Raw genomic sequence first — 112,769 nt, forward strand, 5'->3', positions numbered from 1 at the left:
CTTCTTTGTTTTTGTTTTTGTTTTAAGGAGTTCAAATGGAAAGTCTCTATAGGCTGCTCCCAGAAAATATGGATTATTAAATAAATTCACAGTGTCAGTTTAGGATACTTCCTCGTGAGTCATGGATTTTAAGAAACAAGTTTTTAAGTTTTTGAGAGACAATATGCTCTCTTCATTGTTCTTGTTACTCTCTCTCTCACTCATACACACACACACACACACAAAAAAACATTGTAAAACCCTGTTATTGAAGACATCTTATACTTTGGCTGTAGAAGTGGAGAAATCAATCTCAGACCAACCAGGAAATCTCTACCCTGCTAGATAGCTTTCATAGACTTAGAAGGTGCTATTTATGCTTCTGGAGAAGAAATAACACAATCACACCCAGAACTGAACCCTACATACAACAATCCTGACCTACCAGAGAAGATATGGCAATTAGTATAATAGTGGTGTAACTGTTAAGGGGTAAGCAACAACTGCTCTCTGAACAAATCCAAGGCTGCTCCACAGAAGGGAATTCATGCCAGGTACTGTAAACCTGTAACGTGTAAAGCCAAGAACAGAAAACATCACAGAAGAGGAGGCAATAAGGATTTAAGAGCTGGGGAGTGGGGGTGGGAAGAAATGTTGTAAACTTACAGCAAATTCTGTGACTTGTACAAGATGTACATAATAGTTAAGTAAGTCAAACTTCCAAAATAGACAAGAGAGGGTTCAATGAAGCTCCACCCATAACTGAGGGGCTACTATCATTCAGTACATTCTGGAAAGAGAAAACTATTCTTTAGCAATTTGGCCATAGGTAGGTTTTCAGTCCTCCAGTGTATGATCCCAAACTATGTACAGATAGGCAACATAAAATAGACTTTGTGGGTTATTTTAAAAGAAAAAGAAGACAAAAGTGGACATGAAGTTGGGAAGAGAACATCAAAAGAGAGTTCCAGGGGTGTGAGAAAGAGGAAATGGGGCTGGGTATGATCATATCACTAGGTATACATATTAAATTATCAAAGAATATAAAACTTTTAAAAGCAAATAAATATAAAATAAATATTATTTTGATTTGGTTTCAATTATAACTATAGTAGCAAAAAAAAATCCTGCTTAATGCCACGTTTAGAAAAAAATGTTTTGTGTCTCATTCTTGTTTCCAGTTAGCAAAATTCATTTAATAGTGAACTCTCTTCAAGTGACATCTATGTAGTGAGATTAGAAAATGGACTGATCTCAAGACAGCAATGACAATCTCTTCTTTCATAGTTCTCTTGGAGGCATGGCAGGTGTAGAAAGGACATATGGGAAGCCTGACTCAGCATAATTTAATACAGGTATAAGCAATGATTATGATTAGAGACTGGGCGATCAATGTGTGCTGGACAAAATATTTACTATGCAGTGGACTTTTCAATTACATTATTACATGAAAAAAAATTAAATATCTCTATGATAAATAAATTTACATACAATTATTCACCTGCCTTAAATGTGTAAATCTATAAATTTTAAAAGTAAATTTACAAAATTGTGCAATTCTCATTTTACCAACTATATTGCTTTTTATGGAGTTCTGCTCAAGGATTGAGCAAGGTAGGAAGTCAATCAGTTGGTTATCATTTTTTTTTAAATCATATTGTTCCCCAAACTAAGCCTAATTTTCTATGAACTGAGCACTAAGCTGAATCCCACATGGACAGATTACTATCTGGAAATGCTGATGCAATCTCCCATAGTGTGAGCTGACATTCAGTATCTCTCCAGAATTCCTATTTGAGTAATGGTTCGCCTCATATCTTCTGAAGAATTTAGCTCAGCCAGGAATGGTAATGTTGGTCTTGAAAAGGACAGATTCCATTTTCTTATCATTTATTAGCATATTCTGAAAAATTTTGACCATCCGTAGATGAAAGACTCCCTTAGAACTTAAATACTAGGAAAATAGGAAACTAAAACAAAATAACATTACTGAACCATCAAACACTGAATAGGTTTTCTTATAAATTTAGAACTGGCTCAGAATTATGTACTTATTATATTATGTTCAGCTGATATGCCTAGGAGGCCTGCTCTTTTTTGAAGGGAAATGAAGGAGCAAATGAAGTGAATAAAAGAGTTGATGGGGAAGATTTAAAAAGTGGAGAGAGGGAAAACTGTGGTAGGTATGTAATGTATGAAAGAATAAATATACAAAATTAGAATTGGCTTTGTCACCAAATGTTGCCATGCAAACTTTCTGTCTGCATTTAACAACCAACCCCACAGCCACTGGCAGGCAGTTCTGGCCCTAACAGACTCAATTTATGTTAGCGAGAATGTTTCTGCTTTACAATTCTGTGAGAAAGGAAGATTAGTTAATGCAGATTTCCCTCTGAATGAAAGTCTCCATTTGCTTCCTTAAACAGTAAGTTTTTAGGAAATAAAACATAACCCTTTTGTCTTAAAGAAAATAGCAGAAGAGTTTACAGTCTTCTGCTTAATTTGTGGACATCGAAATCATAGGGCTTCATGAATTCAATGCATCTCCATTTTTTTGACATATGTAACATTGAATGTAGACTTCATTCTGAATACACATTTACACTTTTCTTCATGCAAACTTCATAGCCCACTTCCAATGGATGCTTCCATAAACACTTCATCTCAGACTTGAGGTTATTTTTTGCTACAAAGTGCACTGTTTTTGTTTGTTTACTACACTCACAAATTTGCTCCTCTTGTAAATGATTTACATATGAGAAAAATGTTTAATAATTTTGTATTATCATTATTCATCATGCAAACACCAAAAATTATACCTCATTGGAATGTTTTATATAAAATGCTTGATTTAAAGAATTCCCAAAGTTCTTAGGTTTAGTTTTATAAACCTTTTCATCAACAAACATCATCATATATGTTACATGGATTAGAATAAGTGAGGGAAAATGGCATTCAGAGATTATCAAATAACCCACGTGCCTGTGACATATTTACCAAAACTGGGCATTCCATACATACTAAAAGTTTATTTTATATCAAAAATAATGGAACAAATGTGTAAAAGTTTAGGATTAGTTTTATTAATAAGAAATATGACATGCCGAGGGGCGGAGCCAAGATGGCAACTAGCACACACAGTTTCTGAGCAGTGGAATACCTAAACTTCTGAGTTGGTGAATGGAAGGACCTCTAACCCAGGAAAACAACATGACAGAGAATACGCTATATACTCACCAAAACCAGGCAGAAACGTCATACAAGCTAGACACACCAGGCGCTGGGCCTCCCAAGCTTGGAGAGCACAGTGAAGAGACCCTAGGACTTCCCAGAAATCATCGGGACTAGCGACCCAGTCTCCAGTTACAGTGGGACTTTCTAACCTGGCAGCGGAGCAGGCACAACAGCCCTCCAGTTTAAGAATAACCAGGGCCAAACCAGAAAACAGAGAGCCTGCTTACCCCAATCCCTACTGACGTGACCGCCCTGAAATCTCCAGTTGCAGCAAGACCTCAGAACCTGGCAGTGAAAGCAGCACAGAAGTGGTGGAGCACATCAAAGAAGGAGGGCCAAACCAGAGAGCAGAGAGCCCGGATATCCCGGTCTTTGCCAAGTGACCTGCCTGTAAGTGAGTGCACCCTTGAGAATCTGCAGATCCCCAGATCCTGGGTCCTTTTAAAACAGAAACCAGGCATGGAACCCCCTCCCACCCACATACCCACTTTGGGAAACAGAGGGGCACTAAGGACATTGAAGTTCCTGCTCTGTGGGTCTAATTGAGGAGTTAAGGCAGTTAATGCCAGAAATTGCGCTGTGATCATCACTAGTGCCTGTGACATATACAGTGCAGAGCCCTCCCACATACTCAAGGGTTCAACATTAGCCATCACTCTGTCCCTCCAGACACACGTCCACGCACACTTACACACACACACACACACACACACACACACACACACACACACACATGTATGCTTCCTTTTGCCCCATTTGCGCCTGCGTACTTTTCTCCCACAGGTACGGCTAGTCCTCAGCACACGCTGAGAGTTCTCAACTTCCTGAAGAACTCTCCAGACTCCAGAGAGAGACAGTACCAGTCTGACCTGCAGAATCCAAAAACAAACAGGGAAGGTTTCAGATAAGCCAATGGCCAGGGGTAGGCAAAAGAACACTTCCAACATAAATCAGGACATCATGACTTCACCAGCAAACCCCAAAATCGATGGATACTCCAATTCATCAGAAGCACAGGAAAATTATTTTAAAGCCATGCTTGCCCAATTATTTGAGGCTCATAAGGAGGAAATGAACAAATCTTTCAAAGAGTTGGCCAGTCAATTGGAGGCAAAGAAAGAAGAAATAGACAATATCCTTAAAGAAACACAGGCAAACATAGCCAAACAAATAGATATACAAGTAGAGGAAAAATTAGTGGCATATAAAAAGGAAATGAAAAAAGAAATAGAGGCCATCGTAGAGAGACAGGAATCCAAATTCAAACATATGAAAGAAATGGTGCAAGGCATGAAAACAGAATTAGAATCAATAAAGAAAACACAAAATGAGAAAACCCTTGAGCTGGAGAACTTGGAGAAAAGATCAGGAACCACAAAAGTAAGCATCACCAACAGAATACAAGAGATGGAAGAGAGAATCTCTGGAGTTGAAGACACACTTGCAGAAATTGATACTTCTCTCAAAGAAAAAGTAAAATCAGAAAAGTTCCAATCACAAAATATCCAAGAAATCAAGGATGCTATGAAAAGACAAAATCTAAGAATAATAGGAATTCATGAAAAAGAAGACTCCAGGCTCCAAGGTCCAGAAAATATTTTCAAGAAAATCGCAGAAGAAAATTTTCCCAACTTAAAGAAAGAGATGTCCATAAATATACAAGAGGCCTACAGAACTCCAAATAGACTAGAACAGAAAAGAAACACATCACGTCACATCATAGTCAAAACACTAAATCTACAGAACAAAGAAAAGATATTAAAAGCAGCAAGGGAAAAAGGCCAAGTAACATATGAAGGTAGACCTATCAGAATCACACCGGATGTCTCATCAGAAAATATGAAAGCCAGAAGGGCCTGGACAGAAATCATACAGTCCTTAAGGGACCACAGACTCCAACCCAGACTAGTATACCCAGCAAAACTTTCAATCAACATAGATGGAGAAAACAAAATATTCCATGACAAAACTAAATTTATGCAATATCTACACAGCAAACCAGCCCTACAGAAGATACTAGAAGGAAAACTCCAATCCAACGAAAACAAATTCACCCAAGAAAACAGGGCATGCAGATAATATCCCAACAAAAATGAAAAGAAAACAAGCAAAGAAACAGGGTTAGATCACCAACTCCATTACAAAAAAAAAAAAACTAACATGCATTGGTCACTATTATCTATCAATATCAATGGACTCAACTCACCAATAAAAAGACACAGGCTAACAGAATGGTTAAGGAAACAGGATCCAACATTCTGTTGCATCCGAGAAACACACCTATGAAACAAAGATAAACACTATCTCAGAGTAAAGGGCTGGAAAATGTTTTTCAAGCAAATGGTTCCAGAAAACAAGCTGGAGTACCTACCCATTCTAATATCTAATAAAATGGACTTTCAACCCAAGTTAATCAAAAAAGATAAGGAGGGCCACTATATTCCCATCAAAGGAAAAATCCACCAAGAGGACATCACAATCTTGAATATCTATGCCCCAAATATAAAAGCACGGACATTCGTAAATGAAACATTATTAAAGCTTAAATCATACATTGATTCTAATACCTTTTTTTTAATTTTTTATTTTTTTTATCAGTTACATTTTATTAACTCTGTATCCCAGCTGTGTCCCAATCCCTCATTCCCTCCCAGTCCCTCCCTCCCTCCCTCATCTCCACCGTGCCCCTTTCCAAGTCCACTGATAGGGGGGACCTCCTCCCCATTCATCTGATCCTGTTTTATCAGGTATCTTCAGGACTGGCTGCAAAGCCCTCCTCTGTGGCCTAACAGGACTGCTCCTCCCTTCGGGGGTGGGGGGACCAAAGAGCCAGTCATTGAGTTCCTGTTAGAAATAGTCCTTGTTCCCCTCACTTTGGGAAACCAATTGGTTACTGAGCTACCACAGGCTACATCTGAGTAGAGGTTCTAAGTTATATCCATACATGGTCTTTGGTTGAATGTCAGTCTCAGAAAAGACCCTGTGCCCAGATATATTTGGTCCTTGTGGAGCTCCTATCCTTTCCCCATCAAACTAATTCCCCTTCTTTCTTATGATTCCCTGTACTCTGCCAAAGGTTTGGTCATGAGTCTTTGCTTTGAAAACACTGCTAGTTAGAGTCTTTCAGATGTGCTCAGTAGACTCCTGTCTTACGTTCAATGCAAATCCCATCTGTCTTTCTAAACAAGGATTGATCATCTTACCCCATGTCCGCTCAATTGATTTTCTTTTTTAGGTGTATAGATTTCATTATGTTTATCATATCTTATAGGTCTATATAAGTGAGTATATCCCATGTTTGTCTTTCTCCTTCTGGGATATTTCACTCAGAATGATCTTTTCTAGATCCCACCATTTGCCTGCAAATTTCATGATTTCCTCCTTTGTGATTGCTGAGTAGTATTCCATTGTATAAAAATACCACAATTTCTGTACAAATTCCACCGTTGATGGACATCTGGGTTGTTTCCAGGTTCTGGCTATTACAAATAGAGCTGCTATAAACATGGTTGATCAAGTGTCCTTTTTGTGTACTTGAACAAACTTTGGGTATATACCTAGCAGTGGTACAGCTGGGTCTGGAGGAAGCACTATTCCTATTTGTCTTAGAAAGCGCCAGATAGCTTTCCAGAGTGGTTGTACCAGTTTACATTCCCACAAGCAGTGGAGGAGGGTTCCCCTTTCTCCACAACCTCTCCTATATAGTGGGTCACAAAGCAAGCCTCAACAAAAGGATTGAAATAATCCCTTGTATACTATCTGACCACCATGGACTAAAGCTAGACATCAACAACAACAGAAACAACAAAAAGCCGACACGCACATGGAAACTGAACAACTTACTACTCAATGACAGCTGGGTTAAGGAAGAAATAAAGAAAGAAATTAAAGACTTCCTAGAATTCAATGAAAAGGAAGGCACAACATACCCAAATTTATGGGACACATTGAAAGCAGTGCTCAGAGGAAAATTTATAGCACTAAGTGCCTGCAAGAAGAAATTTGTAACATCACATACAAACAACTTAATGGCCCAACTGAAAACCCTAGAAAAAAAAGAAGCAGATACACCCAAGAGGAGCAGAGGGCTGGAAATAATCAAACTAAGGGCTGAAATCAATCAACTAGAAACAAATAAAACTATCCAAAGAATCAATGAAACAAAAAGCTGGTTCTTTGAGAAAATCAACGAGATAGACAAACCCTTAGCCAAACTAACTAAAAAGCAGAGAGAAACTATCCAGATCAGCAAAATCAGAAATGAAAATGGGGACATAAACACAGACATTGAGGAAATCCAAACAATTATTAGGTCATACTACAAAAGCCTATATGCCACAAAATTTGAGAATCTAAATGAAATGGATAATTTTCTTGACAGATTCCATCTACCAAAACTAAGTCAAGATCAGGTAGAAAGACTGAATAGCCCTATATCTCCCAAGGAAATCGAAGCAGTCATTAACAGTCTCCCCTCTAAAAAAAGCCCTGGACCAGATGGCTTCAGCGCAGAATTCTACAAGACCATCAAAGAAGTGCTAACTCCAATTCTCCTCAAGCTATTCCACAAAATAGAAAGAGAAGGAACACTACCAAACTCATTCTATGAAGCCACAGTCACCTTAATACCGAAACCACACAAAGACCCAACAAAAAAAGCGATCCTAATACCTTAATAGTGGGAGACTTCAACACTCCACTCTCACCAAGGGACAGACCAACTAGACAGACACCAAATAGGGAAATAAAAGCACTCACAGAATCACTAAATCAAATGGACATAATAGACGTCTACAGATCATTTCACCCAAACTCAAAAGAGTACACCTTCTTTTCAGCACCACATGGAAACTTATTCAAAATAGACCATATAGTGGGTCACAAAGCAAGCCTCAACAGATACAAAAGGACTGAAATAATCCCTTGTATACTATCTGACCACCATGTAATAAAGCTGGACCTCAACAACAACAGAAACAACAAAAAGCCAACACGCACATGGAAACTGAAGAACTTACTACTCAATGACAGCTGGGTAAAGGAAGAAATAAAGAAATTAAAGACTTCCTAGAATTCAATGAAAATGAAGTCACAACATACCCAAATTTATGGGACACACTGAAAGCAGTGCTCAGAGGAAAATGTATGGCACTAAGTGCCTACAAGAAGAAATTTGAGACAGTGCATTCAAGCAACTTAATGGCTCACCTAAAAACACTAGAAAAAGAAGAAGCAGACACACCAAAAAGGAGTAGACACCTGGAAATAATCAAACTAAGGGCTGAAATCAATCAATTAGAAACAAATGAAACTATCCAAAAATTCAATGACACAAAAAGCTGGTTCTTTGAGAAAATCAACAAGATAGACAAACCCTTAGCCAAACTAACTAAAAAGCAGAGAGAAACTATCCATATCAGCAAAATCAGAAATGAAAATGGGGACATAACCACAGACACTGAGGAAATCCAAACAATTATTAGGTAATACTACAAAAGCCTATATGCCACAAAATTTGAAAATCTAAGTGAAATGGATAATTTTCTTGACAGATTCCATCTACCAAAACTAAGTCAAGATCAGGTAGAAAGACTGAATAGCCCTATATCTCCCAAGGAAATTGAAGCAGTCATTAACAGTCTCCCCTCCAAAAAAAATCCCTCGGCCAGATGGCTTCAGCGCAGAATTCTACAAGACCATCAAAGAAGTGCTAACAGCAATTCTGTTCAAACTATTCCACAAAATAGAAACAGAAGGAACACTACCAAACTCATTCTATGAAGCCACAGGCACCTTGATACCTAAACCACACAAAGATCCAACAAAAAAAGAGAACTTCAGACCTATCTCTCTTATGAACATTGACGCAAAAATACTCAATAAAATGCTTGCAAACCGAATCCAAGAACATATCAAAGATATCATCCACCATGACCAAGTAGCCTTCATCCCACGCATGTAAGAGTGGTTCAACATATGGAAATCCATCAATGTAATCCACCACATAAACAAACTGACGGAGAAAAACCACATGATCATCTCCTTAGATGCCAAAAAAACATTTGACAAATCCAACACCCATTCATGTTTAAAGTCTTGAAGAGATAGGGATACAAGGCACATACCTAAAGATAGGAAAGGCAATATACAGAAAACCTATAGCCAACATCAAACTCAATGGAGAGAAACTTAAACCAATCCCACTGAAATCAGGGACAAGACAAGGCTGCCCATTGTCTCCATATCTCTTTAACATAGTACTTGAGGTCCTAGCCAGAGCAATAAGACAACTAAAGGAGATCAAGGGGATACAAATCAGAAAGAAAGAGGGCAAAGTGTCACTATTTGCAGTTGATATGATAGTATACATGAGCGACCCCAAAAATTCAACCAGAGAACTCCTTCAGCTGATAAACACCTTCAGCAAAGTGGCTGGATACAAAATCAACTCAAAAAAATCAGAAGCCCCCCTGTATACCAAAGACAAAAAGGCTGAGAAAGAAATTAGGGAAACAACACCCTTCACAGTAGCCACTAATAACATAAAGTACCTTGGTGTGACTCTAACCAAGCAAGTGAAAGACCTGTTTGAGAAAAACTTCAAGTCTCTGAAGAAAGAAATCGAAGAAGATATCAGAAGATGGAAAGATCTCCCGTGCTCATGGATTGGTAAAATTAACATTGTGAAAATGGCCATCCTGCCAAAAGCAATCTACAGATTCAATGCAATTCCCATCAAAATACCAACTCAATTCTTTACATACCTTGAAAAAAAGATTCTCAGCTTCATATGGAGGAACAAAAAATCCAGAATTTCCAAAACGATCCTGTACAACAACAGATCATCTGGAGGTATCTCCATCCCCGATCTCAAGCTCTACTACAGGGCAACAGTAATAAAAACTGCATGGTATTGGCATAGAAACAGAAAGGAGGCTAGGTGAAACCAAACAGAAGACCCAGAAATAAACACACACATATGAATACTCAATATTTGACAAAGAAGCCAAATCCATTCAATGGAAAAAAAGACCGCATCTTCAACAAATGGTGCTGGTCCAAGTGGATGTCTACATGTAGAAAAATGCAAATAGATCCATACTTATCACCCTGCACAAAACTAAAGTACAAGTGTATCAAGGACCTCAACATAAAACCAGATACTCTAAATCAGTTGGGAAAAAAAAGTGGGGAACAGCCTAGAACTCATTGACACAGGAGACAACTTCCTGAACAGAACACCAACAGCACAGGCTCTAAGAGCAACAATCAATAAATGGGACCTCATGAAACTGAAAAGTTTCTGTAAAGCAAAAGACACTGTCATCAAAACAAAACAACTGTCTACAGATTGGGAAAGAATCTTCACCAACCCTTTATCTGACAGAAGGCTAATATCCAGTATATACAAAGAACTAAAGAAGCAGAAAAGCAACAAACCAAGTAATCCAATTAAAAAATGGGGAACAGAGCTAAACAGAGAATTCTCGACAGAGGAATATCGAATGGCAGAAAAACAGTTAAAGAAAGGCTCCACGTCATTAGCCATTAGGGAAATGCAAATCAAAACGACCCTGAGATATCACCTTACACCCATCAGAATGGCCAAGATGAAAAACTCAAGTGACAACACATGCTGGAGAGGTTGTGGAGAAAGGGAAATCCTCCTCCATTGCTGGTGGGAATGTAAACTGGTACAACCATTTTGGAAGTCAATCTGGCGCTTTCTCAGACAATTAGGAGTAGTGATACCTCAAGACCCAGCTATACCACTCCTAGGTATATACCCAAAACTTGCTCAAGTACACAACAAGGACATTTGTACAACCATGCTTGTAGCAGCTTTATTTGTAATAGCCAAAACCTGGAAACAACCCAGATGTCCATCAACGGAGGAATGGATACAGAAATTGTGGTATTTTTACACAATGGAATACTACTCAGCAATCACAAAGGAGGAAATCATGAAATTTGCAGGCAAATGGTGGGATCTAGAAAAGATCATTCTGAGTGAAGTATCCTAGAAGGAGAAAGACAAAAAACATGGTATATGCTTGCTTATATTGACCTACAAGATATGATAAACATAATGAAATCTACATACCTAAAGAAGATAATCAAGAAAGCAGACACAGGCGAAGATGATCAATCCTCATTTAGAAAGACAAATGGGATGTGCATTGAACGTATGACAGGAGTCTGCCACAAAAGGCACCTGAAAGACTCTACCTAGCAGTGTTTCAAAACAGACACTAAGACTCATAACCAAACCTTTGGCAGAGTACAGGGAATCATATGAAAGAAGGGGAGTTAGTATGATATGGAAAGGATAAGAGCTCTTCAAGGACCAAATATATCCAGGCACAGGGTCTTTTCTGAGACTGACACTCGACCAAGGACCATCTATGGCTATAACCTAGAACTTCTGCTCCGAAGTGGCCCGTGGTAGCTCAGTAACCAAGTAGTTTTCCAAAGTAAGGGGAATGAGGTCTATTTCTAACAGGATCTCAAGGGCAGGCTCTTTGAACTCCCCACGCCCCCAGGGGAGGAGCAGTCCTGTTAGGCCACAGAGGAGGACTTTTCAGCCAGCCCTGAAGATACCTGATAAAACAGGGTCAAATGAAAGGGGAGGAGATCCTCCCCTATCAGTGGCCTTCGAAAGGGGCAGGGAGGAGACCAGGGAAGGAGTGTGAGGTTGGGGAGGGAATGAGGGAGTAGGATACAACTGGGACACAGAGTTAACAAAATGTAACTAATAAGAAAAATAAAATTAAAAAAAATTGAATACCACAGTAAAAGCTATGGCTTCTGGGTCAGATATACACATTAGAGTATGATGGGGAGCACCTTTAAGTCTATTTCCAGAAGATAACCAAAAGGCAAGCTTGTTACTGCATAATAAGCAGTCAGTGCTCCATCAGTTTATCAGAACTCTATTGATCAATGTCAAAATTCTGAACTTCTGAAATCTTATAGCAACATAAGCACAATAGCAGACAGTAGGGAGAAATCTGCAATATCTCTCGTTTTTAATATGCCTTAAATCATGTTCCTATATCATTACAACCTATGTTCATATACCTTTAAACACTTACTTAGATTCTCCAAACTTTCTTTATCAACCCTGAAACATTTTCCCAGACCCTCAAACAATACTCTCTAGATTCTCAAAACCTAAACTCCTATATCCTCAGACCCTATGTAAACTCCATATCTTTCTATCCAGCTATTTACCATAAGACACAGGCAACTAACATGAAGCCTATGAGCAAGGCAAACCATTTGCCTTTCTAAACAAAGGATATAGTACCTAGTAGTTCTAACTAGCTAATGAACTGACCAATGAGCTAACAGTGCATCTAATTGTCTGCTCTTAAGCTAAAAGTTACCATTAGCTTAGTTTAGCCATCACTGTGACCAGAGACCTGAGAAGGATAAATTATGAGTAAATAAGTATACCAACCCACGTACCAATCAAAATGACAGAGATGACTACTTAGTCCATCACCTAGGCAGTGTGCCTGTCTCCTGGGTTCTCAGGGCACCATGAGCAGAGGCAGAGGCAGTCCAGCCCTCAGGCACAGAAGATGAGAGGCTTTCTGTGACAAAAGTAACATGAATGACATCATCTCGGCCTCAGCACTGTGAAACAAGGACTCTCCATGTGTCCACAGCTTTGTGCACAGTTTAGGCTAGGCCCTAGCAGTGGGCCATTTAAGGCAGTCTTACCCAGTTGTTAGCACACCACAATCCAGAGTCGCCATCATCTGTCCTTGTGCCCAAATATTTTCTGAGACCTTGGGGTGCTACTGCCAGGATTTTGGAACTCTCTGTCATAATAAACTCACACATGTTAAAATGCCATATTCATCAGATCTCTGACAATCTTGAGGGCCAGCATATCAGTTACCCTTTTGCTATCTTTATTATCTGCTCTAAACTGCATCCTATAAAACAATGCTATAATCTCTGATTCTGGCATGTTCCTTCGATGCGTATTTTAGGCGAAGTATATAGTGTCCCAACCTTGGCTTAACCTTAAAAACAAACAAAAGTGTAGGTAAAGCTCAATCTTGTAACCAACTGTAGTCATTAGCATAACTTTAAATATATTTCTGAACAAAAATCAAAGCAAAACTTTTAATCAGATACAGTTCATAAAGGGGATAACAGGGAAGTTAGTAAGACCTGGAGAGGACAGGAGCTCCACAAGGACCAAATATTTATGGGCACAAGGGTCTTTTCTGAGACTGATTTTCTAATCAAGGACCATGCATGGATATAACTTAGAACCCCTGCTCAGACATAGCCCATGGCAGCTCAGTATCCAAGTGGGTCTCCTAGTAAGAGGAACAGGGACTGTCTCTGACATGAACTCACTGGCTGGTTCTTTGACCTCTCCTCCCCCTAAAGAGAGGAGCACAGAAGAGGACATTGCAGCCAGTCCTGATGAGACCTTATAAACTAGGTTCAGATGGAAGGGAAGGTTGTCGTCTATCAGTGGACTTAGAGAGGGGCAGGGAGGAGATGAGGGAGTGTGGCTTAGTTTGAGAAGTATTGAGGGAGGGGGCCAGAGCTGGGATACAAAGTAAATAAACTGTAATTAATATAAAAATAAAATTTTTTAAAAATCTTGTTGATCCTACCATATTGCATTAAAACTGAAATGCAAAATGCTTAAAGGGCAAAAGTTGCACTTATCACTAAACAGGGAACTGAACACATTTGGCAGCTCTAAACAAAGATGCCTTTAAAACCGTGGCTTCACCATCTTTATCTCTGAATCAGCATGGCAGCTGGCCATGTGTTGCTACAGGCAGAGGCCAGCAATTCAAAACATAGCCATTAGGTGTCATGATGGTATTGTTAATTCCCACGGTATAACAAGCTCTGTGGAACATTTACAATTTCTCATAAACAAAAGTTCTAACATTGTAATCAAATAAGTTTTAAAACCAGCTACATAACAGAACAGTATAGAACAATTTTAAACTGTACCTGAACCATTTTGACCACACCAAACCCATCAGCCACAAAGAAAAAGCATTAATCTATTCACTCAGGAACTGGCAGTCAGGCATAAATCCCATATAATAGTTACCAATGACTTGAATACAACCCTGTATAACCCTGGGCTTACATGAATTCATTCTCAAATCAGAATTGCAGCTATGAAGAACCAAAGCAAATGCAGTTCATATGCCCTACAGCTTTGCATATATACTCTGAACTTCCATAACATTCTACATACCTTCAGGTCAGCTTTTCCTAGCTCCAGTCTTCTGGTTTAGCCAGACATTTTCACTTTAGACAAGCTATTCTTTCCTTCCCCCCCCACCCCAGTATCTTGTTTTTTTGACAACATAAAAAACTCCAATCAAAATTCTTTTTGTCCTGACATGATACTGCCAGAGCCCAGCCTGGGTTTATTCATTTGTTCTTATAGGCAAAGCAAACACAAGTCACATCAATACAAAAAGAAGTTTGTGGAACTGCCAAACTTCTTTTCTAAAACCACTTCCCTATAGCAGATATGGTCCAAGGTCACACAAACAAGCTTTAAGGAACTTGGAACAAGTTTTAAGGAACTTGATGACACTTCCTTTTTTCTCTGTCTCAAGGTGAAGGTCAAGGTGAAAACATGTTTTTGATAAATAACAAAGTAGCTTGACAAACAAGCAGCTCTCCACATGATACAATGCAAAAGCTACAATTTTCTCAATTGGTTTAAACAGTATAGGTTGGTTTCATTTGGTAAAATTAATAAAATAAATGCCAAAGTTTTTTTTTCCTCCCCTCCAGGGTTGAGAAGCTGTTTCAAGTTCTTTGTTAGACTGCCCAAGGTCATTATTAAAAATGCTTGATGAACTTTAAAATGTTTCATAGCCTGAAACATTTAAACATCCTCCAAAACCTGTTTATGCAATACCTAAATAAAGTACCCTTTTTAGGAGTGAAATCACAAAGTATAAGCATAATTTAAAAGTCAAAATCAAATTTTAAAACCAAATTTTACCAGTGCAAACAATTCAATCTCCAAAATCAATGCCAATTAAAAAGGAGACTTATCTTCTTAGTCTAAAAGGAAGTAGGATGGTAAACAAAATTCATTTCGACTAAGAGGTCTGTAATCATTCTTTGCTCTGCCACACACCACATAGCAATCTCAAGATGACAGAGTCACATCATATGGCCTGACAAGTCACAAGGTTGCTAATTAAACATATCTTCGCATTTATAGATCTTATAAACACATGTTCTAAACAGGAGTTTCAATTTAACCTTTAAACATATCTGATAACTCTTAATTTATAAGCAAGACATACAGAACATATTAACCACGTAATATCAATCGAAAGCAAACATATAATGGCCATATATTTAAACAGACAGACAAAACCTATTTTTTACTTCCTCCAGCTGTAATTTCAAGCATCATTTTCTCACCCAGCAGCAGCAACCAGCTGGCCAGGAATTGTTCTGTCATGGCATCCCTGCCATGGAAGCCAAAAGTGGCCCACTGCAGCCAGCTTCTTTCCTTCCCGCAGCCAGAGCCAATTCCGAAGCTGAAAGTGGCCCACTGCTGCCTGTGCATGGTGGACCCAAGGACCATTCTTCTCTCACAGTGTAGTGGGTGCGACCATGACGTGCCCCAGTGTTTCCAGAGCTGGGTGAGCAAGGTTGCTATGTGCCACTAAGGTGGAAACCATGGAAGTGTGTCTGGCAAAGGTCTAACAATTTTACTCCAACAGACAAAAAAAAAAAAAAAACAAAAAAACAAAGCAGACTAGACAAATGCACATGAAAATAGGTTCCACCAACTAAAACAGAAAAATAGACACAGATTGGGCAATTGAAGCTCAGGCCCACCAGCTTCAGATTCCTGCTCTGGTTTCCCTGCCACAGAAGCTCCAGAACAGTGGGTAGTTATAAACCCCCTACCTGACATCAAGACTCTACCCTCCAAAACTGATGAAGCCAGCAACATCTTTCTGACTTTGTCAGCTGTGATTCTACAGTGTGTCTGCTGCCTTAATTCATGTTATGCTGCCCAGATACGGACACCGCAAGGAATTTTAGAGGGCAGAAAGTTCACATACAGAGGGCCACTGCACAGAGCCACATAGACATTATACCACAGGTATAAAACCCTCTTAGTCATATTTCTGGAGTCTTGGAATCCTAAACGAGCCCCAAAATGTTATGCCCAGTTTGTGAGACCCCCCAAAGCACAGGAATAGATTCATATATAAATACATGAGGGTTTTTTTAATTAACACAGGTCACAAGGAATGTGGCCCCGTGGTCTAGGGAAGCAAGGTTTTCAAAGGGCAAAACTACAAGCAGGGACTTACATACTTTGGCTTCAACATGGTTTGGGCTTCTTTGTCAAAAATCAAGTATCTGTAGGTATGTGGATTTATTTCCTGGTCTTCAATGTCGTTCCATTGATCCAACATTCTGTTTCTATGCCAACCATGCAGTTTTTATTATTATTGCTCTGTAGTACAGACTGAGATCAGGGATGGAGATAGCTCCAGACAATCTGCTGTTATAGAGGATTGTTTCAGAAATTCTGGGTTTGTTTGTTTGTTTCTCCATATGAAGTTGAGAATTGTTCTTTCAAGGTCTGTAAAGGATTGTGCTGGTATTTTCATGGGAATTGCATTGAATTTGTAGATTGCTTTTGGTAAGATGGCCATTTTCACTATGTTAATCCTACTGATCCATGAGCACAGGAGATCTTTCCATCTTATATCTTCTTTAGTTTCTTTCTTCAGAGACTTGAGGTTTTTTCTAACTGGCTTTTTACTTGTTTGGTTAGAGTCACACCAAGGTACTTTATATTATTAGTGCTTATTATGAAGAGTGATTTTTTCCCTAATTTCTTTCTCAGCCTATTTGTCTTTGGTATACAGGAAGGCTTCTGATTTTTTTGAGTTGTTTTTGTATCCAGCCACTTTCCTGAAGGTGTTTATCAGCTGAAGGTGTTCTTGGGTTGAATTTTGGGGGTTACTCATGTGTGCTATCATATCATCTGTGAATAATGATACTTTTACTTATTCCTTTCCAATTTGTATCCCTTTGATCTCCTTTACTTAACTTATTGCTCTAGCTAGGACTTCAAGTACTATGTTGAAGAGATATGGAGAGTTGGGAAGCCTTGCCTTGTCCCTGATATTAGTGGGATTGATTTAATTTTCTCTCCATTTAGTTTGATGTTTGCTGTATATTTTCTTTACTATGTTTAGGTAAGTGTCTGATAGCCCTGATCTCTCCAAGACTTTAAATATGAATAGGTGTTGGATTTTGTCAAATACTTATTTAGCATCTAAAGAGATGATGTGTTTTGTTTTTTTTCCCCCCTTCGGTTTGTTTATATGGTGGATTACATTGATGTATATCTGTATGTTGAACCAACCTTACATGCCTGGGATGAAGCCTACTTGTTCATGGTGGATGACATATTTTATGTGTTCTTGGATTTGGTTTGCAAGTATTTTATTGAGTATTATTGCATCAGTGTTCATAAGAGAAATAGGACAGAAGATCTCCTTTTATGTTGGGTCTTTGTGTGGTTTAGGTATCAAGGTGACTTCATAGAGTGAGTTTGGTAATGTTCTTTCTGTTTCTATTTTGAGGAATAATTTGAAGAGAATTGGAATAAGCTCTTTGAGGTTTGGTCGAATTCTGTGCTGAAACCATCTGGCCCTAGGATTTTTTGGAAGGGCAACTTTTGATAACTGCTTCTATTTTCTCAGGGGATATGGTACTATTCAAACTATTTACCTGATCTTGATTTAATTTTTATAAATGGAATCTATCAAGAATGTTGTCCATTTCCTTTAGATTTTCAAATTGTGTAGCATAAAGGCTTTTGCGGTAAGACCTGATGATTGTTTGGATTGCCACAGTGTCTATTGTTATGTCCCCATTTTCATTTCTGATTTTGCTGATTTGGATGGTGTCTCTCTGCCTTTTAGTTAGTTTGGCTAAGGGTTTGTCTATCTTGTTGATTTTCTCAAAGAACTAGCTCTTGGTTTCATTGGTTCTTTAAACTGTTTTACTTGTTTCTAATTTATTGATCTCAGCCCTGAGCTTGAAAATTTCCAGCCATCTACTCCTCTTGGGTATGTCTGTCTCTTTTTTCCCCTTAGGGCTTTCAGGTGAGCCATTAAATTGCTTGTATGAGATTTTTCAAATTTACTCTTGAAGGCACTTAATGCTATGAATTTTCCTCTTAGCACTACTTTCATTGTATCCCATAAGTTTGGGTATGTTGTGCCTTCATTTTCATTGAATTCTAGGAAGTCTTTAATTTATTCCTTTATTTCTTCCCTAACCCATTTGTCATTGAGTAGTGAGTTGTTCAGTTTCCTTGTTTGTGTAGTCTTTTGTTGCTTTCTGTTGTTGTTCCTTAGTCCATGGTGGTCAGATAGGACACAAGGGAATATTTCAATCTTATTGTAATGCTGAGGCTTGCTTTGTGATGAACTATATTTTGGAGAAGGTTACATGAGGTGCTGAAAAGAAGGTATACTGTTTTGAATTTGAATGAAAAGTTCTGTAGACATCTATTAGGTCCATTTGATTTAGGATCTCTGTAAATGCCATCATTTACCTGTTTAGTTTCTGTCTAGATGATCTGTCCTTTGGTGAGAGTGGAATGTTGAAGTCTCCAACTATTAAGGTATTGGGTTTGATGTGTGATTTCAGCTTTAATAATGTTTCATTTACAAACGTAGATGGTCTTGTATTTGGTGCATAGATGTTCAAAATTGTGATGTCCTCCTGGTGGAATTTTCCTTTGATGAGAAGAAGTGTCCCTCCTCATTTTTTTGATTAATTTTGATTGAAAGTCTATTTTATTAGATATTAGGATAGCTACCCCAGCTTGTTTTCTGGATCCATTTGCTTGAAAAATATCTTTCCAGCCCTTTACTCTGAGGTAGTGTTTATCTTCTTTGCAGAGGTGTGTGTCTTGGATACAGCAGAATACTGGATCCTTTTTCTGCAACCATTCTGTTAGTCTGAGTCTTTTTATTGGTGAGCTGACTCCATTGATGTTTCTAGATAGTAGAGACCAATGAATGTCAGTTCAGTTTATTGTGGAGCTGGTGGTGTTACTGTAATTTATTGCTTGTTTTCCTTTTAATTTTTTGTTGTGAAGTTGTCTGTATCCTATGTTTTCTTGGTTGTGGTTCTTTTGGTGGATTGGAATTTTCCTTCTAGTATCTTCTGTAGGGCTGGGTTGCAGAGTAGACATTGTTAGTTTAGTTTTGTCATAGAATATTTTGTTTTCTCCATCGATGTTGATTGAAAGCCCTGATGGGTATAGTAATCTGGGTTGGCATCTGTGGTCCCTTAAAGTCTGCTTGATATCTGCCCAGGCTTTCAGAATTTCTGTTGAGAATTCTGCTGTGCTTCTGATAAGTCTACCTTTCTATGTTACTTGGCCTTTTCCCTTGCTGCTTTTAATATTTTTCTTTGTTTAGTGTTTTAACTATTATGTGACTTGAGGTGTTTCTTTTCCAGTATAGACTATTTGATGTTCTGTAGTTCTCTTGAGTTTATGGACAGCTCTTTCTTTAAGTTGGGAAATTTTTCTTCTATGATTTTCTTGAAGATATTTTTCTGCACCTTGGAGCCTAGAATATTTTTTTTAATTTCTACTCCTGTTATTCATGGATTTCATCTTTTCATGAAGTCCTTGATTTCTTAGATATTTTGCGTTTGGAACTTTTCTGATTGTATTTTTACTTTGATAGAATTCTCAATTTCAGCAAGTGTATCTTCAGCACCTGAGATTCTCTCTTTCATCTCTTGTATTTTGTTGGTGATGCTTACCTTTGTGGTACCTGATCTTTTCTCTAAGTTCTCCAGCTCCAGGGTTTTCTCTGTTTGTGTTTTCTTTATTGATTCTCATTTTGTTTTCATTCCTTGCACCATTTCCTTCACCTGTTTGATTGTGGATTACTGTCTTTCTATGATGTCCTCTATTTTTTTGTTCATTTCCTCAGTATATGCCACTAATTGTTCCTCTACTTGTACTTCTATTTGTTTCGCTATGTTTGTGTATATATCTTTGAGAGCTTTGTTTGTTTCCTCTTTATTTGCCTCCATTGGCATGGTTATTTCTTTGAGAGCGTTGTTTACTTCTTCTTTATGTCCTTCAAATAACTGGATAAGCATAGCTTTAAAATCATTTTCCAGAATTTTTGATGAATTGGAGTATCCATTGATTTTGGGCATTGCTGATGAAGTCATAATGTCCTGATTTTTGTTGGATGTGTTCTTATGCCAACCTCTGCATCTACTTATCCATAACCTTCAGTGTTTGTTCCTGGAGTCTGTAGTTCAGACTGGGTCAGTCTTTCTCTGGTTTCTGGAGTATTCTTCATGAAGATGAGAGAGGTCTACTGGTTTTAGAGTGTGAGTTGGTGTTTCAGCTGTACCTATGGTAGGAAGGTCAGCAGGTGCAGATGCAGATGCACAAGTGCAGGTAAGTTAGTGTGTGTGTGTGTGTGTGTGTGTGTGTGTGTGTGTGTGTGTGTAATGTAAATGTGCCTTGAAGGACAGGGTGCTAAAGAGCACAGATGCTTGTCATGTAGGGCAGGGAGTAGTGCAGGAGTAGGGAGGGTTGCAGGTGCTGGCAGTGTTTGCGCTCAGACTTTGCATGTGCAGATTCCCTGAATACCTCAGTGGCCTACAGTCCACAGGTATTCAGCTCTGTCTGGGCTCCAGGAGTTGTTTACCTGGCATCTGGGTACACCCCCAGAACAGGGACTTCAATATTGAGAACACTGTCCCAAGAATCCCTATGTTACTCACAGTGGGTGTGTGGGTCGTAGGGATTCGATATCTGGCTGCTACCATAGAGGAACCCTGGATCTGGGGCTCTACAGACACTTATTTGAAGGTGTATTCAGTCTCTAGTAAGTCTAATAGGAGATCATGTGGGTTCCCCCTGTTCTCTATTCTCAGATTTGTGCCTGCTGTGGCAAATGCAGATGTAGGAGCTCTGTCAGCTCAGTGGTGCTGCAGTTAAAGCACTTGGAGATGGTGTAGCAGTCCATTGGGAGTTCAGCCACAGCAGCAGATTTGCGAGGTTGGTGCAGATGTCTGTTGGGAAGGCCTGAGAAGCCACTACAGTGGTACACAGACCTGGGTGGCCTGTACAGTTGGCTGCCTACCACTGAGGGACTAGGCTGCCAGTACAGTTGCTGCATAGGAGGCCCTGGAGGGCCCAGACAGCAGTTCTTGGACCCAGCACCCAGAAGGCTGCTACAGCTGACAGCCACAATTGAGGACCTAGGACACCATCACTGTTGCTATTTCAGTAGCTGAGCAGGGAATTCTGTGCTATGAGCCATCAGCACTGTGGGCTGCCACTGCCTAGGAAGAGATAAGCCCAACAAGGCAAAGTGCAGCAGGATTGGCTCTTTGCCACCCTCAGTCCCCAGAAAACTCAGCAGGGGACGTGGATCCAAATGGTCTCACAGGTTGTTCCTTTCACCCAGGAAGCTTCAATGTCAATGTTCTGGCTTCAGCTACCCCTCCACTCACCAATTTCAGAGTTTCAGAACCTCTGCCTCTCAGATAAGGTGTGTGCTGGTTGCTCTATCTTGGATCTCCCTGTTTTTGTATCTTGTAAAAACACAAATACGAGAATGTTTCAGGTTTTTGTCTCTTGTTTCTGAGTTCTAGAATGTAGTGTTCAAATAACATACTTCAAAGAATCTGCTAATAAGAACTGCAGATCTAGACTGTGTTTGGAGAGAAGCTAAAAAATGGAAGCAATGTTCTCTGAGTTGTTTTGAACAGTGAAGCCTGACTGCTAAAGAACAGCTTAAAACTGTTTATTATACTGAACAAAGCCAATTGCTGTTTTGAAAGTCTCAAAAAAGTGTTATGGATTTTGTTATAACAGTAGGTGGAAAACAGAATAAAAGAATACACCTATCCTGAACTTACAGCTCTAAAATAGTTGTGATCAACAGGGAAAGCCCATTGTTTTAAATCCTGTTTTAAACAGGAGAAGAAAAGAAAAACATGCTATTTCACAGCTCTTGTGTGCCTATGAGACAATCTAAGGAAAAGTGATTTATCAGATGCTCCAGATCTACAAAGGCAAAGGCATGTTTCCTGTGAAGGAGAAGGAGGAAAGAAAGTGCAGCCAAGAAAATACAGAGCTAATTCTACTCCTCAAATGGTGCTGTAGCATCCCAAGATATATTGGATTATTTACCATAACAATTTAACTACTTAACAACCAGCAATTGTAGTAACATCCATTTCCAAATAACAGTACCCTGGAAGCCATTTTAATTTTCCACATGACAAAATGTGTTCTATGATACGCTTCCTAATTTTTATTCCCAGGTTTCACATCTAACGGCTGGTGTGACAAAGTGAGTGGAGGGTAAAGCCTCCCATTTTGTAAGATATGAGGTTATAACTAATTTTTATTAATCTCCTTTGTGAACATCTCAAGCATACATATTGTTGGCTACAGGAGTAATATTTTGAGAGGGTATTTTTTTTTTCATTTGGTTTGTTGGTTTTGTTTTGTTTTGTTTGTTTGTTTGTTTCAGTATGCTTCATGGTAGAAGTCTAGCACAGCCCAAACTGCATGTTTCTGTAGAGTCACAGCACAGCAAAGCAACTGCAGGCAGTTAAACATTTTTAAAGGTCAGTGGAATCAACAAAGAGAGAAAGATTCCTAGATTGCCTCCTCTTATTCCTTATAGCCAGAAAGTGATCCTCAGTCTTTGTCCCTATGTTTCCTCCACATAGGAGACTGGAGATTTACATTCTAGTGAATTTACACTATGAACTTACTGCTTGCAGTCATAGGACAGAGCTGAAACTAATGTATCATTATAAAGCCACAGATAAATCACAGCCTGTGTGGTTATGAGATAAATCACAGCCTGTGTGGTTATGAGATAAATCATAGCCTGTTAATTTCACTGAGGTGCTGACCCCACCTCTTTTGGTCTCATTAAAATTAACCAGGAAATTTAACAACCATCAATCTGATTTCACATGCTTCTCTCCTACACCTCTCCTGCCATGTAGAAACTGAATCCATGATACAACTTATCCTCCCCTACAAGGAACCAAAATGTAAAATATAGGTCTTAAGTGAGTACACAGAAAAAAGGCAACATACTACACTTAGCGGAGGCTCAGTGGTGCTGCTTTCATTGACTGTAAATACAATTGTTATCATGCTACTGCTAATCTTGATGGTGAAATTATTAAAATCATTTACTATTAATAAATAATAAATATTATTATTAATAAATAATAAATATTATTTATTATTTTTATTGATAAATAATTAATATATAAATAATTATTTAATTATTTATTTTGTAAAAATAAACATAAGTATTCCCTAGAGACAAAAGTTATAAAATTAGTAGGCTCTGTGTGTATGATGTGTAAATATAAGCATGTTTGTAACACATAAATATCACTGTACAAACAGCATGCAGACTAAAGTGGAAAACAAGATAAAATAAGTCATACCTGGCATAAAAAAAATATGGGTTTGGGAAAGGATGTGATCTGGGTGGACTTTATCAGTATTACATATGCTCTAGATATTAATACATATCTAATACATATGTATTAGATCTATACAAAAAGTCCATATCCCCCATTTTTTCTTATACATTGAATACATGTATAATATTAAGGGGTGAATTTTGGTTTTTCCATGCACAGGCATCTCACATGAGTCAAACCTAAGGAATCTTAGAGGCCATATGATAAACACCCATGTGGGAAACTGAGTACAGTAAAGGGAAAAAGAAGAGAAAGAGGCAGAAGGTTAAGAGTGACACACAGAAGCATTAGAGCCTGATCCCAGTTATTCTTGCAGGGCATCAAAAACAGCTAATGGTTCAGGTTACAAAGGCCTACAGAGCGGGAGGGATAGACACACGTGTTGCTGCTATAAATGGTACCAGTTATTTTTGTCACAACAGCCCAGGAATCAGTGGCTCCACAAAGACACATGCACACAGACAACCAAATGGTTTTACAGATGTAGAAACTTGAAATCTTTAGATTCATCATCAGAATTGACCAGGAGTTCTTCCTGAAGTCTTCATAAAAAGCAATCAGTAAGCCTGGCAATAGTCAGACACACTTTTAATCCCAGCACTTGGGAGGCAGAGGCAGGCAGATCTCTGAGGTCAAGGCCAGCCTGATTCACAGAGCAAATTCCAGGATGGCCAGAACTACACAGAAAAACCCTGTCTTGAAAACAAACAAATAAAAATCAATAATGGAGACTTTTGAATTTAGTATCTTACCTATGAGTATTTGTCATTAGTACATGCATGTTAAATTTTCTTTTACAGCTTTGGTCTTAAAATTGAGATTTAGGACTAAATAATTAAAAAATTAATTTAAAATAAAAGTTCAATTTTTAAGATATGAAAGTGATAGCAATGTAAAGTGTTTATGCATATTTAGGGAACTCTAGATATGGCTATTTTTAAAGGCAAATATATATGAATTGATAGTCATGGATTCACCTTACCATTCATTAATTCATCAGTTATTTTAGAACTTACTATGAACAGGTTTTGCTATTCTAATGAATAAAAGAAAATTGCCCATATTCATGTAATTTAATTTTATTTGAGGTGAGGACAAACTAAAAATAAATATTCTGACCTTTACCATCTGACCAAGCTAAAGTCTGACTGACATGTATTTAACATCACAGCTTAAATCTTTATAATTGGTTACTATTTTTTAGAGAGATCTACCTAGTCTGCAAATGCTTCATTACACAAAAGGGAATAAAATATTGCAGATGACCAGCCCTAAAGGGAAGATATATCCCTCACCCAACCTTCTAGGTCCAGGGATCACTTGGAGAAAAATGAATGTAAAAGCCGGAGGTGATTAGTGACTACAGGGAAGCATTGGATTGCTCTCACACAAGGGGGCTACAAATATGAACTCATTTAAGTTGTGACAACATGCAAAACACTTGCACAAATCCAAGCCAGACCAAATTCTAGCACAGAGAGGTAGTTAGGCACAAAATACCACCCAGGCCTTGGAGACACTGGCAATTGTTAGCAGCAGGCAGAATGAGCTAGAGTTATCTCCAAGAGTGTAGCCCCAGTAAGTTGACCATGCTCTGGTGAAAGAGCACATATTCAAGACAATTTGAGCAGCACACATTGGTCTTGGAGGGTCTCAAGGGGGTACAAAGTTGTGTAGTTAAGGAAGGGAGGGGTATCTGGGAAGAACTAAGGGAGGATCCAAACGCATTGTAAGAAACGTTCAAACCACTACTAGGAGATTCATCGTTGGGTTTTTGGTGATTGATCACTAGCAAGACTCATTTGTTCCAGAGATACTGGAGTGGTTCTACCTATATAAAACAATAAATGGATTGTGTTATACTCTATTACTGTATTGCTTTTGTTGGAAAACTCTCCAAATTCTAGGTGATGTAAATCTTACATGATTCTACATGACAGTGACGGCAATCTATGATTCTGTACTCCATCAGCATGGACTAAAGGATCAAAACATATGAAAACCAGACACACTAAATCGGTTAGAAGAAAAAGTGGAGAAGAGCCTAGAACTCATTGGCACAGGAAACAACTTCCTGAACAGAACACCAACAGCACAGGCTCTAAGATCAATAATCAATAAATGAGACCTCATGAAACTGAAAAGCTTCTGTAAAGCAAACGGCACTGTCACCAGAACAAAACTACAGCCTACAGACTAGAAAAGGATCTTCACACACCCTCTATCGGACAGAGGGCTAAAATCCAGACTACATAAAGAACTCAAGAAGTTAAAAAGCAAGAAATCAAGTAATGCAATTATAAAATGGCTAAACAGAGAATTCTCTGTAGAGGAATACCGAATGGCAGAGAAACACTTAAAGAGATGTTCAACGTCCTTAGCTACAGCTGGGATACAAAACAAAAATAACTGTAATTAATATAAAGCTAAAATTAAAACATATGAAAAGACATTACTTATGTTTTAGTTTAACTAATTCTATAAATTTATGAATATTTAGATGTTATCTTGAAGTGACCTCACAATTCTTGGGATTGTTTTAATTTGTTCATATAATTTTGTATAATTTTGGCATCAAAACACAATCACTAGGTTACCTACTTGTGAATCTCAAAGTGCCTCTATATTTGTTGGTCTGTGTGTCATCAAGGAAAGATTTATATTGTAATGAATGAATTGATATTTAAATATGGAGACATCAAATTATTTTTATTAGAAATATTTGAGCACTGTTAGAGAACACATGCTTATATTATATATGAGAAAAATGTGATTTTGCTGTCAAACTCATTCAGAAATTAAATTGATGTAAATGTTTAAAAGACAGAATGAGATTAAATCATCAGCCTTCAAAAAGACTCTTGTACTGAAAAGCGAAACAAGAGAAACTGGAGGATAAAGTGAAGAACATTCCAGTTTCAGACACAAGAAAAGGAAGCATCTCAGAGCTCTGTTCTGAACTTCACAGGGCAGTCCTTCATCTGCTCTTCATAGTGTTCATCGAATCTCTTCCTTAGTGCTGCTGAGAAGTGGTTCTTCCAGTCTCCCGTGATTCCTGGAAAGAAACAGATGAAAACAGAAGTGTCAACATGTTGAGCCACAATCAGGAGACTTTTTATTAATCTGGTATCTATTTCTGTGAAAAATTCCCCTAATATTTAATTTTCCCAATAAAATATTTAAGTACCACATTATTTGATTTTACAAAGACAAATTTGTTTCTATTGTCTTGAAAAACAAATCCTACTTGACTCATCCTTTCTTTCGTATAACATCTCCAATAAGCTTTCTTCTTTGATTTTCTCTCATATATCACGCTTTCTATGATGAGATCCATGGTGCAGTGATGACCAAATTATTGAACATCACCTTTGTGCTCATTAATCTCTCAAAACCAGACTTATGCTTTTACTTCCAGTTACTTGCATGGCATTGTTCCCTGAATGTTACACAAAAATAATTCCAAATTTCAGGTTTACAAATTGACTTTAGTTCACCAGATACTGCTTCTATGTAAATATTTCCTTTTATTGTGTTTTGATATTATTGATAAACATAATTATTTTGAATTCCTACCTTGTCATTTAGCATTCAAAACTTTCTGTCATTTGTACAAGGAAAATATGATTTTTTCAGAACTTGTTTCTTCATCTCAAAATAAGATAGTAAATCCATTTTCCTAGTTAGAAATCAAAATCTGTAGAGATAATATGTATAGTGCATAATGGTATACACCCAATATACATTGACCTAGTTAATGACAGTGGGTACATTATGGTATCATTGTTGATGCTGAGGTGTCTGCCATTATGCAGTGTATGATATCCTTCTCACACTAAATAAACAGGAAATAAATTCAGTATTAGTAAAATCTTCTTGGATTTATTAATAAATAGTGTTTAATTCAGCTACAAACTTCATAATTCAATAAGAATATTCAAGATAAAATAGTTGTAAAGAAAAAATATTCTGGTTATGCAGGGTGATAACTTGAGTAGATTTTTGCCTAAGTCATGGCAGCTTAGTCCTTTTAACAGAAAGCTACCTGACTTTCTTGTACAGCACGATCTGGTGCTTTGTATTTTTGATTGTTGATTATTTTGTTCCCCTGGGTTGGCTTGTTGTCTTTTATGAGCAGACACCCCAAAATAACATTTGTAACTTTGCCTAAGACATTATTCCTGATTGCCCAAATAAAAGGCCTACCCTGGGGAAGGGCAAAAGTGAGAGGCCGAACTAAGATACCTAGGCTTTGGGAACAGAAGGATCATGGGAAAGAGACTAGTACTGGAGGGAAAAGAGTGTAGTCAGGATGGGGTAGGTAAAGTACCATGTGACTGAGGATCACATGGAGAGAAGCAGCCCAGATGGAGAGCATCAGTAAGTATTTATGGAATTATGGGTGGAAAGTAGCACAGATATAAATGATTAAAGCAGATGGCATAACAGGATAGCTTAGGTGGAAATATCTGCCCAGACCAAGATAAATTAAGACTTATTCTAAAACATAACAGGTGTCTGTATCTTTTATTGATTATGATAGTGGGTTAGATAATAACATGGTAATAATTATAGGCATTTAATAATAAACACTATAAGCTAATTATATATTTTCTACAACACTTTCTTTTCTCACCCTTCCTCATGAAAGGTGATACTTTTTGGTTAATCATGTGCTCTGGCATCATTGTATAATTGGTGGATGGATTGTTCTTCATCTCCTGGAATGAGGTGTGTTGAATGATTTTGTCCACAAGCTCTGCTGAGGGCTTCTTCCCCAGGAACTCTATCAGTTTTGTCACTTCTCTTCTGATATCCTACAGAGAAACAAAATGATTTGAAGACCAAGTTGACAAAAATTGGTGAATAGGTAATAGCTAAACATGATAGAGAACATTATTTTCTACCTGGTCATATTAGAATTAAATATATAATGAAGAAAACAAACTATTCTAAAACAATTCTTCTTCATCCAAAAAATAGGTTCAGGAGACACTTTAAAAACTTTTAGGCCTAAATAAGATGAGTTGCAAAATGGTAATTTTACAACTAGTAAAACAGTTCTTTCTAATTTTTTCCACTTCTGTTTATTTTTCCATAGATGTGTGTGTTGTGTGTGTATGCAAGTTTGCCTGTACGTGAGCATGCATACAGTTAAATGTGCATACACTTGTATTCCAGTGTGTGAAAATAGAAACATGTAGTTATATAAATTCCTCTTTTACAGAATTCTTTCTTTTCCTGAGGCAGGTTGTCTTCCTCAACACAAACTACACTGGTAGTTTGTCCTGTCAGTTTTCCTCTGGCATTTCCTGTGTCCATAGCACTAGGATTAGAAGCCAGCTTCCATGCCTCCCTGGTTTAATAAAGGCTGGGGAGTTGAATTCCAGGCCTCATTTTGCATAGCAATGACTTATCCACTGACACATCTACCTGGCCAGGAATATTTAATTATTTTTTATTCATTTTTAGGCAAGTCTTGCTACTCTGTTCAAACATGGCTTGAACTCCTAATTACCTGCCTCAAAAGTGCTGGAATTGCAGATGTCAACTACTGTACCTAGATATCATAACCTCATACATGGTATATCACAACCAATATCATACACTAAGCACAAAAACTCTCAGACTACAGTATTCAGTGAAAGAGCAAGTTTGGTGATCATCCAAGTGTGTGTATTGTGACTTTGTTTCTTATTTCTATGAATTCAAGGTTCTTTTTGCAAAGTTTACCTTTAGAAAAATTTTGACACTGGTATTTAAGGTGTACGTAATCACTAAACATTTTTATTTACTAGATTAAAATTTAATCAAACTGGATGACTGTTCTTTTCCTTTCGTAGCTCTGCAAGTGGTTGATGCCATGTTTCCAGTGTTAATGTTGCATCCAGGGTATTGTCAGATGCTAAGAGAATCTTTAAGCTTACTGAAAATGTTTATATGACTTCCATCCCTTACCTCTTTCATGTCCTCATAGAACATAAATAGCACACGTGGATTCTTACTCTTTTCCCACCAAGATTTGACATGATCATACCAGGAACCATACAGAACTAAATAGGAAAAAAAAGTGTAGAGATATTACATTATTATTTTGTAATCTTGACAGAAGTATTCAAATTATTTTTAAAAAGGCAAAATGATCATAGAATCAGAACAGGTCAGTTAGACTTATTAAGAAGAGTTCTGTACAGCAATGATTAAAAAATGTTGAATAATTTTATCTTCAAAAACATACTTTCAGTTTAACAGCATGACATGCATTGTGATGCTGAGAAAAGACAAACCAATTCAATTTAGAGCAATGAGAGCAGGTTTTAAACTGCTGTGTATGTGTGTGGAGAGCTATGTGTATGTGCCTGTGTGTAGACTCTGTATATGAGTCTATCTTTCTATGTATATCTGTGTATTTCTGTTTGTGTGAAACAGAGAGACAGACAGAGGGAGACAGAGTAGTTATGAGACTAGTAGTTATGTGAGCATTTACTATAAGACTAGTAATTCAGATTGTGAAATTCACTCTCATAGGACAATTTCAATCCCTCTTGTTCCATAAAGTTAGATTTTGAAGATGATATGATATGGCAAATGCTGTCATTTTTTCTTCTGTTGCCTTTATACAACAGTTTCATCAAATCCAAGGCTAGCACAGACATGTTGAGTCACCACTAGACTTGACATCGACCCACTGTGTACTCTCTCTGTGCTCTGATGCTATAAGCAAATTTTCTTTTGAGAAGACCCACAATGACATTAAAATGATATAATTGACCATTTTAAGGCACATAAATTATTTTTCTCTGTATTTCAAGGAGAATCTTGACAATCTTGAGGCATATTTTTCCTCATGATGGTTTAGAATACATTTTTTCTGCAAGACACAACTGCTAATGAGCAATATTATGTTCAATGGATATAAAATATTTTTTCCATTATCCCTATATAATTTACATTGCTTACTTAATGAAGCTTAAACTGCTTTTCCCCCTTTGTCTTCAAATACAAATACCCCATTGCTTTAGTCAGAATTTTAATGGAATAGTAACATTCCCATAATATCTGCTCAAGAAACTCTTTACTGTTCAGTGAAATAAGAATGAACATGTTCAATCTACATACCTAGAAAAATAAGCAAGAGTTTTATAGCTATTCAGAATAACAATAAATACCTACATATGACTTCATTTAATAACTTGGCATTTTACTGGAAAAAATGAGTCATGATTTTACAACTTCACCCACTTTTAAATCATGTTTCAAGAACATGTTCTAAAACATTTTGAAAATATAAAAGTATATGTTAGAGAAGGGACACTTTAGCTCTCAGACTTATAAAAGAGAAATTACCAACCCTGCTGGTCACAACAGAGTCAATGTATTTACTTGTTGGCACTATATTAGAATCCCTAGATTTCTAATTTTTCATCCTCCTCACATACAGCAGCCTGCCATTAAGCTTTAATGCCATTAAGCCTGCCATTAACACAGATGCCACTAAGCATCTGTGTTTTAGAATTTGTGAAATATTCTATCCATTTGGAACCTTATAGTCTATATATGTTTACACATAGATTTATATTATATTTTATTAACAATATATTTATCTTCACATATATCTATATTTTCTTATATTTTATTTTATTCTGTTTAAGTACTATATTCATTTGTTGTACATATTTATATATTTACTTATCTTGTGTTTCTGGCTATATATGTTTATATTGTTTACATTCTCTCTTTATTTATATAATATATTATAGTTCTGTTTTTATATATTTATATGATATTAATTTTATATTATCTCTGTTTATATTAATTCATTTATATTCATTTGCACTAAATAGCATATGTTTTTATTTTTCTTTCCTGAAAAAGAATCCAACGTAGTTAAGATACTCTTACCTTGTCCTTGCATAAATTTCTCCACAAATTCTGAAAAATCAGGGTTTGGATAACTAGGTATCATTCGGAAAAAGTAGTAATAAGAAACCACCACATCCTTGGCATTCCGGCAAAGATAGATCATCTAGAGGGTGAGATAAATTATTAAATCACTGGATAGATTATCAACCATGTTGTAATCAAGTTTTAAAGATTCATGTTTCCAGCAAGTAACAATATAAATTTAGTGTGAAAAAGATAAAAGCATAAACAGTATGCAGAAAAAAAAAACATAATATACTATGTTACATTAAAGCGGGGTCTGCTCTATTTCCTAGTGGCTATTAGTCTGATTCTTCTAAGAAACATATTCAGTAACCTAAGTACCCTGGGTAAGATGATCAATCCTCACTCAGAAAGATAAATGGGATGGACTTTGGAAGAAGGAGAAAGCAGGAAACAGGGCAGGAACCTACCACAGAGGGTCTTTGAAAGACTCTACCCAGCAGATGCTGAGACTCATAACCAAACTTTGGGCAGAATGCAGGAAATGTCATGAAAGAAAGAGGAGATAGAAAGACCTGGAAGGGACAGGAGTTCCACAAGGAGAGCAACAGAACCAAAATATCTGGACAAAGGGGTCTTTTCTGAGACTGATATTCCAACCAAACACCATGCATGGAGATAACCTAGAACCCCTGCACAGATGTAACCCATGGCAATTCAGTCTCCAAGTTTCCCTAGTAATAGGAACAAGGACTGGCTCTGACATGAACTCAGTGGGTGGGTCTTTGGTCACCTCCCCCTGATGGGGAAGCAGCATTGCCAGGCCACAGAGGAAGACAGTGCAGCCAGTCCTGATGAGACCTGATAGGCTAGGGTCAGATGGAAGGGGAGCAGGACCTTCCCTATCAGTGGGCTTGGGGAAGGGCATAGGAGAAGAAAAGGAATGGAGGGTGGGATTGGGAGGGGGGATACAAAGTGAATAAGTTGTGATTAATAAAAAATAAATAAAATCTAAAGAGTTCTGCCCCTTCCACTCTACAACTAAGAAGCTGAAGTTGAGATCATTACCTTCTTCATGCATTACAAACCATTTTAGAGAAACATTTCTGCTTCTTCTTTGAAGAATTATTCTCATGTGTAAAGAATTTTTTGAAAAAAAATTTCAAAGGAGAAGAAAAGGACTTCTACGTTGTACCTAAGCTGTTCATTCATTTCTTTGAAGTAATAATTTGTACACTAGCCTACGTTTTTAACCCTTTCCAACTTCTATGCTTTCTTTTTTATTTTTTAAATATTAGTTACAATTTATTAAATTTGTATCCCAGCTGTAGCCCCCACCCTCATTCCCTCCCAATCCCACCCTCACTCCCTCATCTCTTCCCTGATCCTTTCTTAGTCCACTGATAGAGGCGGTCCACCTCGCTTTCCATCTGACCCTAGTTTATCAGGACTGCCTGCAATGTCCACTTTTGTGGTCTAGCAAGCCTTCTCCTCCCTTGGGGGGAGGGAGTGGCAGGAAAGAGTTCAAAGAGCCTACCATTGAGTTCATGTCAGAAATAGTCCCTTTTCCCCTTACAATGGTACCCACTTGGATACTGAGCTACCATGGGCTACATCTGAGCCAGGGTTCTAGGTTATATCCATACATGGACCTTGGATGGAGATACAGTCTCATAAAAGCCCCCTGTGACCAGATATATTAGGTCTTTGTGGAGCTCCTGTGTTCTCCAGGTCTTACTAACTCCCTCTTCTTTCATATGATTCTCTGAACTCTGCCAAAAGTTTGGTTATAAGTCTCAGCATTGTCTTTGATATACTGCTAGGTAGAGTCTTTCAGAGGCCCTCTGTGGTAGGCTACTGTCCTGTTCCCTATTTTCTCCTACTTCCAATGTCTATCCCATTTGTCTTTCTAAGTGAGAATTCATCATCTTACCCCAGGACCTCTTTCTTGTTTTTCTTCTTTAGGTGTACAGATTTTAGTATGTTTATCCTATCTTACAGGTCTAGTACCCACTTATAAGTGAATATATACTGTGTGTGTCTTTCTGCTTCTGGGTTTTCTTATTATCTAAATTCATAACTCATTTAATTTACTAAACTCATGTACTCGATCATGATCAATTTTGTTACCTGTATTCTTACGCCGGCCTCTAGTCATCTAGTTGTTTGTAGCATTGACTGATTGTTCCTAGAGCCTGTACTGCAGTCTGGGTCACCCTGTCTCAAGGAGTCTATGCTAGATTCTCTGTTTCTGTTGGCTCACTGTCTGTGATCCATAGGTAGCAGAGGATCAGGCAGAAAGATCTCTGAGACTAGAGCTGCTTCGGTGCCTTTTCTGAGATTTTGTTCATTCATTTGTTTCAACTAACAATTTGAACACAGTCTCCTCTAAACCACATTGCAAGTTCATATTCATTGCCCGAAAGTGGTTTTCTGATTCATTGTCCTGCCCTTTTTATTTATTTATTATTTATACAGTATTCTGTCTGCATTTATGCCTACAGGCAAGAAGAGGGCACCAAATCTCATTATAGATGGTTATGATTCACCATGTGCTTGCTGGGAGTTGAACTTTAAAAAAACATCAGTGCTCTTATCCTCTAAGCCAACTCTCCAGCCCTGTCCTGCTCTTTTTAAAATCACTTTCTTTACTTTGTCACTTATTCTTTCTGAACCTCTATTTCAAACATACAAAATCCTCTCTACTACCTCTTCTCTGGTGGATCAATAAACCAATCTGAAGATAATCCAAAGACAAATTCATTTCATACAATCATATCTGTTTCTTTGATGGACTCTGAGGTATAAGAAAGTATGCAATAAACCCTATCTGCAGATTTCAAAGTAGCAGTAATAACTTACAACACTTCTCAGAAGAAAAATAAAAAAGTGGCTTGACTAAAACTCTTAAGAAGTCTTTCAGAGGTCTTCTGTGGTAGACTCCTGTCCTTTTCCCTGTTTTCTCCCTCTTCCGGTGTCTATCCTCTTTGCCTTTCTGAGTGAAGATTGAGCATCTTACCCAGGGTCCTTCTTCTTGCTTAGCTTCCTTAGGTGTACAGATTTAAGTGTGTTAATCCTATATTATGTGTATAATATCCACTTATAAGTGGTTATATACCACGTGTGTCTTTCTGCTTCTGAGATACCTCACTCAGGATGATCTTTTCTAATTCCATCCATTTGCCTGCAAAATTCATGATTTCCTTGTTTTTAATTGCTGGGTGGTATTCTATTACGTAAATGTAAAACAATGTCTGTATCCATTCCTTTAACCAGCAGGGTATCGAAGCAGATGCTGAGACACACAGCCAAACTTTGGGTAGAGTGCAGGGAATCTTATGAAAGGAGGGTTTATAAAAAGACCTGGAGGGGGCAGGAGCTCCACAAGGAGAGCAACACAATAAAAAAAATCTGGGTTCAGTGATCTTTTCTGAAACTTATATTCCAAGCATGCATGGAGATAACCTAGTACGCCTGCTCAGATGTAGCTCATGGCATATCAGTCTCCAAGTAAGTTCCCCAGTACAAGGAACAGGGACTGTCTCTGGCATGAACTCAGTGGCTGGCTCTTTGATCATCTCCCTGTGAAGAGGTCACAAAGGAAGATAATGCAGCCAGTACTGATGATAGGCTAGGGTCAGATAAAATAGGAGGACCTCCCTATCAGTGGGCTTGGGAAGGTGCATGGGAGGAGAAGAGAGAAGGACAGTAGGATTGGGAGGGGATGAGGGAGGAAGCTAAAGCTGGGATAGAAAGTGAATGAACTGTAATAAATAAATAAAAAGAAAAAAAACACTTTTATTAATTAAAATTTTAATGAGAGAACATAAAAATAGCAGGCCCTGAAGTACTTTCTTGTAACACAGTGGCGATATCCCAGGACATATTCTAATATGACACAGATGAAACCTGATCTCTCCACTATGAGCTGTACACAGTGAAGACAAAGTGTCCTTAGCCATCCTTCAAAAAGCTCCAAAGTGTATTCTCCCATTTGGATACCAATCACATGAAAAATAACACTATTATTCACTTTAGATTCTTGTTATCTCTGTCCTTGAGAGAAAGAATACAGAATTATGTTCATCTTCCAAGTTAAAAAACTGAAATTCGGGGGAAGGGCAAGATGGCGGCGCCGGGAGGACTCTCATTCTGAGCAGCAGCACAGCAGGATCAGCACAGTGACCAGAAATCAGAACTCGCGGCCATAAAACACAGTCATTGTGTTTCCCAGGTGAGAGAATACCCCACTGTGGGGGATTCAATCAGCTTTTAACTCACCCGGCTAAACCGCGGAAGAGGTCCCGGTTCCGCCAGATGCTTGGCTGCCGGCCGCCAGCCCCAGCCCCAGCCCAGAGCCACAAGCCAGTGTCTCTGGTCATGGTCCCAGACTGAACCTTGGGCACCACACTATCAGAGACTGGAATTTTCAGTCGAGAGATAACCCCAGGGTACAGGAAACGATTGGGACCAGCCTTAGGTCACCCAGACATCCCCTGGAAAAGACTCGGGCGGGTTCCACGGGCACCCCAGGAGCCAGCCCGGAGCCAGAGCCGGGGACCCAGGTTCTGGCACAGAGCCCTGCCTGCCTGCACGCCTGATTCGCCGCCAGAGATAGAAACGGCGGGTCTGATCTAAGAGCACTCAGCTCACCCCCAACCTGAAAAGGTCCCCGGAAAATTACCCAGATTAGGGAGCCACTCGGGCTCCCAAAAGCCGCAAAGGCAGACACAGGCAGTTTCTGCGCACCAGACAGCTGGCAGAGACTGAGCCGCCATCACACAGCTGTGCTCCAGGCACAGGCAGTTTCTGCGGCCAGCCAGCTGACGGACACTGAGCAGTGTGCACCAGGGCAAAAAAAGACACTAGGAGTCCGTGTCTCCAGAGAATCCACGGGGAAGGAAGGAAACTGTACTGATCTAAATCACCCAATCCTTCCCTAGAAAAAGTCTAGCTGTCTAGTGGGGCCTAGGCGCCAGCACTCAGCTGTGCTCCAGACACAGGCACAAACAGTTGAGGCGCGCCTGATGTCCAACTGGGTCACAGCAGCTGATCATTAAATTTACAACAAGAAACCCAGAAACAGGGCAGCTGCCTTCAGGACTTCCCTGGGTGAGAGGAGAACCCTCTCGACTAACAAAGACCACAGTTACCACTCAGGTCTATATCCCTGAGGTGAGCAACTCCTGAAAAAACACCAGCCATCCAGGGACTATACCCAAAAAGCTGAGAAGACATCCTTCAGGAAAAACCAGCTTTCTGCAAAGGGGATTCTCTCCACCACAGGATCCCCAGGAACCACCAGAAAATAACCCCAAACACCTAAGATAACACAATGGGTAGAGGCCAGCGTAAAAGCTCAAGCAACAAAAGACAGAGCAATATGGCATCTCCAGAACCCAGTTACCCTGGGGCAAGTAGCCCTGGATACCCCACCGTAACTGAAATCCAAGAAGATGACCTAACAAGTATGCTCATGAAGATGATAACAGAGGAAACAAATAAGATTCGTAAAGACATAGAAGAAGATAAACTCAAACAGAATATTGCCATCCGTAAAGAAATAGAGGAAGCTGCAGCCAAACAGTTTATGGCCTTTAGAAAGGAAATGCTTAAAACACTGAATGAAATGATAGAAACAGAGTTGAAGGAACTAAAAGAAAAACAGGAAAGTACAATCAGACAGGTGAAGGAAGTAAACAAAACAACTCAAGACCTGAAGATAGAATTGGAAAAATTAAAGAAAACACAAATGGAAGAAATAATGGAAAGGAAGAATCTAGGGAAGAAAACAGGAACTACAGAGATAAGCATAACCAACAGACTACAAGAGATGGAAGAAAGAATCTCAGGTGTAGAAGATACAATGGAAGAAATCGATGTATCTGTCAAAAAAATGTTAAATCCGAAAAATTCCTGACACAGACCGTCCAAGAAATGCAAGACAATATGAAAAGACAAAACCTAAGAATAATAGGTATAGAGGAAAAAGAAGACTCCCTTCTCCAAGGCCCAGAAAATATTTTCAACAAAATCATTGAAGAAAATTTCCCCAAGCTAAAGGAGAGGCCAATTAGAATACATGAGGCCTACAGAACACCCAACAAATTTGACCAGAAAAGAAAATCTTCCTGCCACATAATAATCAAAACAGTAAGTATACAGAACAAAGAAAAAATACTAAAAGCTGCAAGGGAAAAAGGCCAAGTAACATATAATGGCAAACCCATTAGAATCACACCTGACTTTTCAACAAAGACTATGAAAGCCAGAAGGGCCTGGACGGATATCATGCAGACCCTAAGAGAACACAGATATCAGCCAAGGCTACTATACCCCGCAAAACTCTCAGTCCTCATAGATGGAGAAAACAAGATATTCAATGACAAAAACAAATTTCAACAATACCTACAAACAAATCCAGCATTACAGAAGACACTGGAAGGGAAAATACAACCCAAGAAAGCAGCTACATTCAAGAAAACACAGGAAATAAATAACCTCACTTCAGTAAAACAAAAAGCAACCAAGCACACAACAGTATGACCACAGCCAACATCAAAATCAAGAGATCTAACAGCCACTGGTCATTAATCTCTCTCAACATCAATGGACTCAACTCTCCAATAAAAAGACACAGATTAACAGAATGGATATGTAAACAAAACCCAGCAATCTGTTGCATACAAGAAAGACACAAAGATAGACATTACCTGAGGGTAAAGGGTTGGAAGACAACTTTCCAAGCAAACGGACCCAAGAAGCAAGCAGGAGTAGCCATTCTAATATCTGATAAAATAGACTTTCAAACAATATTAATCAAAAGAGATGGGGAAGGACACTTCATACTCATCAAGGGAAAATTCCACCAGGAAGACATCACAATCCTAAACATCTATGCCCCAAATACAAGGGCACCCACATTTGTGAAAGAAACATTGATAAAATTTAAAGCACATATAGATCCCCACACATTGATAGTGGGAGACTTCAACACCCCACTCTCAACAAAGGACAGGTCAACCAAACAGAAATTAAACAAAGAAACAATGTCTCTGACAGAGGTCATGAATCAAATGGACCTAACAGACATTTATAGAACTTTACACCCAAACACAAAAGAATTTACCTTCTTCTCAGCATCTCATGGAACCTTCTCCGAAATAGACCATATAGTGGGTCACAAAGCAAGCCTCAACAGATACAAGAAGATTGAAATAATCCCATGTATCTTGTCTGATCACCATGGAATAAAGCTGGACCTCAACAATAACAGAAATAGCAAAAAGCCTACACACACATGGAAACTGAACAACTTGTTACTAAATGACAGCTGAGTCAGGGAAGAAATAAAGAAAGAAATTAAAGTCTTTCTAGAAATCAATGAAAATGAAGACACAACATACCCAAACTTGTGGGACACAATGAAAGCAGTGCTAAGAGGAATGTTCATAGCACTAAGTGCCTTCAAGAAGAAATTCGAGACAGCTCATTCAAGCACCCTAATGGCTCTCTTAAAAACGCTAGAAAAAGAAGAAGCAGACACACCAAGAAGGAGTAGATGGCTGGAAATAATCAAACTCAGGGCTGAAATCAATCAATTGGAAACAAATAAAACAATTCAAAGAATCAATGAAACCAAGAGCTGGTTCTTTGAGAAAATCAACAAGATCGACAAACCCTTAGCCAAAATAACTAAAAGGCAGAGAGACACCACCCAAATCAACAAAATCAGAAATGAAAAGGGGGATATAACTACAGACACTGAGGAAATCCAAACAATCATTAGGACTTACTTCAAAATTCTATATGCCACAAAATTTGAAAATCTAAATGAAATGGACCATTTTCTTGATCGATTTGACTTACCAAAGCTGAATCAGGACCAGGTAAATCAACTAAATAGTGCTATATCCCCCAAAGAAATAGAAGCGGTCATCAAAAGTCTCCCATCCAAAAAAAAAAAGCCCAGGACCAGATGACTTCAGCGCAGAATTCTACCAGACCTTCAAAGAAGAGCTAACACCAATTCTCTTCAAACTATTCCACAAAATAGAAACAGAAGGAACATTACCAAACTCATTCTATGAAGCCACAGTCACCTTGGTACCTAAACCTCACAAAGACTCAACAAAGAAAGAGAATTTCCGGACAATCTCCCTTATGAACATTGATGCAAAAATACTTAATAAAATACTTGCAAACCGAATCCAAGAACACATCAAAGATATTATCCACTATGACCAAGTAGGCTTCATCCCAGGTATGCAGGGGTGGTTCAATATACGGAAATCCATCAATGTGATCCACCATATTAACAAACTGAAAGAAAAAAACCACATGATAATCTCCCTAGATGCTGAAAAAGCCTTTGACAAAATCCAACATCCATTCATGTTCAAAGTATTGGAGAGATCAGGGATACAAGGGACATATCTAAACATAATAAAGGCGATATACTGCAAGCCTATAGCCAACATCAAACTGAACGAAGAGAAACTAAAAGCAATCCCACTGAAATCAGGGACAAGACAAGGCTGTCCACTCTCTCCATATCTCTTCAACATAGTACTGGAAGTCCTTGCTAGAGCAATAAGACAGTTGAAGGAGATCAAGGGGATACAAATTGGAAAGGAAGAAGTCAAATTATCACTATTTGCAGATGATATGATAGTATACGTGAGTGACCCCAAAAACTCTACCAGGGAACTCCTACAGCTGATAAACACCTTCAGCAAAGTGGCCGGATACAAAATTAACTCAAAAAAATCAGTAGCCCTCCTATATACAAAAGACAAAAGGGCTGAGAAAGAAATTAGAAAAACAACACCCTTCACAATAGCCACAAATGACATAAGGTACCTCGGAGTAACCCTAACCAAGGAAGTCAAAGAATTGTATGAAAAAAATTTCAAATCTCTGAAGAAAGAATTAGAAGAAGATATGAGAAGATGGAAAGATCTCCCATGCTCATGGCTTGGTAGGATTAACATAGTAAAAATGGCCATCTTACCAAAAGCAATCTACAGATTCAATGCAATGCCCATCAAATTACCAACACAATTCTTTACAGACCTGGAAAGGAAAATTCTCAACTTCATATAGAATAACAAGAAACCCAGAATTGCTAAAACAATCCTCTACAATAAAAGATCTTCCGGAGGTATCTCCATCCCTGATCTTAAGTTGTACTATAGAGCAACAGTTTTAAAAACTGCATGGTACTGGCATAGAAACAGAATGGTAGATCAATGGAACCAAACAGAGGACCCAGAAATAAACCCACACACTTATGGACACCTGATCTTTGACAAAGACGCCAAAACCATACAATGGAAAAAAGATAGCATCTTCAACAAATGGTGCTGGTCTAACTGGATGTCTACATGTAGCAAAATGAAAATAGATCCATACTTGTCACCCTGCACAAAACTGAAGTCCAAGTGGATCAAAGACCTCAACATAAAACCAGACACATTAAATCGGCTAGAAAAAAAGTGGGAAATACCCTAGAACTCATTGGTACAGGGGAAAACTTCCTGAACAGAACACCAACAGCACAGGCTCTAAGAGCAACAGTCAATAAATGGGACCTCATGAAACTGAAAAGCTTCTGTAAAGCAAAGGACACCGTCATCAAAACAAAGCGACCACCTACAGATTGGGAAAGAATCTTCACCAACCCTTTATCTGACAGAGGACTCATATCCAGTATATATTAAGAACTAAAGAAGCTGAAAAGCAGCAAACCAAGTAATCCACTTAAAAAATGGGGAACAGAGCTAAACAGAGAATTCTCTGTAGAGGAATACCGAATGGCAGAGAAGCACTTAAAGAAATGCTCAACCTCACTAGCCATTTGGGAAATGCAAATCAAAACAACCCTGAGATTTCACCTTACACCCATGAGAATGGCCAAGATCAAAAACTCAAGTGACAACACATGCTGGAGAGGTTGTGGAGAAAGGGGAACCCTTCTCCACTGCTGGTGGGAATGTAAACTTGTACAACCACTCTGGAAATCAATCTGGTGCTTTCTCAGACAACTAGGAATAGTGCTTCCTCAAGATCCAGCCATACCACTACTGGGCATATATCCAAAAGAGGCCCAAGTACACAAAAAGGACATTTGCTCAACCATGTTTGTAGCAGCTTTATTTGTAATAGCCAGAAGCTGGAAACAACCCAGATGCCCCTCAACTGAAGAATGGATGCAGAAATTGTGGTACATCTACACAATGGAATATTACTCAGCAATGAAAAATAAGGAAATCATGAAATTTTCAGGTAAATGGTGGGATCTGGAAAGGATCATCCTGAGTGAGTTGTCCCAGAAGCAAAAAGACACACATGGTATATACTCACTCATATAGACATACAACATAGGACAAACCCACTAAAACCTGTGCATCTAAAGAAACTAAGCAAGAGAGAGGACCCTAACTAAAATGTCCAATCCCCATCCGGAAAGGCAAAGAGGATGGACATCAGAAGAAGAAGAAAACAGGAAACAACCTAGGAACCTACCACAGAGGGCCTCTGAAAGCCTCTGCCCTTCAGACTATCAAAGCAGATGCTGAGCCGGATGGGCAACTGTTGGGCAGGTGAACGGAATTTTAGGTAAGAACTGGGAAATAGTAAGAGCTGGAGAGGACAGGGTCTCCACAAGGAGAGCAACAGAACAAGAAAATTTGAACTCAGGGAACTTCCCAGAGACTCATACTCCAACCAAGGACTATTCATGGAGATAACCCAGAACCCCTGCATAGATATAGCCCAGGGCAGTTCAGAGTCCAATTGGGTTACATAGTAATGTGAAGAGGGACTGCCTCTGACATAATCTGATTGGCCTGCTCTTTGATCACCTCCCTCTGGCGGGGAGCAGCCTTACCAGGCCATCGTAGAGGACAATGCAGCCACTTTTGATGTGAACTGACAGACTAAGATCAGAAAGGAGAGGAGAACCTCCCCTATTAGTGGACTTGGGGAGTGGCATGCAAGCAGAGGGAGGAGGGATGGTGGGATTGGGAGGAGTGGAGGGAGGAGCTTATGGGGGGATGCAGAATGAATAAAGTGTAATTGATGAAAAATTAAAAAAAAAATTAAGATTCTGCTCAATGGAAGGGAAGAGTTTTAGCCATGTAATTACATGTAACAGGATAAGAAGAAAATGTCTATTCTGACGATTAGGAATTGGAGGCTTTGAGTAAAGTCAGTTCCTGGGGGTATTATTTCTGCTCAACATCACAATTCCTACTTACTTTAAAAGAACTGGGGTTTAAGGTAGGGAAATTTTGTATTTGTAAGTCAAATATTGATAGTACTTCGAGATGGAGGGTTTCAGGAAAATGAGCACAATGATTTCATATTTTATGTTTTCTGTAATACACTTTGATTAAATTGCTTTCTTCTGAAAAAAAAAAAAAGCAAAAAAAAAACCTGAAATTCAGAAATATTAGATGCCTGGCCTAATGTCATGAAATGAGTCAGTAGCAAATCTCTCAGATGTTCTGACTCTCAGGCCTGGGTTTGGTTTACTGATTTATACCCTATGAAAAAAAAACGAAAAGACTCTTAAGAAAAATGTTCAGGAGACATCTGAAGAAAGTACAGAGCTGTGGGAAAACTTTTCTCTAGAAAATCTACAGAGGATGTATATTTAATGTTATTTCAGTTGAAAATAAGAAAGCATTAGAACATTTGAAGTGTGAAGCCCCAGAAATCTAGAAAGTGACAAATATATCAAGAAACTCTAGCAGTCATGGTGCACAACATTCTTTTTGTTGTCAGACACTGCCTATGCTGTAAAATTATGTGAGAAAAAGTATATATAAGTATATATAAGTCTTAGGGAATATTCTTTCATTTTTTACCCAGCATGGCCACTAAACTGGCAAGCTGAACTGGTTTCAGCAATCTCTGGGAACTGTCTCTGGGTTTGAATAGACTTCTCCTCTATTTAAACCATGCATCTATTTAGATGTCTTCTCTTCCATGATCTAAGCACTACTCATAGGGTCTGTTTACTTATGCCTTTACTCTAAGTGACTGTGTCTTTTTTTTTCAGTTTATTGTTTTATTTAATTTTTATTTTTATCATTTATTACAATTTACTCAGTTTGGATTCTGGCTGTGGCCTCCTACCTCATCTCCTCTCAATCCTACCCTTCTACTCTCTTCTCCCTCTATGCCCCTCCTCTAGTCCACTGATATGGGAGGTCCTCCTCCACTTCCATCTGACCCTAGCCTATCAGGTCTCATAAGGACTGGTTACACTGACTTCTTCTGTGACCTGTGTCTTGTGTGCCCAACATTTTACAGGAACCAGTAGCTTTGAATATGGTTTGCACCCTCCAAATTCACATTCAAGTTCAATGCTCACAATGAGGGCTGTGTACCTGTAATATGAACACAACCTGGCTGGTATTCAGATGCTGGGCTTTTGGGAGGTGTCAAGATTTAGAAAAAGTCAGCATAGAAGCAAACTACTGAGCACTGGTGGTTCTAAAGTTTTAGAGACTAGAGACATAAATGTTTATGCATCCACTCTCTCGTATGTTGCCTTGAAAATTTGTCAACAAGAAGGCCATGAGCGAGTAAAATATCTTATCCCTGGATCAGAACCACAAACAATAATAAATCTCTTTCTCATAGTTTTTCAATGAGAGTGCATTGTTAGCAAGTGAAATGGAGGGCAACAGTCATTTTCATTCACTGGGTAAATGACTATCTGGGACACTTGTTTAGATATCCTATTCTGATTCATTTGAATGTTTCACGATGTCACACATTTATTTTACAATGTTTTGTAAAACAAAGACATTCTATCTACCGAGAAATAAATATAGCCTCCTAGCATTCATCCCATGGTTCCAGTGAGTTAAACACTAGGCTTGAGATTTCAAGATAATCGTACTTAGCTCTATCAGAGGAATGACACAACTACTCTTCTTTTACCCAGAAACAAGCCAAACGCTTAGTGTTTAACTAATTTTCAGAATCATCTTAAGTAAAGGAAAAAAAAAAGATAAGTGTAATTACAATCTAGACTTGTGTTATAACAAAAATAATTCACTTTGTTGAAAAAAAATCTTTGTTAAAGACAAGAGGAATAAAGTATGTATAAGATGCATTTTAAATGATAGCTGCCTACTTAAAGTGGTAGAGTTTAGTTTAGCATAAGTAAAAAAAAAAAACGTAATTCTGGTTACCTTGCAATTCTTTTCCCAAAATGATGCTGGAAGAAGACTGGGTGGCAGGTGAGTTTTCACTATTCTAGGAGATTCCTTCTCTTTCAATTGTTTCACTCCTGATTTAAATAAAATATATATATATATATATATATATATATATATATATATACAATTTAAAAATGTTCATATGAATTTTGATTGACTTTTTAAAAGATTACTTCAGATTATAAATTGACTTAATAATAATAATAATACAAACTCACTGTGAAGAAAATTATTAATTAAATGAATTACAAAGTAAGATCAAATATTTTTATCAATTAAACTTAATGTTTTTTATACACGTTGGTAAGCAAACTTTTATGAATACAGTTGTCAATGTTCTTGAAATTCAGTGAATAGTTTTCTTACCATGTACAATATTTTAAACTACTGGAAACTGAGAAAGAAATGCTGACATAGTAGAAGACTTTCTGGAATACATATAATAGTTAAGATCATTTACTCTTTCAAACACATACAATGGTATCAGACTACTCTGGGTTTAAAGTTTTAGAATCTCCTATATTCATGACAGAATATTAACTATGTTGCTAAAATCCTTTTGCCTTTATTGCAGCATAAACATATCTATATCATCTATCAACCATATCCTATACATATATCTTAAAATGTATGCCTGCATTCTTAAAAATTAATTTTAAAAAATACCATTTATTTGGTCTTCATATCTGCATTCTAGGTGAGGTATTCTATTAAAGATTGCATCCTCCTTGCATTTTTCCACATCACCTTCTTTATAGATCATATATACAATTTCACTTAGCCATGTGGTTCCTGTAAAATTTAAAAACACTTGAGTCTCCAATGAACCTTTATGGATGATAACAATATTCTTTTAATACTGTTTGATATCATTCAACCCAAAACAATGTTTTCTTGAATATTTTAATATACATCACCCAAAATAACTTCAGCAAATATGGATGTATAGTGTTATGAACAAGAATTGGTCAATGTGGTCAGGCCTTCCCATGATGAGTTGTGACATTATGATAACTATTCACTCTCTGAACTTTAACTGTTCTGAATAAGAAGTGAAGATACTTGAATAAAAGGTGAAGCTTGAGTTCACACATACAAGCATACTTTTCAGCTATAAACTTCCCTAGTAGTTTTTGTGCCTAAACTGAGGCCTCACTCAGAGAATATAGAAGAGTATGAATTGGTTTCTGGCTTTTGATGATAATCAAAAAAATAAAAAATAAAACCAGTAATGACAAAGTATAGTTTTATTACTTAGGATGTTGTAATACAGACAAGAGTACAGAGCTTGAAGATAGACAAAGGAAGGGTACATGCTGCTGCTGTTGCTATGGTTTCTAGGATGATGACTGAGAAGTTCCCCTCATGAAGCTGGAGCAGTGGTTCAGCAGTTGAGAACATTGTTGCTCAAAAAGAGGCTTCAAGTTTGACTCCCAACACCAACATGGCAGCTCAAAGAATCCACCACTCTAATTATATGGAAAAGACACCCTCTAGCCTTATTTCTATGTGAACACTAATCATGTATGCAGTGCATAAACAGTCATGCAAATAAAACATTACTATGTATAAAATAAAAATTAATTAATCTTAGGGACAATGAAGTTTCCTTAGGAAGAGAAGACAACTGAGCTTAGGTTTCTAAATTGCAAGCATGATTTCACCACTTTTATGATATAGGGAAGAGCCCTATCAAGCAACAGCATGAGATACTTTTTTCCAGCAGGGGACATCTATATAGTGGTGAAAAGAAAATTAAACAAGAATAAACAGGTCAAAACTCTAGTAACAATATATGCTGGAGAGGCTGTGGAGAAAGGGAAACCCTCCTGCATTGCTGGTGGGAATGTAAACTCCTACAACCACTTTGGTGCTTTCTCAGACAATTAGGAATGGTGCTACCTCAAGATCCACCTATACCACTTCTAGGCATATATCCAAAAGATGCTCAAGTACACAACAAACAACAACATGTTTGTAGCAGCTTTATTCCTAACAGCCAGAACCTGGAAACAACGCAGATGTCCCTCAACTGAGGAATGGATACAGAAATTGTGTTACATTGACACAATGGAGTACTACTCTGCAATTAAAAACAAGGAAATCATGCAATTTTCAAACAAATTGTGGGATATAGAAAAGATCATACTAAGTGAGGTATCCCAGGAGGAGAAAGACACACCAAATACAGTCACTTATAAGTGGATATTAGACATATAATATAGGATAAACATACTAACATCTGTACACCGAAGGAAGAAGGAAGACCTTGGGTAAGATGATCAACCCTCACTCTGAAAGACCAAAGGGATAGACACTGGAATAAGAAGAAAACAGGAAACAGGACAGAAGCCTACCACTGAGGGCCTCTGAAAGACTCGACCCAACAGTGTATGAAAGCAGATGCTGAGAATCATAACCAAAGTTTGGGCAGAGTACAGGGAATCTTATGAAAGAAAGGGAAGATGGTAAGACCTGAGGAGGACAGGATTCCACAAGGGGAAAAACCAAACCAAAATTATGGACACAGGGATCTTTTCTGAGACTGATAAGCCAATGAAGGACCATTCATGGATATAACCTAGAACCCCTGATCAGATGTACCCCATGGCAGCTCAGTATCCAAGTGGATCTCGAATAAGAGGAACAGGCACTGTTTCTGACATGAACTCAGTGGCTGGCTCTTTGATCACCTGCCCCTGATGGGGGAGCAGCCTTGTCAGAAAACAGAGGAGGACAATACAGCCAGTCTTGACAGGCATGATAGGCTAGAGTCAGATGAAAGGAGAGGAGGACCTCTCCTATCAGTGGACTTGGTGAGGGGCATGGGTTGGATTGGTACAGAATGAGGAAGGGGCTCAGCCTGGGATACAAACTGAATAAACTGTATTTAATAAAAAATTAAAATTAAAATATGAAAATGCTTGGAGAGATAAATTTGGGAAGATTATAGAGTTAAGTTGATGGTAGACATAATACACCTTGATATTTATATTGGGTAGAGAGTATCAAAGTTATTCAGAAAGAACAAAAAAATGTGTTTTTACAAACTAAGCAAAAGAGAGGACACTAACTAAAAGGCTCAATCTCCATCCTGTAAGGCAAAGAGGATGGTCATCAGAAGAAGAAGAAAATAAGAAACAACCTAGGAACTTGCTACAGAGGTCTTCTGAAAGCCAGAAGAAGAATACAGGAAACAACCTAGAAACCTGCCACAGAAGGCCTTTGAAAGCCTCTGCCCTGCAGACTATCAAAGCAGATGGTGAGACTGATGGCCAACTGTTGGGCAGAGTGAATGGAATTTTATGTAAGAAGTGGGAAATAGCAAGAACTGGAGAGGACAGGAAATCCACAGGAGAGCAACAGAACAAGAAAATTTGAACACAGGGAACTTCCCAGAGACTCATACTCCAACCAAGGACTATTCACGGAGATTACCTAGAACCCCTACACAGGTATAGCCCATGGCAGTTCAGTGTCCAAGTACATAGTAATGGGAAGAGGGACTGCCTCTGACATAATCTGATTGGCCTGCTCTTTGCTCACCCCCCCGAGGGGGGAGCAGCCTTACCAGACCATAGAAGATGACAATGCAGCCATTTCTGATGAGAACTGATAGTCTAAGATCAGAAAGATCAGTGGACTTGGGGAGGGGCATGCATGCAGAAAGGAGAGGAAGGGTGGGATCAGGAGGGGAGGAGGGAGGGGCTTACAGGGGAATACAAAATGAATAAAGTGTAAATAATAATAATAATAAAAAAGAAAATATGTGTTTTTAAAAAAATCTATTGAGAGAATAAATGCAATGGTGATATCACAATGAGATATCCAGTAAGATGCTAACTGTGAGACATCGCTATTAGAATAAGTTGGCTCAAGACCTGAATATAGAATTGGACAACTTAAAGAAAACACAAATGGAGGAAATTGTGGAAAGAAATAACTTAGAGAAGAAAACAGGAACCGCAGATGTTAGCATAACCAATAGACTACAAGAGATGGAAGAAAGAATCTCAGGGGTGGAAGATACAATGGAAGAAATAGATGTATCTGTCAAAGAAAACCTTAAATCTAAAAAATTCCTGACACAGACCATCAAAGAAATTCAAGACAACAAAAAATGACAAAGCCTAAGAATAATAGGTGTAGAGGAAAAAGAAGATTCCATGCTCCAAGGACCAGAAAATATCTTCAACAAAATCATTGAAGAAAATCTCCCCAACTTAAAGGAAAGACCAATAAGAATGCAAGAAGCCTACAGAACACTCAATAAATTAGACCAGATAGGAAAATCCTCCCGCCACATAATAATCAAAACAGTAAGGAACAAAGAAAAGATACTAAAAGCTGCAAGGGAAAAAGGCCAAGTAACATATAAAGGCAAACCCATTAGAATCACACCTGACTTTTCAACACAGACTATGAAAGCCAGAAGTGCCTGGACAGATATCATGCAGACCCAGAGAGAACACAGATGTCAGCCCAGGCTACTATACCCAGCAAAACTCTCAGTCCTCATAGACGGAGAAAACAAGATATTCAAGGACAAAATAAAATTCAACAATACCTACACACAAATCCAACGTTACAGAAGACACTAGAAGGGAAAATACAACCCAAGAAAACTAGCTACTTTCAAGAAAAAACAGGAAATAATTAACCTCACTAGAGTAAGACAAAAAGCAACCAAACACACAACCTTATGACCACAGGCAACATCAAAATCAAAGGATCTAACAGCCACTGGATATTAATCTCTCTCAACATCAATGGACTCAATTCTCCAATAAAAAGACACAGACTAACAGAATGGATGTGTAAACAAAACCCAGCAATCTGTTGCATACAAGAAACTCACCTAAGTCACAAAAGTAGACATTACCTAAGGATAAAGGGTTGGAAGAGCATTCCAAGCAAATGGACCAAAGAAGCAAGCAGGAGTACGCAATCTAATAGCTGATAAAATAGACTTTCAACCAAAATTAATAAAAAGACATGGGGAAGGACACTTCATACTCATCAAGGGAAAACTCCAAAAAGAAGACATCACAATCCTGAACATCTATGCCTCAAATACAAGGGCATCCACATTTGTAAAAGAGACATTGATAAAATTTAAACTACACCTAGATCCCCACACAATAATAATAGGAGACTTCAACACCCCACTCTCAACAAAGGACAAGTCAACAAAAAAGAATTTAAACAAAGAAACAATGTCCCTAACAGAGGTCATGAATCAAATGGACCTCACAGACATTTACTGAACATTACACCCAAACACAAAAGAATTTACCTTCTTCTCAGCACCTCATGGAACCTTCTCCAAAATGGACCACATAGTTGGTCACAAAGCAAGCCTCAACAGATACAAGAAGATTGAAATAATCCCCTGTATCCTATCTGATCACCATGGAATAAAGCTGGACCTCAACAACAACAGAAATAACAAAAAGCCTACACACACATGGAAACTGAAAAATTTGTTACTAAATGACAGCTGGGTTAGGGAAGAAATAAAGAAAGAAATTAAAGTCTTCCTAGAACTCAATGAAAATGAAGACACAACATACATTTCAACACAATGAAAGCAGTGCTAAGAGGAAAGATCATAGCACTAAGTGCCTTCAAGAAGAAATTTGAGAGAGTGCATTCAAGCAACTTAATGGCTCACCTAAAAACACTAGAAAAAGAAGAAGCAGACACACCAAAGAGGAGTAGATGGATGGAAATAATAAAACTCAGGGCTGAAATTAAATTAGAAACAAATAAAACAATCAGAAACAAATAAAAAATTCAAAGAATCAATGAAACCAAAAGTTGGTTCTTTGAGAAAATCAACAAGATAGACAAACCCTTATCCAAACTAACTAAAAGGCAGAGAGACACCATCCAAATCAACAAAATCAGAAATGAAGAGGGGGACATAACTACAGACACTGAGGAAATCAAAACAATCATTAGGACTTACTTCAAAAGTCTATATGCCACAAAATATGAAAACCTAAATGAAATGAACTATTTTCTTGATCGATTTGACTTACCAAAGCTGAATCAGGACCAGGTAAATCAATTAAATAGTCCTATATCCTCCAAGGAAATAGAAGCAGTAATCTAAAGTCTCCCATCCAAAGAAAGCCCAGGACCAGATGGCTTCAGTGCAGAATTCTACCAGACCTACAAAGAAGAGCTAACACCAGTTCTCTTCAAACTATTCCACAAAATAGAAACAGAAGGAACATTACCAAACTCATTCTATGAAGCCACAGTCACCTTGGTACCTAAATCACACAAAGACCCAACAAAGGAAAAGAATTTCAGGCGAATCTCCCGTATGTACATTGATGCAAAAATACTCAACAACATACTTGCAAACCGAATGCAAGAATACATCAAAGGTATGATCCACTATGACCAAGTAGGCTTCATTCCTGGTGTGCAGGAGTGTTTCAATATACAGAAATCCATCAATGTGATCCACCATATTAACAAACTGAGAGAAAAAAAAACACATGATAAACTCCCTAGATGCTGAAAAAGCATTTGACAAAATCCAACAGCCATTCATATTTACAGTATTGGAGAGATCAGGGATACAAGGCACATATCTAAACATAGTAAAGGTGATATACAGCAAGCCTATAGCCAACATCAAACTGAACGGAGAGAAACTTAAAGCAATTCCACTGAAATCAGGAACAAGACAAGGCTGCCTGCTCTCTCCATAACTCTTCAACATAGTTTTGGAAGTCCTGGCCAGAGCAATAAGACAGTTGAAGGAGATCAAGGGGATACCAATTGGAAAAGAAGTCAAATTATCGCTATTTGCAGATGATATGATAGTATATGTGAGTGACCCCAAAAACTCTACCAGGGAACTCCTACAGCTGATAAACACATTCAGCAATGTGGCCGGATACAAAATTAATTCAAACAAATCAGTAGCCCTCCTATATACAAAAGACAAAAGGGTTGAGAGAGAAATTAGAAAAACAACACCCTTCACAATAGCCACAAATAACATAAAGTACCTTGGAGTAACCCTAACCCAGCAAATCAAATAGTTGTATGAAAAGAAATTTCAAATCTCTGAAGAAAAAATTAGAAGAATATATCAGAAGATGGAAAGATCTCCCATGCTCATGGCTTGGCAGGATTAACATAGTAGAAATGGACATCTTACCAAAAGCAATCTACAGATTCAATGCAATTCCCATCAAATTACAAACACAACTCTTTACAGACCTAGAAAGAAAAATTCTCAACTTCATATGGAATAACAAGAAACCCAGAATTGCTAAAACAATCCTCTACAATACAAGATCTTCTGGGGTATCTCCAACCCTGATCTTAAGCTGTTCTATAGAGCAACAGTAATAAAAAGTGCATGGTACTGGCATAGAAACAGAATGGTGGATCAATGGAACCGAACAGAGGACCCAGAGATATACCCCCACACTTTTGGATACCTGATTTTTGACAAAGATGCCAAAACCATACAATGGAGAAAAGACAGCATCTTCAACAAATGGTGCTGGTCCAACTGGATGTCTACATGTAGAAAAATGCAAATAGATCCATACTTATCACCCTGCACAAAACTGAAGTCCAAGTGGATCAAAGACCTCAACATAAAAACAGACACATTAAATTGGCTAGAATAAAAAATGGGAAATACCCTTGAACTCATTGGCACAGGAGATAACTTCCTGAACAGAACACCAATACGACAGGCTCTAAGAGCAACAATCAATAAATGGGACCTCATGCAGATGAAAAGCTTCTGGAAATCAAAGGATACCGTCATCAAAATGACTGCCTACACATTGGGAAAAGATCTTCACCAACCTTCTATCTGATGAAGGACTAATATCCCATATATATAAAGAACTAAAGAAGCTGAAAAGCAGCAAACCAAGTAATCCAATTAAAAAATGGGGAACAGAGCTAAACAGAGAATTCTCTGCATAGGAATATCGAATGGCAGAGAATCACTTAAAGAAAATGGGGAACAGAGCTAAACAGAGAATTCTCTGCATAGGAATATCGAATGGCAGAGAATCACTTAATGACTCAACCTCATTAGCCATTAGGGAAATGCAAATCAAAACGACCCAGAGATTTCACCTTACACCCATCAGAATGGCCAAGATCAAAAACTCAAGTGACAACACATACTGGAGATGTTATGGAGAATGGGGAACCCTCCTCCACTGCTGGTGGAAATGTAAACTTGTACAACCACTCTGGAAAGCAATCGGGCACTTTCTCAGACAACTAGGAATAGCACTTCCTCAAGACCCAGCCATACCACTCCTAGGCATATATCCAAAAGAGGCTCAAGTACACAATTTGCTCAACCATGTTTGTAGCAGCTTTATTTGTAATAGCCAGAAGTTGGAAACAGCCCAGATGCCCCTCAACTGAAGAATGGATGCACAAATTGTGGTACATCTACACAATGGAGTATTACTCAGCAATAAAAAATAAGGAAATCATGAAATTTGTAGGTAAATGGTGGGACCTAGAAAGGATCATCCTGAGTGAGCTCTCCTAGAAGCAGAAAGACACACACGGTGTACACTCACTCATGGACATAACATAGTATACACCTACTAAAAACTGTACATCTAAAGAAACTAAGCAAGAGAGAGGACCCTAACTAAAATGCTCAATCCCCATCCTGAAAGGCAAAGAGGCTGGACACCAGAAGAAGAGAAAACAGTAAACAAACTAGGAATCTACCTCAGAGTGCCTCTGAAAGCCTCTGCCCTGCAGACAATCAAAGCAGATGCTGAGACTTATGGCCAACTGTTGGGCAGAGTGTATGGAATCTTATGTAAGAAGTGGGAAATAGTAAGAGCTGGAGAGGACGGGAACCACACAAGGAGAGCAACAGAACCAGAAAACTTGAACACAGGGAACTTCCCAGAGACTCATACTCCAACCAAGGACTATTCATGGAGATTACCTAGAACCCCTTCACAGATGTAGCACATGATAGTTCAGTGTCCAAATGGGTTACATAGTAAAGGGAAGAGAGACTGCCTCTGACATAATCTGATTGGCCTGCTCTTTGATCATCTCTTCCTGAGGGGGGAGCAGCCTTACCAAGCCACAGAAGATGACAATGCAGCCACTCCTGAGATGATCTGATAGACTAAGATCAGAAGGAAGGAGAAGAGACACCCCATCAGTGGACTTGGGGAGAGGCATGCATGAGGAAGGGGGAGAGAGGATGGGATAGGGAGGGGAGAAGGGAGGGGCTTATGGAGGAATACAAAATGAATAAAGTGTAATTAATAGTAAAACAAATAAAAAATTATTTAAAAAAAGGATTTAAGGAGAATTTCTCTGTGCTTTTTCTACCAATGATAATGTATGTTGTCTTAGAGCTGAGCTAAGAAGAGAAACAGAGGAACATCTTTAGGGAAGAGTATCCAAACACACAGTGGTTGTATCTCATGTTAAATTGTGTGTGCGTGTGTGTGTGTGTGTGTGTGTGTGTGTGTGAAAGAGAGAGAGAGAGAGAGAGAGAGAGAGAGAGAGAGAGAGGAGAGGGAGAGAGAGAGAGAGTGTGTTTAGTTTGAGACAAATTATGTCAGTGTAGCTATGGTTGGACTCAAACTCATGATTCTCATGTCTCCTAAGTATTGGAATTATAGGATCACATGATCTTAAATAGATGACTAAGTTATTTTTAAGTACAAAATGTTAATAAGTAGACAGAGAATATAAGATTGGACTTTTCCAGCTGTAGAATAGTGCATACAATACTAGTAAACTATACTGTGTATAATGCATAGTATTATACTATGTATTTGTAGTATACTAGTACCAGAGGGAAAAACAGAATTGTAATCTGTGAATATATGTATGGAATTCAAATTTGTTAATACATGCAATGAAGAGGAGGTGGTTGCCTGAAAGACTGCTTTTGATTCCCTTTGAAAAGGTTTTTAATCCCTCTGCACAGTAATAATATAAATAAAATTGTTAAAAATATTCATTACACAGTGCATTTCTCAGACTGAATTGTTTTAAAAAATGTAATAATGTAATTGACACTTTTCATCTATTTATGATTAATGGGGTTACTGTGTTCTTGGAATTTGAGATTGTGGAACAGAACTGATAATGTAAAATTTATTAATATTTTTGTCACACCAAAATTATTACAACTCTTCTTTTAATGGAAAATAAGTATGGGTCAGATAAACACTTTAATATTGATGATTCAAAGTAGGTTCATAGCTTCTATGTGTCAAAGAAGCATACTGTCACAGCAAAAACACTTGCCAGATTTAGGATAAGTAGCAATCACAAGGTCGTCTGGCCTCGCCAAGAAGGTTTCAACATCATCCCAATGTTTGGTGAAATGTTTATCCAATAGAACTCCACGGAAATCCTCAAATATTTCATAATACTCAGACATAGGAGGCTCCATCTCAAAGTGGTGTGTACTGGTAAAAAAAAAAAAAAAACAAAACAAAACAGATGTTTTAAAGTTTGTATGCACTTTGCAATGCTTTCACATTAGCAATAACTCTGCACATAAAGGCCACTTAAATGTCTGTTCCTTCTTACCTGTTACACAGGGCAAAAAAAGCACTTAATATTACTAGAGGTAGTAAAAACTATAATCAGGACATATTTTATGAGAAATAAAAGGACTTATTTTAAAATTCTTAATTATTAAATTAATTAAATTTATTTAATTAAATTATTAAAAAATAAATGAATGAAAAATGCAATATATATTCTTACTGTTTAAGTACTTTCTATTTCTACTAAAATATAAGTCATTTAAATTTCACGTAAGTAAGTACAAATGTACAAGGCAATGTAGTATAATTTATACACTATATTATAGTTTAGAATATTTATTGATATACTCTGTATTTATATAAATATATAATATATAAGATTCTTTGATGGATGGACAAATAATCTTCAATTTATTCAAATTTATGAAACATCTGAAAAGACTAAGAAGTCTTTTTTCTAGTTTCATTTTTTATTAAATTTTTATTTTTAATATTAGTTACAGTTTATTAACTTTTTATCCCAGCTATATCCTGCTCCCTAATTCCCTCCCAATTCCACGTTCCCTCCCCCATATTCTCCCTGCCCTTACTCACTTCTAAGTGGGTACTAGACCTATAAGATAGGATAAGCATACTAAAATCTGTACACGTAAAGAAGATGAACAAGAAAGAGGACCCTGCGTAAGATGATCAACCCTCACTAGAAAAACAAATGCGATGGACATTGGAGTAGGAGAAAGCAAGTAACAGGACAAGAGTCTACCACAGAAGTCCTCTGAAAGACTCTACCTAGCAGTGTATCAAAGCAGATACTGAGACTCATAACCAAACCTTCAGCACAGTGCAGGGATTCATATGAAAGAAGGGGGAGTTAGTATGACCTGGTGAGGACAGGAGCTCCACAAGAACCAAAGATATCTGGGCACAGGGATCTTTTATGTGACTGTATCTCCAACCAAGGACCATGTATGGACATAACCTAGAACCCCTGCTCAGATGTACCCCATGGTAGCTCAGTATCCAAGCAGGTACCCTAGTAAGGGGAACAGGGACTATTTCTGACAGAAACTCAATGGCTGGCTCTTTGACCTTCTGCCAACCACCCCCCCTCCTCAAGGAAGGAGCAGCCCTGCTAAGCCACAGAGGAGGACTTTGCAGCCAGTCCTGAAGATACCTGATAAGCTAGGATCAAATGAAAGGGGAGGATGTCCTCCCCTATCAGTGGACTAAGAAGCCTTAAAATACAAACTTATTTCAGCAAAAAGCTTGATCCTGCCTGCATTCAGTAATAAAGATAGGCTGCCATGATACAAAGGTCCTGTCAGGTATCTAACCCAAATCTTTCTTTGTTCCTGAATATATGTCATTGAGCCAAAGGAATTCAATGTTTGATAAATGTTCTTACATGGAAGTAAAACACGTGTCTAAAATTGGGAGTGATGGGGTTATATGAAAGTTATTTATAGTCATTGAACTTTAGTTTACTTTTCTCACTTACTTAAAAATAATTGAGCTTCTCTGTGAGTGATTTACTCCAAAATGACAGGCCTCAGCAGAATGGTTCACCCCTTGATCAAAATTTTAAACTGCTGGCTGGGAGATACCACAGTGTTTCAAGGAATAACATGGTAACATTATTGTTCAGTCAGTAAAATTATGTTTCATTCAAATTTCCAAGAATATACTTTATAAAGGATCCTAAAGGAATTCATAGTTAATACTTTGTTTCCTCACTTTAATAAACAAGATTGTTTTCCTGGCATTTATTTTCTTCTCTAAGCCATTTCAAGACAACCCACCCAATATTATGTTCGATTCAGTGTAGGTCTAAATGGCTAATTTGAAAGGCATCAGGTGACACCTTTCCATTGGTCTGCTGTTGTTCAGAGAAAATTTTTTAAAACCATAAAATAGTATATGTCATAGTATTCTTTCCAAAGAAAAGAGAATCCTAGTCCTTGTGATTAATTTCAACTCTTTGGAAAAAAATCTATGATCCATATATATATATAACAATTTAAAAATATTATTTATATTCCCAAAACAGAAATATTGCATCAGCTTGTTGTCAGAATTTTATTTCATCTCACAGAAAATAGACATTTATAAGAAAAAAAATGTGTGTTTGTAAAAAGGACTAAAATATCAATCATTTACCTTGCTGGTGTGTTTATTCAAGTGAATTCTACTTTGTGGATTGAGACACATTTCTAAGAAGCAGCCTGCAGTCAACTCAGAATGGTTAACCCATAATTAAGCAATAGCCTGACAACAGGCTGTCAATTCACAGTTAAGCTAGTCTCAGAGTTAAAGTTCTGACATCAAAAAGCCATTTTTTCCCATTGTCATTTTTCATGAATCGCCTCAAACTTGTGTTTGAGTGTTGAGGGTTATTTTTTTGTTAAAATATGTATTTCAGTCAGAAATTGTCAATATTATTTCATAAGGCCTTGAATAGTTACCAGTTGTACAGAAACAGCAACATACATTGTTTAAAAGGTGAGTCATACATTTAATGATTTCAGAAATAATATTTTTTCTTTCTTTAAAATAATTTCCTCTTCTATTTCTGTACCTGAACTTTATCCTGCTACCCTTCTCTGTGTGACCTTTCTTCCTTTCTACAAAGAATGCTGATAATTTTTGTTGAGTTCTCACATTTTCTGTTTTGGTGTGGGTTTGAGTAAAGTGGCTGAAAGCAATTGTCCTTTTATACATTTTTCTGTCAACCCCTAACACTTCAAAGGAGATTCTGAAAAAGACTCTCATACTGTGGTTTTGACTGGGTAGCTTTCACTGTGTTTCTATGAAAAAATAAACAGTATTCTGCAAATGGAATACACATGAATGATTTGTCATTAAATCTACATTTCTGCTCTATTATTTAAGTTATATACATAAGAAGTTAGCAATAGTATTGTCAAGATCCTTTATAACAATTACGTTCAGTACTTTCCTGGTATCTATAGAACGTAAATTTTATCTTCAAGGTCTTTAAACCTCAAAGCACACATAAAAATATTTCTGTGACAAGTAATATTAAAAGACTTTAAATTATTTACAGTATAAATTAGGCATAGTATCAATATAGACATTATCATTCCTTTATTTTGGAACAACTTAGAAAGTGATGTAGATTTTGTATTTCATACATTTGAAATCTGTAAATATCAAAATAAAAAGTACAACCTGTCCAGATGATCCTTCAAATGGCAGTTTAGTTCTCTTCAAATGGCAGCACAAGGCTTCAGCTGTAAAAACAAAAATGAGAACTGTTTGTACACTTGGCAGGTTTTTTTGTGCGCTTTTATTCTGTCAGCCAAGGAAGGAGGCAAAGACTAACTTGTAGAGCTGAGCTATGATGCAATGGGTGGAGAGAGATACCTGCATTTGCATTTAGTCATAAGGTCAAGTTCATTCTCTCAGAGATAGAGATGGCCTCTGCTCCTGTTTGTTTTCCCCCTTTGGCTAATACATCAGTCATAAACTACCCATTCATTATATCATTCATTGAATTGCACATTCATAATGGAGAGAGGAGTGAACAAGGAGATGAGAGGAGAACTAGAGGAAATCAGAATCTAGTACAGGATGAGAATATCTCTCACTCATTGATGAATAACAACAAGGAGAACGGTGATAGTGCAAAAAATAAGCTTGAAGGAGTGATATGAAAAACTAACAAGGAAAATCTAAAATAATTAGTCATGGAAAAAGAGAACAACAGAAGGAATGCTTGTAGCACTTAATTTTGTCCTAGCACGACAACAGAGAAGTGCATTCTATTTAAAACTGTAGCCCATACAACTTAGGAAATCAGGAAGCAGAAGAGTTCGTTCTCCTCAAGGAAGAACACACCAATTGTTTTCTCAATACTAAACAGACAGCCCTGTAAACATTCACACAAGGAACGTTATATAGATTGAAAGGATATATTGGGATTATATATGTTTACATATATATGAATGCAACAGAACTTAGTGGATAAAGAGGCCATGAATTTGAAAGGAATATGTATGAGAGCATTTGAAGGAGGAAAAGGGAAGGTTGAGATGTTATAAATTTGCAATTTCCTTTAAATTTCATAAATAGTAATGAACACATAATGTCATAAATCCACAGTTACAGAAGCTCTTATGTAGTTTAGCCTTCTAAAAACTCCTTTCACTCAATCCAGAAAGCCTGCCTCCTCTCTTCTGAGCACCTAGTACCAGTGATTCTTATAATCTCTGAAGATTTACTCATTCCAAAATGTTCCTTGGTTGAAGTAAAATAGTACGTAGCATTCAAATATCAGCTTCTTTTACTAATTCAAACTGTTTATTTTCTTTTGGTGACTGGATGACTCTTTTCTATTATTAAACAATACGCTTTGGGTATAGTATATATTCTGTTTTCTTTCTGTTAAAATTTCTCTTGTGCAATTTTTGGAAAGGAATTAGGTATAAACTTTCATGCTCAAGTTTACGTTGTTGTTTCTGTTTTTGTTTGTTTCTTTGTTTTGAGACAGGGTTTCTCTGTGTTGTCTTGGCTGTCCTGGACTCACTTTGTAGACCAGGCTAGCCTCAAACTCACAGAGAAATGCCTGCCTCTGCCTCCCCAAGTTTTAGAATTATATTAGTGCCACCATGCCTTGCTCCATGCTCAAGTTGTTATGGCGATAGTTGTTAGATTTGTGTCAACGCCTCTGTATATTAACTTTGGGCTCTATTGTTACACAGTATACATTTATAAGAAGCTGACAAACCATTCTTCAAAATAGTGTCACCATCATGAATTATACTTACCAACAAAGTTCCAGTTGATCTACATTCTGGTCAGCATTTTGTATTTTCTGATTGCTACACAGCTATCATATTAGCTCATGCTGACTAGGCTATCCATTGTGATTTTTTCTATCAGAGAAATGCAGGAGGATTCAAAAAAGAAGATTGAAAATTTGGGGTCAGGGTGTCTTTCTCAAGCTACATCTTGTGCCAAGCTGGCTAGGTTTAAATAGAAAGGGAGGAGGACCTCACTTATCAGTGGACTAGGGAAAGGGCACAGGGAGAGAAGAGGAAGGGAGGGTGGGATTGGAAAGAGATGAGGGAAGGGGATACAGCTGGGATTCAAATTGAATAAACTCTAATAAGTAATAATAAAAATTTAAAAAGTAAAATTAAATGAAGTTTATGCAAAAAAAGAATGAAAAAAGAAATACAGTATCTTATATAAAACTTTCTGAAGAGAAATAAAACAGAAAAAATTGAAAGCCATATTATGATGACACAAAGTCAGCAGGAAGCTAATCAAGAAATGTCACACAAAGGAAACACCTGACATCTCAAGTTTGTCATAGGCTGATCACACAGTGGCCTTGGGACTGCTAATCATAACCTTTGGGGCGGGGAGAGAAGTCTATATCTCAAGATCCAAACTGAAGCTCCTTCAAGGCCCTGGCCCCAGGCAACTGGCCATGACAACATGTTCTGGTTTTAGACAAGGAACTAGTTCCTTCTCCATATGTCTGGACCTAAGGGAAAGCCTTGGCTCTCCCTGATTCTGACTCTCATGAGATCACCCAGCCAAATTAGGGCCAATCTAAGACAAATATTTTGGTATAATGTTCTTGTGGAAGGTATACAATTTACCTTTGTTCATTTGAATGCTGATTTCTCTATCGCACTATCTGGTTTCAATTAGTACATTGCATAGTGATGTTTATTCTAAGCATCGCCTGTCTCAAGTTTGTGTAAACATGCCACCATTTGTTCTCTGTATTGTCAAAAAAAATAAATAAATAAAACCAGCCACAATGCTGAGCAGTGGAGAGAATAGGGTGGGTTGTCCTGGTGTGGTGACCATGAGAAAGAAGAAGTGGGAGGGGATGGAGAAAGAGATAGGCAGGAGAGGACTTGGAACCATGGGGAGAGATAAACAGGACCTAAGATATGACTAAAAACAAGTATAATGTGGGAAATCTGAAAGGGAGGAAACTAAGCAGGCTTGTAGGTTTAGGATGGAGTAACTATTGCCAAACATTGTGCTCTAGGTTAGCTAAATAAATACTAGTCTCTATGGGGTGATTTGGGTATACAGCTGATTTAGGAATAATTGCTGTTTAACTAAAAGATAAATCAATAGTAAATATTAATAACAGAACACAAATAAGTGAGACAAATTCATAGTATCATTCTAATACTCTTAGCATTTCTATCTCCAAGTGTTGAGACTAAGTTATAATTCCTACAACTAATTATTTCCCCAAATCATAGACCCTATGATGCCTAGGGTCAGGGAAAAACTGAAGATATTTAACTATGTGAGTTCTGATACTACAAAACTATAAAAGTTCTGATACTCTGTAAGTATACAGAGCATTTATATCTACTTTAGAGGAACCCCATTTTCTATTATTTTAGCCATCATTTAGAAAGTGATTTCCTTTATATCTTTTTTCACATTTTTATTGAAAATAGATTCTTCTCTCATACATCATGATTGCAATGTCTCCTTCCCCAACTCCTTCAAGCTCTCCCCACCTCTCTTCTCCCTAAGATCCTTTCCAACCTCTGCTTCCTCACCAGAAAAGAGCAGATCTCCAAGAGACTACAGCCAAGTAAGACAAAAGGAGATACAATAAGACAAGACAAAGGACCTCAAATTGACTCTGAACAATTCAATTCAATAGGAGGAAAAGAGTCCCAAGAGCAAAAGTCTCAGAGATGCATCTGCTCCCACTGCTAGTAGTCCCACAAAACCACCAAGACAACAGCCATAACATGAATGCAGAGGATCTTGTACAGACCCATGCAGATCCTGTGCTTGCTGCTTCAGTCTCTGTGAGCCATGTGAGCTCTACTTAAGTGATTAATCAATAAAATAATGCACTATATAAGCAAACTGAAAGGTTAAACACCATGTGGTTATATCATTTGATTGACAGAAGGCCTTTGACACAATCCAACACCACCGCATGATAAAAGTTCTAGAATGATTAAAGATAGAAGGGACATATCTAGATATAATAAAGACAATTTATTGAAAGCATATTGCCAACATCAAATTAAATGGAAACTCAAAATAGTTCCACCAAAACCAGAAACAAGGCAAGGTTTCTGTCCTCTCCTTATCTATTCACCATATTACTTAAAGTTTTAGCTAAAGCATCACGACATCTCAAGGAAATTAAGGGAATAAAAATTGGAAAGAAAGAATTATTTTTACTTAAAGATGATAAGATAGTTTACACAAGTAATCCTAAAATTTCCATTAGGGAACTTCCACAGCTGATTAGCACTTTCATCAAAGTGGTTGGATAAAAGATTAACCACTCCTCCCACAAAGGAATCAATAGACCTTCCATGTACAAATGACAAACAGACTGAGAAAGAAATCAGGGAAACAGCCCCTTTCACAATAGGCCCTGATATTAGGAATTATCTCCGGGTAACCCTAACCAAGCAAGTGAAAGAATTGTGCAATATACTTCAAGTCTTTGAAGAAACAAATTGAACAAGTTATCAGAAGATGGAAAGATCTTCAATGCTCATGGATTGGTAAGATTAACATAGTGTAAATGGCCATCTTACAAAAAGCAATCTATAGATGTAGTGCAATTCTCATTAAATTCCAACACAATTCTTACAGACCACAAAAAAAGCAATTGCAACATATTATAAAAAATGAAATTAAAAAAAAAAAAACAGGGTAGCTAAAATAATCCTGTATAGTAGCCCTGATGCGACTTGATGTGCTTGGGTGGGTTGCTAGGGGGTGGTCCCTTTCCTGAAGAGTAAGGGAGGTGTAATAGGGGAAGGGTGAGGGAAGAAGGAAAGAGGGATGGAAGGTGGAACTGGGAAGATTGGAGGACTTCTGGAGGTATCACCATCCCTGATATCAAGCTGTACTACAGAACTACAGTAATAAAAACTGCATGATATGGACATAAAAACAGACATATTTATCAATTAAATTGAACACCCAGACATGAACCTACACATATGCGAACACTTGATTTCTGATAAAGAAGCCAGAAATACACACTAGAAAAAAAAAGCATCTTCAACAAACTGGCTGTCTACATACAGAAGACTGCAACATATTTATCAACTGAAGTTTAATTGGATCAAAAACCTCAACATAAATCTAGTTACACTGAGCCTGAAAGAGGAGAAAGTAGGGATAGACTTGAATGCATTGACATAGGAGAAGAGTTTCTGAACAAAAGACCAATGGGGTTGGCAAGATTTTGTTTGTTGTTGTTGCCACATTCATCAAGGATATTAAAATATTAAGCATGCCCAATACTAGGACTTTTTAAATGTTACAGTCAGGAGCAAGATAGGATTTATTTTAGCTTTTTGTTCTTTCAAGCTGTGCGGCTCTAATATCTTTAACTCTTTAACCTTTGAGATCTTTGGAATGGAGCTGCAGACTTCCAACCCTTGTCCCCAAAAGAATTGTCCCTGTAGCCAAAATAATGTAAGCTAAGATGCACTAGATGGTATCAGCATTCAAAACACAGGCAGTGGGGTCAGAAAGGAATGAGGTCAGAAGTCACCTTAGAATCCATCTCTTCTCACTTCTAAAGCAAGTATTTCTGGGCATCTTCTAAGGGATAAGAAGAAATTGTAAAGAGCATATGTAAGAAATGTGTTGGAGTCCTGTCTGTCACTATCTCTGCAGCAATGGGGTCTGGGAATGGAAGAAAGAAAAAAAAAATGGAAAGGAAGACCAGGATATAAGAATAAATACCAGAAACATTATAAATCCTCTGGGCACTGAGTTCACCTGTATACTTACAGACACCAGTGAACTTTGACAGTTGTATATGTGCCAACATCTTAGTCATTTGATTGCTGCCTTTTTTATAGTGCCTTCATCTTTGCCATCTTTTTTTTTATTTACCTACAATGAGGCATTCCCAGCAGTGACACGAATAAAATAATACCATTCAACTCCAAAAATATGATAAAGATGCTCTACTTGCTGCAGTATAGAATTTTCAGGCAAGTTTTCCTTGTACCAGAAGGTACCTTACAAGCTTCCTTCCAAAAGAGGAAAGCAAGAACTGTCCCATACAGCTATGATACCTATAAACAACAATGACCAGCATGGCATGAAAACACTAGAGTGCAATAGTGGCACACATACTTTGAGGTCAACCAATAGCTCCCTGATTTGGAATTAAGGCTCTCTCAAGAAGAATATTCTTGCAAATGGACACCTACCAAGCCTCCTGGGGCTAGTGAATTGGTAGAGAACTACAACTTCTGCTTTACTAAACCAGTGTAACACCCAGCTGTGTTCTAAGTATTTGCCATATACCCACAGATAAGTACAGTCCTCACCCCTCATTGGAAAACCTTCTCATTTAAACAGATGGAGACCACTAAGGAAAAGCACATCTGATCAAAGTGCAGAGCAGTGGAGTCCACTGCCAACTGATGCATCTGTAACACAACCTTTTTTTTATTCTTATTTTTTTCTTTTTTTAAATTTTATTTTTTATAATTAGAGTTTTTTCATTTTGTATCCCAGCTGTAGCCCCTTCAGGTCTGCATAGGACCTGAAAGGATTGATAACAACAGATATGTTAATGTGGAAGAGGGAAGATCAGGAGGCCTCAATCCCTACACAAAGAACTACAAACTACGAAGAAATGCTGAGACTGGGAAAAACAGTCTTCTCCAGGGAAGAACATGGCAACTGATTACCTCATACCAACTTATCATCCCTGAAAACATATACATACAAGTAATATTATACAGACTGAACAGCCTGTACTTTCATATTTATACACTCACACACAAAACACAATTTAAAAAAAAAGTGGCCATTAATTAAAAAGAAATTAAGGATTAAAGAATGAGAGTAAGGGTAGGGTAAGGAGAGAAAAATCTGATTATAATCTCAAAAATGTCTCAAATATCCAATCAACATTTAACCCATTTGTAAAAACAAACAAGAATAGCAATCTCATTGATAGACAAATTTTGCTTTCATTTTAATGGATGATAAATTTATATGAACAGCAAGAAATTCCTTTTTGACAAATTTCATTAGAATCTACTATCAGTAAACTTTTGCTTTGTGTATCTATTTTCCACTATACATGTGGTGGAATGAAAATATCTCTGACTAAAAGAATTAATGTGTTAAAACAGTTTCAGCAGGGAGTTAGTACACTGTTAATAATAGATACCAAATAAAAAATGTGATCATGAAAGTCTAAGCTTGAATAGAATCTAACATTTCAGAAAGGAGTCCTGCAAAGTAATACCAGATGATGAGGAAGCATAGAATACAGCTGAAATGGCACAACCACCATGGAAGAGAATGTACAGGCATTTTGTTAGAGTTTCAACTCCATCCTAGTTTAGCAAGATTCCACAGCTGACATTCCACAGCCCCAAGGTACTGCAGCTCTCTAAGACACAAGCCAGGAATGTGGGATAGGTAATAAGATTAGCAGCAGCAACATTACCGAGTAGAACAGACTGACCTCTAAATTTCAAACTTCTTGCCACAACCTTAGTGCAGAGATCACTCACATGATCACCACATTTTCTAGCTATCCAGCTCCTATAGCATTTTTAATTTTTTAAAAAACTATAATAAAATTGTATCATTTACCCCTTCCCTTTCCTCCTTTCAAACCATACCACATATGGTCCCATACACTTTCAAATTCATGGCCTCTTTAACATTAATTATTGTTGAATAGATATATGTATATATTCATAAATATATATTTATACATATGTATGATTTGTGTGTAAGTGTGTGTAATGTCAACTCCAATATCTTTAGGAGACACTATCTCACAGCAAAATCCTGATCCTCTTGCTATGACAACACTTCTGCCCCTGTGAAGCAATGGTCCCTGAACCTTAGCTATAAAAGTTGTGCTGTAGTGGTATCATTTAGGACAGGGCTCCACAACTCTGCACTTTGGTAAGTAGTTGGTTTCTGTAATAGTCTCCATAGTTTTTCACAGCAGAGAATCTGCAACCCAAACTTTTGTGCAGACATGTATCAGAGCTGACAATGCATCAGTAAATCTCCAGAGAGATAGTCAAGCAAATATGATTTTTTTTAAATCTGGCAAATCTGAAGAACTAACTCTAGATATTAGTAATCATGGAAGAAATGGTTCCTCCACCAAATGTCCAAAATGAATTTCAGACACATGACCATAGAGGAAGGAAGGGCTCTTAGAGAAGAGCCTTCAACCACAGAGATATTGAAAGGACCCTTACCAAGAGAAGCATCATAAGGGGGTTGAAAATGATATCCTTGGATTCAGCTATATTCAGGACACCCCTAATATGAACATCTACCTGCTTGCTACCATATGGGACACTTTCCTATACAACAGTACAGAGTCACTGAAGGTTCTATTCTCTGTGCCTGACAGTCATTTTTGCTATGAAATGTCCCTTATTCTAGTGACATAACAGCACATTAAAGATTGCATTTAGTTCAAGGATAGGTCCTCTGTTGTAAGGCATCAGAGTATCCTGTGTATTGCAGCAGGACAGTGTGGAAGCATAAACAAGTGGAATGATCACCACTGCATAATTGCTCTGAAGAGAGTATCTTCTTGGGAAGGTACTCTCATTCTCATGATCTCATGGTGGCGTTTTATTTTTCTTTGCTTGATAAATTTAAATATGGAATGTATTTTACATAGAAAAACACTGTTTTGGAGGGAGAGATTTTATAAGCTAAAAGTTTTTACCTTTTCCTTATGTTCAAAACAAATAATTCTATTATAGCATTATTTAATGTAAACTGTATTGCTATATATATAAAATATGGGTTTTGGACATTTTAAAGGCTTGTATAATGACATACGTTCTATGAGTTGAGAAAAGTTTAAAAGATTGCAATCAGGGAATGATCAGAAAATAAACTATGGCTCTTTACACATGTAATGAAAAGGATAGTTCCATAGGATGGAAAAAATGGTAAAAATATTTCTCTATGTCATAATAGTATATGTCGGTCCTTCAAAACTGTACAACAAAAGCAAACCTTTCTATGTTTCTTTCTTTAGGGTATGACATTGCATCACTGGTAAAATTAACTAAAAGAAGAATTATAAATAAGAATTAGTAAATGCTTCCTTGGCATTTAAGGAACAGGCATATAACGTCAGATAGCATAGTTAAGGATATGGGTAACATTTCTGGGAGTGATTTGTTGAATGTTACTACTAATTGGACTCTTCAGAGTGAAAACTTTTGAATAAGGAAGCCATGTCTCAAGAAGGCATATTTCAAGTAGCCAGTAAAAGAGGATTACTGAGAATATTTAAATTACAAGGAATTATGATATTACAAAGGAAAAAAATGTTCTAAATATAAGTTGAGCAAGTATCTTAAGAATTATGTAGAAAAATGTGTTGTGGCATTCACATCTACTTGTACAAAGGCAAAAACAAGGATAGCTAGAAAAAAGCATGTCTGGAAAAGTTGGGTAGAAGGTTTCCTGATGAGTTAATAGGTGTAGGGTGGTTTTCTTCTTATGGAGGGCTGCCAAGGAAGATTTGTGGGAAGGTTCAAGCTGAGGATGAGCCAGACCTCAGATGGCTGGGGAAAAAAAAAATAAGTAAAACGAAGTTCATTCTTGAACTTCATTCCTATTGACTGTTAGGTGAGGCCATTAAACTAATTATTTACTAGTCAAAATGCGATTTGGAAGGTCTGAATGAGCATGTCATGGGTACCAAAAATTTACCCAAGCTACATAGTAGAAGGCCTTTCCTTCCATTCTGAGCCATTTTCTGGAGTACACAAAGATGAAGAGATTTTTTTTTTCATGTTTTGGGGTGGTGGAATTACACAGATTAGTAAATTCAATATTGTTTATAGTGTAACAGAATTTGTAATATATTGATATGAGGAAGCAAATATTTAATATCTTTTATCAGTTATTTAGTAAGTTTACAGTGCTCACTCTTCAGAGAGTACTGTTGGTGGTGGTAATTATATTTAATAATAATTATCTTTTAGTAATGCTGCTGTTAGTCCTAAACAGCTGTATAACCAAATCACCACACAGAGACAGTTTATTTAGTTAACCTAGAACACAACATTGGACAATAGTTACTCCCTCCTAAACTTCCAAGCCCTCATAGTTTCCTAACATTTAGATTTCCCACATTATACTTGCTTTTAGTGATATATTATGTCCAGTCCATCTCCAGGTAGTTCCAAGATATGTCCTCCAGCTCTGCTCTCCTAGATCTCTCCCAAGCTCTGCCCTCTCTCCTCCCACTCCTTTCTTCCCTCTGGCTCCTCCCATTCATTTCCTGACCTCTGGCTCCTCCCATCGCTCAACATTGGGTCTAATTGCTTTATTTTGGCCTGTTTACAAGAAGTTGAGACAGGAGGCTTAGCATAAGTATCACAATGCAATATCCTGATTGAAACCAGAGAGTGTGGGGGGGGGGGATTAGCATTTGAATGAACAAGGGTAAGGTGTATACATTTCAAAAGAACATTATACCAACAGAGTACTAAACAAACAAAAAAATGGGAATAAATGATTACTGACTGGTAACCTGGTTTGTCTGTATATCCTGAGCTGAATGACATAATATAATTTTATGAGGTAAACAATACTGATAACTTTATCTTTCCCAAAGTAGAATGTCCCAATTAACAAGATGATTCTAAATGTTCTTGTCAATAGAGACATCACATATGTTATTTCAACATTTGTGAGAGAAACATTGGCTGAAGGACTGAGCATTGAGGAATGAGGAACAAGAGAGTGCTTTGTGTTCCCTCTGATCCCTGGTGAGCAAGAACTGCCTCCCCTGCCCAGTGCTTAACCTCAGATTTGGCCAAAGTAGGGATGAACTCCAGCAAGTTCTTGAGCAGGAAGTTTGAACTTGCCAGAGACATTTAACTTTGAATTAATTCCTTTGACACATACCTATCAAAATATGTGATAAGGAAATATTTACACAGGGTAGTTGAAGGGTATGTATTTGACCTCTGTTTCTAAATATTTAATATGATTACCATGGAACTAAGCTGTGAAATCAGAGCCATGGCTGTAATTTGTTTTTTCATACAATACCTTCAACTGAGCCTTCTCACAGGAGCATAGTGGACAGGCTCCTATTCTCAACTCCACATGAAGAAAGATTTGAATTTGAAATCTGGGCCTGCCATTTAATCACTGAGACATGGAATAATCTCTTGAAACTTCTCAAGGTGTTTACTGAAGTTTTATAGCAGTCATTACAAAATTCCATGTTCAAAGAGCCTATCACACATGCTCAAGGAATAAACATCTTTCAGAAATTGTATCTTCTTCTTAGTGTAATTTGGTTTTCCAAGTAAATGGACACAAACAAGGTGGAGTAGCAATTCTAATATCTAATAAAATAGACTTTCAACTAAATTAATCAAAAGTGATGGAGAAAGGCATTTCATACTCATCAAAGGAAAATTCCACCAAGATGATATCTCAGTTTTAAACACATATGCCCCAAAAGCAAGGGCACTCACATTTGTAAAAGAAACATTTCTGAAGATTAAATCACACATTGATTCTGCATCCCCCCATAAGCCCCTCACTCCTCCCCTCCCAATCCCACCCTCCCTCCTCCCTCTGCTTGCATGCCACTCCCCAAGTCCACTAATAGGGGAGGTTCTCCTCTCCTTTCTTATCTTAGTCTGTCAGTTCACATCAAAAGTGGCTGTATTGTCCTCTACTGTGGCCTGGTAAGGCTGCTCCCCCCCCCAGAGGGAGGTGATCAAAGAGCAGGCCAATCAGATTATGTCAGAGGCAGTCCCTCTTCACATTACTATGTAACCCAATTGATGAAAAATTTAAGAAAAAAGGGAAAAAAATAATTTAAGAACCTTAAATGACTTTCAAAATTGGAGGAAAACATGGAGTTAGTCAATTGGCATGGAGCACGTCTCACCCCTGGGGGCAATGGTCTCCTGAACCTACTCAGACCTCGGACACCACCACTGCTAGTTCTAGAACTGACGCAGGATGTTGCAACAAGGGGGTTAAGGCTTCTCATAATATTTCCTATAAGCCCACACCTGTTTGTCTATATCCCCCATTTTTATTCATTATTAGCCAGATAGAGCCAAGTAATTGTGGTAATGATACTTGCTTTTTTGCCCAATGCTGGAATGCTAGTAAATTTAGGTATGCCCTGGTTACTCGCATGCCTCACTGGGTGCCTGTGTCCATTGATGCCCCTCACGCTATGACTCTCTTCAGACAGAAAAGGGATCTTGGAACTACAGCCACCATTGTTACTACCATCTCATTGACGGCTGTTGGAGCTACCACCAGGGCATTAGCCATGAGTCATACTGGGCAGACTGCTCAGACCCTGAATAATCATTTAGCCAATGAAGCTCATGCCTTAGTTGTACATAAAGGAATTAATGCTCAACTAAAAGGAAGCTTGATGGTGTTCAATCAGAGGATTGACCTCGTGCAGGAGCAAATTGATACCCTATGGCAAATCGCTCAACCTGGCTGTCAATGAAAATATGCTGGACTTTGTGTCACTAGCATACAACATGAGAATTTTTCCTGTGCTGCAAATCTGTCTAAACAATTGTCGAGCTATATTTTAGGTAATTGGACTGGAGAACTCGATACTACGATGGAGCAGCTGAGAGTGGCCATTGTCACAGTAAATTCTACCGGAGTGGACGCAGGACTAGCCACAGGATTATCAACATGGATTGCTGCAGCCATGAATCATCTGAAGGAATGGGTGGGCATGGGAGTGTTAGCAGGCCTTCTAGTGTTGGTCTCCTTGGTTTGCCTGTGGTATATATGCAAGATGAGAGTCTCACAACAGTGTGATGCAGCCATGATCATTCAGGCCTTTACAGCCATTGAAGCAGGACAGTCTCCCCAAGCATGGTTGGATACCATAAAAAGCTAAAATGATAAGCTCAGGATGCGAGGCTAAGCACTGCACTCAGGGTCAGCCGCTTTGGACCCAGAGAAGAGCATGTCTGATTGCATGCGGGTTGATGCCCCAGGTCCCGCCTCTGAGAAAAAGGTATCGGACAGGTCTGATGCTCTTTGGGTGGATGACACCTAAATGAACATCTGTACAAAGTCCCAATTTATTTCTAATATCAGAGATCAGACCTCTACTCTTGCCTGATGCGTCTAAAACAAAAAGGGGGAACTGTAGAGAGCTGCGGAATGCTATGCCTTAAAGATGGAGCTGGTTTCCGCCTTCCACCTTCCCGATGGTGAGTACTCTCTGTCACGAACAACTCCACATTTGGCTAAGGCCGAGGATCTGGCTTGCTTCCATGTATGTGGACCTATCTGCATTGCCCCCGTGGCACGCCTGGGTTGGCTACCCAGAGGCTATTTAAGCTGTGGGCTGGCTTTCCCCGGGGTCCAAGGATTGTTCAATGTTCCTGAATAAACTGCATTGAAAAAAAAAATCACACATTGAACCCCACACATTAGTAGTAGGAGACTTTAGCACACCTCTATCACCAAAGGATAGATCATTGAGTTGGAAACTAAGCAGAGAAATAATGAAACTAAATGACGTTATGAATTAATTCGACCTAACAAATATCTACAGAACATTCCATCCAAATAAAAAAAATAAAATAAAAAGAATATGCTTTCTTCTCAGCACTTCATGGAACCTTCACAAAAACTGACCATATACTCAGACACAAAGCAAGCCTCAACAAATACCAGAAAATTTAAATATCACTGCAAATTCTATCAGACCACCAAGGATTAAAGCTAGACTTCAACAACAACAGAAACAATAGAAATCCTAGAAACTCATGGAAACTGAACAACTCTCTACTTAACAACCACTGGGTCAGGAAGGAAATAAAGACAGTAAAGACTTCCTAGAATTCAAGAAAAATGAAGGCACAACAACCCCAAACTTAATGGGACACATGTAAGCAGTTCTACGAAGAAAGTTCATACTGCTAAGTGCCTTAATAAAGAAAGTGGAAAGAGCTTATATTAGCAACTTAACAGCTCACCTGGAGGAATAAAAGAAATAAAGGAAGCAAACATACCCAAGAAGAGTCGATGGCAGGAAACAGTCAAACTCAGGGCTGAAATCAATAAACTAAAAACAAAAAAAGAACAATATAGAGAATCAACAAAACCAACAGCTGTTTTGTTTGTTTGTTGTTTGTTTGTTTTTTGAAAAAATTCAACAAGATACACAAACCCTTAACCAAACTAACTAAAGAACAAAGGGAGAATATTCAAATTAATAAAATGAGAAATAAAAAAGAGGATTTAACAACAGACACCGAATAAATACAAGAATCATTAGATCTTACTTCAAAAACACCACAAAATTGGAAAACCTAAATGAAACGGATGATTTTCTTAATAGATACCACTTACCAAAGTAAAATCAAGATCAGGTTAAACTGAACAGAACACCAACAGCACAGGCTGTAAGATCAACAATCAATAAATGGGACCTCATGACACTGAAAAGTTTCTCGAAAGCAAAGGGCACTGTCGTCAGAACAAAACGACTGCCTACAGACTAGGATATACCTCTGTTGAGAATTCTCTGTTTAGCTCTGTACCTACTTTTTAATTGGATTGTAAGCAAAGACCATTCAGGCACACACAATGAAGGGAAAAGGTAGATGAGAACTTGAAAAAATTCATTAAGAACTTGAACAAATTCCCATAAGCCCATATAGATAAGCAATCAGACGTGTAGACTTGTACATACTCATACACACATTCAATTGACAATACAAAAGGAGCTCCTAACATACAGACAATTGACATACACTCATGTAACATATGTACAAAAACCAGACAAATAGACATATTTACATGTAAGCACATACCGATATACATATTTACAAGTCATGGATGAAGCAAATTTCAGCAGACTTACATTCTATGGCTTCCACCACTGGGCCTCTGCCAGAGGGGTTTGTGTAAGTGTGTTCTACCACTGTTTATTGGATAGCCTTTTTACCTCTCAGAGAAAGTTCCCAGAGAAGGAATTACCTCATAGTCAAAAAGGCAATTAATAACAAAAACAGACGAATTCTTTTAAAAATGTTATTTTTTATTAATTATACTTTATTCATTTTGTATCCCAACTATAGCCCCCTTCCTCATCCCTTCTCAATTCCACCCTCTCTTTGTCTCTCACCTCCCTCCCTCTAGCTGAGACTCTAGCTGAGACTCCTAGGAGCAGAGGCCATGGAGACTGAAGAGGACAGCTTCTAACTAGACAAGACTCCTAATGGAGGAAAGAAAGCACCAACCTACCCACAAAAACTTCAGCCCCAAACTTACCCTGTCTACAAGGCATGCAGGGACAAAGGTAGGACAGGCCGAGCAGAGACTGAGGAAATGTCCAACAAATGCCTGGTCCAAGCCAAGACCCACCCCATGGAAGAGAGCCAACCTTTGACACTATTTATGATACTCTGCTATGCTTGCAGACAGAAGCCTATCAGAGTTGTTTTCTGAGAGGCTCCACCCAACAACTGTATGAAATAGATGCTGATATTCACAGCCAAACATTGGGCACAGCATAGAGAGTCTAGTGGAAAAGTGGGGGAAGGATACACAGACATAGAGGTGACAAAAGCTCCACAAGAAGACCAGCGTAGCCAACTAGCCAGGGCCCAGATAGGCCTGTGGAGTCTGAAGCACCAACCAAAGACCATACATGGACTGGTCCAAAGTCTTCTACACATACGTAAGCAGATTTTGCCTGTTGCCTGCTTGTTAATCATTTACCTCTGATGGGACTGCCTTAGAAGGCCAGAAGGAGAAGAAGTTGAACTCAGTCCTCATGTGACTTGATGATATGGGGTGGGTAGATGGGGGGGTCCCCTTTTCTGGGGAATAGGAGAGAGGGGTGTGGAAGTAGGGTAGGACTCGGAGAGGGAAGGGAGGGAGGAGCCATGACCAGGATGTAAAGTGAATAGATAAATAAATAAATTGAAAAACTGATTATTCAATATCATATGGCCAGCCCTACTATTCAATACCATATGATCATCCCTGAAAACATACACACAAGTAATATTATACAGAACAAAGTGGTTGTATTTAAGTATTTAGGATATGTGTGTGTGTGTGCACATACAAGAATATGTGTGTGTAATAATAATCAACAGAAGAGGCCATGAATTTAAAAAAGAGAAAGAATATATTGGTGGGTCTGGAGGAAAGGAAGGAGAAGGAAAATGATATATTATAATCTCAAAAAATAAGAAAAAATCAAATTGATCAAATATATTGTACAATGTTATCAGAAAATTAATAAAAATATTACTTTAAAATTGTGGTAAAGAACTAAACAGGGAAATTTCAAAAGATTTAGTGAAAATGTTTAGAAAGTTTTAAACTTTGTGAAATGGCTCTTCAATCAGGGAAATGCAAATCAACACTTTGTACTGTGACCTAACTTGAGCCAGAATGGTTGAGAAGAGAGGAACACGCCTCCTCTCCCACCAATAACCCACACCAGCACATCCAGTCTCATTAACAGGACTGAAAAGTTCCTCTTTCACAGTGCCCTGCAAGGCAGCCGAGACAGGTGAAAGTGATCAAAAGCAGGCAACAGACACCATGTCAGAGAGAGCCCCAACTCTCCTTTCTAGGAAACCCTCATAAAGGCCAAGCTGTCCATTGGGTGCATACATGTAGGGGGCTTAGAGGCAGTCCATGCATGGTCCTTGGTTGGTGCTTCGGTCTCCACAAGTCCCTCTGGGCCCAGGTTAGTTGGCTCTGTTGGTCTTCTTACAGAGTTTCTGTCCCCTCGAGGTTCTTCTACTTTTCCCTCCACTATTCCACAAGGCTCCCTTTGTTTCGCCCAATAGTCATCTGTGATTCTCAGCTTCTGTTTTATTCTATTGCTGGGTGGAGACTCTCAGAGGACAGCCATGCTAGGCTCTCATCTGCAAATAAAGCAGAGTGTCCTTAATAGTGTAAGGGGTTGGCTCTCTCCCATGGGGTGGGTCTCAGGTTGGGACAGGCATTCCTTCAATCTCTGCTCAGAAGAGTTTGCACAAATATCTTACATACACTAGGAGACCACAGATGTCAATCTTGGTCTCCTATACTCAACCAAACTTTTAATCACCATAGATGAAGAAAACAAGATATTCCATGACAAAAAAAAAAAAAAAAGAAAAAAAAATTAAACAATATGTAACCACAAATCCAGCCCTATAGAAGATACTAGGAAGAGGCATACTTAATCAGTGCTGGTGCAAAGGGGATGTCCTCCTCCCCTTCCATCTGACCCTAGCTTATCAGGTATCTTCAGGACTGGCTGCCATGTCCTCCTCTGTGGCCTAGCAAGACTGTTCCTCCCTCAGCAGGGACAGATAAAGGATCCAGTCATTGAGTTCATGTCAGAAATAGTCCCTGTTCCCCTTACTAGGGACACACTTGGTTACTGAGCTACCATGAGCTACATCCAAGCAGGGTTTCTAGGTTATATCCATACGTGGTTGGAATATCAGTCTCAGAAAAGAACCCTGTGCCCAGATTTTTTGTTTCTGTTGCTCTCCTTGTGGAGCTCTTGTCCTCTCCTGGTCCCACTATCTCTCCCTTCTTTCAGAGGATTCCCTGAACTCTTCCCAAAGTTTGGCTATAAGTCTCAAAATCTGCTTTGAGTCACTGCTGGGTAGAGTCTTTCAGAAGTCCTCTGTGGTAAGCTCCCATCCTGTTTCCTGTTTTTTCCTACTTGCAATATCCATACCATTTTTCTTTCGAAGTGAGGATTGATCATCTTACCCAGGGACATCCTTCTTGCTTGGCTTCTTTAGGTGTATAGATTCTAGTATGTTTAGTCTATATTACAGGTCTAGTATCCATTTATAAGTGAGTAGATAGTGTGTGTGTCTTTCTGCTTCTTGGATACCTCACTCAGGATGATCTTATCTAGATCCCACCATTTGCCTGTAAATTTCATAATTTCCTTGTTTTTAATTGCTGAGTACTATACCGTTGTGTACCATAATATCTGTATCCATTTCTGAGTTGAGGGACATCTGGGTTGTTTCCAGATTCTGGCTATTATGAATAAACCTGTTAGGAATATGTTTGAAGAAACATCCTTGTTGTGTACTTGAGGATGTTTTGGATATATGCCTAGAAGTGGTATAGCTATATCTCAAGGAAGCAGTATTCCTAACTTCCGGAGAAAGTGCCAGATTGATTTCCAAAGTGGTTGTACAGGTTTACATTCCCACCAGCAATGGATGAGTATTCTCCTTTCTCCACACATTCTCCAGCATGTGTTGTCACTTGAGTTTTTGACCTTACCCATTCAGTTTTGTGTTGCTCTTAAAGGCTGTGTTGTTGGTGTTCTGTTCAGGAAGAAGTCTCCTGTGCCAATGAGTTCAAGGCTGTTCTTCACTTTTTTTTCTAACAGGTTTAGTGTGTCTGGTTTTAGGTTGAGGTTTTTGATCCACTTGGACTTTAATTTTATTTAGGGTGATAAACAAAAGTAAACTTTAGTTTTGTTTAGGTGATCTATTTGCATTTTTCTACATGTAGACGTCCAGTAAGACTGACACCATTTATTAAGATGCTGTCTTTTATCCATAGTATGGCTTCTTTGTCAAAAATTAAGTATTCATAGGTGTGTGGGGTTATTTCTGGGTCTTCTAGACATTTTTTTAATTCTCTATATAATGCACAGTAGTCTCTTTCCTTCCTTCCTTCTTTCCTTCTTTCTTTCTTTCTTTCTTTCTTTCTTTCTTTCTTTCTTTCTTTCTTTCTTTCTTTCTTCTTTTTCTCTGCCCCTGAGTTCTAGGACTTATAGATTTGGAAACCATTTTCAAATCTTCTTTATTAATGTGATCTTCTTTAATATGATGTTTCTGTGTATAAGGTACTGTTTCATTTTGTTTCAGAATTCTCTAAAAATGATCAACACTTGGATTTAAATTATATTTATTCATAAACATTTGTATTTATCAGACTAAAGTTTGTGTCAGTGTGTGTAGAACATTCTCTTCTACCCTATTAAATTTATTGCAGGTAGTTCCTGGCACATATTTCAAGTGATCATAGTATATTCAGCGAGCTGTCTAATGCTAAGAGCACCTTATAAAGTACCAGATTCCTTATGTGTCTTTCATGTCTCACCACTCTCACATCTTCATAGAAAACCGATAGCACATGTGGATTCTCAACTCTTTCTCCTGCCAAGATTTTATATGATCATTCCAGGAACCATATGGAATTGAACTTGGAAGAAACAAATGAAAAGATAATATGCCATCACTTTACAACTTGAAAAAGCAATTCAAATTAACAATAAAAAAATAAGCTAGCATAGAATAAGAGCAAAGATATCAGTTACTATTATCTTTAATAATGTCTTTATTCCTTGAGAATTTCACACACTGTATTTTAATATTTATCCCTCTCTCACAACTCCTCCCATGTTCTCCTCTATCTCCTTACTCCTCAGCTTCATATTCTTTATTTTAAAAAATCTGTCTAGTTTGAACTAGCTGATTACTTTTGGGCATAGGGCTTGCTCTAGAGTGTGGTCCATATATCAGGTGTTACAACACTTAACGAAACTGTCTTTCACTCTACCAGCAGCAACTAAATGTCAATATCTCTTCAGGTATGGATGTGATTTTGTGCCCAACCATCAATCATCCATTCTTGAATTTTATCTAGCTGGGGCTAATGTATGTCTTGTGCATGCCTGTCACAATCTCCATAAGTTCATATGGGTATTTGTCCTGCTGTCTCTGGAAGTCATCCATCACCTCAATCTTTAACAATCTTTCTGTCTTCTTGTTCTGCATAGATCATTAAGCCTTGAGGAGAAGGATGTGATATAGACATTACGCTTAGGACTGAGCATTCCTGAGGTCTTTTATCATCTGCACATTGAACAGTTCGAAGGTTTCTGTGTTGATTATCATCTACTGCAAGAATTTTCTCTGATGAGGGTTGAGAGATGCACTGATTTATAGATGCAGCCTTTTCATTATTCTACCAGCCAGACAAGGAGATGAAGAGCAATTTGTCAGGTTTGGTTCTGTGATATATAGTGGATTAAGAGAGATAGGAGTACACATAGGCAAATGCGCTAAGTCCCAGGGTCATGTTCAGGCATATAGAGATATATACAGCCATTGCTGTTATTTTTGCTTCTTTGTATCACAAATAAATTTCTGTATTTCCCAAGAATGTTCAAGGGCTTGGGAAAAGGAATTAGAGAAGTAAAGGGAGGTGGCCTGGAGCAAAACACGAATTGAGGAATTAGAAACATCTTGATGAGGGATGAAGATTACAATTATCTGTGGTGTTTATGGATTATTATTAGGGATTATGCTGGTTTGGTAAATTAGTGGTTGTAGATTGTTACATACTAATCATGATTTTACTAGCACTGAGTAGTTAGATAGGTTGCTGTATGAGGCATACTACTCTTCTTGTTGAGTAAATCATATACGCAATTAGAGAGCAGTTGGTTGCTGCCAAGGGATGTGCTGTACTGAATCAGTACAGTCATCATAACACCCTGGCCACTGATGTGTTTTATAGGTGTCAGAGGTGGGAAAGACTGTTGGTTGCCTTCCTCTTTTAGACGCTTGCATGGAGTCTTCTTAAAGCAAGGAAACTACTCTTCTTCTCATCCCTAAAGTCACCTCTTATTTGTTATTAAGTCTTTTATTTTTCTGCATCACGCATATAATTTGTGTCAACTGTTTTGCTAAAAGACAATTTTATAAAAGACAGAATACTATCATTGGCAGAATAAAACTAACTTGCATGGTAAATAAGTTCTAAAAAATAGTGATAAAGTATATTTTACCACTCCTAGTTATATATCCAAAGTATGCTCAAGTACACAACAAAGAGATTTGCTCAACCATGTTCGTAGCAGCTCTATCCATAATAGCCAGAACCTAGAAACAACCCCGATGTCCCTCAACTTGGGAATGGATACAAAAATTGTGGTACATTTACACAATGGTATACTACTCAGCAATCAAAAACAAGGAAATCATGAAATTTGCAGGCAAATGGTGGGATCTAGAAAAGATCATCCTTGGTGAGGTATCCCAGAAGCAGAAAGATACACACGGTATATACTCACTTATAAGTGGATATTGGACATGTAATATAGGCTAAACATACTAAAATCTATACAACTAAAAAAGCTAAGCAAGAAGGAGGACCCTGAGTAAGATGATCAATCCTCACTCAGAAAGACAAATGGGATGGAAATTGGAAAAAAGAGAAAACAGGAAACAGGACAGGAGTCTGCCACAGAAGGCTTCTGAAAGACTTTACCCAGCAGTGTATCAAAGCAAATGCTGAGACTCATAGCCAAACTTTGGGCAGAGTGAAGGGAATCTTCTGAAAGAAGGGAAAGATGGTAAGACCTGGAGGGAACAGGAGCTCCACAAGTTGAGCAACAGAACCAAAAAATCTGGGCACAGAGTTCTTTTCTGAGACTTATACTCCAACCAAGGACCATGTATGGATATAACCTAGAACTCCTGCTCATATATAGCCCATGGTAGCTCAGTATCCAAATGGGTATCCTCATAAGGGGAACAGGGACTGTCTCTGACATGAACTCCGTGGCTGGTTCTTTGATCACCTCCCCCTGGGGGTGGGGGAGCAGCTTTGCCAGTCCACAGAGGAAGACAATGTAGCCAATCCTGATGAGCCCTGATAGGCTAGAGTCAGATGGAAGGGGAGAAGGACCTCCTCTATCAGTGGACTTGAAGAGAGGGAGGAGATGAAGGAGGAAGAGTGGGATTGGGAGGGAATGAGGGAGAGGGCTACAGAAATCAATACACTGTAATTTATATAAAAAATAAAAATAAACACTTCAAAAAAGAACAGGCACATACAAACAATATTCCATCTTCAAATAGATGTGGAATGTATGTAACTGGACATAAACAGGCTCTTCATTTAAGGTCCATGAAACAGTGACTCAAGATCACTAGTTCTGCTACATAGGCCTTTCTCACCTACTCAGCCTATATCTGTGTCTTCATGAGGAGTTCTTTCCTATCTTATGAGAAAGAGAGAGAGAGAGAGAGAGCCTTGAATATGGTTATTAATAGGCAAGAATCACCTAAAAGTGGATAACTATGCAATTTCATTACCATTTTTTATATTCAACAAACTTACTCGACAAATGCGTGATTATGGCAATTTTTCTGTGCTTATACTATTACTATATTCCCCACTGTTCTAAGCAGCTTACCTGGATATGATTGAGAAACAGCAATTTAAAGACTCAGTTATGCTGCTAGTGGCAGTAACATGAAGGGTCACAGAAAGATGCTTCAGAAAGCTGTTAACTCTCTGAAATGGTGCTTTAGACATTGTTTATCTAATGTAAGGATTTGGGGTTCCAAATTTATCAAGATGAAAATGAGGGAAGTCCCATATATCTTTGTGCTTCAAGACCTATTGTTTGTTCAAGTACACAAAAAGGACACTTGCTCAACCATGTTTATAGCAGCTCTATTTGTAATAGCCAGAACCTGGAAACAACCCAGATGTCCATCAATGGTGGAATGGGTACAGAAATTGTGGTATTTTTATACAATGGAATACTACTCAGCAATCAAAAAGGAGGAAATCATGAAATTTGCAGGCAAATGGTGGGATCTAGAAAAGATCATTCTGAGTGAAATATCCCAGAAGGAGAAAGACAAACATGGGATATACTCACTTATATAGACCTATAAGATATGATAAACATAATGAAATCTATACACCTAAAAAAGATAATCAATTGAGCAGACATGGGGTAAGATGATTAATCCTCGTTTAGAAAGACAGGTGGGATGTGCATTGAACGTATGACAGGAGTCTACTGAGCACATCTGAAAGACTCTAACTAGCAGTGTTTTCAAAGCAAAGACTCATGACCAAACCTTTGGCAGAGTACAGGGAATCATAAGAAAGAAGGGGAGTTAGTCTGATGGGGAAAGGATAGGAGCTCCACAAGGACCAAATATATCTGGGCACAGGGTCTTTTCTGAGACTGACATTCAACCAAGGACCATGTATGGATATCACCTAGAACCTCCACTCAGATGTAGCCTGTGGTAGCTCAGTAACCAATTGGTTTCCCAAAGTGAGGGGAACAGGGACTATTTCTAACAGGAACTCAATGACTGGCTCTTTGGTCTCCCCACCCCCGAAGGGAGGAGCAGTCCTGTTAGGCCACAGAGGAGGGCTTTGCAGCCAGTCCTGAAGATACCTGATAAAACAGGATCAGATGAATGGGGAGGAGGTCCCCCCATCAGTAGACTTGGAAAGGGGCACGTTGGAGATGAGGGAGGGAGGGAGGGACTGGGAGGGAATGAGGGATCGGGACACGGCTGGGATACAGAGTTAATAAAATGTAGCTGATAAAAAAATAAAGAAATAAAAATTAAAAAAAAGAAAAAAAAAGACCTATTGGCGAAATTTTTGCTCACTTTTTCTACAACTTTATGTCCTGCTGGCTTAAAAATATGTTTCCAAATATAATAACAACCCCCCAGGTGATATATCATTTATTTCATTGTCCTAGAGACTTAGCCCATACACCTTTAACTCTATGTCAACAGACCAAGAAGAATGGTATCGGTGTTGATGGTCTCCATCAATGTTGAGTACCAAGAGTAAATTGGATTTTGAGCTCACAATAGGAATACACAAAATATATGTTGAATGTGGGTTATCCATGAGAAGTTCTCAGTTTTATTACTCATTATGATTAAATGAACAAATAACTCTAACAACTCAGTGTCAGCATGCCTTAGAATGATCTGAGAAATTCAGGAATGAAAGTTTAAAGTGCCTTACCAGATGAAGAATCAGAACAAACTAAACTGCTTACTAAAGAGTGAGAAGACAGAAAATGGAGGAAATGGCTGTCAAGAGTAACTAAAATTAACACATTATAGAACAAACACAAAGTTTGTTATGAGAGCTTTTCATGAACAAGGTCATATCTATATTTATATCTATATCTATAATGAACAGACATCTTTGGTTATTTTCTTACTGTCTAAATATGTTACATATGCAGATTGAGGTTTTAACCATATAGGCAATTATTTATTTTATGTTACAGTATAACATGAAAAATCATAAAAAATGTAAATGTAGCTCAGGAGTTTTGTTTTTCCTCATGGAGAAGGATTTATCACATTTTCATTTATGGGTAAGATTCATGTGTTTGGTGGCTTTACAAGTTTGTACTTTCTTTGTTTGGAAGTTAAATATGATTTAGAGAAAAATTATTGAGGTCAAATAGACAAAAGTTGTCTTTACTTCACTAAATCTGAGACCATTGCTAGGGTGGATCAAATGATTATAAATTACTAAAACAAAGTTCAACAGAGGCAAGATGTAATACTTGAGTTCTTGTGTTGAATGAAGATTAGCAAAGCAATAGCCTCTTTCCTTCTGTGTTTGACCTATTTTCAGAAGGTTGAACAGGTTGGGGCTCTTGTTGCCTACCCTCTTTCCTTGTAGTCTTTCTATGTTGCATCTTGAATTTTTTTCAAAAGCCAGAAAAAATTTTACATTCAAAATTAGCAATGCCTACTGTAGGCTTTTATTTTTAAACCAATCTACTTTATTTAGGGTTTTTAATCACTTCTACCTCTCTTCCAACCCACTGGCCAGAGGTAGGGGAGAAAGAAGGTTATTAGGAAAAGGGAATTGTAGATTTTTAGAAATAGTTCCTTGGGAAGAGTCCATTCTTCTTTGTCTAGATACCAACAGTTGAGTCCAAATGGCAACACCAAACAGCAACAAAAATCAGCACTATTTACAAGTCAGTGAAACAAGTCACTGAAAGCCACAAGACTCAGTAGGATTGCCCTTAGAAGTTCTCTGGAACATTCTTCATTCTCTGCAAAATGAAGTGCTGAAGTATGAAGACCAGCACAGCAATGATGATTCAAAAACCATTGTCTCACTGTTCGTGGAGATAGTAAAATACAGGTGGTATGAAAGAAGGGAGGAGATAATGAGGTTAAAGGTTTAAGTAGGGAGATATAAGAGTTTGTGAGGTAGAGAGTGAATTAACCAAAACTGAGAATGTTTGAAAAAGGTGTATGGAAACCCACTACTTCTTCGTTTTTGTTTTTGTTTTAAGGAGTTCAAATGGAAAGTCTCTATAGGCTGCTCCCAGGAAATATGGGTTATTAAATAAATTCACAGTGTTGGTTTAGGATACGTCCTCATGAGTCATGGATTTTAAGAAACAAGTTTTTGTTTGTTTGTTTGTTTGTTTTTTGTTTTTGTTTTTTTTTTGGTTTATTAGTATCTTTTTTTTTAATTTTTCATCAATTACACTTTATTCATTCAGCATCCCCCCATAAGCCCCTCCCTCCTCCCCTCCCGATCCCACCCTCTCTCCTCCCTCTGCATGCATGCCACTCCCCAAGTCCACTGATAGGGGAGGTTCTCCTCTCCTTTCTGATCTTAGTCTATTAGTTCACATCAAAAGTGGTACATCTACACAATGGAATATTACTCGGCAATGAAAAATAAGGAAATCATGAAATTTGCAGGATCTGGAAATTTGTGGGATCTGGAAAGGATCATCCTGAGTGAGTTGTCCCAGAAGCAAAAAGACACACATGGTATATACTCACTCATATAGACATACAACATAAGACAAACCCACTAAAACCTGTGCATCTAAAGAAACTAAGCAAGAGAGAGGACTCTAACTAAAATGTCCAATCCCAATCCAGAAATGCAAAGAGGATGGACATCAGAAGAAGAAGAAAACAGGAAACAACCTAGGAATCTACCTCAGAGGGCCTCTGAAAGCCTCTGCCCTACAGACTATCAAAGCAGATGCTGAGCCTGATGGGCAACTGTTGGGCAGAGTGAATGGAATTTTAGGTAAGAACTGGGAAATAGTGAGAGCTGGAGAGGACAGGGTCTCCACAAGGAGGGCAACAGAACAAGAAAATTTGAACACAGGGAACTTCCCAGAGACTCATACTCCAACCAAGGACTATTCACAGAGATAACCCAGAACCCCTGCACAGATGTAGCCCAGGGCAGTTCAGAGTCCAATTGGGTTACATACTAATGTGAAGAGGGACTGCCTCTGACATAATCTGATTGGCCTGCTCTTTGATCACCTCCCCCTTGGGGGAAGCAGCCTTATCAGGCCATAGTAGAGGACAATGAAGAAACAAGTTTTTAAGTTTTTGAGAGACAATATGCTCTCTTCATTGTTCTTGTTACTCTCTCTCTCTCTCTCTCTCATACACACAGACACAAAAAAAACATTGTAAAGCCCTGTTATTGAAGACATCTTATACTTTGGCTGTAGAAGTGGAGAAATCAATCTCAGACCAATCAGTAAATCTCTACCCTGCTAGATAGCTTTCATAGTCTTAGAAGGTGCTATTTATGCTTCTGGAGAAGAAATAACACAATCACACCCAGAACTGAACCCTACATACAACAATCCTCTCCTACCAGAGAAGATATGGCAATTAGTATAATAGTGGTGTAACTGTTAAGGGGTAACCAACAACTGCTCTCTGAACAAATCCGAGGCTGCTCCACAGAAGGGAATTCATGCCAGGTACTGTAAACCTGTAACGTGTAAAGCCAAGAACAGAAAACATCACAGAAGAGGAGGCAATAAGGATTTAAGAGCTGGGGAGTGGGGGTGGGAAGAAATGTTGTAAACTTACAGCAAATTCTGTGACTTGTACAAGATGTACACAATAGTTAAGTAAGTCAAACTTCCAAAATAGACAAGAGAGGGTTCAATGAAGCTCCACCCATAACTGAGGGGCTACTATCATTCAATACATTCTGGAAAGAGAAAACTATTCTTTAGCAATTTGGCCATAGGTAGGTTTTCAGTCCTCCAGTGTATGATCCCAAACTATGTACAGATAGGCAACATAAAATAGACTTTGTGGGTTATTTTAAAAGAAAAAGAAGACAAAAGTGGACATGAAGTTGGGAGGAGAACATCAAAAGAGAGTTCCAGGGGTGTGAGAAAGAGGAAATGGGGCTGGGTATGATCATATCACTAGGTATACATATTAAATTATCAAAGAATATAAAACTTATAAAAACAAATAAATATAAAGTAAATATTATTTTGATTTGGTTTCAAATATAACTATAGTAGCAAAAAGAAAACCTGCTTAATGTCGTTTAGAAAAAAAGTTTTGTGTCTTGTTCTTGTTTCCAGTTAGCAAAATTCATTTAATAGTGAACTCTCTTCATGTGACATCTATGTAGTGAGATTAGAAAATGGACTGATCTCAAGACAGCAATGACAATCTCTTCTTTCATAGTTCTCTTGGAGGCATGGCAGGTGTAGAAAGGACATATGGGAAGCCTGACTCAGCATAATTTAATACAGGTATAAGCAAAGATTATGATTAGAGACTGGGCGATCAATGTGTGCTGGACAAAATATTTACTATGCAGTGGACTTTTCAATTACATTATTACATGAAAAAATTAAATATCTCTATGATAAATAAATTTACATACAATTATTCACCTGCCTTAAATATGTAATTCTATAAATTTTAAAAGTAAATTTACAAAATTGTGCAATTCTCACTTACCAACTATATTCCTTTTTATGGAGTTCTGCTCAAGGATTGAGCAAGGTAGGAAGTCAATCAGTTGGTTATCATTTTTTTTTAAATCATATTGTTCCCCGAACTAAGCCTAATTTTCTATGAACTGAGCACTAAGCTGAATCCCACATGGACAGATTACTATCTGGAAATGCTGATGCAATCTCCCATAGTGTGAGCTGACATTCAGTATCTCTCCAGAATTCCTATTTGAGTAATGGTTCACCTCATATCTTCTGAAGAATTTAGCTTAGCCAGGAATGGTAATGTTGGTCTTGAAAAGGACAAATTCCATTTTCTTATCATTTATTAGCATATTCTGAAAAATTTTGACCATCCGTAGATGAAAGACTCCCTTAGAACTTAAATACTAGGAAAATAGGAAACTAAAACAAAATAACATTACTGAACCATCTAACACTGAATAGGTTTTCTTATAAATTTAGAACTGGCTCAGACTTATGTACTTATTATATTATGTTCAGTTGATATGCCTAGGAGGCCTGCTCTTTTTTGAAGGGAAATGAAGGAGCAAATGAAGTGAATAAAAGAGTTGATGGGGAAAATTTAAAAAGTGGAGAGTGGGAAAACTGTGGTAGGTATGTAACGTATGAAAGAATAAATATACAAAATTAGAATTGGCTTTGTCACCAAATGTTGCCATGCAAACTTTCTGTCTGCACTTAACAACCAACCCCACAGCCACTGGCAGGCAGTTCTGGCCCTAACAGACTCAATTTATGTTAGCGAGAATGTTTCTGCTTTACAATTCTGTGAGAAAGGAAGATTAGTTAATGCAGATTTCCCTCTGAATGAAAGTCTCCATTTGCTTCCTTAAACAGTAAGTTTTTAGGAAATAAAACATAACCCTTTTGTCTTAAAGAAAATAGCAGAAGAGTTTACAGTCTTCTGCTTAATTTGTGGACATCGAAATCATAGGGCTTCATGAATTCAATGCATCTCCATTTTTTTGACATATGTAACATTGAATGTAGACTTCATTCTGAATACACATTTACACTTTTCTTCATGCAAACCTCATAGCCCACTTCCAATGGACGCTTCCATAAACACTTCATCTCAGACTTGAGGTTATTTTTTGCTACAAAGTGCACTGTTTTTGTTTGTTTACTACACTCACAAATTTTCTCCTCTTGTAAATGATTTACATATGAGAAAAATGTTTAATAATTTTGTATTATCATTATTCATCATGCAAAAACCAAAAATTATACTTCATTGGAATGTTTTATATAAAATGCTTGATTTAAAGAATTCCCAAAGTTCTTAGGTTTAGTTTTATAAACCTTTTCATCAACAAACATCATCATATATGTTACATGGATTAGAATAAGTGAGGGAAAATGGCATTAAGAGATTATCAAATAACCCACGTGCCTGTGACATATTTACCAAAACTGGGAATTCCACACATACTAAAAGTTTATTGGATCTCAAAAATAATGGAATAAATGTGTAAAAGTTTAGGATTAGTTTTATTAATAAGAATTATGACATGCCGAGGGATGGAGCCAAGATGGTAACTAGCACACACAGTTTCTGAGCAGTGAAATACCTAAACTTCTGAGTTGGTGAATGGAAGGACCTCTAACCCAGGAAAACAACGTGACAGAGAATACACTATATACTCACCAAAACCAGGCAGAAACGTCATACAAGCTAGACACACCAGGTGCTGGACCTCCCAAGCTTGGAGAGCACAGTGAAGAGACCCCAGGACTTCCCAGAAAGCATCGGGACTAGCGACCCAGTCTCCAGTTACACTGGGGCATTCTATCCTGGAGGCGGAGCAGCACTTAGCTGGTGGGCACAACAGCCCTCCAGTTTAAGACTAACCAGGGCCAAACGGGAAAACAGAGAGCCTGATTACCCCGATCCCTACTGACGTGACCACCCTGAAATCTCCAGTTGCAGCAAGACCTCAGAACCTGGCAGTGACAGCAGCACAGAACTGGCGGAGCACATCAAAGAAGGAGGGCCAAACCAGAGAGCAGAGAGCCCAGATATCCCGGTCTTTGCCAAGTGACCTGCCTGTAAGTGAGTGCACCCTTGAGAATCTGCAGATCACCAGATCCTGGGTACTTCTAAAACAGAAGCCAGGCATGGAACCCCCTCCTACCCACATACCCACTTTTGGAAACAGAGGGGCACTAAGGACATTGAAGTTCCTGCTCTGTGGGTCTAATTGAGGAATTAAGGCAGGTAATGCCAGAAATTGATCTGTGATCATCACTAGTGCCTGTGACATATACAGTGCAGAGCCCTCCCACATACTCAAGGGTTCAACATTAGCCATCACTCTGTCCCTCCAGACACACGTCCACGCACACTTACACACACACACACACACACACACACACACACACACACGTATGCTTCCTTTTGCCCCGTTTGCACCTGCGTACTTTTCTCCCACAGGTACAGCTAGTCCTCAGCACACACTGAGAGTTCTCAGCTTCCTGAAGAACTCTCCAGATGCCAGAGAGAGACAGTACCAGTCTGACCTGCAGAATCCAAAAACAAACAGGGAAGGTTTCAGATAAGCCAATGGCCAGGGGTAGGCAAAAGAACACTTCCAACATAAATCAGGACATCATGACTTCACCAGCAAACCCCAAAATCGATGGATACTCCAATTCATCAGAAGCACAGGAAAATTATTTTAAAGCCATGCTTGCCCAATTATTTGAGGCTCATAAGGAGGAAATGAACAAATCTTTCAAAGAGTTGGCCAGTCAATTGGAGGCAAAGAAAGAAGAAATAGACAATATCCTTAAAGAAACACAGGCAAACATAGCCAAACAAATAGATATACAAGTAGAGGAAAAATTAGTGGCATATAAAAAGGAAATGAAAAAAGAAATAGAGGCCATCGTAGAGAGACAGGAATCCAAATTCAAACATATGAAAGAAATGGTGCAAGGCATGAAAACAGAATTAGAATCAATAAAGAAAACACAAAATGAGAAAACCCTTGAGCTGGAGAACTTGGAGAAAAGATCAGGAACCACAAAAGTAAGCATCACCAACAGAATACAAGAGATGGAAGAGAGAATCTCTGGAGTTGAAGACACACTTGCAGAAATTGATACTTCTCTCAAAGAAAAAGTAAAATCAGAAAAGTTCCAATCACAAAATATCCAAGAAATCAAGGATGCTATGAAAAGACAAAATCTAAGAATAATAGGAATTCATGAAAAAGAAGACTCCAGGCTCCAAGGTCCAGAAAATATTTTCAAGAAAATCACAGAAGAAAATTTTCTCAACTTAAAGAAAGAGATGTCCATAAATATACAAGAGGCCTACAGAACTCCAAATAGACTAGAACAGAAAAGAAACATATCACGTCACATCAAAGTCAAAACACTAAATCTACAGAACAAAGAAAAGGTATTAAAAGCAGCAAGGGAAAAAGGCCAAGTAACATATGAAGGTAGACCTATCAGAATCACACCGGACTTCTCATCAGAAAATATGAAAGCCAGAAGGGCCTGGACAGAAATCATACAGTCCTTAAGGGACCACAGACTCCAACCCAGACCAGTATACCCAGCAAAACTTTCAATCAACATAGATGGAGAAAACAAAATATTCCATGACAAAACTAAATTTATGCAATATCTACACAGCAAACCAACCCTACAGAAGATACTAGAAGGAAAATTCCAATCCAACGAAAACAAATTCACCCAAGAAAACAGGGCATACAGATAATATCCCAACAAAAATGAAAAGAAAACAAGCAATGAAACAGGGTTAGATCCTGTTTCATTTCACCGACTCCATTACAAAAAAAACTAACATGCATTGGTCAGTATTATCTATCAATATCAATGGACTCAACTCACCAATAAAAAGACACAGGCTAACAGAATGGTTACGGAAACAGGATCCAACATTCTGTTGCATCCAAGAAACACACCTATGCAACAAAGATAAACACTATCTCAGAGTACAGGTCTGGAAAACTGTTTTTCAAGCAAATGGTTCCAGAAAACAAGCTGGAGTACCTACCCATCCTAATATCTAATAAAATAGACTTGCAACCCAAGTTAATCAAAAAAGATAAGGAGGGCCACTATATTCTCATCAAAGGAAAAATCCACCAAGAGGACATCACAATCTTGAATATCTATGCCCCAAATATAAAAGCACGGACATTCGTAAATGAAACATTATTAAAGCTTAAATCATACATTGATCCTAATACCTTAATAGTGGGAGACTTCAACACTCCACTCTCACCAAGGGACAGATCAACTAGACAGACACCAAATAGGGAAATAAAAGCACTCACAGAATCCCTAAATCAAATGGATGTAATAGACGTCTACAGATCGTTTCACCCAAACTCAAAAGAGTACACCTTCTTTTCAGCACCACATGGAACCTTTTCCAAAATAGACCATATAGTGGGTCACAAAGCAAGCCTCAACAGATACAAAAGGACTGAAATAATCCCTTGTATACTATCTGACCACCATGGAATAAAGCTGGACCTCAACAACAACAGAAACAACAAAAAGCCAACACGCACATGGAAACTGAACAACTTACTACTCAATGACAGCTGGGTAAAGGAAGAATTAAAGAAATTAAAGACTTCCTAGAATTCAATGAAAATGAAGGCACAACATACGCAGATTTATGGGACACACTGAAAGCAGTGCTCAGAGGAAAATGTATGGCACTAAGTGCCTGCAAGAAGAAATTTGAGACAGCGCATTCAAGCAACTTAATGGCTAAACTAAAAACACTAGAAAAAGAAGAAGCAGACACACCAAAAAGGAGTAGACACCTGGAAATAATCAAACTAAGGGCTGAAATCAATCAATTAGAAACAAATGAAACTATCCAAAAAATCAATGAAACAAAAAGCTGGTTCTTTGAGAAAATCAACAAGATAGACAAACCCTTAGCCAAACTAACTAAAAAGCAGAGAGAAACTATCCATATCAGCAAAATCAGAAATGAAAATGGGGACATAACTACAGACACTGAGGAAATCCAAACAATTATTAGGTCATACAACAAAAGCCTATATGCCACAAAATTTGAAAATCTAAGTGAAATGGATACTTTTCTTGACAGATTCCATCTACCAAAACTAAGTCAATATCAGGTAGAAAGACTGAATAGCCCTATATCTCCCAAGGAAATTGAAGCAGTCATTAACAGTCTCCCCTCCAAAAAAATCCCTCGGCCAGATGGCTTCAGCGCAGAATTCTACAAGACCTTCAAAGAAGTGCTAACAGCAATTCTGCTCAAACTATTCCACAAAATAGAAACAAAAGGAACACTACCAAACTCATTCTATGAAGCCACAGGCACCTTGATACCTAAACCACACAAAGATCCAACAAAAAAAAAAACTTCAGACCTATCTCTCTTATGAACATTGACGCAAAAATACTCAATAAAATGCTTGCAAACCGAATCCAAGAACATATCAAAGATATCATCCACCATGACCAAGTAGCCTTCATCCCACGCATGCAAGAGTGGTTCAACATATGGAAATCCATCAGTGTAATCCACCACATAAACAAACTGACGGAGAAAAACCACATGATCATCTCCTTAGATGCCAAAAAAACATTTGACAAATCCAACACCCATTCATGTTTAAAGTCTTGGAGAGATAGGGATACAAGGCACATACCTAAAGATAGGAAAGGCAATATACAGAAAGCCTATAGCCAACATCAAACTCAATGGAGAGAAACTTAAACCAATCCCACTGAAATCAGGGACAAGACAAGGCTGCCCATTGTCTCCATATCTCTTTAACATAGTACTTGAGGTCCTAGCCAGAGCAATAAGACAACTAAAGGAGATCAAGGGGATACAAATCAGAAAGGAAGAGGGCAAAGTGTCACTATTTGCAGGTGATATGATAGTAGACATGAGCGACCCCAAAAATTCAACCAGAGAACTCCTTCAGCTGATAAACACCTTCAGCAAAGTGGCTGGATACAAAATCAACTCAAAAAAATCAGAAGCCCCCCTGTATACCAAAGACAAAAAGGCTGAGAAAGAAATTAGGGAAACAACACCCTTCACAATAGCCACTAATAACATAAAGTACCTTGGTGTGACTCTAACCAAGCAAGTGAAAGACCTGTTTGAGAAAAACTTCAAGTCTCTGAAGAAAGAAATTGAAGAAGATATCAGAAGATGGAAAGATCTTCCGTGCTCATGGATTGGTAGGATTAACATTGTGAAAATGGCCATCCTGCCAAAAGCAATCTACAGATTCAATGCAATTCCCATCAAAATACCAACTCAATTCTTTACAGACCTTGAAAAAAAGATTCTCAGCTTCATATGGAGAAACAAAAAACCCAGAATCTCCAAAACGATCCTGTACAACAACAGATCATCTGGAGGTATCTCCAACCCGATCTCAAGCTGTACTACAGGGCAACAGTAATAAAAACTGCATGGTATTGGCATAGAAACAGAAAGGAGGATAGGTGAAACCAAACAGAAGACCCAGAAATAAACACACACATATGAATACTCAATATTTGACAAAGAAGCCAAATCCATTCAATGGAAAAAAGACAGCATCTTCAACAAATGGTGCTGGTCCAAGTGGATGTCAAAACATGTAGAAAAATGCAAATAGATCCATACTTATCACCCTGCACAAAACTAAAGTACAAGTGTATCAAGGACCTCAACATAAAACCAGATACTCTAAATCAGTTGGGAAAAAAAAGTGGGGAACAGCCTAGAACTCATTGACACAGGAGACAACTTCCTGAACAGAACACCAACAGCACAGGCTCTAAGAGCAACAATCAATAAATGGGACCTCATGAAACTGAAAAGCTTCTGTAAAGCAAAAGACACTGTCATCAAAACAAAACAACTGTCTACAGATTGGGAAAGAATCTTCACCAACCCTTTATCTGACAGAGGGCTAATATCCAGTATATAGAAAGAACTAAAGAAGCAGAAAAGCAACAAACCAAGTAATCCAATTAAAAAATGGGGAACAGAGCTAAACAGAGAATTCTGGATAGAGGAACATAGAATGGCAGAGAAACACTTAAAGAAATGCTCAACCTCATTAGCCATTAGGGATATGCAAATCAAAATGACCCTGAGATTTCACCTTACACCCATCAGAATGGCCAAGATGAAAAACTCAAGTGACAACACATGCTGGAGAGGTTGTGGAGAAAGGGAAATCCTCCTCCATTGCTGGTGGGAAGGTAAACTGGTACAACCACTTTGGAAGTCAGTCTGGCGCTTTCTCAGACAATTAGGAGTAGTGCTACCTCAAGATCCAGCTATACCACTCCTAAGTATATACCCAAAATTTGCTCAAGTACACAACAAGGACATTTGTTCAACCATGCTTTTAGCATCTTTATTTGTAATAGCCAGAACCTGGAAATGACCCAGATGTCCATCAATGGAGGAATGGATACAGAAATTGTGGTATTTTTACACAATGGAATACTACTCAGCAATCACAAAGGAGGAAATCATGAAATTTGCAGGCAAATGGTGGGATCTAGAAAAGATCATTCTGAGTGAAGTATACCAGAAGGAGAAAGACAAAAAACATGGTATATGCTTGCTTATATAGACTTACAAGATATGATAAACATAATGAAATCTGCACACCTAAAGAAGATAATCAAGAAAGCAGACACAGGCGAAGATGATCAATCCTCATTTAGAAAGACAAATGGGATGTACATTGAACGTATGACAGGAGTCTGCCACAAAAGGCACCTGAAAGACTCTACCTAGCAGTGTTTCAAAACAGACACTAAGACTCATAACCAAACCCTTGGCAGAGTGCAGGGAATCATATGAAAGAAGGGGAGTTAGTATGATATGGAAAGGATAAGAGCTCATCAAGGACCAAATATATCCGGGCACAGGGTCTTTTCTGAGACTTACCCTCAACCAAGGACCATCTATGGCTATAACCTAGAACTTCTGCTCCGAAGTGGCCCGTGGTAGCTCAGTAACCAAGTAGTTTTCCAAAGTAAGGGGAATGAGGTCTATTTCTAACAGGATCTCAAGGGCAGGCTCTTTGAACTCCCCACGCCCCCAGGGGAGGAGCAGTCCTGTTAGGCCACAGAGGAGGACTTTTCAGCCAGCCCTGAAGATACCTGATAAAACAGGGTCAAATGAAAGGGGAGGAGGTCCTCCCCTATCAGTGGACTTCGAAAGGGGCAGGGAGGAGACCAGGGAGGGAGTGTGGGGTTGGGGAGGGAATGAGGGAGTAGGATACAACTGGGACACAGAGTTAACAAAATGTAACTAATAAGAAAAATAAAATTAAAAAAAAAATTGAATACCACAGTAAAAGCTATGGCTTCTGGGTCAGATATACACATTAGAGTATGATGGGGAGCACCTTTAAGTCTATTTCCAGAAGATAACCAAAAGGCAAGCTTGTTACTGCATAATAAGCAGTCAGTGCTCCATCAGTTTATCAGAACTCTATTGATCAATGTCAAAATTCTGAACTTCTGAAATCTTATAGCAACATAAGCACAATAGCAGACAGTAGGGAGAAATCTGCAATATCTCTCGTTTTTAATATGCCTTAAATCATGTTCCTATATCATTACAACCTATGTTCATATACCTTTAAACACTTACTTAGATTCTCCAAACTTTCTTTATCAACCCTGAAACATTTTCCCAGACCCTCAAACAATACTCTCTAGATTCTCAAAACCTAAACTCCTATATCCTCAGACCCTATGTAAACTCCATATCTTTCTATCCAGCTATTTACCATAAGACACAGGCAACTAACATGAAGCCTATGAGCAAGGCAAACCATTTGCCTTTCTAAACAAAGGATATAGTACCTAGTAGTTCTAACTAGCTAATGAACTGACCAATGAGCTAACAGTGCATCTAATTGTCTGCTCTTAAGCTAAAAGTTACCATTAGCTTAGTTTAGCCATCACTGTGACCAGAGACCTGAGAAGGATAAATTATGAGTAAATAAGTATACCAACCCACGTACCAATCAAAATGACAGAGATGACTACTTAGTCCATCACCTAGGCAGTGTGCCTGTCTCCTGGGTTCTCAGGGCACCATGAGCAGAGGCAGAGGCAGTCCAGCCCTCAGGCACAGAAGATGAGAGGCTTTCTGTGACAAAAGTAACATGAATGACATCATCTCGGCCTCAGCACTGTGAAACAAGGACTCTCCATGTGTCCACAGCTTTGTGCACAGTTTAGGCTAGGCCCTAGCAGTGGGCCATTTAAGGCAGTCTTACCCAGTTGTTAGCACACCACAATCCAGAGTCGCCATCATCTGTCCTTGTGCCCAAATATTTTCTGAGACCTTGGGGTGCTACTGCCAGGATTTTGGAACTCTCTGTCATAATAAACTCACACATGTTAAAATGCCATATTCATCAGATCTCTGACAATCTTGAGGGCCAGCATATCAGTTACCCTTTTGCTATCTTTATTATCTGCTCTAAACTGCATCCTATAAAACAATGCTATAATCTCTGATTCTGGCATGTTCCTTCGATGCGTATTTTAGGCGAAGTATATAGTGTCCCAACCTTGGCTTAACCTTAAAAACAAACAAAAGTGTAGGTAAAGCTCAATCTTGTAACCAACTGTAGTCATTAGCATAACTTTAAATATATTTCTGAACAAAAATCAAAGCAAAACTTTTAATCAGATACAGTTCATAAAGGGGATAACAGGGAAGTTAGTAAGACCTGGAGAGGACAGGAGCTCCACAAGGACCAAATATTTATGGGCACAAGGGTCTTTTCTGAGACTGATTTTCTAATCAAGGACCATGCATGGATATAACTTAGAACCCCTGCTCAGACATAGCCCATGGCAGCTCAGTATCCAAGTGGGTCTCCTAGTAAGAGGAACAGGGACTGTCTCTGACATGAACTCACTGGCTGGTTCTTTGACCTCTCCTCCCCCTAAAGAGAGGAGCACAGAAGAGGACATTGCAGCCAGTCCTGATGAGACCTTATAAACTAGGTTCAGATGGAAGGGAAGGTTGTCGTCTATCAGTGGACTTAGAGAGGGGCAGGGAGGAGATGAGGGAGTGTGGCTTAGTTTGAGAAGTATTGAGGGAGGGGGCCAGAGCTGGGATACAAAGTAAATAAACTGTAATTAATATAAAAATAAAATTTTTTAAAAATCTTGTTGATCCTACCATATTGCATTAAAACTGAAATGCAAAATGCTTAAAGGGCAAAAGTTGCACTTATCACTAAACAGGGAACTGAACACATTTGGCAGCTCTAAACAAAGATGCCTTTAAAACCGTGGCTTCACCATCTTTATCTCTGAATCAGCATGGCAGCTGGCCATGTGTTGCTACAGGCAGAGGCCAGCAATTCAAAACATAGCCATTAGGTGTCATGATGGTATTGTTAATTCCCACGGTATAACAAGCTCTGTGGAACATTTACAATTTCTCATAAACAAAAGTTCTAACATTGTAATCAAATAAGTTTTAAAACCAGCTACATAACAGAACAGTATAGAACAATTTTAAACTGTACCTGAACCATTTTGACCACACCAAACCCATCAGCCACAAAGAAAAAGCATTAATCTATTCACTCAGGAACTGGCAGTCAGGCATATATCCCATATAATAGTTACCAATGACTTGAATACAACCCTGTATAACCCTGGGCTTACATGAATTCATTCTCAAATCAGAATTGCAGCTATGAAGAACCAAAGCAAATGCAGTTCATATGCCCTACAGCTTTGCATATATACTCTGAACTTCCATAACATTCTACATACCTTCAGGTCAGCTTTTCCTAGCTCCAGTCTTCTGGTTTAGCCAGACATTTTCACTTTAGACAAGCTATTCTTTCCTTCCCCCCCCCACCCCAGTATCTTGTTTTTGTGACAACATAAAAAACTCCAATCAAAATTCTTTTTGTCCTGACATGATACTGCCAGAGCCCAGCCTGGGTTTATTCATTTGTTCTTATAGGCAAAGCAAACACAAGTCACATCAATACAAAAAGAAGTTTGTGGAACTGCCAAATTTCTTTTCTAAAACTGCTTCCCTATAGCAGATATGGTCCAAGGTCACACAAACAAGCTTTAAGGAACTTGGAACAAGTTTTAAGGAACTTGATGACACTTCCTTTTTTCTCTGTCTCAAGGTGAAGGCCAAGGTGAAAACATGTTTTTGATAAATAACAAAGTAGCTTGACAAACAAGCAGCTCTCCACATGATACAATGCAAAAACTACAATTTTCTCAATTGGTTCAAACAGTATAGGTTGGTTTCATTTGGTAAAATTAATAAAATAAATGCCAAAGTTTTTTTTTCCTCCCCTCAAGGGTTGAGAAGCTGTTTCAAGTTCTTTGTTAGACTGCCCAAGGTCATTATTAAAAATGCCTGATAAACTTTAAAATGTTTCATAGCCTTAAACATTTAAACATCCTCCAAAACCTGTTTATGCAATACCTAAATAAAATACCCTTTTTAGGAGTGAAATCACAAAGTATAACCATAATGTAAAAGTCAAAATCAAATTTAAAACCAAATTTTACCAGTGCAAACAATTCAATCTCCAAAATCAATGCCAATTAAAAAGGAGACTTATCTTCTTAGTCTAAAAGGAAGTAGGATGGTAAACAAAATTCATTTCGACTAGGAGGTCTGTAATCATTCTTTGCTCTGCCACACACCACGTAGCAATCTCAAGATGACAGAGTCACATCATATGGCCTGACAAGTCACAAGGTTGCTAATTAAACATATCTTCGCATTTATAGATCTTATAAACACATGTTCTAAACAGGAGTTTCAATTTAACCTTTAAACATATCTGATAACTCTTAATTTATAAGCAAGACATACAGAACATATTAACCACGTAATATCAATCGAAAGCAAACATATAATGGCCATATATTTAAACAGACAGACAAAACTTATTTTTTACTTCCTCCAGCTGTAATTTCAAGCATCATTTTCTCACTCAGCAGCAACAACCAGCTGGCCAGGAATTGTTCTGCCATGGCATCCCTGCCATGGAAGCCAAAAGTGGCCCACTGCAGCCAGCTTCTTTCCTTCCCGCAGCTAGAGCCAATTCTGAAAGTGAAAGTGGCCCACTGCTGCCTGTGCATGGTGGACCCAAGGACCATTCTTCTCTCACAGTGTAGTGGGTGCGACCATGCTGTGCCCCAGCATTTCCAGAGCTGGGTGAGCAAGGTTGTTGTGTGCCACCAAGGTGGAAACCATGGAAGTGTGTCTGGCAAAGGTCTAACAATTTTACACCAACAGACAAAAAAAAAAAAAAAAAAAAAACAAAGCAGACTAGACAAATGCACATGAAAATAGGTTCCACCAACTAAAACAGAAAAATAGACACAGATTGGGCAATTGAAGCTCAGGCCCACCAGTTTCAGATTCCTGCTCTGGTTTCCCTGCCACAGAAGCTCCAGAACAGTGGGTAGTTATAAACCCCCTACCTGACATCAAGACTCTACCCTCCAAAACTGATGAAGCCAGCAACATCTTTCTGACTTTGTCAGCTGTGATTCTACAGTGTGTCTGCTGCCTTAATTCATGTTATGCTGCCCAGATATGGACACCACGAGGAATTTTAGAAGACAGAAACTACACATACAGAGGGCCACTGCACAGAGCCAAATAGACATTATACCGCAGGTATAAAACCCTCTTAGTCAGATTCCTGGAGTCTTGGAATCCTAAACGAGCCCCAAAATGTTATGCCCAGTTTGTGAGACCCCCAAAGTCCAGGAATAGATTCATATATGAATACATGAGGGTTTTTTAATTAACACAGGTCACAAGGAATGTGGCCCCATGGTCTAGGTAAGCAAGGTTTTCAAAGGGCAAAACCACAAGTAGGGACTTACATACTTTGGCTTCAACATGGTTTGGGCTTCTTTGTCAAAAATCAAGTATCTGTAGGTATGTGGATTTATTTCCTGGTCTTCAATGTCGTTCCATTGATCCAACATTCTGTTTCTATGCCAACCATGCAGTTTTTATTATTATTGCTCTGTAGTACAGACTGAGATCAGGGATGGAGATAGCTCCAGACAATCTGCTGTTATAGAGGATTGTTTCAGAAATTCTGGGTTTGTTTATTTGTTTGTTTCTCCATATGAAGTTGAGAATTGTTCTTTCAAGATCTGTAAAGGATTGTGCTGCTATTTTCATGGGAATTGCATTGAATCTGTAGATTGCTTTTGGCAAGATGGCCATTTTCACTATGTTAATCCTACTGATCCATGAGCACAGGAGATCTTTCCATCTTATATCTTCTTTAGTTTCTTTCTTCAGAGACTTGAGGTTTTTTCTAACTGGCTTTTTACTTGTTTGGTTAGAGTCACACCAAGGTACTTTATATTATTAGTGGCTATTATGAAGGGTGTTTTTTTCCCTAATTTCTTTCTCTGCCTTTTTGTCTTTGGTATACAGGAAGGCTTCTGATTTTTTTGAGTTGATTTTGTATCCAGCCACCTTCCCGAAGGTGTTTATGGAGAGCTGTGTGTGCCCTGCCTTAAAGAGGGCGCCGGTTCCCGCCTTCCGCCATCCCAGTGGCGAGTGCTCTTGGGATAAACAACTTCTTATTGGCTGTGGTGTGTCTGATGACCTGCTGTCTACCTATCCGCACTTTCCACGTGGCTTCCTGGGATTGGTTGGCTCCAGGGTATTTATTACTGGGGAGGGCTCTCCCTGGGGTCAGAAGATTGCTCAACCTTCCTGAATAAACTACTTGGAGAAGAGTTCGTGTGCCGTGCCTTCCTTGCTGGTCGAGGTGGTCGCGACAAGTGGTGGCCCGTACAGGGAAACCAAGGACTCAGAACTCCTTGTAGTCAGGGCAGTGCACTGGTAAGTTCCCAAGGTAAGTTGGGATGATAAAGTCCGTGATAGTTGCGGCTAGCTACTCTTGTCTGTAGACAAAGACAGAGTGAAAACAAGTTCGCCGATCAGCGACTGGAAAGTAAGTAGCAAACCGAAAGTAAGTAGCAAACGGAAAGTAAGTATCGAACCGAAATAAGAACCGAAAGTAAGACATGGGAGCTTCTCCTTCGCACCCAATTTTTCTAGCTCTACAGGAGCTGCTTCTATCTAAGAAGCTCAAGCTAAAGGTATCTACCTTAGAGGGATTCTTAGAGGCCTGTGACACGGCTGCCCCATGGTTTGCAGTGTCCGGGGATCTTATGATCTCTTGTTGGGAGAAGTTAGGACAAGACTTAGATCTAGCAAAGACAAAAGGAACTTTGAGGCCTGGGGGATACCTGTGTGGCAACTTGTCCGAAGTTGCCTGGAAGATCAGAGGTGTTTCCAAGCGATAGAGGAAGGGCAAGCAGCATTAGATCAATTGAAGGAGGAGAGGTCAACTAAGTCGGAGAAACCCTCTGAGGTTGAGAGCCCTGGTTCAACTTCTAGTTCAGATAGTGAGTCTGTGGCGGAGACTGGAAAAAACAAAGGTTAAAGAAAAGAAAAAGAAAAAACCCCTGAAAAGGGGCAGGAGGATAAAATCAGGACTCCCTCGCCCCCCCCCCCCCCCCCGCCGTATAATCCACTGGAGGGAGGCATAGGGAACATGGGTTCCGCTCAGACCAACTGTCCGGAAGTTTGGCGCCAGGTACATGCTGAATTAACACTGGCCTGCCCTGTGTTCCAGGATCCACAAGGAAATAGGGTCCATGAGCCTCTGGATTTTAAGGTGATTAAGACCCTGGCAGAATCAGTCCATACTTATGGGGTTTCTGCTGCCTTTACACGGTCTCAGGTAGAGAGCTTGGAAAGATATTGTATGACACCTAGTGACTGGTCTGGTTTGGCTAGAGCTTGTTTGAGCCCAGGACAATATCTTGACTGGAGGGCCTTTTTGGTAAAATGAAAAAGTACAAAAGAGCTCAGTTATACAGTATTTGGGAGCCAGGATAGATTATGAATGGGTAATACCTCAAAAACTTATATTAAGGACAGATCAGTTAAAGACTTTGAATGACTTTCAAAAGTTATTAGGAGATATAAATTGGATTCGCGGGTTTTTAGGATTGCCAAATTATGAGTTGAAACCTTTATACGCCATTTTGGCTGGAGACTCCAGAGCAGCGTTACAAAAGGTTGAAAACTGTTTACAGCAGGCCTTTTTGCAGCGCTGGAGAGAAGATCTACCAATTGTTCTGTGTGTTCTCCCCACTTTTAATCAACCATCAGGAGTACTGTGGCAAGAGGGACCATTACTATGGATCCATCCAAAAATTTCCCCAGCTAAATCTATTGAGCATTATCCTTCTGCGGTAGCAGCTATGGCCCTTTTGGGAGTCTCCCAATGTTTACAATTTTTTGGTTCAGTCCCATCCACAATTGTAGTCCCTTATACAAATTCTCAGCTGGCTGCCCTCTATGGCACCATTGATGATTGGGCCATCTTGAGGTGCTCATTTTCAGGACTTATAGATAGTCATTATCCCAAACACCCTCTATTGACATTTTTCAAAGAGCACCCTGTTATATTTCCAAGGATCACCTCCGGTCAGCCTGTACCTGGAGCCCCTAATATTTTTAGCGATGGTTCAAAAACAGGCGTTGGGGTTCATATGATTGAAGGTAAAGACCCTGTTTCTGTTCAATTCGCTCCTGGGTCTCCACAAGTAGTTGAGCTTAAAATTGTTTTAGAAGTATTTAAATATTGTTCTTTTCCATTTAATTTGCTATCAGATTCAGCTTATGTGGTTAATGCTGTAAAAGTTCTGGAAGTGGCAGGTCCGATTAAATTGGCCAGTTCTGTGTCCGTGCTGTTACAAAAATTACAGAAGTTGATTCTTGATAGGAATCACTGTTTTTATATTCAGCATATTAGAGCACACACAGGGTTGCCTGGCCCTCTTGCTATAGGTAATAATACAGTGGATTCTTGGACTAGAGCAGAATATATTTTCCTTGGCTCAGCTATTGAGTTGGCTACTCAGTTTCATCAAAAGTTTCATGTCAATGCAAAGACCTTACAGCAAAAGTTTAAGTTGTCCAGAAATGATGCCAGACAGATTGTTATAACTTGTCCTCACTGTGTCATTCATCATCATCCCCCTGGTCTTGGGGTTAATCCTCAAGGATTATTGCCTTTAAAGTTATGGCAAATGGATATGACACATATTGCTGATTTTGGAACAGTGAAATATGTCCATGTGTCTGTGCATACCTGCTCTGGCATTATCCATGCAACGCCTTTAAGTGGAGAAAAGGCTCGAAATGTCATCACCCACTGTCTAAAAGCATGGGTGGCATGGGGTTGTCCCCTACAACTAAAAACAGATAATGGACTGGCATACACCGCTCAGAGTTTTATGAGTTTCTGTAAACAAATGGAGATTCATCTTAATCATGGACTTCCTTATAATACACAAGGACAAGGTATAGTGGAACATGCTCACCGCACCCTTAAAGAATGTCTGCAAAAACACAAAGAGGGAATAGGCCAAGGCCTATTCTAGAGAGAGACTATCACTTGCCTTATTTACTTTAAATTTTTTAATTCTGGATGTGGAAGGAGAATCCGCTGCTGATCGTCACGTGTTGCACTCTCCTGCTAATAGAGGCTTTGTAAAATGGAAAGATGTCATCACTGGAGAGTGGCAGGGACCTGACCGGGTCTTAGCGTGGATGAGGGGGTCTGTTTGTGTGTTTCCACAGGACCGCCAGGACCCTGTGTGGATGCCATTGGACTGGTTGCCAGGCCACTAAACCTGCCTGGGACTTTACTTTTTCCCCTTATATAAGCGAGATTTTGGCATTACGGCTGCCATTATTGCTGCTGTTTGCATTGCTGCAGTTGGCGCTACGGTCTCTGTGGTGGCCATGGCTAGGACGGTATAGACTGCAGAGGCGTTAAATAACCTCTGCTAAAGTCACTCATGCCCTGGATCTTGTCCAAGAGCAAGTTGACACGCTCTGGCAATTGGCTCAGTTGGGGTGCGAATGGAAGATGCAAGGTCTCTGCATTACCTCCGTACAATATCAGAATTTTACTCATGCAGCTAATCTATCAAAAGCTTTGTCGAAATATCTTACAGGGAATTGGTCTGCTGATTTTGAGACTACCATGCGGGAGTTGAGACTGGCTATAGTCCATGTGAATTCCTCTAGAGTCGATCTTTCATTGGCTACAGGATGGACATCGTGAATCCTCTCTGCAATGAATCATCTCAAGGAGTGGGCGGGCATTGGGGCGGTAGCGTGCCTTCTGGTGCTGGCCTCCCTGGTGGGCCTGTGGGTTTTGTGTCGGATGAGGGTTACACACAATAGAGACAAGGCCATGATTATTCAAGCATTCACAGCAATTGAAGCTGGACAATCCCCTCAAGCATGGCTTGCCGCCATGAAATTTTAAAGCGTCATGTTCAGGTTGCACGGCTGAGCACTGCACGTGAGGTTCACTGACTGCTGATAGTGATCTCATGGAGAGCATGTCTGATAGCATGCGGGTTTGTACCACCCTTCCCCAATCAATTCCCTCTCTACCTCCCGCCTCCAAAAAAATGGTACTGGTTGGGCTCGGGTTGGGCTGAGAGGCCTGACACAGAGTCCGTACAAGGTCCTGAGTTGGTTGCCGGAGATCAGACCTCTACTCTCGCCTGTTTCGTTCTAAAACAAAAAAGGAGAACTGTGGAGAGCTGCGTGTGCCGTGCCCTAAAGAGGGCGCCGATTTCTGCCTTCCGCCATCCCAACGGCGAGTGCCCTTGGGATAAACAACTTCTTATTGGCTGTGGTGTGTCTGATGACCTGCCGTCTACCTATCCACACTTCCCACGTGGCTTCCTGGGATTGGTGGGCTCCAGGGTATTTATTACTGGGGAGGGCTCTCCCTGGAGTCAGAAGATTGCTCAACCTTCCTAAATAAACTACGTGGAGAAGAGTTCGTGTGCCGTGCCTTCCTTGCTGGTCGAGGTGGTCGCGACAAGCTGAAGGTGTTCTTGGGTTGAATTTTGGGGGTTGCTCATGTGTGCTATCATATCATCTGTGAATAATGAGACTTTTACTTATTCCTTTCCAATTTGTATGCCTTTGATCTCCTTTGCTTAACTTATTGCTCTCTTCAGTACTATGTTGAAGAGATATGGAGAGAGTGGGCAGCCTTGCCTTGTCCCTGATATTAGTGGAATTGATTTAAGTTTCTCTCCATTTAGTTTGATGTTTGCTGTATATTTTCTTTACTATGTTTAGGTAAGTGTCTGATAGCCCTGATCTCTCCAAGACTTTAAATATGAATAGGTGTTGGATTTTGTCAAATGTTTTCTTAGCATCAAAAGAGATATGTGTTTTGTTTTTTTTCCCCCTTCGGTTTGTTTATATGGTGGATTACACTGATGGATATCTGTATATTGAAGCAACCTTGCATGCCTGGGATGAAGCCTACTTGTTCATGGTGCATGATATATTTTATGTGTTTGGATTTGGTTTGCAAATATTTTATTGACTATAATTGCATCAGTGTTCATAAGAGAGATAGAACGGACAGAAGGTCTCCTTTTATGTTGGGTCTTTGTGTGGTTTAGGTATCAAGGTGACTTCATAGAATGAGTTTGGTAATGTTCTTTCTGTTTCTATTTTGTAGAATAGTTTGAAGAGAATTGGAGTAAGCTCTTTGAGGTTTGGTCGAATTCTGTGCTGAAACCATCTGGCCCTAGGATTTTTTGGAATGGTAACTTTTGATAACTGCTTCTATTTTTTCAGGGGATATGGTACTATTCAAACTATTTACCTGATCTTGATTTAATTTTTATAAATGGAATCTATCAAGAATGTTGTTCATTTCCTTTAGATTTTCAAATTCTGTAGCATAGAGGCTTTTGCAGTAAGACCTGATAACTGGATTGCCTCAGTGTCTGTTGTTATGTCCCCCTTTTCGTTTCTGATTTTGTTGATTTGGATGGTGTCTCTCTGCCTTTTAGTTAGTTTGGCTAAAGGTTTGTCTATCTTGTTGATTTTCTCAAAGAACTAGCTCTTGGTTTCATTGGTTCTTTAAACTGTTTTACTTGTTTCTAATTTATTGATTTCAGCCCTGAGCTTGAATATTTCCAGCCATCTACTCCTCTTGGGTATGTCTGTGTCTTTTTTTTTCTCTAGGGTTTTCATGTGATCCATTAAATTGCTTGTATGAGATTTTTCAAATTTCTTCTTGAAGGCACTTGATGTTATTAATTTTCCACTTAGCACTACTTTCATTGTATCCCATAAGTTTGGGTATGTTGTGCCTTCATTTTCATTGAATTCTAGGAAGTCTTTAATTTCTTCCTTTATTTCTTTCCTAACCCAGCTGTCATTGAGTAGCAGGTTGTTCAGTTTCCTTGTTTGTGTAGTCTTTTGTCGCTTTCTGGTGTTGTTCTTTAGTCCATGGTGGTCAGATAGGACACAAGGGAATATTTCAATCTTATTGTAATGTTGAGGCTTGCTTTGTGACGAACTATATTTTGGAGAAGGTTACATGAGGTGCTGAAAAGAAGGTATACTGTTTTGAATTTGAGTGAAAAGTTCTGTAGACATCTATTAGGTCCATTTGATTTAGGACCTCTGTAAATGCCATCATTTACCTATTTAGTTTCTGTCTAGATGATCTGTCCTTTAGTGAGAGTGGAATGTTGAAGTCTCCAACTATTAAGGTATTGGGTTTGATGTGTGATTTCAGCTTTAATAATGTTTCATTTACAAACGTAGATGGTCTTGTATTTGGTGCATAGATGTTCAAAATTGTGATGTCCTCCTGGTGGAATTTTCCTTTGATGAGAAGAAGTGTCCCTCCTCATTTTTTTGATTAATTTTGATTGAAAGTCTATTTTATTAGATATTAGGATAGCTACCCCAGCTTGTTTTCTGGATCCATTTGCTTGAAAAATATCTTTCCAGCCCTTTACTCTGAGGTAGTGTTTATCTTCTTTGCAGAGGTGTGTGTCTTGGATACAGCAGAATACTGGATCCTTTTTCTGCAACCATTCTGTTAGTCTGAGTCTTTTTATTGGTGAGCTGACTCCATTGATGTTTCTAGATAATAGAGACCAATGAATGTCAGTTCAGTTTATTGTGGAGCTGGTGGTGTTACTGTAATTTATTGCTTGTTTTCCTTTTAATTTTTTGTTGTGAAGTTGTCTGTATCCTATGTTTTCTTGGTTGTGGTTCTTTTGGTGGATTGGAATTTTCCTTCTAGTATCTTCTGTAGGGCTGGGTTGCAGAGTAGACATTGTTAGTTTTATTTTGTCATAGAATATTTTGTTTTCTCCATCGATGGTGATTGAAAGCCCTGATGGGTATAGTAATCTGGGTTGTCATCTGTGGTCCCGTAAAGTCTGCTTGATATCTGCCCAGGCTTTCAGAATTTCTGTTGAGAATTCTGCTGTGATTCTGATAAGTCTACCTTTCTATGTTACTTGGCCTTTTTCCCTTACTGCTTTTAATATTACTCTTTGTTTAGTGTTTTGACTATTATGTGACTTGAGGTGTTTCTTTTCTGGTCTAGACTATTTGGTGTTCTGTAGGTCTCTTGAGTTTATGGACAGCTCTTTCTTTAAGTTGGGAAATTTTTCTTCTATGATTTTCTTGAAGATATTTTTCTGCACCTTGGAGCCTAGAATCTTTTTTTATTATTATTATTTCTATTCCTGTTATTCATGGATTTCATCTTTTCATGAAGTCCTTGATTTCTCGGGTATTTTGTGTTTGGAACTTTTCTCATTGTACTTTTTCTTTGATAGAATTCTCAATTTCAGCAAGTGTATCTTCAGCACCTGAGATTCTCTCTTTCATCTCTTGTATTTTGTTGGTGATGCTTACCTTTGTGGTACCTGATCTTTTCTCTAAGTTCTCCAGCTCCAGGGTTTTCTCTGTTTGTGTTTTCTTTATTGATTCTCATTTTGTTTTCATTCCTTGCACCATTTCCTTCATCTGTCTGATTGTGGATTACTGTCTTTCTATGATGTCCTCTATTTTTTGTTCATTTCCTCAATATATGCCACTAATTGTTCCTCTACTTGTACTTCTATTTATTTGGCTATGTTTATGTATATTTCTTTGAGAGCTTTGTTTGTTTCCTCTTTATTTGCCTCTATTGGCATGGTTATTTCTTTGAGAGCTTTGTTTACTTCTTCTTTATGTCCTTCAAATAACTGGATAAGCATAGCTTTAAAATCATTTTCCAGAATTTTTGATGAATTGGAGTATCCATTGATTTTGGGCATTACTGATGAAGCCATAATGTCCTGATTTTTGTTGGATGTGTTTTATGCCGACCTCTGGCCATCTACTTATCCATAACCTTCAGTGATTGTTCCTGGAGTCTGTAGTTCAGACTGGGTCAGTCTTTCTCTGGTGTCTGGAGTATTCTTCATGAAGATGAGAGAAGTCTACTGGTTTTAGAGTGTGAGTTGGTGTTTCAGCTGAACCTATGGTAGGAAGGTCAGCAGGTGCAGATGCAGATGCACAAGTGCAGGTAAGTTAGTGTGTGTGTGTGTGTGTGTGTGTGTGTGTGTGTGTGTGTGTGTGTGTAATGGAAATGTGCCTTGAAGGACAGGGTGCTAGAGAGCACAGATGTTTGTCATGTAGGGCAGGGAGTAGTTCAGGAGTAGGAAGGGTTGCAGGTGCTGGCAGTGTTTGCGCTCAGACTGTGCATGTACAGATTCCTTGAATACTTCAGTGGTCTACAGGCCACAGGTATTCAGCTCTGTCTGGGCTCCAGGAGTTATTTACCTGGCATAAAATGGTAGACCCCCAGAACAGGGGCTTCAATATTGAGAACACTGTCCCAAGAATCCCTATGTTACTTACAGTGGGTGTGTGTGTCGTAGGGATTCGATATCTGGCTGATACCATAGAGGAACCCGGGATCTGGGGCTCTGCAGATACTTATTTGAAGGTGCATTCAGTCTCTAGTAAGTCTAATGGGAGAGCATGCAGGTTCCCCCTGTTCTCTGTTCTCAGATTTGTGCCTGCTAGGGCAAAAGCAGGTATAGGAGCTCTGTCAGTTCAATGGTGCTGCAGTTTAAAGCACTTGGAGATGGTGTAGCAGTCCATTGGGAGTTCAGCCACAGCAGCAGATTTGCGAGGTTGGTGCAGATGTCTGTTGGGAAGGCCTGAGGAGCCACTACAGTGGTACACAGACCTGGGTGGCCTGTACAGTTGGCTGCCTACCACTGAGGGACTAGGCTGCCAGTACAGTTGCTGCATAGGAGGCCCTGGAGGGCCCAGACAGCAGCTCTTGGACCCAGCACCCAGAAGGCTGCTACAGCTGACAGCCACAATTGAGGACCTAGGACACCATCACTGTTGCTATTTCAGTAGCTGAGCAGGGAATTCTGTGCTATGAGCCATCAGCACTGTGGGCTGCCACTGCCTAGGAAGAGATAAGCCCAACAAGGCAAAGTGCAGCAGGATTGGCTCTTTGCCACCCTCAGTCCCCAGAAAACTCAGCAGGGGACGTGGATCCAAATGGTCTCACAGGTTGTTCCTTTCACCCAGGAAGCTTCAATGTCAATGTTCTGGCTTCAGCTGCCCCTCCACTCACCAATTTCAGAGTTTCAGAACCTCTGCCTCTCAGATAAGGTGTGTGCTGGTTGCTCTATCTTGGATCTCCCTGTTTTTGTATCTTGTAAAAACACAAATACGAGAATGTTTCAGGTTTTTGTCTCTTGTTTCTGAGTTCTAGAACGTAGTGTTCAAATAACATACTTCAAAGAATCTATTAATAAGAACTGAAAATCTAGACTGTGTTTGGAGAGAAGCTAATAAATGGAAGCCTTGTTCTCTGAGTTGTTTTGCACAGTGAAGCCTGACTGCTAAAGAACGGCTTAAAACTTTATTATACTGAACAAAGCCATTTGCTGTTTTGAAAGACTCAAAAAAAGTGTTATGGATTTTGTTATAACAGTAGGTGGAAAACAGAATAAAAGAATACACCTATCCTGAACTTACAGCTCTCAAATAGTTGTAATCAACAGGGAAAGCCCATTGTTTTAAATCCTGTTTTAAACAGAAGAAAAGCAAAACATGCTTTTTCACAGCTCTTGTGTGCCTATGAGACAATCTAAGGAAAAGTGATTTATCAGACACTCCAGATCTACAAAGGCAAGGGCAAGTTTCCTGTGAAGGAGAAGGAGGAAAGAAAGTGCAGCCAAGAAAACACAGAGGTAATTCTACTCCTCAAATGGTGCTGTAGCATCCCAAGATATATTGGATTATTTACCTTAACAATTAAACTACTTAACAACCAGCAATTGTAATAACATCCATTTCCAAATAACAGTACCCTGGAAGCCATTTTAATTTTCCACATGAAAAAATGTGTTCTGTGATATGCTTCCTAATTTTTATTCCCAGGTTTCACATCTAACTGCTGGTGTGACAAAGTGAGTGGAGGGTAAAGCCTCCCATTTTGTAAGATATGAGGTTATAACTAATTTTTATTAATCTCCTTTGTGAACATCTCAAGCATACATATTGTTGGCTACAGGAGTAATATTTTGAGAGGGTATTTTTTTTTCATTTGGTTTGTTGGTTTTGTTTTGTTTTGTTTGTTTGTTGCACTATGCTTCATGTTATAAGTCTAGCACAGCCCAAACTGCATGTTTCTGTAGAGTCACAGCACATCAAAGCACCTGCAGGCAGTTAAACATTTTTAAAGGTCAGTGGAATAAACAAAGAGAGAAAGATTCCTAGATTGCCTTCTCTTATTCCTTATGGCCAGAAAGTGATCCTCAGTCTTTGTCCCTATGTTTCCTCCACATAGGAGACTGGAGATTTACATTCTAGTGAAGTTGCACTATAAACTTACTACTTGCAGTCATAGGACAGAGCTGAAACTAATGTATCATTATAAAGCCACAGATAAATCAGAGCCTGTGTGATTATCAGATAAATCACAGCCTGTGTGGTTATGAGATAAATCATAGCCTGTTAATTTCACTGAGGTGCTGACCCCACCTCTTTTGGTCTCATTAAAATTAACCAGGAAATTTAACAACCATCAATCTTATTTCACATGCTTCTCTCCTTCACCTCTCCTGCCATGTAGAAACTGAATCCATGATACAATTTATCCTCCCCTACAGGGAATCAATGTGTAAAATATAGGTCTTAAGTGAGTACACAGAAAAAAGGCAACATACTACACTTAGCGGAAGCTCAGCGGTGCTGCGTTCATTGACTCTAAATACAATTGTTATTACGCTACTGCCAATCTTGATGGTGAAAATTATTTAAAATATTTTGTGCAAATAAATATGATAAGTATTCCCTACAGACAAAAGTTATGAATTAGTAGGCTCTGTGTGTATGATGTGTGAATATAAGTATGTTTGTAACACATAAATATCACGATACAGACAGCATGCAGACAAAAGTGGAAAACAAGATAAAATAAGTCATACCTGGCACACAAAAAAATATAGGTTTGGGAAAGGATGTGATCTGGGTGGACTTTATCAGTATTACATATGCTCTAGATATTAATACATATCTAATACATATGTATTAGATCTATACAAAAAGTCCATATCCCCCATTTTTTCTTATACATTGAATATATGTATAATATTAAGGGGTAAATTTTGGTTTTTCCATGCACAGGCATCTCACATGAATCAAACCTAAGGAATCTTAGAGGCCACATGATAAACACCCATGTGGGCAACTGAGTACATTAAAGGGAAAAAGAAGAGAGAGAGGCAGAAGGTTAAGAGTGACACACAGAAGCATTAGAGCCTGATCCCAGTTATTCTTGCAGGGCATCAAAAACAGCTAATGGTTCAGGTTACAAAGGCCTACAGAGCGGGAGGGATAGACACACGTGTTGCTGCTATAAATGGTACCAGTTATTTTTGTCACAACAGCCCAGGAATCAGTGGCTCCACAAAGACACATGCACACAGACAACCAGATGGTTTTACAGATGTAGAAACTTGAAATCTTTAGATTCATCATCAGAATTGACCAGGAGTTCTTCCTGAAGTCTACATAAAAAGCAATCACTAAGCCTGGCAATAGTGAGACACATTTTTAATCCCAGCACTTGGGAGGCAGAGGCAGGCAGATCTCTGAGGTCAAGGCCAGCCTGATTCACAGAGCAAATTCCAGGATGGCCAGAACTACACAGAAAAACCCTGTCTTGAAAACAAACAAATAAAAATCAATAATGGAGACTTTTGAATTTAGTATCTTACCTATGAGTATTTGTCATTAGTACATGCATGTTAAATTTTCTTTTACAGCTTTGGTCTTAAAATTGAGATTTAGGACTAAATAATTAAAAAATTAATTTAAAATAAAAGTTCAATTTTTAAGATATGAAAGTGATAGCAATGTAAAGTGTTTATGCATATTTAGGGAACTCTAGATATGGCTATTTTTAAAGGCAAATATATATGAATTGATAGTCATGGATTCACCTTACCATTCATTAATTCATCAGTTATTTTAGAACTTACTATGAACAGGTTTTGCTATTCTAATGAATAAAAGAAAATTGCCCATATTCATGTAATTTAATTTTATTTGAGGCGAGGACAAACTAAAAATAAATATTCTGACCTTTACCATCTGACCAAGCTAAAGTCTGACTGACATGTATTTAACATCACAGCTTAAAACTTTATAATTGGTTACTATTTTTTAGAGAGATCTACCTAATCTGCAAATGCTTCATTACACAAAAGGGAATAAGATATTGCAGATGATCAGCCCTAAAGGGAAGATATATCCCTCACCCAACCTTCTAGGTCCAGGGATCACTTGGAGAAAAATGAATGTAAAAGCCGGAGGTGATTAGTGACTACAGGGAAGCATTGGATTGCTCTCACACAAGGGGGCTACAAATATGAACTCATTTAAATTGTGACAACATGCAAAACACTTGCACAAATCCAAGCCAGACCAAATTCTAGCACAGAAAGGTAGTTAGGCACAAAATACCACCCAGGCCTTGGAGACACTGGCAATTGTTAGCAGCAGGCAGAATGAGCTAGAGTTATCTCTAAGAGTGTAGCCCCAGTAAGTTGACCATGCTCTGGTGAAAGAGCACATATCCAAGACAATTTGAGCAGCACACATTGGTCTTGGAGGGTCTCAAGGGGGTACAAAGTTGTGTAGTTAAGGAAGGGAGGGGTATCTGGGAAGAAAAAAGGGAGGAGAGCTTGGTAGGATCCAAACGCATTGTAAGAAACGTTCAAATCACTACTAGGAGATTCATCGTTTGGTTTTTGGTGATTGATCACTAGCAAGACTCATTTGTTCCAGAGATACTGGAGTGGTTCGATCTATATAAAACAATAAATGGATTGTGTTATACTCTATTACTGTATTGCTTTTGTCGGAAAACTCTCCAAATTCTAGGTGATGTAAATCTTACATAATTCTACATGACAGTGACGGCAATCTATGATTCTGTACTCCATCAGCATGGACTAAAGGATCAAAACATATGAAAACCAGACACACTAAATCGGTTAGAAGAAAAAGTGGAGAAGAGCCTAGAACTCATTGGCACAGGAAACAACTTCCTGAACAGAACACCAACAGCACAGGCTCTAAGCTCAATAATCAATAAATGAGACCTCATGAAACTGAAAAGCTTCTGTAAAGCAAACGGCACTGTCATCAGAACAAAACTACAGCCTACAGACTAGAAAAGG

General features: G+C 38.5%; 1 protein-coding gene across 8 annotated transcripts; it reads right to left on the minus strand.

The window, feature by feature from the left end:
- Nucleotides 1–26,478: 26,478 nt before the first annotated feature.
- On the minus strand, nucleotides 26,479–73,870 carry LOC132653191 (sulfotransferase 1E1-like). Of its 8 annotated transcripts, XM_060380885.1 has the most exons (11): nucleotides 73,778–73,859; nucleotides 72,514–72,566; nucleotides 58,652–58,713; nucleotides 56,961–57,055; nucleotides 55,215–55,378; nucleotides 45,582–45,707; nucleotides 44,889–44,986; nucleotides 31,693–31,816; nucleotides 29,749–29,843; nucleotides 28,427–28,607; nucleotides 26,479–26,845 (listed from the first exon to the last, which is right to left on the minus strand). In XM_060380885.1, the coding sequence occupies exons 5-11, from the start codon at nucleotides 55,360–55,362 to the stop codon at nucleotides 26,733–26,735; spliced, it is 885 nt and encodes a 294-aa protein (XP_060236868.1). In that variant the 5' UTR covers nucleotides 55,363–55,378; nucleotides 56,961–57,055; nucleotides 58,652–58,713; nucleotides 72,514–72,566; nucleotides 73,778–73,859; the 3' UTR covers nucleotides 26,479–26,732. The 8 variants fall into 8 exon arrangements, with proteins under 8 accessions (XP_060236868.1, XP_060236867.1, XP_060236871.1 ...); XM_060380884.1 differs by lacking the exon at nucleotides 56,961–57,055 and having other exon boundaries at nucleotides 73,778–73,863; XM_060380888.1 differs by lacking the exon at nucleotides 72,514–72,566 and having other exon boundaries at nucleotides 73,778–73,853.
- Nucleotides 73,871–112,769: the final 38,899 nt, after the last annotated feature.

The sequence above is a fragment of the Meriones unguiculatus genome, chromosome 3, assembly GCF_030254825.1.
Source record: "Meriones unguiculatus strain TT.TT164.6M chromosome 3, Bangor_MerUng_6.1, whole genome shotgun sequence".
Lineage (NCBI taxonomy): Eukaryota > Metazoa > Chordata > Mammalia > Rodentia > Muridae > Meriones > Meriones unguiculatus.

Excerpts from the sequence above, each read along its gene's own strand:
- LOC132653191 (XM_060380883.1), bottom strand. The coding sequence starts at position 55,362 with ATGGAGCCTCCTATGTCTGAGTATTATGAAATATTTGAGGATTTCCGT. Across the intron at positions 31,817-44,888 it reads TTTGGGAAAAGAATTGCAAG|ATGATCTATCTTTGCCGGAA; the intron begins GTAACCAGAATT and ends CTCACCCTCTAG. Across the intron at positions 29,844-31,692 it reads GAAATTTATGCAAGGACAAG|TTCTGTATGGTTCCTGGTAT; the intron begins GTAAGAGTATCT and ends TTTCCTATTTAG.